At 42.9% G+C, this 144,179-nt stretch overlaps 1 protein-coding gene across 4 annotated transcripts; it reads left to right on the forward strand.

Moving 5' to 3' along the window:
• Nucleotides 1–285: 285 nt before the first annotated feature.
• On the forward strand, nucleotides 286–103,775 carry FOXO3 (forkhead box O3). Of its 4 annotated transcripts, none has more exons than XM_081140271.1 (4): nucleotides 286–563; nucleotides 1,630–2,377; nucleotides 84,838–86,273; nucleotides 99,125–103,775. In XM_081140271.1, the coding sequence occupies exons 2-3, from the start codon at nucleotides 1,760–1,762 to the stop codon at nucleotides 86,236–86,238; spliced, it is 2,019 nt and encodes a 672-aa protein (XP_080996397.1). In that variant the 5' UTR covers nucleotides 286–563; nucleotides 1,630–1,759; the 3' UTR covers nucleotides 86,239–86,273; nucleotides 99,125–103,775. The 4 variants fall into 4 exon arrangements, with proteins under 4 accessions (XP_080996397.1, XP_080996398.1, XP_080996399.1 ...); XM_081140272.1 differs by lacking the exon at nucleotides 286–563 and adding an exon at nucleotides 1,309–1,476; XM_081140273.1 differs by lacking the exon at nucleotides 286–563 and having other exon boundaries at nucleotides 1,493–2,377.
• Nucleotides 103,776–144,179: the final 40,404 nt, after the last annotated feature.

Raw genomic sequence — 144,179 nt, forward strand, 5'->3', positions numbered from 1 at the left:
GCCCCGCCGGGAGTCAAGGAGACCACGCAACTGCACTCGTGAAGCGTTTGGGGCTCTGCGCTCTCTTCTCCAGGGCCAGCCCCGCGCTTTGTTGTCGTCGAGGCTCCGGGGAAGGGAGGAGGAGCCCGGCGGGGATGGCTGCGAGAGCCCTGGGAGTCGCGGCCCGCGGCGCGCTCCGACACCCACGCCTGCAGCCTGGCGGAACCGAGCCGCGCAGGCGCGCACGCGAGCGCACGCACACACACGGACACCAGCACACCCGGGTCGGCCGCCCAGCCCTCCCCCTGGGCGGAGACCCACCCGCCCGCCGTCAGCTTAGGTTGAGGCACCCTGCGTGTGTCTATAACTTTGTGCTGCTGCCGCGGCCGCCCTGCTCGTGAAAGGGAGGAGGAGGAATGTGGAAGGTGGCAGCGCGCAGGCTGACAGGCGGTTCCTCAGGCGGGCTGCGGTGGCGGCCGGAGCGCCTCTCCTTCGCAAAGGTCGCGCGACCCCTCTTCGCCGTGCCCCGGGCCCTCGCGGGATTGTGCGTCCTCCCCCCTCGTCCCTGAAGGGAAGGAACCGAGGTAGGCGCCGGAGCTGTGCAGCGGGACGGCCGCCTTCCCGGTGACTCCGGATCTGCTTCCGAGCTGGGCCAGGCGCTTCCCTTTTCTCTCCCCGTGACTCGGTGTGCGCGCCCCTCTTCTCTCCCGCTAGTGTTTTTAAAGGACTTGAGCGAAGGGGGGAAAACTGTCAAGATGGCAGCAGCGGGAGCAAGGAGGTGATGAACGTGCTTGTCCGGGTTTTCTGGCGACCCGGGAGACTTGGCGCTTCCCGACCTGTTGGAAGATTTACGTTCCGACTTGCCCCCTCCCCCCGTCCTTTACTGGGAGAGGGGTGGAGGGCAGAACGTCCGTGAGAAAATAAACCACACAAAAACCCAAAGTAGCCCTTTCTTCTAGGCTCGACCCTTTGCGAACACCCGCCGAGCTGCTTGCCTCCCTTCTTCCCGTATTTTCTTTTTTTCTGGAAGTGACAAGGGCCCGTCTGCGCTCGGACCCACGTTCGCCTTCGCAGCCCACGGGCGAGGAGGGGAGAAGGGGGCTGCCCGCGCCGTCCCCGGCCTCCGACCGGTCGCTGGGAGGGAGGTGACAGGGGGGTGCGGAGGCGGCAGGGCTGGGGACCGGGAGAGGAGCCGAAGACTCCAGACTTTGGCGGCAGCGCCGCGGGAAGCACTTGAACGGGCCCGAGTAAAACATAAACAAATGCACGCCCGCCTGAGCTCGGGCTCTGACCTAGTCCAGGTTGCGCCAGCTCGGGCCGCAGCCCGCTTTAAAGGCGCGCCCCGCGCCCCTCCCCCTTCGTCCCCGCCCTGCACCTAGCCCAGGGGAGACCTGCAGATCTGGCGGTGGCTGGGGGAGGGTGCTGCCCCGTGCGAGCCAGTCGATTCGCCCGCGTCTCCCCGGCGGCCTGACCAGGGGGCGGTGTCTGCAGCGCCAGGTTCGCGGGACGCACGTCTCCAGATCTGCCTGCTCCTGGAAGGCGGGCGCGGGTGGGTCGGGAAGCAGCAGCCGCGGCGGCTCAGGACTTGCCGAGGACTGGGCTCCAGCTCGGGATAACCAACTCCTTTTCTCTCCTCTCGTGCCTCCCCAGGCGACTGCAGTAGCGGCGGCGGCGGCGCCCGGGAGTCCTAGCCTTCTCTGCGTCCCCGTCCCTCCCCCGCCGCACCCCGCCCGGGCAGAGAAGGGAGAGCGAGAGCCCGAGCCGCGGGCGGGCGGCGAAGATGGCAGAGGCGCCGGCCTCCCCGGCCCCTCTCTCTCCGCTCGAAGTGGAGCTGGACCCGGAGTTCGAGCCCCAGAGCCGGCCGCGCTCCTGTACGTGGCCCCTGCAGAGGCCGGAGCTCCAGGGAAGCCCGGCCAAACCCTCGGGGGAGGCGGCCGCTGACTCCATGATCCCCGAGGAGGAGGACGATGAAGACGACGAGGACGGCGGCGGTAGGGCCGGCTCGGCCATGGCGATCGGCGGCGGCGGGAGCAGCACGCTGGGCGCCGGGATGCTCCTTGAGGACTCGAGCCGGCTGCTGGCTCCCGGAGGGCAGGACCCGGGGTCTGGGCCAGCCCCCGCGGCGGGTTCGCTGAATGGGGGGACGCAGACGCCGCTGCAGCCTCAGCAGCCACTGCCACCGCCGCAGCCGGGGGCAGCTGGGGGCTCCGGGCAGCCGAGGAAATGCTCGTCGCGGCGGAACGCCTGGGGGAACCTGTCCTACGCTGACCTAATCACTCGCGCCATCGAGAGCTCCCCGGACAAACGGCTCACTCTGTCCCAGATCTACGAGTGGATGGTGCGGTGCGTGCCCTACTTCAATGATAAGGGCGACAGCAACAGCTCTGCGGGCTGGAAGGTGCGTACCCATCTTGGGCGGGCGGTGGGACCCGCTGGGCCTCCTGTGCAGTGCGAGACGCGCCTTCGATTCGTCGGAGCGCGCCTACAGGAGCTGGGGAGAGGGGTTGGTCGAGAGCCTAGGCTGTGAGGCTTTGGGGGTTCTGTCTGACCCCGAAGGAGGGGTACCTGGTGATGGCCTCAGAGGGGCGGCTGGGGGGGTGTCTTTGGGAACTTTGGGGGTTGGCCAGGTTGGGAGAGGGTGCAAGGAACTGCGGAGAGGGAAGGACAGATGGACCAGAGTGCTGGATCCTGGGGACAGCGCAGAGCAGGTAGGTCCTAGGCCAACTTTGGAGTAGAATTCACCACAGTGGGGTGCGGTAAGGGCGCTGTGGGTGGAGTGAGGGGATGTGGGGTTGTGTTTGGGACTTGGTGCCGGGAGGAGGAGTTGAGTTTGTGTTTTTCAGGAGCTAGGTGCGTTGTCACTAACTGGGTGAGAACCCTTGGCTGGGTCCAAGTTTCAGGCTTGTGGGTGTTAACTTACACAGGCATAAAGATATCATTAGAAAAAGCAGTGGTTGCAAACCTTTTCCTGACTGGCGTTCTATTGACACCTTTATTGCTTAAAGATGTATCTTTAGTAAATCGGCAGTAACCTCTGAGATGTCTGGGGCCTGGAACAGGCTAGCTCTGCCACCTCAACGCTGTATGGCCCCACCTGCTGCTGGGGCTGAGGCCTGGACTCTGGCCTTGTTTGAGATGGGGTCCAGGTCTGGAGGCCTGGTGCCTCACCTAGGCCTTTGGAAGGGAGGTTTGGTGGCAGGGCTGGGCTGTAATGGCTTCTACCAATAAGTGAACCTGAAGAGAGGCTCTCTACTGTTCCTTTTCAGCCTCTTGGGGGCACTGGACACGTGGTAGGGAGAGAGGTGTGGAAAGGCCTATGATGTAATGACTTCCTGCAGTTGGGCATCCAAAGAGATTAGCTCCTGTGCCCCTGCTGATACCCAGCTGGTTTGCTTCTCCTGGCCCCTTCCCCCAAGATATGAATGTGTCAGTTCCAGGCAAAAGAAGAGTCCTACGCATTTGGAGATACTAATTGCTTATCAGTTGGTTTTATTTGCAATTTGCTGCTGCCTTTTAAAATTAAAGAGGTAGTTGCTTCCTCCTTCTGTGCCTTCCTTTATTGTCTTGGGGAGCCCTGTATCTTCCTGGGTTCCACTAGGTGTATAAAATAAGAACAGTTTGGCCTTAGTGGAGAACTGAAGTACTAGAGAGGAGACTGTATATGAAAACCTAAAGACTTTAGTGTACCGACTTTTAATTTGCTTAAAAATAAAACCCGTGTAAAGTGCCTTTAAAAAAATTTTTTTATGGCCAGTATTGGAGAGGCCTTGTTTAGATTTAAACCCTGTTTAGATTAAACAAACTTTGAAAACAGAATTTGTGCTTTGATATTATTCCATAAATCTGTTTCATTTCCTTTAACAAATGCTGACAGTATGAATGTCACATTTGATTTAATTTTATAGCTTTGCGAAGGAATGCCAGTCTTGTGATATGAGGGCGCTTTACAGAGTGGCCGACAGTTCCGTTTCAAAGCAGTGCTAATGTGATACCTGTTTCCAAATGTATAGCAAGGGTTAATCTCAGTGTACAGTATCAGGAAGGGGTGAATTCACAGGATCTAAGAAGATAGATTTGGGGTTTTGGAATATTTTTCAAATTTCTCACACTTGAAATTTAGTCTGCATGTTTTGAATTTGGTGCACAGAACCTGTTAATTAAGAGTTAGCTAACTTTTCATTTAGTTCAGTTTTCAGCTTTCCTATGATTTTTGCAATTAAGAAGTAATTTAATTCCATAAATAGCATTTCATGCTGTTGTGCTTATAGTTAATAAGTTTAATAGCGTTTGATTTTAAAAAAAAGAATTCTGTGAGAAAGTGGTATTATCAAAAGTAACTATGAATTGAGACTGGGCTAATTATACTTTAATGTAGCTTGCAGGATTTGCAATAGAGATTTTGGGCCTAGTCATAAACTTTGTGGTTTTGTGTCCTAAACATTTTTTGGTCTCATAGTTCCTTTTTTTCTTCTCCGCTATCTTATTTTTCTTGAACCAAAATTTTATGAAATATTGTAAATTGAAACTCTCAAGCCTTAATATGTTTAATAGAGGGCATGCATTTTATGATTATTTTTACTGTAAATTGTTATACCAATTCCACTTCTGGGTATTACGGGACAACTAATTCTTGAAGACTGTCGGGATATAATTTAGTTAGAGTTTTTGTAAGATGACCTTTATCAAAAGATGCAGCCATGCAGGAACTACCAAATCTTTGATGATGGAGAAGGCCCTTTGAGACTGGGGCTGGTTTCATATTCTGATTATGAGTACTAGCCAACCCTTTTTGTGTTTATGGTTTAGTAGGGGCAGAGAAAAGGGAAAAGGGAGAGGTCAGGAGCTGATTGTGACCCATGTTCATGTGTCCAAGTTTCAGGAGTTCACTCCTATCATGATTAGTCATTTTGGAAGCATGCGTGTGCATTTAAACCACACTACTTTCATTCTGAGTTATGCATTTGGGTTTTTAACCTCTAAAAATGTCTAGAATTCAGATTAATGTCTCCCAGTCACGTGTGCACCTAGGGACAGTATGCAGGGTCTAGGCCTTACTTCTTTTGTGGCTTTTTGGGCCATTGCATTATGAGAGCCTGTAATCGGAATTATCACCGTAAGGTTGTAGAATGAAAGAGCCCTTGGGAATCAGGATCAAGACCAGTGGTTCGAAGCCCTAGTTGCCTGTTAGAATCACCTGGGAGTCTTTAAAACATGCTAATACCCAGAGAATCTGATTTAATTGTGCTGGTGTGTGGATTCGTGTTTGTCATTTGGAGAGGGAGAAAGGTTTGAAGTTTCTCAGGTGATTCTAATGTATAGCCAGGATGAGGTTTGCTGATCTAGTTCAACCCCTTATTTAATAGGTGAAGAACCTGATTCTTCAAGTTAATGACTTTTCTAAGATCACACAGCTAGTTAGTACAGAGGTAATTAGTAGCCAAAGTTCTAGAGGTCTTTGTTCTTAATCACACTGTTTTCCTCTTTAAGTAAATCTTTTTAAAAGGTTATTTACTCAGTAATGAGTAGCCTTAACATAAGTAGAGTTGCTTTCCTGAAAAACATATTTACCTCTCAATCTGAAAACATCTTGGTTATTATTTCAGCATCAGAAAGACAGGTGAATATTGATGGAGGCTGAGTGAGTGCATCATGTTTGTATAGCTTGTCCAGTGCCTATCAGTATGGGTATTTAGGAACTATGAAGTGATAAAGGTGGCAAAAAACAGCTCATTTTAACACAAAGAGGACTTTCTTGGTTAACTTAGGTTTGTCAGATGCCTGCTGTGCCAGGGAGAAAGGTAGTGGCTATCTCACAGGTTCCCTTACCTCAGGCATTAAAGTAGAAGTGAATAATCAGATGTGGTTAAGAGGGGAAAAGGTTACATTTCCTTCATTCACAATAAGCTTACTTGCACTGCACCCGTAATTAAACTGGTGGGTTTTCTCAGTTCCTCCTGTCTTGGGTAGACCTCTAGGACTCCGGAGTTCACCTTGTAAGGCCTGTTTACCGCTTATTCTCTCTCTCTCTCTCTCTCTCTCTCTCTCTCTCTCTCTCTCTCTCTCTCTCTCTCTCACACACACACACACACACACACACACACACACACACACACCCATTTCCCACGGATGAAGGCACGAAGACATTGGGCAGCCATTCAAAATGACAAAGTCATACTAGTTCCATATTGTCCGTAATTTTGACCTCAGTCACCTTTGGAGTAACTCACCAAAGGGCCAATTACGGTCCTTGTGAGGAATCTGTCTTCTGCTGTGCCCCTGTTGCCAAAACGCTATTTTGTAATTTCCTATGGCAGTACTGTCATCGTCAGTGATTCTCCACTAATATACTTCCTCTTCCTACAGCAGCAGTACACTAGGGGGGCTGTTTTCCTCTTTCAAAGCTGTGTCATCAACCTATGAAGTGAAGAAATTGGCCCTTTTGGACTTTGATCTGTGAGCCCCATGTAGCAGAGAGACTCTTTAAAAAAGAAGCAAAGTGTTTGTTTTGATATGTTTATCTCCTTCTTAGAAAATGAAAACTATGCAGACTTATTTTTAGGAGTTTTTAGGAGAGCTCTATTTTAAGAGAATGACACCCTACAAGAACATCTTGTAGTTAAACTTTTTAATACTCTACTCGTCAGTCTTACTTAAAACCTGCAAGGTGTTTTTATTTGGAAAATTAATGAAGAGGCCTTTCCCACTAAAAAAGTCATTTACTTGCTCTGGAAGAGTTTAGCAGACTCAATCCATCCAAAGATCTTGATTTAAAAATGCAAAGATAAGACTGTTAGGCTTGTGCCTTCTGGTGAAGTATCCCACTTACCCATTGCTGATGCATCAGATTCCAGATTCCCGGGGCTGGAGAGAGCATGGAATTTTGTTTTCATACCCACTCATCTTGCCTGTAGGAAACATACTTGATCCTATTCTCGACTACTCGTTTTTCTCCTCACCTTTTCCTGTATCACAAATTGAGGGGTCCTGAAGATCCATTTTGGCTTTTTGCTGCTATAGATGGAACTTGGGATGACATACATACAGGGGAAGGAGGATCAGTGGACATTACAGCAGGAGTGCAGTAAGTGAGTAAAAGACTGGAAAGAGAAAGAGCCCTTTTACCAGTTTGTGTCACTTCATTTGTGCCATTTCATTCATTCAGCAAATATTTATGAAAGGCACACTATGTGCAGGGCATTCTGCGGGCCCCAGGGAGCTAGTAGTAACACAAGACAAGGTTTCAGTTCACAGAGTTCACAGCCTATTGGGAAAGACAGAAAATAAACATGCAAATTTGTGCTCTGTGAACATGTCATTATTGTCCATTCTCTTTTCCTTTTTTCAAATGTATACTTCTGCTTTCCCTAGTGTTTCAGCTCTGCAAATGGCAGAGTTGGTGCTGAGCTCTGGCTTGGAGCTGGCCTTTAATTCTCTGCAGATTATTTTCAGCTTGCTTAGGAGTTGCAAGGCCACTGTAACATGGCTGCAGTAGCTTGGGTCTGTTTGGGAGAAGCTGGGGCTTTCCCAAATCCACCCAGATTGGGGTACACCTGGGGCCCTGGACTGATCTGGGATCCCCAATTCTGTCTCATGGGGCCTGGTGTAGGACTGGCCTCCCTCTGGAATGGATGTGGAGCCTTGTTACAGGCAAATCATCTGTATCACTTCTTGCCTCAAATTCAGAACTAAAGGAGGTCCTGGAGATTACCTAATGATTTTACAGGTAAGGAAACAGTTAAATGTGTCCTCCTGAGCCAGAGCACCACTGTTCTGTAATGTCTGCTGCTAACCTTTGTGGTTTCACAGCTGTTCGTGTCAGTGCCTCCATTTCTGCAACCTCTTACTTCATTTGCTCTCCTCCCCTCCTCCTCCCCCTCCTCGTGGCTGGCTCACACAGAGTGGCTGTGTTTCTCTTTTTGCATTCTCCATCAGCACTCTCAGCACCCCTTGCTGAAAAAGCCTACTTTATCCACCCCACCCTACCCACCCTGCCCCTGACTCCTGCGTGTTTCTTTTGTTATTTTTCTGTGGCTCCTGTATATTCCCAAGTACACTATAAGAGCCTCGAGAGCACAGAATGTGTCTACCAAACAAATAAGTGTTTCTGGTACTTGAGCTGCTTTTGGGATCACCATGTCTGTCCTCAGCCCATAGGTAGCCTTGTCTGGGGCTTGACACTGAAAGGGGATGATGTGACTCAGGAGCGAGGTGAGGTCATGTGTAGAGTCTTTTGGATACTTGTAGCTATAGAGGTGGCCTAAGCTGTAGACCTCCTAGTGTTGATGTTGATATGATGTAGTAATTATGAAATGATGCTCTACTATCTAAGGCATTTCTCACAGTGTCTTGTTTCCTACTGTAGAAGTCCCTGAAAAAACTTCATCAGTGCCAGTCACTGCCCATCACAGAAACTGAGGGAAACCTGATCTTGGAATGACCTTTCACTAAGGGGAAATTGAAATCTAACCTGCCATCTGTGTGTACCCCACTTTATGCAACATCAACATGTACTGTCTAGAAAGAGTCACCATGGAATTATTCTGCCTAAAATTTACTTATCTACTTCTTATAGGAGCAAAGTTGTTGTATAGTACTAAGTTGTCCATAACGTTCTGCATTTGGGTGCATCAGCCTCAGACGTACTTGAAGTTTTATGTTCATGGATTGGAAAACAGACATCACTTACGAAGGAAGAAGAGAAAGCAAGCAGTCTTTGAGATGGACCTTTTCAGGGAGGCAGTCTGTAGGTCTTTTGAGCTAGAGGTTTCTAAATAGGTAGTTAGGCTAGTGATAGTGATAAAGGACCCCAATTCTGATCAGATCACTGCCACAGGCAGATTCAGTACCTTTAACCATTTTATTCTTGACCAAGCAATTCTTATTTCTCAGTATCACAATTTCCCCAATTGGAAAAAGAAGTAAAGTAGCAGGCATCCATAGACTATTGTGATATATTGCTCCTTCCTCTTAAAATGCAAATGTATGATTGTTGGAGCATGTTTCAAGCTGGGCTTTTCTAGAGTGTGCATCTTCCACTCTTCACTCTGACTTTTGTTTGCGATTTTTATCTTGAGAGTTTTTTCTTTTAAGTGCGGCAGTTAACTGTTACTTACGGGATAACATTACAAAATGAAGTGGACTGTAATGGGCTGTTGTCCTTCCAGTAATTTGCTACTCCAGTAATCGCTTATGGTGAAGAAGCCAGGTTATCTTTGGGGGCTCACCAGGCCTGCATGTCCAGATGCACCCTAGTCCTGCACTGGAGAGGTGAACACAGAGCAAGGAAAGCTTCTGGCATACTTGTTAGGGGGCAAGGCCCAAGCAGGAAGTGACCCTCGCCCCAAACAAATGAAATGCGTTAGCTTCCCCCTGCAGAGGAACCCATAAAAAATCCAATAGAGATGCCTTTGGCAGTTTTCAGTATGTATTTCTAATTTCTTATTTATTTCTTTTATGACCTTTACATGTATGTGGGGGAGAATTCATGTCATATTTTTCCTTGTATTTTAGATGTCTAGAGAAATTAATAACTTGGCTCCTGATGCCATTGAGCATTTATTTTAAATTCAGAGCCAGCAGAGGGAGTACGCAAGACTTTAAGCTGATCTCAACTATTTTTCCCCTTATAGCTAAAGTAATACCTTGATTAAAAACAATCAAGATCTCTGATATATCATGCTTCCGTGTAGGCTTAAGTCATCATGAGAAAAGGATAGCTTGGAGGAGGGGCAGTTAAAAACCTAAGGTAACTTTTTTAAAGGAAACTTTGGTCTTCTGAAACCCATCGTCAGTGTCCCATCCCCAAATAGTTAAGTGAAAGCCTTTTAACGGAAAATTCTCCTCCTGCCTGTAATCTTTTAGCTACTTCACTCTTGATAATATGCATGTGTGAATGTCCATCTGTACCTGATACCAAACCTTAGACATAGATCAGAGGAATATTCTGTATTCTGTGATGTTTTGATTGAGATTTTTGATATTTTCAAATCCTTCAGTTTCCCATGGACTGAGAAAAAGGTAAAAACTGCATCATTTCAAGCTCGGATTTTGGATCCACTGGAGACCATAACTTTGAAATTTTTTGCAGTTCTGTGATGCCATAATTTGTCATTTCCCTCCATTTGCCCCATATTTTGGTTTTGGTGGTTTATTTTAATTTGGGAGTTATAGTAGGTTGAAAACTATCCCTCCAAAATTCATGTCTACCTGGAACCTCAGAGTGAGACCTTACTTGGAAATAGGGTCTTTGCAGCAGTAATTAGTTAAATTAAGATGAGGTCATATTGGATTAGAGTGGGCCCTAAATTCAAAGACTGGCTTCCTTATAAGAAGAGGAGAGGACACACTAGATGTGGAGGCGGCCAACTGAAGACAGGCAAAGACTGAAGTGATGCAGTTACAAGCACAGGAGCACGAGGGACCGATGAGAGCTACCAGGAAGAGGCGAGGAAAGACCCTTCCCTTAGTGCCTTCAGAGGGGGAACAGCCCTGCCAACACCTTGATTTTTGACTTCTAGCCTCCAGCACTACGAGAGAGTGAATTTTTGTTTTTTGAAGCTCCTAAATTTGTAGGAATTTGTTATGGTAATCTTAGGACACTGAAACACCCGGATGGAAGAGAGGGAAGAGCAGGGTTGCAGATAGAGGAGAAGAAAATGGTTTTAATTGGATTAGAATTAAAATGTTAATCATTCATAGGAAACTTGCTGGTAATTTAAATTTTGTTCTTTATCCTTTTGTGAGAGAAAGAAGGGAGGCATGAGCGTGAATTCTCCTTGATTTCCTAATTAGAACTCTTCCCTCCTTCCTGTTTCTATAGAGTTTGTCCTAGGCTCCCTCCCCACTTCCCTTATTGAATTTCTTCTTCTTGGCCTAGTTTGGGAAGTTGGTTGTGTGGCTGTCCTTGTGGAGGATGGGCTTTGAGATTTACACTAAGGCCATGCAGTTTGGGTGACAGCTTTGGTCTAGAACAGCCAGTCTTTGAGGGGAGAGAAGAGCCTGGGGTCCTCAGTGGAGGATCATGTTGAAGAAGGACCCTCTCTTCCCTGTTTCTATCAGGGCTTGAGAAGATGGAGCCCTATCAGGTTTGTGGTCATCGACGGTGGTGGTAAGGCTAATCCAGAATCTCTCTATAGAGTCCCCTCAACTCCTAGTTAACATCCAGCACCACACAGATTTTGTGTGTGTGTATGATGAGAACATTTAAGATTTACTCTCATAGCAACTTTGAAATGTGTAATACTAACTATAATATGTAATGTGTATTATTAACTGTAGTCACCATGCTGTACATTATATCCCTATGACTTGTTTATTTTATAACTAGAAGTTGGTATCTTTTGAAAATAGGTACCATTTTAAAAGTTGCTACTATGCACCACATTCTTTACATATATTACCGCTAACCCTCATGTTAAACCGCCAGAATACTGTCTTCAGTGCTTATCTTCTGAGTGTGGTGTGGCTGATTCAGGCTACTAACACCGTTCTCTGTGTTGGTGGGGCAGTGGACTTGGACCCACAACTTAGGCTCCTTCCCTTGATTTTTGCAGGAGCTAGTGACTTACAAATGGAGTCAGTGCTTGGGCTTTAGTGGGGGAGCAGGAGTGGCTTTAGAATTCTTTTAGAAACCTGTTGGTTTGGGGATTCATTTCTGTTTGGTTACTGACTTGTTTGACCATGGCTTACTGTGGGTCAGATACAGAGTGTACTATTTAGAACTAGTGGAGTGATACATAGTGTGTAGAAATCCTTTGGGTTGGGCTGTTATCTCTGAGAAATTCTGCCTTGGGGAGGACAAGGTGTCTTTATTTCTAGAGGCTTCAGGTAGGTAGATGAATGGAGACACCACCACCAAGAAAAATAGATTTCAGGGGGAAAAAAATTTACAAGAAGTTCCTGGCAGAAGTTTGGCTGCCGAATCAGATCTTGTAATTAAAGGTATTAAAAATGTTTTGTGAGTGGTTGACTCTTTGCAATGCAGTTACTAGGGTTTAAAGGCAGGCTGCCAAGACAGAAACAGAAAATGTTGCATAATGTAAGTTGCTGGCCAGGTTAAAGTGTTTATTTCTATTGAGCTTACTGCTTTTGTCTTCAAGGTAAAAACATGTATGAGGAGGACCTAAAATTACGGTTTTAATTGGCTGCGGGAACGCAGAACCCATGTGCCCTAAGATAAAATGTGGTAGCAGAATACTAATCTCTTGTGTGTTGGAAAAAATTTCAGAACTCTCGGTTTCATAGTAGAGATAGGTGAGTAGTGTCTGGATTGTGTCCAGAAGATAGACTGAAACCCTGTGATAAATACGGAGCAGGCAGAACGGTTCTGCCTGATAACTGAATATAGCCACGGCGTGGGGGAGGTGACAGGGCTGGAGGCAGTTGCAACAGAAGGTGGCCATGGCCACAGTGGACTTTTAAAGGAACAAATCTGGGTGTAAACCTGAAGTTTAAGGAGGGCATAAAATTACAGCCAACATAGCTTGTGAGATGTCTCCTTGAAAATTGGAGGTACATTAGAAAGATCGAGTGGATACTTAAGTCATTAACTCACATAATTTAAGTCTCAGAACTGATTTTTTCCCCTGAATTGTCCAAATTATTGATTTTAAAAATGATACTTCTTTCATCATAAATTAGCTAGATAACTGCCTTGGCACCATATTTCATATAAAGTTAGGCTGAGTGACGTTTAAAGCCTCTTGCTCAACTTCTCCTTTTTTAAATTTTTATTTACTTAATATTTTTTAAAAACTTGGTATATCTGTAATGGTTTTATATGTAAAATGCTTTCTTTAGATCTCTGCATTAGAACTTTTCATGTTGGTAAATTCCTAAAAAATTTGACCTAATTTAAAACTCACTGTTGCTGTATTCTTCCAGACTTTTACCTCGTGCAAGCGCTGTCATGGGGCTTCCTGCCAGCATTCCTTTCCAAATGAAGGCCTCGTTAGTCTAACCCTTCACGCATTTGTATCTTAGTCTGTATTGGGTACCTTTTTTCCCCCAGCTGGTAGAATGAGAAGGGACATACTTTCATTCACTGGTTATTTTTCAGTACAGTTCCATTAACAGATTAATTTGCCATGTCTGAATATGCCTATCATTCAAATAAACAGTGGCCCTTGGACTAAATTTTAAGCAAGGTAATTTCTTTTAAGTAAAAATTGAAACTCTCAGCCCAAGCATTCTTCTGAATTTCCGTAAAAGAATAGTGATCAGTCAGATCAGGTGTATCATTTGTGTAGCCCTGAGGAGCCTGGGATGGGCTATGAAAATGTTGTAAGCCGGATTATTTTAAAGTTATCTTTGAGCTGATACCGGTGTGAGTGTGCTTGCTTTGGCACATGTGGGCTCTTAAGTTCTTGATAGATAACTTCCTAGGTGAGCCAGTATACTTTTCTTGAAATTAGTGGCCTAGATCAGGCCTTCTATCTCCAACCCTGTCCAATAAAGATAAGCTTACAGGCTTCTGTTTGAATAGATGCATGTCCTCTGCTGAACTGAATTATCTAAATCAGTCCTATTTAGTGTCCTCCCTTTCCATAAAGATCCTTATTTCAGGCTGAAAGTCTAGGTCATTTGGGCCATATTTTAGGCTTTACCACTTTCCACCATTGTGTCAGTTGCTACGGTGAAATTTGCCGCTTGAGTATAGGCATCATTTAGTAGGTATGTTCTTTGGGAGGAAGGGAGAGTTTTATTCTTAGTCTTATAAAATCAGGGAATGCTTTGAGTCAATTTGTGGGTAGTTAGTACTGAATAAGTGAAGTGCCATGTATTAAATTAGGAAAGCTAATTTGTGCTACTGAAAATTAGTGTCTTCTAAGTTGATTTTAATTATTTAACAAATGAATGTTTTTATAAAAAATTATCATTTTTACAAAAAATGTCTCATTTTTAAGATGCAGATTTATCTACAGTTTAGTAAAAAACTTTGAATTGATGAGTTAGTTTCATCTGGATTTTCTTCTCTAGGCTCCCTGTGTTGACCTTGTTTATGTGAGCAGAGATATTTCACCTGATATTTCTGTGTTATCTGCCCTGAGATTCCCTGGTCTGTTTTATGTTCATCATTCTGACTTAAACAGGATCACAAAGCTTACAAACATTTTCTCCCCAACTTGTTACTTCATGCATCTGTGCTACTCAAGAAGAAAGAAGAAAATAACTCTATCTTGATTTTATCATCCACATCACATGATCTTAAAACTTTTAAAACTCATTTGTCAGCGTAGTTACTGGGAGGATAGTTTCATTTATCAAGTGCTCTGAGAATTACTTCTTCAGTCTCTTCTCTTGCCTCCCCTTTAAAGAAAAACAATTTTGCTCAGGAAAAAATGTTACTGTTTTTTTCTGGTACATGATTTCAAAGTTGATGCCTTGTTTGTGAGAAGTTACAGCACTTTGCTTCAAGTTCCTCCTTATTAACTCTTCTGGAGGAAAAAAAAAATAGTCCATCTTGTTAAAAGGGTTTCCTGATAGGTCTTTGGACTGTTACCAGGCCTTTTGCAAATGAGGGCACTGCCTTGGTCACCAAGCCATTTCTTGTTTTTGAACCCAAGACAGCTGACGTTGGGTTGATCCTTAGATTGATCTCAGACTAAGCATTTCAGATTTGCCTGTCCTAGTTGTTGCTAGCTGCTCTCCTGTTCTTTTCTCTTTCCTTTTATGTTTCCTGGACATTATCTAAAGGAGGCTACTTCTCTCTTTCCCATCCACCTATTTTCCCTCTGACTTTTCTCCTACATCAGTGGTTTTCAACATCGCTGCATTTGAGAATTACCCAGGGAGCTTAAAAAACACTTGTGTCTAGGTCCCATCCTAGACCAGTTAGTTCAGAATTTCCAGGTGTGGGGACTGAGCTTCTATATTTTTAAAGCTCCTAGGTGATTACAATGTACAGTTAGGGTTGAGAACCATTATCTTAGAAAAATGAGAGATTTTGGCTGTGGATGTTATCCACTATTTCTGTATTGACTTTAAGGTCTATTTCCACCTTCTCCTCCATGGGAAGATCACAAGGTGGAGTTTGTTCCCCAGAAGCTCCTTATAAAAAGGCGCACTGTCAATTTGGGATCTAAAAGAACAGTTGGCCTCTAGGATAAGGGCATCATTACTTAACAAACTGTGTTTATCTAGGATCTCCTCCTGCACTTCCTTTCCTATAAATGAATGTGGTTGTTTTAAGTTTCCAACTCCCACTTGTTTTTATAGTCTCCACTGGATCCCAGTTAACTTATTTTGAAGTTTTCAGGAATTTGTAAGAAGAGATGGTGCTATTTCAAGTCATTGCGTAAGACTTGAAAAGTGAGACACATAAACTTGTATCCCTTTTCTTTGCAGCCTGCTTTGATATCCCAGCAGTTCAACTGTAGTCTGTAGTCTGTTGCATTCAGCTAGTGGTCCTGTGTGGTCTCCAGATCAGCAGTTTCAGTATCACCCAGGAATATCCAAGAATCTGTTGGAAATGTAGATTCTTGGGCCTACCTAAGACATACTGAATCAGAAACTCTGGACCCAGCCATCTGTGTTGTAATAAGGCATCCAGATAATTCTACTGCAAGTTGATGTTTGAGAACCACTGCTTTAAGTCACTTGCTAAGTCAGGAATTCCCCTGGTAACAGCCTAGGAGTCAAAAATCAAAATCCTCGTGCCATCTTGGCTTCAGAATCCTGAAAGAGTAGGAAAAGGTGAACAGCCATGCTGTAGTGGTGCCTGCTGAAATATAGCAGAGCCCTAGCTCCTTGAGTGTTCTAGACTTCCCACGGAGCCTTGTTGCTGTGCAGCTTTCAGTACAGGGCAAGGGCACCAATGAAGGATCTGCTCAGGTGCACAGAGGAAGCCAAGTGTTTGTCCTAGTGCATATATTGTGTCAGAGGACTTGTGTTTAGCTTGGCTTCTTTTTGTTTTCTCATCTCTTCCCCTTACTTGTTTGTTTTGGTCTTTGGGAAATGTTCTTAGTTTTCAGTCCAGCATCAGACAGGGGAGTAGTTGCACTGACTCATCCACAGTCGGACGTGGGACCTGTGGGAGAAAGATAAGATTAAAATGTGCTGGGTGTAATCAGTGTGAGAGGGTGAGTGCAGTGAGGGAAAGTGATGCAGCTCCTGTGACAAGGTCCGAGGCGAGGCCACGGTGAGGAAATGGCATCCATCTTGGCTCCGATGTCTAAAAGGCACACGGCCTCTCCCACCCTGAGGTGAAGCCAGGTAAAGATCAAAACAAGTGATTGCTGCGCAGCGGTATCGTTGGATTCTGTAGTCCATTATGCAGGGCCTCATGATCGGACATAACTGATGGCTTTAGAAAATATAAATAGTGCAAAGAATAGTGGGTTGGCCAGGTCTTGGAAGTTCATTTCAGCATCTCTTAGCAGCTGCTTCAGAATGTTGCCTGAGATTCATAAATACTCTTATATCTGACACGTTAAAAAACAAATAACAAAACAGTATTTGTTTGGATTACAGATTCTTCTGTTAGTAGCATCTCATTTCCTATGTGAAGTCCTATCGGAGGTGCCATGGCTTGGGTGCTACACTTCAGAGGGGTTTCTCCTTGGGAATGGGGAGGGCAGGCCAGTCGCTCTCTTCAGATTCCCCAAGATTCTTGAGAAGGATCAAGAAGAGGGCAGGTCCAGGTGTTGAGACATCAGAAGGGTATGCAGTGGTGGGGCAAGCTGCATCGAGAGACTTACGTCTGTGCCAGAGTTTAGAGGAGAGTCCTGAATATTGTGCCATTAACACTGTAAACAGCCCTGGCCGTTTGCTCAGCTGGTTGGAACGTTGTCCCAGTACACCAAGGTTGCAGGTTCGATCCCCAGTCAGGGCACATACAAGAATCAACGAATGACTGTATGAATAGCTAGAACAACAAATCGATGTTTCTCTCTCTCTTTTCCTCTCTCTAAAATCAGTAAATAAAAAAATTAAAAAAATAACAACACTGTAAAATAGCATTCAAAATTGGACTCCAGGAAATTATTAGGGACTTTTAAGATTAGAATCTAGTCAGATGCAGCTGGTGGGAACTTGAAGTGCTTAGGACAATAGGATGCTTCCCACAGCTGCCACTGCTAATGGATGAAATGTGTCAGTACACTTTCAAAAGGTTACTTGGTTTTCCAAAAGGATGCTTGCATATTTGGGGGACAAGGAGGGGAGGGTATCTTGAAAAAATCTGGTATCTAGGAGGCATTTCCAGAGGAATAAAGTGCCTTAAGGAATAATCAGGCACATCAGAAGAAGCCTCCCTGGCAGCAGTCTAGAGGGCTTGGCTTCCAGCCCAAGGATCAGCGGGATCTGAGTCCTTGGCTCCTGTGGTCCAGATCTGAAGATGGTAATAAGGGACATCTGTGTGCTCAACCCTCTTTGGAAATCCCCGCTAGGAGGCTGTAGAGGAGGGCTTTGGTTTTTAGAAGGTTCCCGTCTCTCAACTTCTGCATAATGCTGAATTGGGGAGAGTTGTAGTTGAAGTTGGAAAGCTTTTATCCCCTCCCCACCGAAAGGACAAAAACCATCATATTTTTAATCTGCAATTGGTACAAATGGGTGTGATGTGTGTCGTCACAGCCTTAGGTTTACCTATCATTTTCATGGTCATAACTAAAAGCTACGGTTAACTGAACATTTATTATGTGCCAGACTGCTGAGAGCTTTGTGGATATTAGCTCTTCTTCTTTATAGATGAGGAAACTGAGGTACAGGATGGTTACGTGGCTTAGCCAGAGCCATACAGTTGCTAAGGGATAGAGGTGGGATATCTGCATCGGTATGTCTCTATTTTGACGAAATAAACTCTAAAATGGCTCATTTATTCAAGCTTTATGATTTTGATTTTATAGTACAGCCTGACATCTCTCTGGGCTGTTCCTATCACATCTCTCATTTTGTTTTAAAAAAGAAAGAAAGGAGGGGAGTTTGCATGATATTCTGTTTAAATTAAGACAGATTTGTTCTACCTGGCTTTTCATTCTTTCAGAACCCATAAAAACAGACTTGAGTGTTAGGGTGTGGACAGGCATTCACAGTGAACACAGAGGCCTTTAAGACTTGCACTCCTGTGAAGTATCATTACTCTGAAGGATGGGACTTTCCAGACTGCCTGTTTCCTCAGGCTGCTAAGCAGATATGTGTTCCAGGGAAGGTGATCCAGGTCGTATTTTGCAGATTCATAAATGAGATACTGAGATGCTCTCTGAACCACATCTGGATTTCCCGTGGCCACTACTTTCCCTCTCTTCCTCGCCCCTGTGGAAGTGGAAGCAGCCTAAGTGTGTACCACCACTGGGTGTGCAGCCGCGTCATGCCTGGCCTGGTTTCGGAAGCCAGTTGGTCATTTAGGTCTGGCTTTCATTCTTTTCTTTGGATCTGTTCCCCACTTTGAGGCCCCGGACATTGTGTGTGATGGTTTAAGAAGGTAAACTGATGTGAACAGGTATTGAATGACGGAAGCATCAGGAGAAGGAGGCCAAGGTGCCCAGGACTCAGGTGATTGATTGATTGGCAAGAGGGATCTTGGCGTATTGGGTGATGGCCCAGTAAAAACACCTTGGCAGGAGCGGGAAGGTTCTAGTTGTATGGTTGTGATGAAATATCAGGGGCAATGGCTGGGCTTAAGGCAGTTAAACCATTATGTAATTTCTTCAAAGAGCATTATCAAACAACACATACGTATTCTCAGCTAAATGGTATCATTAATGAGCACATTTTATAATTAAAATGCATATACTTTGCTTTCAGTCTCAGTCATGGAACCACTGAGACACTTTGGGGAGGAAAGTGAACCATAACAGTTCTTACGCTGGAATGAAAAAGAAGAAAAAGCAGAGTTATTTTGTGGTTCTGAAATAGTAAAAAAAGTAATAATGTTTTGTGTTTTGATAGTGTCTTCCAAGGAGTTTAGAATTATGAATACTTTCTTCTTTGTCAAAGTGGGAGAGGCATTTTGTCTGTAAATGAAATCTCCTAAAGTCCCCTGTGTTTGAGGGGCAGAGGAATGAGAAGGAAGAAATAGGAAACGGTATGTTCCATCTTTTCTCCATTATCACCCTTTCCTGAAAAATGATCTGCAGCTTCCTGCCAAGGCTTTGTTAAAAGAACTTGGTTGTCTGGTATTTCTCATCTACATGAAAAACAAAAAGTGTCTCCATTTTCTCTGAGATTAATGATAAAGATAAAGCTTTCTCAATACTTTAAAATATAGGCTGCACACTCTCCAAGAAAAGCCCTAAAAACAACCGAGGCTATTTTTGGAATATTACGTAAAGAGAGTTTCAACTGTCATATAGGGACAGAATATTTTCCTTGTACTTTTAACCGCCAGAGAAAAAAGGGGGAACTCAACCTTCTCTCTTGGTTGGGTTGGCATGGGCCATTTATTTAGTAGCCACTTAAGTAAATGCCTACCAGTTGCTTTTAGATTAAAGATAGGGATCATACTAAACATCTTGTTCTCCAGATGTGGGAAGCAACCCCAGCAGGCTCATGACTTGTCCTAGGACTCATGAGTGGAAGTAAAGGTGAAACATGTGCTAAGAAGTCCAAGATTCCCGGCCCTGTGTTCTAGTGGGAGACAGTGCTCAGCCGGGAAGTCACGTGGAATTCTCTGTATCTAGTTGTAAGAACTCAGAAACATCTCTTTTCTCAGTCATTGGCAAATAATATTTCTACAAGAGGCTAGACGTTTTTAAATGAAAAATTTGCATTCTGCATGTAAACAGATGTCTTAAAAGAGCTAGAAGAAAATAAATGAACTATTGTAAGACAATTCATTTAACCTATATAACTCAGTATCTAGCAATTGGGTTTTTGTCATATAGGTGATAAGTGACTCCTAGATGTTAAAGGGTGGGTTTATGTATATATCTATTTTTTTGAGGAGATAATTTTTAGGGCAGATTTTTGAAATTTTGTTTTCTCTTGCTTCCTATATATAAAGATAGGAAAGCCAAGTCTGACCCAGAAAAAATAGTGCAGTATGTCAGTCTACCCCGCAGTCTGTTATTCACTACCTGTATTGGGTGTAACTGTCCCCACACCTGCCAGCCCACTACTCCTGATTCTTAATACCTAGACCACTCTTCTTGGCAGCCCCAGTTTATGTACCTAACATTTTCTGTCCATCTCACCTGGGCCCTGTTTCCTGAGGGATTTTCTAGGGGAAGGACTAATCTGAGAAGCAAATTAATGCTGAAAATTGATGATGGAACCTCTTGAGTTCTGGAATTGAGTACCTTGAATGTCATCCGATTTAACCCATTATTTTCTGAATGGGAAATTAAGGATGAGAGATGCAAAGGAGCTTACCTGAAAGTGCACAGTGAGGCCACTCTTAACGATGAACTGGCTTGGTGGTTATAGTCACCACCTTTATGGAGGAAGATCTGACTTACTGTCATGAACATCTATGAGCATGCCCACGCTTGTCTGGACATGTTCCTCCCCTCAGACACCACTACATCATTCTCCTGGGAGGAGCAAGGCTTTTTATTTGGAGGTGGAAGTATTCTGTGGAAATGTACCTTTGGAAGACGTCCTCAGGCAGCCAAAATGCTGCCTTACAAACCTCCAGACCTGGAAGGACTGTCTGGTGGCAAAGTATCAGGCTCCCTCACTGTATCCAGAGTGATGGAACCTGGGCCTGAGTTTTCTGAGTGGTTGTAACTTTGAGGGTTGTGACTTTGGGAAAGAGTTACACTGTCTGTAATGTTCCCAATAATTAGTTACCTTATGCCAGAGCAGTGGGTGCAGTTAGCTGGATCAGTGGCTTTATTTGGCAGCTATTAGCTGCAAGGGAAATTCATAGTTCTGCCACTCTTAATGCTGGGCAATCCATACAGTAAGTACTGTTTAGTAGACTTGGGTCTCTTTTATTGGGAATTAAATCCCCAAAGCAGCTTTCTGTAACTATTAAAGTCTGATTGATAATGCTAAGCTCTTTTGTAGGCATTGAGAAGTGTGGTAGTCTTTGGAACAAGCAATTTCTTTGGCTTTGGCAGTGAGAGCAAAAGTGCCACTTCTGGTCACTTTTAATGTTACCTGGAGATTTCAGTCTCAATACTGATTACTGTAAGGTTTGTAAAATGGGATTTCTAATGCTGTTGTGAATTAATTCATATGTGCTTTAAAGGTGAACTAAAAATACAGCAAATTACCTGAATAAAACTCCCATGAACAAAATTTTCTTAGCCACACAAATGGCTGGAAGTTCTGGTCCCTCAGCAGCAGGTTGATGGCAGTGGTGCTAGCTTCTGTAGCGTGGGCTAGGGTCCAGGCCTGAGCCCAGGCCTCACATGACATGACATTTGGGGACAGGGCATGGGAATGTGCTGCCTGGGCCACAGCTATGGTCATTCATTCATCTGTTTCATTCCCCCGGCGTGCTGATGCTTGGAAGACCCAGGTGGATGTGGAAGTGGTCTTTGCCTTTGATGAGTTTACATGTAGTGAGTGATAAGAATGTGCACATAGAAAGTTGCAGCATCTATTGGGAGGGCCCAGAGTCTACCTTGCCTGTAAAGAAAGAAAATCTTGTTGAGCTGTGCATCCTGGCATGTATTTCTGCCCATCCTTCCTCATTTGCACCTTTGATAATGAAGTTTCTGACAGTCTGGTGTGTTGTTGGAGTTAATTTTCTATTGTTGATAAAAGTATTACAGTAATCAAAGAATTCCTTGTAGAAGTTTTGCAACCCTCAAGGAAAAGTGATAAAACACAGAACCCTGCTTGATAGATCGCAGCATACAAGGAGGAGGGAGTTGCCCTTCCTTTCGCTTTGGCTTTGTTATTTGTTTGTGTAACTGTGAAAGTACTGAATCTGCTTTTTGTAAAGGAGATAACTTGGCTCATCCCTAACGTGCAGAGTGTTGGGTGAATTAATGAGTAGAATGCACGTAATAATATGTGTCACTTATGTAGTCTTTGATGATTTCACCTAGAATCTTACCATCTGGAAACTTGCATTTATGAGGATGCAGAGCCAATTTTGTGTGATACTGAGTCCAATGTGTATTTAAAGTGGTTTAGATTTTCATTTGGCTAAAACTTAGGAGGTTGTAGATGAATAGAATAATAAAAATGATAGCTTTTCCTGAATAGCCTCAGAAGTACTCAAGTGAGAGGTAAAAGGCAGGAATCTTATTTCATAGCGATGAAATTCAAACATGGTAGCTCACACAGGGTCATAGAGCTGTCCTTTTTGAAATGAGAAGCTGAATTCAGTCTATGGTTTTGGCTCTTGCTTTGCCATGTAGAGGAGGAAGAAATTTCACTCTACCCTTCTAAATTCTTTTGGCTGATCTAATAAATTTACATGAGACAGATTAATAAGAGAAAATAACCAATTTAATTACGAGCATATGTACTGAAACTCCACGTACATGAGAGAGTCTGAGACCCCACATACATGAAAGGTTCAGAGACAGAAAGTCCAAATGAGGTATACATGGCATTCTGACCTAAGGGATGAGGTAAGGCACCAGGAGCTTCAGAGGGGAGGAAGGTCATTTGTAGGACAAGAGCAGATGTTCAGTAACTAGAAGTTTGCCCTGCTCTATGGGTAGGTCATAAAAGTTTATCTCTGGTGATAACACTCATTATGGGAAAGACCCCCAGTTTAGAATCTTGTAGGCGTTTAAGGGAGGGACAGAAGTTTCTGTGAGCCTGCTGGGTCTCCATTGCCTTCAGCTCAAAATAGCCCACATGTCAAAATAGCACATCTGGGGAAAACCTGTTCTAGTTAACATCTAGCAGTGCTATTTCTAAAGTCTTCCAAGTCTCGAAGAATCTTTGCCATCTTATTTTCCCAGCTCCAGGGAGTAGAACTTTCCCACCTGGAGTTTAAATTCTGCTGGAGGTGTCTAAATCTAAGCCAGATAGATTGCTAAGCTGGTTGGGGCTCACAGGCCCTTTGGCCTGGGGACCAGCCCCTGCCTGTTGAGTGGGGAGCCCAGTTGACGTGCACCCATGGCTCCTTCCCTGTCCCGAAGGGCCTTCTGCACATCCTCAGCACTTGAGTAGAGTGAGGCTGGGCTCTTCCTCCTACGACAGCTGAAAGCCTCTGCAACACGTGCCCTATACTTCCCTCCGATTTAGAGAGGCCTTTTACCTCCCAGTAGTGCTTCTAAGGTTATTCAGGGCGTTTGGGGAAAGCTATAGTTATTATTATTCTATTAGTCTGTAGACTCCTAGGTTTTAGCCAATCGAAAATCTAAACCACTTTAAATACACATTGGACTCATTATCTTCCAAAATTGGCTTCCAAAGAGTGATGGGGTGTGCTTCCCTGGGCATGTGGGCCCTTCATTCTGTCTCTGCCCTTATGCATCCTTTAAGGGTACATGGGAGAGAGGTGTGGGGCACAGGCCTAAGTTCTGCTTCCACCTCATTCCCATCTTGCATTCTCAGTAGGCTCCTTGCTATATTATTATCTCTAAAAACCAACACAGATGTGCCATTCCTGAATGGACACAAGCCTACAAAAAAGCCAAAACCACCTTGCCCTAGGATGTAAATTTCAAATTTATGTTTGTGTTCCAGTTGTACCATAGTGGCAACTGAAAAAGATATATGCAGTATAAAAGGACGAAGCCTAAGGGTAAGGACAGTATAGTACTTGACAGGTGCTAGAGTTAAACCACACATTTGGCTCTTGAGTTTCATAGCAGCTGAAGCAAAAAGGGACATAAGATCAGCTTCCACCTGTGTAATTGCCTTTAAATAAAAACAGATCGGTTTCACAGGAGAAGCTTGGCTTTTTCTGTTACCTAGAAATTTTTTCTCTTAGGACGTCATAAAGAGAACCCTGATCTAATAGATGACATTCTCACATATGAAATCTGGCTCTCTGAGGTCGTGAGCCAGTCTATTTGTTTGAGTGTTCTTTTCTCAGTGATATATTTATGTCTGTCTGTCTGGCCTTGTAAATCCTTTTCTGACATGCCAGGAGTTTGGTTGGGTGGGCATGGCTCCAGATTCAGGAAGTAACTGGGACTTACAGGTGAAGCAATTGGATGGGTGTGCAGCACAGGTGCGTCAGTGTGGTCTAGCCTCCAGCAGGACTTGCGTGTGAGACTAGATGGGTTCTCAGGAAGTCAGCCTCAGGGAAGGGGTTAGGAAGCCAGGAAGGAAATTGGATTAACATTTATTGAGTACCATCCTCACAATAAATCTGAAAGTAAAGGTTATTCCTTTTTAATTGCTGAAGAAACTGAGAGGCTCAGAGTTGGGTCTAGCCCCTGACTGGTTTCTGGAAGGTGTTTGGTGCATCCATTGGACCAAAGCTCACCCAGCTTCTGAGCTGCAGAGTGAATACAGACCCAGCCTGCCCACTCCTCCTGGTTCCCCTGCTCTGTCAGAGGTCTCTGTCACTTAGAACAATTGCTCAGGGCTGGAACAAGCCTCCAGGAGGCAGATGACGGGTCCTGAGACTGCTTCTCCCTGGGCAGAATTGGTCTCCAAACTGCTCAGGGGAGTGAAGTTGCTTCATTGAGGGGCATCAGATGTGGGGGTTGATGGGAGTGGAGTGTCAGGCAGCACTCGGAGATTTGTGTGCCCATCTGTGGTACATATATTTTACCAGTTCATACAGTAAGGTATATATGTATGTGTGTGTGTGTACATGCACACACATAGATCCCACACTTTGCCTTTAACGTGAAAGCTGTGGCTCAGTACCGCCCATGTTTTTTCTCTGCTCCATTTTAGGCCCATCCATGTTCAGCAAACAGACAAGGCATTGTTTAAAGTACAATGTACTCTCTGGCTTTTGCATTGTCATCAGAAACCCTTGACGAAATGTTTAATTTCTCTCTGAGGTTATCTGTTCTTAGTCCACTTGCCTAATGGTACATTTAGTTCTGGAACCTGAAACTTTCCTTTTGACCACCTGTGTTACACAAAGTCAGTCACAGGACACAATATTTTTTATAGAAAACTTAAGGATTCCTGCAGTTTGAGATGACTTGGTGTTTTCAAACTAGTAACATTAACTGGGACACATGCTGGAGAAGGGCTCCCCCTCTCCCCTTGCATTTCACCAAGTCTAGCCATCCATACTTATTATTTGCAGTGAGGCAAAAGGGACCTGTCTTTTAAGTGTCAGGTCCATCTAAAAATGAAGGTAAGCCCGGTGGGTATGGCTCAGTGGTTGAGCATGATGCAGGAGATCGAGGTTCTATTCCAGGTCAGGCACATGCCTGGGTTGTAGGCTCAATCCCCAGTAGGGGGTGTGCAGGAGGCAGCCGATCATTGACTTTCATTGATGTTTCTCTCTCTTTCCCTTCCCCTCTCTGAAATGAATAAAGATATATTTTTAAAAAATTAAAAAGAAGATAATTTTTAAGGCAATTTTAAGTTAAAAAGCTCTAAGCTCTTGTGACAATATATTAACCAGTTGCATTGCTTGTAACCTCATTTAAGAATGTGTTTTTATTTCATCATTTTAAAATTGACAAATTCAGCAGGGGTGGAGGTGATAGGTGTGAGTTGTTTTTTTGAGTAAATTACTTTTGATATATATTATTTAATATATTTTAACAATTCAGCTCCTGTTTTCCTCTGTACTGGGCTTATTCTTTCTGCTTGTGTGCTGACTCATTGGCATGGACCATGGGCTGGATATAATATTATTATTTTTTAAGCCAAACTATATGAAAAATTAAGATTTACAAAAAGATATAATCCAAGGTTGTTATACAGTCAAATTTCTTTCATTAATGAGCTGTTACATGTTTAAAAATCAGATTTCAGAAATTCAGTTATGGTCAATTTCACAAGCATGCGTTTGACATACAAAATTATACGTGCATAGACACAAACTGAGCTTTCTCCCTTCTTCCGTCTGGTCAGCACTGCTTCTACTTCATATCTTCTAGTCTCCTTTCTCCCTGCAAAAGGCAGAGGCGAAGTAGAAGCTTAGATTATCAAGACACACTGAGAGTGTCTTTGTGGTGAGTCAAGTTACAGTGTCCTGCTGGCTGGGCCTCTCCGAGTGTAGCAGGCTGGAGAAACAGAAAATGCAGCCGGACTTGGGCCTTGCCCTCTCACTCACGGACTCAGCAGGATGCTCTCAGGATGCTATCTGCTCTGCTGGGATTATTTTTTGCAACTAGGCAAACAAAATGAAAACACATAGTTTGTTGTGATGTGACTGGAAAATGGAAAAGTTTGAAGGACAACTTACAACTTTTTTATGGAAAGTAATGATAATATCTTAGTTCCTTAACATTAAGTAAACATAGTGCTGTGGACTCTGTAGTAGGACTTTCGAAAATTGACATTCCTGAGGATATTTCCTGAGACAAAATAGCCAAACCTTGTTTTGGTCCAGTGGGGTTGGGGTAGTTTGATCCAAATGTGTTTTGAGGACAAGAATGGCTAGCATCATGCTGCCTGGGTCCTGTTCTACATGTAGCTGTTTCCCATTTTCCAGCTTTACTTAACTTCTTCAGAAAATTATTGTTTTTGAAAATAAGAAGAAAATCTAAGTGGTAGAGAGAAATATAGGCTGTATTTAAACTGGCCTGTGTAATTTCTCCTGGTCACACACAGCCCGCATTTTGGAGTGCTCTTGATGTAAGCCCCCCTGACTGGGTCGGGAGTCCTGACCGGGCCAGGCCTTGGCCGCCCTGGGCCACACGGATGCATGTACAGCCTGGGTCCTTGTTTACTTCCTTTCCAAGTGCTGGGACATTCAGTACTGTGGACTGTGCCTGCACAAGCAGAGCACTCCTGCCAGCATTCACGCTCAGCCCTGCCATTCCTGACTGTCTTGGAAAGCGCTTCATGCGTGAGGCAGGCTTTTGTTCTTCGAGTGCAGGCGTTATTCCCCAGATTCCAGTGCAGACTTGCAGGCCCACTCCCCTGCCTTCTAGCCTAGCCGTGCAACCTCAGCTTTAGCTGCTATTAACTTTAAGAGCAGGAGGAGTCGTCAGGGAGTAGGTTGCAGCACTGTGGCTGGCTGCACAGTCCCAGATCCAGTGACAAATATTTGGGAAAGTGGTGCTATGGGAAATTTAAGGGGCTCTTGGATTACACAGTGTTGCCTAACGCGGATTCTAAGACACAGCCTTCTAATTCCAAGTGTGTAAAAAACTTTTATACTGAATGTTAGTCAAGCTTAAATGATCCTTTGCAGTTTCTTGAATAATCAAAACAAGAGCATGTTGCCCAGGATGAAACTTGCAAAAATCAAGTGGTATGTTTTTACCAAGGAAACTTTTTACCCTGTAGATACCGATTCTTAATCAAAGGATATCATGTTTTATACAATAAGTCATAGTAGAAACTCTTTTAAACATTAGTATTCAGACAAAACTGGCACATAGGTGTATAAAGTTAAATGTGAAGACTGCAACTCATTAACAGGATTTAATGTAAGTCCCCCCCCCCCTTTTTAAGGATAATACTCAAATTAGAGGAAAAGGAAGAGGTAATGGGTAGACAAAACAAAAGCACTTATTTAAAGACTATAATGGGCAAGAATTATGAATGGAGAATTGAGACTGATGTTTCTGTCAGAATTTTGGATGCCATGCTCACAAATTCTATTACAGTTCAAAAAATATGCAACTTTTCTCAATTCAGTCTTGGATTTATTGCTCTTTTATGAGACTCATGTTACAGCTTTCAGACAGGAGGGAACATTTGAGCTCATTCTAAGTAATCCATCTCATTTGATAGAAGAAACTGAGGCCCAGCACTTGATGGTGGGCTGGGAACACCAAGCTAGTTAGGCGGAGTGGCTAGGAAATAGTCTTCTCACTCTAGGCCCTTTCCTTTAGAAGATGTGGCTGCCTGCCTCTGTGACTGCTATACGGACCTGCTGGGGGCATGGGTAGGATAGTGGGGGCTGGGGATAGAGACTTCTTTTTGCTGTTCTTGGGGTATTACGTTCTCCTTTCACAACCCAGGTGTAGCAGAGACTTACAGGGAGATCTTTCATAATGGGTGGTCCGTTTGCATTCAGAATAACCATGCCTATTACAGAGAGGCAACCATCCTAATGCTGAGTACTGCATGAGGGATGTACTTTTTATCTGTTAGAATAATGTTTCTCAAATTGTATTCGTTGGAAACAGTAGTAGGCTTCATGATTTGGGCAGTAAGGTTAAAATTTCAGTGGTATATTTTTGTCTAAACAGGACTTCTACAGGGAATCCCACCTCAGGGCAATCCCATGACGTCTTTCTGGTGGTGGGAGTCAGCATGAAATCCAAAATTCTGACTAATCAGGCAAAGCAGAAGGATCAGAATCCTATCAAACTATAGCCCCAAAGTTCACTTTTTGGTCAGGCATTCAGGAAGCAGCACATGAAAATTTGCTTGGATACAATTTCCTCATAGTTCTTCAGCAGCTTGAAATAACATCTTGAGCTGGCAGTAAACAATCTCAGGTTATCTGTTTTTCTTTCCATCTGATTGAACAAGTTTTATTGTATAGGGAGGTGAAATAAAATAAAACTTGGTGCTCCTGAAGCCAGAGGTATTGGGATCTGCTCTTTATACAGTCATGTATAGGTTCCAATTACCTCAAAAGAAAGAAATAATAGTCTTAAAAAGTTTATGAACATGTTTTAAAGTTATCCATTGCCACCTTTTTATTTTTTAAAAAACTTGGTAAATTGTGGTATATTGATTCAAAGGAAATACTACTCAGCAATAGAGGAGCAAACCACTGATACAAAACATGGGTGCATCTCAGAATTATGCAGAAGAGTGAATACTGTCTGATCCATTTACATGAAGTTCTTTAAAAGGCAAGACTAACCCATACTGACAGAAGGCAGATCAGCGATTGCCAGGGGCCATGGAAGGAGGAGCAGATAGACTGCAAAAGGGCACAAGGGAACTTTCTGGGGAGATGAAAACGTTCTGTATCTCTGTTGTGATTCCACTGGTATATACATTTGTCAAAAATTCATCTAACTATGCTTAAAATGGGTACATTTTTTTGCTATGTAAATTATACCTCAGAAAAGATTTAAAAAGAAAGTTTAGAAAAGGCTATGATTGGAATTTCTTTGTGTAACTTGAAGAACAGATAGTACAAAGGCCAGTTTTTAAGCACCATAAGCTAGGCTCCATGCTTTCGCGTTTCTGGAGCTATTCCCTTATTCACGGTTACTTAGGATTACCCGTCTTTCCCATCTTCCTCCGTGTTTTGTGATTTGAGCAATAGAAATTCTTAACTTTTGGGAAGCTAGAGCCCTTGTTAGTAGTGTGCAAGAATGCATTTTAAATTCACCTTAAATTATTTTTCAAGTAGGAGGCTCTGTGCGCATTGATGGTTTTATGGAATGGAAGCTTGGGTGTAGGTGGGGTGGGGGAAGGGTGTATGTTCTTCATATAATTGTTCCGTGGTTCCTCGCACCTGTCTAAGCTTTTGTGTGATACTAAAAGAGAGTGCCATGAATTTTGCTTCTGGCATTTGTCTGCCACAGCTGGGTCCTCGGGTTACACATTTGTTGTGGTTTCAGAGTCTTAGAGAAGCTATTTGTACAGAGGGTGCTGAAAATGGTCCCTGCTGGTAGTAACTCAATGGGTAGGAGGAGGAGGGGGATGCTTATGCTTTCATTGCTCTCTAGTCTTTAATCTCAATCTCGATCCCATTAGAAATCAGAGAGGGCAATTTTTCTAGTGTGTCCACAGAGAAATGAATACATGCTTAGAAGTGTATAATTTAGTAGGTAATTTGAACATGTAGGTACTTGGGAATATTGTTGAGTGTCTTTAAAGTTCAGTCCTCCATGTATAGTCAAAATTGCCCTCTAAGAAAAAAACTAGCTTGTTCTTAATGGATCATGTTAGCTGGATTTGGTACAAATGTTTTTTCTTAGACTGGAGGATTACACATTATAGTAACAAGATGTTCTTTTATTACCTGGTTTATCAAAAGATGTTGATTGTGAAATAGGTTGTGTAGATATTTTAGATCTTACTGGTTTTAAATAGATGAGCTTGAAAGAGTGAGGAAAGGTTGTGTCTGAAGGTTAACTGTGCCTGAGGCAAGCTAGAAATGGATGGGAGGGGGAGGGAAAAGTAAATATATATATTTTTTGCTGTGTATTTCTTTGGGACATTTTTTTGTTTTTATGTTTGTGTAGTGTTTTGTTAACTGACTTTTCTTTTAAAAAATCACTAAAGCAGAGAGGAGATACAGCACAAAGCTGTATGCTGATATTTTTCCCTCTCTCTTGTTTTTCCCTCCCCCAAAAGTTGTTGGCAGATTAGTTTGAAGTGTATGTGTGGGGGGAGCAGCTTGAGATTTTTAGATTGATTTAAACTACAACTTTATGAAAAGATGAAAACAGGTGAGGCTTGCGAAACTTGAGAGAAGAAGAAAGGAGAGTTCCTGTTCTCCTCTTTCCCTTCTCAGGAGAGTTGTAGACTATGAAAAGCTTGCTTTATGCTCCTGAGGTTTAGAAGCCAAATAAAGAAAACAAAGCTGTCAAGTTACTGGAGTTTGGGTTTCTTATTAATAGAGTAAAGGTATGAAACAGCCTCATGGACCACAGCAGCACCATCCAAGTTCCTGAGGGGTTTCTGGAAGGTAAGAGGCATTCAGCACTTTCTTCCCTCCTTCCCCACCTCAGCCACATTGCCCTCTTTGCTTTGGCCTCCCTCTAGCATTCCCTTCTTTTGGCTTGGGCCATGATTTTTATTATTGCTTTCTAAACTCTAAGAATATAGATGGCAAATCCGAGCTCTGGCCTCCCTGGTAGATGACCCTGGTCTTTCATCCCCCCTTGAGCCCTTTGGGACTTTGAGTCTGGTGTGTTGCAGTGACCTTGTCAGGTTAGGTCAGGACAGATGGGCCTCATCCCCAAATCTGGCTTTGTTGAATCTGGCAGAGCTCCAGCAATTTCCAAACTGACTCCTGCTGACCTCTATACTGTGAGATAAGAATGGGGTTTACCTGAGCAGTTTCGCTGAGGTTGGGGGGGCCCTTCTTTCCTTACAGAAACCATTTCAGAACATGTATATCAGTGGTCTGCACATGTCGGGGAGGTGTGATTTTGGTGATGCTCATGATCCAGGGTATTTTCTTGGTGTTTTCCCAGACAGCACTAGTAAGAACTAAGAGTTCACTTTATCCTTCCGGCATTTTAATGTTGTGCTGGAGGGGATTTTTTTTTATTTTTTAGAGGTGTGACTTCCACCCTTCCCAGTCTTCTCTCCCCTAAGCAACTAGGTTATGCAAACCCTCATCAAGCCAAGAGTTTGTTGAGGTCAAAAGCTTTTTGCTTATTTTTGTGTTGTTTATGAGAGGTGTGAGCATATAGTGGTTTTAGATAACGATATGGAATGCAAACTGAAGAAGGAAATAGAGTAAAAGTACTTTTTATTGTAAATGTCATCTCTCCAGTTTGTAAGCTGAATTTTTGGTGCTGATTATATGGAATTCATTTTCCAAGCATGGTCATTGTTTTGTATGTAATACAACATAAATTTTTGTGTTTTTTTCTTAAAAACAAACCCACAAAAGCTATTAGATACTGAAAAACCCTTTTGCACTTTCGTTGAAATCATGTAAATAAGTTTTTATAGTTTTAGCAACTTTCTGTATTTCATCTCTCTGTTAGAAGCATGTCTTTCTGGAAGGAAGACAAGTTTGTTAAAATCCCAAAGATTGGTTATTTACTCTAGAAAAGAAAGGAGTAATGAAAGCAGAAATTTTGTAGAGCCTGCCTACTTAGGTCTCCCATTTTTAAGACTTTGGGATAAATCCTGCTTTTCTGGTTATAGTAATTGCTGTCTAAGGGAACTTTTTGTGTACACATGAAATCATAGTGACCTCTGTAAGACCACATGTTAGCAGGGGTCTGCTGGTGTTAATGTGCCAACCTGCCACTTTATCTTGTTAGTGATGAGCTTCATAGTTCTGGAAATTGATTTTGCATTAATGGGCCAAGGATAGGATATTTCAGCATTCCAGTAAAATAAATACTTTAATGGCGGCAGCCCTGTTCCTTATAATTCTGCCAAACTCTGCACTAGGCCACGCAGTTGTGTCTTCACTTGTCCCAAAGGAGAAGCGCTAGAATGTGGGTGATGCCATTGGACTGGGTTGAGAAACTTACATCTCACAGGTTGTAAGTTCTTGGCTAGATGAGAAAGACAGAGCAACCTGAGAGTGTCCAGTTGAGCCATTAAAAAGTTTCCCCTGAAGTTTCACTCTTTCATCTTCTCTGTTCCCATTAAATCCAGAAGTCCACCGGGTTGAAACTAGGTAATAGGCTTAGGCACAAAAGAATTGCTTGTGATTCTGCCATGGCCAGTGTGACTCTGTTGGTAGGAGCGTTGTCACATGCACCGAAAAGCCATGAGTCAGGGCACCTGCAAAAGGCAACCGGTCAATGTTTCTCTCTCACATTGATGTTTCTTCCCCCCCCCCCCCGCCCCCCCAAAATCACTGAAAAATGTCCTCGGGTTAAGATTAAAAAATAAAAATAAATTGCTCGTAATTCTGAACATGGAAGGCATTATTCTTTTCAGCTGTGAGAATGCTCATCTAAGGGAAGTTGCTTTCTTATTAAATGAAATGATTGTTTTGTTTCTAATTGGAGCAGGACGTCTTCATGCTGCCTTGTGGTATTCACACCCATACTGGATAATGACTGTGTAAAATTAGGGATTCCGTGGACTAAACTTAAGCTCGTAGCGCAGGGCAAAGGGGTACTAAGATTCCATTATGCATTGTTATCAGCCCCCTGAGCCAGCATTCTCTTGGTTAGATACCCCATATTTTAATATGTTTCAAGGACATTTTTTAAACACAACTGTTCTGCAATTTTAATAGGCTTTGCTGGCTCATACTGTAGAACTGAGTCCCGCGCAAGTGTGTGCAGTAGCCAGAGAGCTATTTTAGGAACAAACCTCATGTTTCCTCTAATTTTTAATAAGCACTTAGGTCTGCCTAACTCTTGAGATGTATCACAAAGTCCATCACTTGCCACCTACTACAGTACTAAAGAGGTACTAAAATTAGAATTCATGCTCTGCTTTTTTAAAATTAGTGATTCTTCTTCCTTTGCTGAAACTTATAGTCATCGATGTTTGTTAAATAACTTCTTCTAAACCCATAAATTCTAGGCTAGGATTTGAGAACCTTCAAACTAAAGCAAGCAAGAAGAAATGTAATAAAAAATATAAAGATAATTCCTCTCATGGAGTTTTGAGGTTCCCAGTTATTTGGTGAGGCATGTGTTTTCCCTTAAGGATCGGTTCCCATGCAGTTCATAATTTATAATATTGTAGGTTTTCTGTGCTTTAATCTTGACCTTCTTCCTTTTGACGCTCCCTTCTGGTTCCCCAGTTTAGGGAGGGAAAAACCTCCTTGCTTCTCAGTCTGAAGCAGTCTTTCTGCCCTGGAATTGCGTTTTTCAATAGTTTCTTCATCTTCACTTGAGTCACCTACCTCAACCCCAGAGGAGGAATGGATTGGCTGAATTCTGCTGACTTGTTGCTACCCAGCTCTGCTGATATGGACATTCGTAGGGTGGGGATGACGGGGATTACCAAGCAGTTGCTGAGTGATAAACTGGACTGAAGCAACCACAAGCAGGATGCGAAAAAAGAGCCACTGGGACACATTGCCCCATTGCTCTGAACCAGCTGTCTGCTGGGGGGTAAATACAGAGCTCTATCTTCAACAAACTTTTTAAGTACAACATGAGTTAGAAGCATCATTCCAAAGGTTTGGGGTTGTCCAGATTTAGTGGTGGTAGTGGGGGGAGAGAGGAGTGTTACACATTTTATGGTGATTGACTTACTGGAAATTCACCATCATGGAAACAGAAATTTAGGAAAAGAATTCTAAATACGTTCCAGGAAGGCTCCCATTCATGGAATTGCTTTGGCAGACAAATGGCTTCCAGGAATGCCAGCCAGATTTATGTAGCAAGATGTGGACGATCGATAGTGTCTTTTCCTGTTACTATGACCTGGTGATGGTTGGAAACTTCCAACCTAGGGCAGGGGCCACCTCCACATGACTCTCCATCTCCTTCACTCTCGGCTTCTTACAGTGGCCAGGAAGGAATTTCTCTTTCATCTGTGCATGTTCTTCCTCTCTCCCCTTTCTTTTTAGATATAATTGGTAAGATTACTGACAGTTACTATATAAGAAACTTGAGATGTAATCCGAGTTCTTGGAAAATGGTATGAGATTCATTTGCTTACTCCTAGACCAGAATAACTGCCAGTACAAGTTATTTTTTATTCCTTGTCCTCCACCTTCCTTTTACCCTGTTGTTATTCCAGTTAATAAGTAAATGACCCTTTTGCACTGAAACAGGTTCCGGAATGTTCTTTAAAGACAACCTTTTTTAATGGGCAATTTAAAGACAGGGAAATTTTATATAAAAGAGAGATATAATTCTTCTAAGTACTAACTTTGTTGCTTATTCTAGGACCCAAATACATACTAATTGCTATATACCTCTGTGTTCTCAGCTATACCTAGAATAAGTGCATGTGTGTGTATGTATCACAACTATAGTTTGTGGATTTATGTTTTGAATACAAGTATTTCTTTTTATTTGAATGGTATTCACTATTTGATTTAGAAGGCAGCATAAATAGTTCAATAATTTAGGCCATTCATGATGCTCCTCGTAATAACCTTACATACAGTCTGTGTGCTCCTTGCCCTGGACCTCAATGGGAATGTGGTGTTTCTACAAAGACACTTTGGTCTTTTCCTTGATGATCAGCCACAGAAAGCTTTCCCAGTTCAGTGTGCCAACTTCTGACTTCAGTTCAGTGGATTTAGTTTTCTAAAACCCTTCTCCCACCCTCCTTTAAAAACACACATAACTTCATTAAAATCTGACTCACAAATTTAGAAATGCTTTAAATTAGTATCTGAGAAGCAAGCCCACTTCACATCCACCCACCATATGTAGTTGTTTCTGTTAAGGGCTATCCCATCTCTTCATAGAAATTCCAGCCTCTTCTTTCTGTCTCATTTGTGCTTGACTATGGACAATGGATTGTCCCATCTCAAGTTTAAAGTGTAGCCATATTTCGGCACAAAAGCATTGAGTTGCTGTTTTTTTCCATAAAGACCCATCTGAATCTGTGTCAGCCCTCTGAGCACAGCTTGCCCCTAGATTCTCCCGTCTTTCAAGACTTCTGAGCCGTAAGCCATTCCCTCCCTCCCTCCCTCCCTCCTATGGTATTTACTTATTTTTTATTGAGATATAACTGACATATAACATTGTATTTAGTTTTAGATGTACAGCATGATGATTTGATATATGTATATATTGCACCAATGATTACCACAGTAAGTTTAGTTAACATCCATCACCATAAATAGTTAGAATTCTTTTTTTAAGTCATTCACTTTAAAAGACTACTGACAAAACCTAGTTGTTTTGGGAAGACTAAGTGAACACAAATTGGTGTTCCAGAGACATAAGCCTTTAAAAATTTATTTCCTTTTATTATTAAAGTGTGTGTGTTCATTGAAGAAAATTTGAAGACTTACAGATTGCAAATATGAAGAAAATAAAAATCACCTGTAATTCTTTAGTCTATTGTTAACATTTCATTGTGCTTATTTCCTGGTTGGTTACTTGACTAGAATTAAGTATTATTCCTATGGCTTTAGGAATAATTATATATTTTTCCTAAACCTGGTTTTTCCCTTAAGCCTCAGGGACTTAGTCATCCTATGTCTTAGCTAATTTTTGTAAAGGGATTACAGATACTTTTTCATGTCATTAAATAATCAATAATACTTAATTAAAAAAAAAAGTCTTATTTTGAAATAATTGTAGATTCACATGCAGTTGTAAGAAATAATACAGAGAGATCCCATGTACCATTACCCAGTTTCCCCCAATGATAACATGTTGCAGAACTATAGTGCTTACAACCAAGATCCTGACATTGACAGTCAACATACAGAACATTTCCGTCACCACAGGGATTCCTCCTATTGCCTTTCCCCCACCTCCATCCTGAACCCTGGCAACCACTAATCTGCTCTCCAGTTTTATAATTTATTCATTGCAAGAATGTTATATAAGTGGAATCATATAGTATGTGACCTTTTGGGATTGGTGGTTTTCATTCAGCCTAATTCCCTGTTGATTTATCCAAGTTGTAACCCATATCAATAGTTTGTTCCTAGTCATTGCTGAATACTATTCATTGTATGAATATATCAGACTTTATCCATTTATCAGTTGATGGATATTTGGGTTGTTTCTACTTTTTGACTATTTTGAATAAAGTTACTATGAACTTTTGTGTGAACATAAGTTTCATTTCTCTGGGATAAATGCCCAATGATATGCCCATTTGAATGATGCCATTTATTTCATTGTATATTGTATGAAATAAATGTCATTTATTTAGCTCGTTATTTCTAGATAAGATTGTTCCACCCCACCCTATCCCCCGGTTTTTCTGCAGTTACACATATCACTGATGAGAATTTTATAGGTGTTAATGTACATCTTTTTTTTTTGGCAATTTTTTTACTTTATTATTGTTGATACTGTTACAGCTGTCCCCATTTTCCTCCCCTTTGCCCACCTCCACCCAGCCCCTGTTAATGTACATCTTTTATTTCTAGAAGTGAAATTGATGCCTTAGTATATGCAGAATTTTTACACTTTGCTTTTTACCTTAGTTTCTCTCTTTGTCCTTTCAGCAAAACCTTTTATTTATTTTTTTAATCCTCACTTGAGGATATTTTTTCCATTGCTTTTCAGAGAAAGTGGAAGGGAGAGAGAGAGGGAGGGACATCGATGTGAGAGACACATAGATTGGTTGCCTCCCATATGCACCCCTACTGGGGCTGGGGATTGAGCCTGCAACCAAGGTACATGCCCTTGGCCATAATCAAACCTGGGACCCTTCAGTTCGCAGGCCGACGCTCTAACCACTGAACTAAACCGACTGGGCAACAAAACCTTTTAAACTCCTGTCAACACAGAGCATTGTTATTTTAAGAAACCTTTGTACATTTCTGCCATGCCCCTGTACTGTAGCAGCACCCAATTACCACTTACTGGTCTTACTTAGCCCAAGAAAATCTTTCAGAATAGCAGAGATACCACCACAACCTTGTTTTAGCATGAAGTCTATGACACTGCTGCAGTGGTTTTGTAGAGCCTCAGAGGATTTGGTATAAGACGAATACAAAGAATTGTAAGAAATTACTCCAGGTCCTGCTGTTCTTGTGTGTTGTCTCCTATTGTGCCTTATCCAGAAAAAGTAGACGAGGGTGGGCTATCATAACTGATAGACTTAAAAAAAGAAAAACCTTTGAGATGTGAATCACTTTTTATAAAGGCTGATTAATACAAACAATATAGGTGAGAGCGTACGTGTGTGCCTTATGCAGTATGGTAGCTCATTTGAGAGATGAGAGTTAAGTATGGTCTTTTAATGGAACTGTTAAGAGTAGGCAGAGTTGCTGAGATGCTTCTTTTCCTTCCTTCTTACACTAAAGTGTTTCAGTGTTTCTCAGGGTTAGGAATATATATCTACCAAAACTTGGAAAATGTATTTATTTGTGTTTTCCGAGATAAATCTTTGGTAGAATTCTACTTTTTGGTAGAATTTGGCAAACACATTCCTCCAAGTGTAAGATGTGTTTTCTCTTTTACTGTTTCAAGATCTGTAGTTGTTTTCTCCTTTACCTGTGCTACGATATTTAAGATGAATCAGGCTGATTTCAGTAAAAATTGTTTTACTCTTAGAATAGCAGGTCAATCTTCTAGAAGGTTGGACGGTTTCAGAAGAGATTGTGCTCACTAACTTGTTAGGTGCTGTATTAGTGTTGACAGTCAAAGAAGGACATCCCAGAAGAATCTTTGACTATGACATTGACTAGGAAGGGTGACTTAAGCTACTCTGAAAGAATATGGTGTTGAGGGTGATGGAATGCAAGCAGCAGCATCAGACCTTAGACTAAATTGACTGAAATGTGGATGTTTGATTCTAATCTGTGTAGTTTTAGGAGACAAGTCAGCATCATGCAAAATTTAGCTTATTGAGGTGAGAAGGTACTAGAGGAGATAAAAACATATATTTTCAACAAACAAGATTTATTGCATAGATGTTTCAGGAAAGGTTTGCTCATGAGAATCTAGAATTATGGTGGATGTGATACATAATAAAGAGAAACTGAAAGAAATAGTATATTTCTTGGTAAAATTAAATGAGGTAAAAATTTAAAAATTCCTTTGACCTCTTCAGTGGCAGGTTAAGTTTTTGTGGATTATTATACCTTTGCATGACTGTGGAAGAATTTACTGACGCAGTTTGTGTTCTTTTTGGATTTGGATAACATTTCACAGAGGGACATGCCTTTGCGTGGAGTGAGTAGTCCTGTTCTAAAACTGTATTGAAGTGTGGAGGCTTCAGATGATTTATTAGTACATAATATTATGTTTGACTCTGACCTATTTGTGAACAAGAAATATTCAGTTCATGTTCATTGTTCATTATCGTGTTCGAACAACAAATTATTGTTACAGTTTAGGGTCTCTGCTAGAATAGAAGAGCCTGTGAATTCAGCTGAAAAAAGAAAGCCTGTCTGGATGTTTCAGGTCCCCTTAAGTTTTTTAGGGTTTGTTTTGTTACTTTTTTGTTTGTCTAGTTTCGACTCTTACTTAGTATCTGGGGAGTTGTCTCAGCTCTGGTTCATCCCTGTGGAGATGTCCTCATGTGCTACATCTGAATGTCGTGGGTGGGTGGCGAACTTGAGACTTCTCCCATTCTGTTGTGACATGGCTCACCTGTGGATTTATAATGGCTCAATGAGATGGAAGAAAATGGTATTTAAAGCCAAATGCTTCTGTTTCACAGATTTTTTTCACACTGTGTTACAGGGACGTGGCCTCTTGGCTTTATAATTTTTATTTTTAAGTTTAAGATGTCACATAGGCCAAAATAAACTTTTTAATTGAAGTCAGTGAAGTTCATGGCCACACTCTTTTATTATGGGGATCCTTTTATTTAACTATTGCTAATATTTTGAGCAGCCACTGTGTATCAGACATTGTGCTAGGTCCTTTACATATAATGTTTCTCTGTCTTGGAAAAGGAAACATATTTAGACCAATTAAAACCTTATCCAAACTGGCACTTGTAGTAAATAAAAGGGTGGGATTTCAGATCAGATTACGTTAATTTCACAAATGGTTCAGTGATGATTGGCATTACCCTAGAAAGAGAAGATGTGTTTGTTTTAGCGCAGGGAATATGAGCATGTTTCCTATTTTGATTACCTGCTTAGATAAAATGAGGGACCAGGCCAGGACCTCGGAGGGGGCAAGCATGAAAATGTAGCATGAGGCTGAGGTAGGACAGCAAATAAGAAGAAAATTAAGTTGAGGGAAAAGTCACACATGCAAATATTTTGTAAAATATGGTACTTTCACATCACTCTAAAGAGAAGAAAAAAGTTTTATCTTGTAATGTGAGTATGTGCTACCTGATAATTACTTTGCAAATTGTCATTGGTGAAATGTTTTGGATATTTTAATGTAAGAATTATAAGTAAATTAAGACAGTTGGTGCCACAAAGCAACTTTGCTCTGAAACAGAACAATTATAAATTTAAAAGAGGTGGGACCAGATCAGAAAACAGCTCATTTGGTATTAAGGGTTTGAGGGGGCTGATCAGAGCCTCTTCCTTCATTGTCAACAATGTTCATCTCAGTTAATGACTAATTGCTGCTCTTGCCTAGAAATCTAGACACTCTGGAGATGAGGAATTCTTTTTGAAACTAATTCCCCAGTACATCACCCCTTTTGTTCACCACCAAAGACTGTACCCTGGCTCCTCTTCTCAAGGGCGGTTCATTGGCATGTCTGTCTGGTAGGGCATGTTTTCTGCATAGTAATCGGGCCTCTGCAGTTGTGACATTCTTCCCCCTCACCCTAAACTCTTTGGGTTCTTGACACACAGTGGCAATGCTATTTGGCCACTGTTGTGTGTGATTACATTTTTGCCACTGGTAGAACAAAAATCAGGAGAAAAGGAAGAGAAGTATTCTCAGATTTATGTGTCTGTAACAGTTCTACCACTCTGTGATTAAGGAAACCCTATTAAAGCTTTCTTCTCCTTCCCAGGAAGCAGCCTCGTGAACAGACAAATTCAGAGAGCCAACAAGCTTTCTCTAGTGCTTTTACCAGCCTGTCCTACTTTCACCCAGGGCTTACGCACCAGACTCCGTGTTTTGAATGGTTAAAATGTGTATTTTGATCACCTTAAGCACATGCTAGTTTCACAACTGTTTTAAGAGCTGGCTATTTGGCCACTGTTGTGTGTGATTACATTTTTGTTGCCTGCTGTGGCATGGGCAGAGGTAACGTCCCGTAAAGAGAGCTCAACAGGAGTACATTGAAGAAGGCAGTGCTAGTTCAACCAGCAAGTGCCCATGTTTCTTTTTGTTTTGTTATTTGTAAAAAAAAAAAAAAAAAAAAAAAAGGAGCCCTTGGGATAATAGAATATTTAGGAGCAAGGTGTTGTCATGACTTCTCAGACTCATGGAATTTAAAACTGGACTTTTTAATTATTAACTTATGTGTTTGGTCTTTCATACCCAAAGGGATATACTTAGGAGATATAAGGTTTTTGTGGGGGGTTTTTTGTGTTTTTTTTTAATCACTAATTGAAATACTGTAGAACAATAATATTTTCTACTCTTTTTCAGAAACTTGCTTCACTGATATTATGCTTTCTAGTTCCTGTAAGGTTGCATGTTCTTAAAATTGGATTGGAAGATGCATTTGTTTCTAACCGTTTGTCTTGCTCTCTTCAGATGCTCAGGTGATTGTGGATAAATTCTATGCAGTCTCCAAGACCCAAGGGAGTCCCCATATTCTCATTTTTCTGCCATCCTGACACATAGTAAAATATAAGCATCTTTTAAGGGCTCACAGATAAGATTCTTTGGATGCTTTACCTCAAATGCTAAGGAAGAAATTTATTCATTCACTCAATAGATGTTTAGCAACGCTAACTACGTGTCAGGCACTGAAGTTCCTATTTTTTAACAGTGGATTACCCTAGAAGAAGGGATCTTGGTCATTGCCAGTTTCTCAGTTCATTTTGAGAGTTGATGGCAGATCTGACCTTCAGTCTTGTCCTGTTTGCTGCCATTTTTTAAGGACCTTGGGATCATAGGATGCCAGAGTTGAAAGATACGTAGAAATTCTAGTTTAGTTCCTTCGTTTTATTCATCAGGGATAATGTAGAACTGCATTTGCACACCCCGGTCATCCTCAAGATCACCTGAAGTTTCTCTATTTTAAACCTAAGTATCTGTTTTATACTCAGAATCATCTTTATAATGCTTGAGTTGGGTGAAATCTCTAGTTCAGCCTCTTGGAAAACTAATATGTGGATAAATTGGCATGCCTACTTAAAGATGATTGGGAATTGGCTATCACAGGCCTGTTTTCTGGTATTACAAGTAGTTCTGCCAAAGAGGCTTATTCTAACTGGGAATTCTCTTTTTTCCCCCCAGAGGCAAATAGAACATGGACTAGACTAGGGAAACAATCTAAACCAAGTATAAGTATTCTCAAAGAACTTTTTCGAACTTGTTGGGTAAAAAACAAACAAACCCCAAACCCAACCCCTTTGTAATGCTGTTGCAGCTTCTCTATCAAAAACAAAATTTAGAAACAAAAACTCTGTGACAGAAATCAGGAAACCAAATATCCTACCTGCTAGCCAGCTCCATGGGTTCTGAACAGAGTGTACCACTTAGGATCCCTTTTAGCTGTCTTTGGGTTTATTGGAAAACCACTCCGGCATGTTTGTAAGTGGCAAACAATTTAAAAGCTCATTTTTTGGCTTTGGTGCTTTTACAGGGTTTAGCATTTCTAATAGTCACTTCTTTTAAAAGTTTGAAGAGAAATATGCTATTTTTAGAGGGGGGAAGCTTAATTTTTAATTTTTCTTTACACCTACCCTCCCAGGGTTAGAAAACGGACCCTAAATTCCCTGGACAGATTTGTTTTGACCTCAAAATAGCTGCTTATGTAGTTAATCCTCTGCATTATAGAGCACATTTTCTTTTGTTAACTCTGAGGTGGCCAGAGTGCTTCCACCAGCTGCAAAGATTTGTGAATCAGACCTCAAGATTTTGCCTTAATCCAAATGGACAATTACCAAAGGACGTGATACAGAAGAGGTTATTGGAGGTTAGTTCTTTAGTGTCTTTAAGATTAGCCTGCTGTAGTTCACATTCAGTAAAGCGATGGTTTATAACTGGTAAGCTGAGTAAATGGATTATCTTTAAGCCTTACTAATTTTAGCCTTTCTTCCAAAATGAGTGGTGAATCGTCACGTCACTTCCAAAGGTTTTGTTTCAGTAAGTGCTTAGAGACAGGACAGGTCCTAGAGTTGTTCCTAGGAGAGGGCTGTGGGTAGGAATGGTCGTGCTGACTGAGGATGATGTCCACATTCATGGAAAGGTGCCAGGGTGTTACCTACCCAAGTATAAACAGGCCTGGGTTCTAGTCCAGGTTTAGCTACTTAGTACCTGCATGTCTTTGGGCAGAATTGTAAAGTTCTGGGGCTTGGCTTGTTTAGTTTTAAAATTAGCTGAAATACTATTTGTCCTGTCTACTTTCAAGGTGGTGGCAAAAATACAGTATTGAGACTGCAGGTGGCATATTGTTAAGAAGAGAGGTGGAAGGCTAAGTACCAGATAGCCACGTGAATTTGTTTCTTCCTGCATATCTCTTTATAATAAATACACTGTGGATCATCTTTGGGGCTATCTTGTGTTTCTGGGTCAACAACATGGGCCAACAAAGTAACCTCTTAAATTGAAAGGCTGTTGTGTTCTTACCTGTCTCTTTCTTCATGCCATACCCCTTTAGTAGAGGTGCGTCTCATTGCAGGTCCTTCAGTTGTAGCTTATGGCCTGACATCACATACGTGTGTGCTGGTAACATGCCTAGTGAACTCAGCTGTTGACCACAGGGCTGCTTGTTACCTAGGCTCGGGTCCTTTTGTTAAACTCAGGAGATGCGCATGTTGAATTAGAAAACATACAAACATACACACATTCATACACTTTTAAAAAGAAAAAAGTTGAGGAAAACCTGTTATAACCTCTCTTAATTTATGTGAGTACCTTGCAGATCTGGTCATATTCACACAAGCTATTTACTTAGCTGCATTAAGAGATTTCTTTGCTCTTTGATGTGTTTTGTTTTTATCTGTACATAGGTTTTATAATGATTATTTTAAATTATTACTTTAATAGGACAAGTACAGGATAGATTTGTAATTTAACTATTAACCTGTGGGAGAATTCTTTTAAAAATGTTAAAAATATTCTTTAACACTGTAGTTATTGCTTTTATAATTTTAAAAGAACTGAATCTAAGAGTCATAGGAATTGCTGAGGTTCTAACTGTGGGCTCGTGACCAGGAGCTCATAGTAAATTAGCTATAGGGAAATTTGACCCACAAGAAAGGCAGTATAATTAAAAGGAGGATTCAGTGTTCCTAAGTCTGTACAAGTGAGGGTCATGAGACTGGGCCTTTCAGTTAGGCTGAGCCTCTTCGCCTTTGCACTCTGAGTCAAAGAGGAAAAAAGAATGAAGTGCTGGAGTGTGTGTGTGTTTGTGTGTTGATTTTTGAGACAGAGAGAGAGAGAGAGAGAGAGAGAACACTTTCCTTTTCTGTGGTCCCCCTCCCCCTGGCCCCATTGCTGCCACCACCAATTTGTAACCCAAAGATAAGAATATAAAGACTGTTTTCCTACAATCCTGATGTTTAAATTTATTGAAACTTATTTTATGGCCTAGAATATGGTCTGTGTTGGTGAATGTTTTATGTGTACTTGAAAAGAATGTGGATTTGCTCTTTTGGGTTGTGTGTTCTGTAGGTGCCAATTGGGTCAAGTTGGTCACCTGTATTTTGCATTCTGTCAGTTACTGTGAGACAAACCTGGAAATATTCATTTGTAATTGTGGATCTGTCTGCTTCTCTTTTCAGTTCTATCTGGTTTTGCTTCATGTGTTTTGAAATTCTGTTACTAGCAGAGAAACATGTAAGGTTGTTATATCTTCTTGGTACTTCGATTCCTTTGTTATCAAAGAATATCCCTCTTCATCCTGGCAGTGTTCTTTGTTAAAATCTATGTTAATAAAGAAGGTATGAATATGGTGACTTCAGCTTTCTTTTGATTAGTGTTTGTATGGTATATCTTTTTCTCTCCTTATGCTTTAACTTGTCTTTACATTTAGCCTGTTTGTGTTTATATGCATGTAGATAGCAAATAGTTGGGTTTTGTTTTTGTTGTTGTTTGATTCAACCTGACAATCTCTGCCTTTAATTTGGAGGTTTTTAAAAAAAGAACATTTTATATAATGTAATTATGATTTGTTTAGGTTTAATTCTACCATCTTGTTTTAGTTTTCTATTTGTCCTGAAGTTCTTTGTGTCCTTTCCCCTTTTTTCTCTCTTATTTTAAATTAAGTTGTTATTGTCATTTAAATGAATCCCTGTTATCTCCACTCCTGTCTTACTAGCTACCTCTGTTGGTTATTTTATAATGGTTGCTCTAGGGTTTATACATATTTAGCAGTTTGTAGCCAATCTTCAAATAATATACCACTTATATAGAGTGTAAGATCCTTGAAACAATATGCTGCCATTTCTTTCTTCCTATTCTCAGTCCTGTTTTACTTCTACCTATGCTATAAACCGCACAAGAAATTATTATTGTTTTGCTTTAAATACTCATTATCTTTTTAAAAGATTAGAAATGAGAAAAAAAATCTTTATATATGGGTCATTTCCAGCTCTTCATTCCTTTTTTTAAAATTCAAATGTCCATCTAGGACCATTTTCTTTCTGTTTGACCAACTTTCTTTTAACATTTACACTGCAGATTTGCTGGTAGTAAATTCCTCTTAGCTTTTGTTTATCTGTAAAGTCTCTATTTTATCTTTACTTTTGAAAGACATTCTTACTAGGTATAGAATTCTAGGATGATAGCTTTTCCCCTTCCTGTATTAAGGATGTTTCTCCATTGTCTCCTGTCCTGCATAATATCTAAAAAGCACTTTGTTCTCATTCTCTCTATTCTTTTTAACAAATGTCTTTTTTATCTGACCGCTTTCAGCTTTTTTCTTTATCACTAGTTTTGATGTGGTATGCCTTTGTGTAATTTTCTTTATATTCTATTTAGGGTTTGTTAAGTTTTCTTGGATCTATAGGATTATTGTTTCTATCAAAACTTTGAAAAATTTATTCATTATTTTTCATTCATCAGTTGATGGACATTTGGATTGCTTCTACTTTTTGGCTATTATAAATGTGACTGGTATGAAATTTGTGTACAAGTTTTTATGTGGACATATATTTTCATTTCTCTTGGGTATTCTGCCTATGTATCACAGACATAATACTTTTACTGCCTAACCTAGGTCCCTGAATAATGTCACTTTGTTAAAATGTTGGTGAGATGTCATAGGCACTTAACTCTTGTTTATATCAATTAGCCTGTGGTAAAATTGGTTTCATTATATGTTGTTTAGCTTCAAGTCATAGAACCTACTGATGACATTAAGAGAGGACTTACTATACCTACGAGGAATTGCTGGGTCATATTGTAACTGCCAAACTGTTTTCCAAAGAAGTTACACCACTATGCTAATTTGTTTAATGCCCTTCTCTGGCACTGGTTTGTCATTTCTGGGTTTGTTTCTATTGATTGATTTTTTCCTCCTGGTTATGGGTCATAATTTTTTCTTACTTTGCATGCCTAGTAATTTTTGCTTGGATACCAGACATATATTGTTGGTTGCTGGATTTTTTTGTATTTCTTTAAATAGTGCTGGACTTTGTTCTGGCATGCAGTTAAGTTACTGGGAATTAATTGTATCATTTTGAAGCTAGCTTTTAGGCTTTGTTAGGGTGAGTCCAAAGCTGCCTTTAGTTTAGGGATGACTTGGCTTTAATACTAAGATGATACTTTTCTGAGGATTTTATCTGATAGCATGTGTATTATGAATTATTTCTACTTTTGCTTGTGGAAACATGAACTATTCCTAGCCCTTTGTGAACTCAGAGACTTCTTAGACAAACTGCTTAATGGTGCTTCTCTCCCTGACTTTAGATAGTCTCCTCTCACACAAATCAGAATTCAGCCTAAGACTCTAGGGGACTGCTGTGCTGGCCCCTCCTTCCAGGTGTGCTGCCCCCTCCTTCCAGGTGTGCTGCCCCTCCTCCCAGTTGTGCTGCCCCTCCTCCCAGGTGAGCTGCCTACCAATACTAGCTGTCTTGGCCTCCTTCAATACTGATCTCCACCTCTTCAACTCGGTGTGACTGCTGTGCTCTGAGTTCCCCCTTCTCTGTGCTGTGGGTTGGAAACTGCCTCCTGGCAGTAAGTTTAGGGAATTACAGGGCTTGCCTCATTTGTTTTTACTCTTCTCATGAATTAAGTCCTGTGCTGCCTATTGTCCAATGTCTGAAAAACGGTTGTTTTATATATTCTGTCCAGTTTTCTAGCTGTTACTCCATTAGAGCTGGAATCCATGATAAATGTGATGTTAGTGCCAAAATCTCCTACTATATTAACTGTTTAAAGTAGATAACATGTTGTAAAGAGGGGAGGGGAAAGGAGTTTGTGTAACTGTGGGGCCAAGGCAGAAAGTCTGCTTATAAAGCACAGACATGGTACCATTACTTTCCAACCTAAGGCTTTTGTGATTTGAAGAAGAGATAGCTGAATTTTCAATATGCTGTCACTGTTTGAATAATTGCTCCATTTAGTCTTCCAAGTAATATTTATTAAATACCCACTGAGTACTTGGTGCTCTGCTAGGCATTATTTCTCCTTATTCTTACTTCTTAACGGTTGGAGTGTGCCAGACAAATGAAATAAAAATAATTTCCCTGTTCTGGTTACCAGTTGGATTCTTGGATATATCTCCTAAGCTTTGGCATTCAGAAACTAGAAGTGGAATATGGTATATTCTCAGCTGAAAAGTTGATCCCATTTCCTTACTGGCCATCTGTTTATTTGTGTCCAAGAATAACAAAAATTTCATAGTCATATCTGTCTTAATTAATTATTTAAAATAATGAATGGGCTGAACCATGCTTGTCCCACTTTGGAAACAATTCCTCCTATAGGCTGTTGCAGTAGGAAGCTAATACATCTGATTAAGAATAAAGACCAGACCTACATAAGCATATGTTGTATTACTGTGTATGAAGTCATGAGGCTGTGATTAATGGTCCTTAAGAGTTTTAATTTGGCGTGTCTTACTCCTAAATCACACTTAAGCTTGGTTGCAAAGCCTGACAAATGAGTCTTTCGTACATGCCAAGCTAAGACATGTCGCCACCTTCTTGGGGCCTCATTTCCTAAACCTGCCTGGGTTCCTCACAGGTTAAATTACAGGAGCAGGTTTGCTAGGAGTCATCAGGAATTTCCACAGCTCATTCTTAGACCAGAATAGTTAAATACCATTCCTCGCCTGAGAGTGTGGTTCATTTCCTAAACCATTTTTAACAGTGTCCTCTGTAAGATTTTTACATTATTTAAGTCCTTTCATTATATTTTTGGGGGTCAGAAAATCAGATCATGTTTGTATTCAGGAGCCCAGAAATACACAGCATCGTTGACTGATTCCTGTCTTAGAGGTCTTACATGGTTTCATGCTGCCTTTTGATTTGTTGTTATGTGTGAAACATTTTTCCTTAACACATTTAGCAGTACATAATTTTTGTCTGTTGTTTTCCTCAAATAGGAGGGAGACAGTTTCTTTAGGAGGAAAATATGTGGTGGGAAGTAGCCTCAGTTTATTCCATTTGGGATATAGACATTTCCCCTATAAACTAAAGTTACTTGCTTTTTGCAGACAGGCCACTGTGTTTCTCCCATCGTACTTTATAGATGGAAGGGCTGTGTGTGTTTGAAGGCATAATGCTTTTCTGCTGGAGCTGGGACCATGCGAATTAAGAAGCTGTGTTTCTGAGTCTGATGATGAGAACACCAAGTTGTTATTTATTTTGGAAAGAACTAGTCATTTGTTTATAGTAAGAATTTTCTTTTATTTTCCAATAGCTACTTTTGTTGGCAGCTTCTTCCTAAAGATTTCAAGTTGTAGTCTTTAATATGGGGTGGGAGTAGGGGAGAAAAAAAAATAATGTTATTAATGTTTTACTTGATAAAAGTTGTTTTATTTGATATAGGGTCTATTATTTTTGTTGCTTAGTGTTTTATTACTGACACTCAGAAAATGATTCTTTCTTTGTGCCCATGGTCTCCCACAGTATCCAAAATGTAGGCAATTTTAAAATGTTCAAATAAGAGACACGACCAAAACATTTTTAAGTGTTTATTAAAATCATGTCTTGTGTATACTCTCACTTCCAAAATGAGTTTTGAGGATAACTAGTATTTCAATTGTTCAAGTTGGATAATTTTGTTTGGATGGAGAATCTGTGTTCTTGTGAAATTGGAGTTTATGAAATAAGATCGGAAAAAATAGAATGTATAATTGGGCACATCCTGTACTGCTCAGTGAATCACTAAACCAGTGTAATCACCATTAGGCACTTTGGAAACCAGGCTTCTATGTCCTTGCTCTGCGTGAAAATCTACCAGTTGCCCATGAGGAAGGAGCAGCAGTTCATCCCAGCTGTAGTCACTCATCAGGATGACACCTGGAGTCCTCTGCTCTGGCTACCTTGCTGGCTGACTGCTTGTGTGAGTTGCAAAGGCATCAGGTGCCATCGAGCCAAACCAGGGCTTTCTTTGGTCATTTTTAAGGCTGTGGAGGGGGTCACATTCAAAATACAATGAATAAGGCAACATCCAGAAGAAAGAATTAAGTATATGTGTGGTGCATGATGTACCTCGGTTATTACAGTGAACAATCATTAGAATAAATCTCTCCCACTTTGGCCAATTTCTCTTCAGTACAAACCCACTTTGGAAGGAAGAGAGAGGGTCATTCGAGTAAAAACGCCTGAAAAAGTGAAATCCAAACTTAGGCCCAAATTAGGTGTTCACATCCTCCCGACCTTGTGTAAAAAAGCCTTTTAAGTGTTTTTAAAATGTTATACAGGGGGTGGGAGGGTGGATGCTTTTCTGAAAAGTGTGTGCATAGCATCAGTGGACTTTCAGAGGAGTCCGTGGCTCCCCAAGAGGAAGATTCACTGACCTAGAGAGTTGGGTATAGTGGTAAAAAAAAGCAAGCTTAAGTTTTAAACCCAGTAGAAAGGGGGATACTTATCCCTGGAAGAAAAAGGAGTATTTATTGGCTTTCATCTGTGCCTGTATGAAGCACCCAACTCACTCTAGCTTCGAATCCTTTAAAGGGAAGACTTTGATTTCCCTTGTGGGCAGTAGTATTTTGAATAGCTGTTTAGGCTGCTAGGTGACATGGAGCTCATTTTTAAAGAACTTTTTGCATTGGAAACACTTTTTCTTCCCCTTTGCCAGCCCATCTTTGCCTTTCTGTTGAGAATCTCAGCAGTCTCCCAACTCCCTGAACTCTGGCCCTTTCATAGTCCTGCAGTGTTGTCTTTCTTTAGCACAGCATTTCACAGTGGTTATAAATGAGTTTGGAATTGAATCTGTTTGAATTCAAGCTCCATTATCAGCTGCATGACTTTGGGCGAGTCATCTAGTCTCTTTGAACCTCAATTGTTTTCAGCTGTAGAATGGGGATAGTACTATCATAGGGTTGTTGAAAGAATTAAAGAGGTAATAGTTATAAAGTGCTTTGCATAGAGCTTTAGCACATTATAAGCTTCCAGTAAACCTTAGCTGCTGCTGTTAGATGGTGAGGACATTGATGAATGTGCAATTAATCTTTTCTTTTCCCAACTTGATTGATTGTCCGTAACTTGAGGACAGGAATAATGTTTTATTCTTTTGTGTATTATCTAGACCTCCTAGAATAATAATTGTTGGTTGCTTTTCTCAGTGTTGGCCTGAGTCCCTGTGAGGCCACCAACAGAATCACTCCACACTGTAAGCTTGTGTCTCACCTCCAGTTTTTCTATGAGAGGCACCAAGGTGTTTGTCAAGTGCTTCTAGAGACATACCTCAGGCAAAAAGTGCTGGAATTTTGGACTTCATTTCATTGGCCAGGTCCAGTTTGACCTTTTGGTCATGGATATTTAATGAGGCTCAGTCTTTCTAAGGTTCTGCAAGTTCTTACAGGGTCACGTCTGTATTCCTTGGATAAGCAGACTTGAATTTGGTCCCGTTCCCTTGTAAATAAGCGGAAAGGCAGCTTAAAGTCCCGTGCTGTGAATGGTGGATCAGTTCTATTTCTTTGGATTTTAGAGAAAGAAGTGGGTGGGGGGGGGGGGAAGGATAAACATCTATCGGTTGCCTCTCGTAAATGCCCAACTGAGGATCCCGCACTGCAACCTTTGGGTACATGGGACAACGCTCCAGCCAGCTGAGCCACCCAGCCAGTGCTATTTTTTAACATCTGTCTTTCCTTCCCCTTCCCAGTATTACCCCTGGCCTTCCTTCTCCCTGTAAACACAGAGACATGGAGGGGAGCCTTTCTGCTTCTCTAGGGAAGGAGCCAGCATGCGTGGCAATAGTAGCATTCTTACTGGACTGCTCCATCCCCGCTGCTGTGATAATCTTACACGTCCAGTTTCCGCAGATCCCATGTGGGTCCATTCACCTTACTGGCTTACTCTGAGCAGGGGTGGCAGCAGCCCCAGCAGCAGACGTAGATGAAGTGACTCATTTTGTGTGATGTCTGTGAGCCAGGCCTCCTGTGTGCTGTGTTCCCCATTCAGGCATTCTTTCAGAAACTTCCTTCTCTGGAGTTCTAGAATCATGTATAAGAGGGCCTTTAAAAATAAAATTGGAGGCATTCCCCTTCCTGAGCTACAGTGGAGGCAGCAGGAGTGTTGGCCATGTCCAGGTCATGGGAGAGGCAGAAAAGGAGGCCTGAGTCCGGGCAGGCATGGTTTGTGGCATCGTTCCCTTTCTCCTCTTGGACATGTCATAGGACTAAAGCACGCTTCAGAATCTACCAGAATCTGCCAGTGGTTTCCACTGTCTGTTTATGGTTGCTCCCAGGCAGCCCTCAGGAAGGCTTGGGGCAGACATCCTGAGCCCACAGTGCCTCATTGATGAGCTTAGATGCTGGCTTCCTTTCAGGATTTCTGGGTCATCAATGAGTGTGGGGAGGAGTTGTATAGGATATTTTGTGGGCGAGTAGGAGATACCTGTGGCAGGTAGGTTTTTGTGAACCCACCTGCACATGTAAATCTTTCCTTAATATCTCACCTCCTCAGTTTGGGTGGAGAAGCTTGCCACCTCCAGGTTCCTCCCTAGAGACAGCTAAGGGCTGTCTCAGGTTTGGGCCTGACAGACACTGGCTCAGCCCCATTGTGCATCCCTGGGCCTGGACCTCAGTTGTGGAAAAGCTTGTTTTCTCCTGGGCTGGCCTTGTCAGACTTTTGTTCCTGGGTGTTTGTTGTTGTTGTTTTTATGTCATTACTGTATGAAATCAATGGCCTCTTTCCAGAATAGATCTCTCACAAGCCACCCACCCAACTTTGTAGAAAATACAGTTGTAACAAATAAAGTTATTCCGTTTTGTGCTGTTTTATTAAGGAGTAAATAATCTCAACTACTAAATTGAAGTGGTAGGGAAGGAAGTTTAGGTCTTGGGCTGTGGGTTCATTAACTGAACTTAACAAGAAGTCTCCTCCTTTTATGATGCTAACTGTTCTTAGTGTTTCCTTCTTTAAGAACAGTTGATGCAAGAGTTTTCTCCTTTCAGCTAAAACAACAACAGAGAACCCCCTACAAGTTCATTTGGTTAGTTCGTTAAATGGAATTAGAAGTAATGGAGAAATTTGATTCCTCATTGAAAATAGGTATCAGTTAATGGGCTGGTAGGAGTCATGTGCCACCAAGATTCTGATGTCTGGATTGTGTGCACACTGTAACAAAAGCATCATAATGTAGTGTTGGGGCAACAGGGACAAGGGAATTTTATTCTTCCCATGAATCTGTTTGATATTTTGGGAATGTTCTGAGGGAGGGGTTCTTTCACACTTGGAGAGCAAGGTCCCCATCCTACTGTATGTACCCTGGGTTTCCTAAGGACTTCTTGTGTATCTGAGCCAAAGGCTTAGAAGCCCGTGGATGATGAAGTTTAGGATGCATCTCCTTTCCTTATTCTGATGAGACGTTTCTTAGGATAGACTAATAGTTTTTTAAAAAAATCTCTTGATTTACTTTAGAAAGATATAGCTCTTTGGGCACAAATCCAAGAAAGTACAAGTGAGAATTAGGTTTTATAATTATATTTCAAAAGGAGGAGGGGGAAGTTATAAAATTTGTCAGACCAGTAAGCTGTGTGCTTAATAAATAGCTGCAAGAATAAAGCCATGGGTCCAGGATGAGTGCACTGTTTAGAAAGATTATTTGTAGTTATAGGGCACACCTCATATGTGGGCTTGGAAATAAGAATTTAAATTGTTATTTCATTTTTGAAGGAAATAATCAAAATGTAAAAAGTTAAAGTTAGTATTGCATTTGATAGAACTTTAGATGTATTTTATGTTTCTTAAAATAAGCTTTTTTTCTGTGCATAAAAGTGGAGGTCAAAGAAATGATAAGTGCATCCTCAACTGAGTGGAAATGGAGCAGGTGTTTCCCTTGTACATAATTATGTTTGTAGTTACTAACATTTTACAGACTCAGTAAAAAGTTATTCACTGAACACATGCCATGTGCGTAGGATGTAACATTTTATCCAGTATTTCCTATAGTTTAAGCAGGAGTGCTGATAAAACTATGTACAGTGAACTAGCATTTACTTGCAGTTACAGCTTTCTTAATAATTGTTATGTAGTTTCCTGAGAAAACTTCAGTTTCTTAACATTTCCATGCTTCTTGGTGAGTTTGCTCAATTGTTTAATCTTAAAATAATGATTGAAGTAATCATTTTGTTAGATTATTAGATGAGTGGTCTCCCCCTTTTGTGTAGTCCTAACAATTAATCTCATCCTTCAGGTTTATTGATGTAAACTGGTAAAGATTCTGGGTTGCTCACAGGACCACAGTTAAAGGGCATTATGTGGCTGGTATGAGATACTTGTCTTCATTGTATTAATCATTTGCATTAACCAATAAATTTTAAGTTCCCTTTTTTACTGATTGATTTTAGAGAGAGAGGAAGGGGGCGGAGAGAGATTTGTTATTCCACTTATTTATGCATTCATTGGTTGGTTCTTGTATGTGCCCTGACCTGGGAATCCCACTGGCAAACTTGGCATATTGGGAGGATGCTCTAACCAGCTGAGCTACCAGGCCAGGGCAGATTTTAAGTTCTAAAAGATATGATGGCCATACACACACACACACACACACACACACACACACACACACATACATACATACATACATACATATATGATAGTGAAAAAATTTATTTCTCTAAAAGTAAAGAAATCCTTCTTCTGGGAAGCTGTGGTGAGAAGAATTCTATGCTCTCCTGCCTGTGTCAGGGTCCTTTGGCAAGATCTTCACTCCTCTGTGACTCAACTTTGGTGTAATGGAGGGTAATGCAACTTGGGGTCAGAAGACTAGGACCCCACTCCACCTTGCCACCTGCCGGCCATGAGATCTTGGGTGAGCGAACAACTTTGCCAGCACACATTTACCTTATCTTTAAACTAGAAATAGTATTACCATGTGCTGGGTGGCTTAAATGAAGAGGATGGGACGCTGAGGTGGTGGTGCTACCCCTGCCACAGGTACTCTATATGTTAGGGTTCTTTTCCCTGCCTCTTACCTCCTGCTAAGGGAGGCCACAGTGTCAGCTTAGAATGGTGTCTAAATTCAGCTGATGTGTTGCATAACCTTAGTTACCTGCTTTTCCTTTCAGTTCTTCCTAGGAGGTGGGGCTGGGGGGTAGGGAGAGGAAGCTGCTCAAAGCAGGCTTGGAGGAGAGGAAGTAATCTGAGTCTATTTAGTGTAGGAGCACACTTCAGTATGACCCTGAACATCCAAAAAATGTTATTTACTCCCAGTGCACTCTTTTAAAATGGCTAACATTTTAATGTTTAATTGAAAAGTAAGCATTAGTTCTTTGAAAATTTCACTTATGTGTAATCCCCTTATTTTTCTGTGGTTCAAGATAGGTGAGGTGTATTAGTTGGCCTGGGTAGAATTTAAATCAGTGTTAACAGTGTAATCTCTGAGGATGCTAGTTTTCTTTCCTGAGGTGTCAGAACTTGTTGGTCTTGTTGCCAGCCAGATACTAACAGCAGCTTGTCTTCCTAGCATTTTCTGGGATATCTGTCACTACCTTAAGGCACACCTCATTATTTTAATCCATGTTCCTAGGTTATTTAATGACTTGAGCACATATATCAGAGATAAGCAGACAGGCCATTGATTTTTGAGATAAAGAACAACTTTATAGCCAGGGAGGGAATGATAGAATCAGTTTATAAGTTAAAGTGTTTCAGGGTTCTCTGCCTTGTCAGATTTTGTTGTTGTTCCTAGGAATCATTGATTTCATGGATTTTTTAAAAACCTTCACCTTTCTGCATATTTCAGAGAGAATGTCCTATGAGGGTAATCTTGCTTTCTTTAATATGGAATTTTTTGTTCCCCAATTGGCCATTCCAGTATTTTGAGTAGGATTTTAGGTGATTTTTAATCTGTATACTCTGATGGAACTCACTATCAACCAGATATACTTAAAATGAGGGGTGTCTCTGAAGGTTTCACATAGGAATTGGCATGTGAGCTGAGCTTTGAAGGACCAGAGTTTCTTAAGGTGAAGAAGGATGAATGAACTCCATGAGAGCAAAGACTCTGTGTCTCTAGTTCACCCTGTGTTTCCAGCCCCTAAAAAAGAGAGCCTGGTGTATGGTGGGGACTCCATACATAGTTGTCAAAGGAATAAATGACTAAGCAGTGGGAACCCCAGGTAAGGGTACATAGAGGAACAGGTCTGCCAAAAGGTAGACTGGAGCCTTTGAGAGGCCTTGAATGCCAGGCCAAAAGGTATGTTCTCTATGCTGCAGGACAGGGGTGGTTGGTAGATGCCCCTTTGCATGCTGATATGCCGATTGATGGTGACTTCTGAGGCCATTCCTGGGGCTAGCAAGAAGGAGGACTTTGAGCTCTTGTGGACATAGGGCAGGGAATTGGAGCAGGATGTGGCAGTCTAGTGGCTTGGAGTTGCTCTCCAGTGTATTGGAAATGGCGAGTAAAGGAGTCTGGTCTTTATGTTAGACCATTTTCAGCATTTACCAGTCTGCATTCACATATTCCCCAAATGGACATACAGGCTGGTCAGGGGTCTTGCAGTTGCTGAGGTGGGAGACCTGGAGTCTGTATCAGGGCAGTGGAGCTGGGAGATCCTCCCAGCAGCAGATCCCTCCGTGGATTGCACTGGACTCAGTTATTTACTGATGACCCTGCCATAGCTGGTTCTCAGTATTGATTGCTGAATGTGGTATGAAAAGTGCTCCCTGTCTTCCTAGAGCTTGCAGTCTTGTTGGAAAATAATAGTAAAAAAAAATTTAAAACAAACTAAAACCCTGGGAGTATATTTGGAGTATAGCTCAGGGACTAAGAATACAGATGCTGGAGCCCGAATGCCTTGGTTTAAATCCTTACTCTTTCTTATCAGCTGTGTGACCTGGGCCAAGTGCTTAATGACAACCTCTCTTGGTTAGCTCATCTGGTGATAGTATCACCTACCTCAGAGAGCTGTTGTGAGGATTAAATGAGTCAATATATGCACATTTAAAGTGCTGAGAATGGAGTTTGACACACAGTAAGTGCTATAATTACTTTGGAGGTAGAGTCTCTAAGCCTCAGTTTCCTCTTCATAATGAGAACTTCACAGGATTATGAAGGTGGAGTGACATGCCTCTAAAGCATCCAGCCAGGGACCGAGTGCTCAGTCTATAATCACCATTGTCCTTCTTACCATTTGATCCTTCCCCTTAGTGTAAGATTGGTTGGTTCTCCTTGAACAGAGATACGGGAAGTTCTCATGTATTTTAGTCATCTATTTTTGCTTTCATTTTCAGAATCTGCTTCTTAGTACAAAATATGCATTTATTATCAGGCTACTCCATGTCAAGAAACATGGCAAAAATACCTCTGTGTATTATTCTCCCCTCCTCCAGAAGCCCTGTATGAGTCCCCTATATGAAGTCTCTGGCTTGCTTTTTTTTTTTTTTTTTTAATATATTTTATTGATTTCAGAGAGAGGAAGGGAGAGGGAGAGAAATATCAATGATTAGAGTTATAGATCGGCTACCTCCTGCATGCCCCACACCAGGGATCAAGCCCACAACCCAGGCATGTGCCCTAACCAGGAATCGAACCTTGATCTCTTGAATCATAGGTTGATGCTCAACTGCTGAGCCACGCTGGCCAGGCTCTGGCTTGCATATTAACTAAGATAATGCATGAGCTCAACAGGGACTTTCTAATGGCTGATGCACAGTAATCCATTTTCTCAGTCTTTTTCCCCCACATGAGAAGAACTGGCAGCAACAGGACATTTTGATGTCCTTTGAAAGGACTCTCACGCAGGGGTTAGGGGGAGATGGGGGGTCACCATGGAGTTAAGGTACTCGGTGCATGATTTGTCCAGGCTCATTTGCTTCATCCAGGACACGAGTAGAGACAGGTAGGAGGAAGGAGGCTCCATCACATTCTAAGCAGGCTCTTTGGTGTTGAAAGAGTTAAACTTGCATTGTCTGCCAGTTATAATTAGGAAGAAGTGGAACAATACTCTGGGACAGGGTGGGGAGGACACCTCTTTCCTCCCTCACTAGGCACTGGCAAGCAAAGACAAAGGTGGGAGGAACTTTGGGTGGTCTTTTGGGTGGTCTTCTGATCTCTAGGGGCCTTTGAACTTCTGGAGCTGGGATGGAGGCATGGAGGATCCTTTTTGCCTAAGATTGTGTCATGGCTTTAGACTTTGTGCCTTAGGACAGACCTGGGTTTCATTCCAAACTCCTTGACTTGCTGGCTGAGAACCTTGAGCAAGCGCCCCTATTTCTCATAGGTAAAATACCAACTGAGGGTTATGTGAGGTTATGCATATTAAGTGCTTAGCCTAGTTCAGAGCAAAAAGTAAATTAAAACTTGTCTATCACTACTGGTGGTGGCAATAGCAGTGATCACCAGCAGCAATCAGGTGCTAAGAAGATAGAAGAGGGAACAGACAGCATTCTCAAGGGGAAGAGATAAAGTTCCCTTCTAGATTGTGAAGGACCCTTCAAGATAAGACCTCCAGTTCAGTTCTGTAGGGGGTGGGGGTTGTGTAATTTTCTTGCTCCTTCCTGTAGGTCTTTTTAGATCTGAGGCAGTGGAATCAGGTGGAGTAGGGGAGAACTGCCAGTAGGGAGAAGTTTGGTAGTTTGTGTTACCTGTTTAGAGGGAGGTTTTTGTTTATTTCTCTCCTCTTACCGTCTTATCTGACATGTACTTGGATGGCATTGTGAAGTCAAAGGATGATAATATTATAAGCAAATATTCTATCTTTTTAGAAGGGATTAGAAGGAGGCTTTAGTTGGGTAATATTTTTGCTTCATGGTAAAAACCACTCTTTCAGCAGTATTACTCTATACTCTTAACAAAGACCACTTTTTTCCCCCCTGACAGGAGACATGAAATAAGTAAAGTATCTGCTCTTTATGTGCTTTCTCAGGCTTTTTTATGAATAAAGTAGCACTTGTCTTTAAGCACCTTTGATAGGAATTTAGATAATAAACTCATGAAAAGAGATCTTTTCCATCCATAAGTCCCTTTGGCCTTGACTGTGAACCATGATAAAAGGATTAGAAACCCAGACTAGGAGTTTGATTTAAATACATTTGCCTGGTTTTATAAATCCTGCATTTCTGGCCCTGAAATAGGAAAGGCCCACCTTAAGCTTTGGGGGCCTTCTTACTGCTTCTAAGTCATCCGTGAAGACATTTAAAATGTTTTTTAACATGACCAATTTTTAAATATTATATTGGTTTAAAATTTTGGCCCTTTCTAAGAGAAGATTGTTTCCTCTGGGTTGGTCATAGCCGACAGGTAGCTTGAGGGAAACCTGCTTCTAGGTATAGAGTGGTGAGGGGAGGAAGAGGTGGGTACAGAAATTTAGGGGAGGGGAATACAAGTCAGAGTGGGAATCATTGTCATACAAAGAGTGAGAAAGGAATGAAGAGGAGGGGATGAGAGGGACAAGAGGGAAGAGCCGGTCAGGAGAGGGAGAAAGAGCGTGGGAGGGTGAAAACAGGGAACAAGAACAGCCCGGAGAGGACAGAGGTAGTGTTAGGCAGGGGTGGCCAGAGGTGAGGCTGAGACACAAGGGTAGAGGTGATTGAATGGGGGGGTGGGGGGGGCAGGAATGGGGATGCATTCAATTTGAGGGAGACAGTGCCTGAGGGATGCCTTTGTGGCTGTGAGACTTTCAAGGGAATTTTAACATTTTGGGTGTCTGGGTGACATCAGGAACCTGGTTGAGCTGGGGAGCACTTGGGCATATGTGTGCCCAATGGGATCACCTGAACTTTTGTGCTTTGGAGTGGAGAGGGAACAGTAGAAGGCAGCTTTGCCTGCCTGATTATGTTAATTTCTTGTGGTCTTGTGACTAAGGCCTGTTGTTGGCTCACCTAGTTCTACATTTCCACCTCCTTTCTCTAAGAGCACTTCTCTGTAACTAACTCTGTGACTTGTTTCACTTTAAAAAGAAGGAAAAGCTCTGTTAGACATTCTCAAACTCTGCCTTCCTTTCTTTTTCTTCCGCCGTTGCCACCAAGGATATTGTCTTCCTTCTCAAGGACCCTTACACAAAGATTGTTTGTTAATTGATTTATTAGAATGCATAAAATAATTATGAACTTTAGAATTGTTTATTCCTTTTATTGGGTAGAGGTTTGTTGCATTTTAAAAGCATATATAAGTGCCCAAGCCCATTTATTTTAGGCATTTCAATAGCCCTCTTTCTAAAATACATTGAAGTGTACTGCTTTCTTAAACTAAATCTGTGGAATTTAGTTTATCATCATGGACATCAATATTTTTTTGTTCTCTTCTGGTTTTGAGAAGACAGAAGACTGAGGTAGTTAGGATTGTGGATATATTTACATTCATTAGAATGTATACAGGGCTGGACAACAGTAGGCTTACAGTTGTTCGTATGAATAATAATACAATAATTAATAAATAATAATACAAGAATAAACTCTGTGTTTCACATACCCACAATTGTAAACCTACTTTTGCAACCCCTGTATTATATGCTGGGTACCTGGGGTATAGTGGTGAGCCAGACCGATTCCATCCCGGCACTGTTGCAGTTTAGTCTGTAAATTCTGAATGATGCAGACCAGCAAGTATGGAAAATGCATTTTACTTGTCCGTCTCCCTCCAGATAAATCAGAGATTACCCTCTTTTAGGGACCTGACTTACACATACTTTCAGTCATTTGCACCTCTGGTTTACAAACACTGAGTTTCTCAATCCGTATGCAGTTTGGGGCTTTATTTTTTGGGTGGCGGGGTGGGGCAAGTAAAGAGAAGGGCACACGTTGATTTACATGAAGACAAGATAGTGTGTTGGTCTAGGATTTTTCTACCCTCTAAATGATTACTTTATAATCTTCAAAAAATACACTTTTTTCTTACAGAAGACATTAAATAAGTTAGGAATGTACTTTTTAAGTGGTTTTCTCAGGCTTTTTAAATAAATAAAGTAGCATTGTCTTCAAGCATCTTTAGATAATAAACTGTGAAAAGTGTTGTACTGGGCCTACAATGAAGTACCTTCTGACACTCTCTTGCCCTGTCTGAGTTTCAGCCCTTTTTTTCTTATCAGCATTTCTCTTTCAGAGTTGTTTCCAAGGGCCCAGGTCCTTTCTAGCATAGGAAATGTGCCAGTGGTCAGCTAAAGACACAGTGCCTAAGGATGGACACTGGTTATAGAATTACTGTTTATTGCTATTTATTGCTGTCCTTCCTGGTACAGGAAACACGCCAGTGGGCTGCTAAAGAGACTGTGTCTAAGGATGGGTACTGTTTACAGCATTTCTATTTATTACTCATCTGATAGTATGTAAAAAGTTTTGTCCTTATAAAAAATACTTAGTAGAGGTAATCAGAAAAGAAAGCTGATTTTGTCAAATGAAGCAGATCTGAAGCGAACGTTTCTTGTTTCTAGGTGTTTTCAGGAGCAGACCCTCCCTCAGGTACTGACTCTTGGGGTATCTCCCACCAGTTGTCAAAGAGCTCACTTTTGCACACCTGTATACTCCCATTTTCTCTTTCATCAGTACCTTAGGTGTGAGGATTTATGAACATTTTGCTAATTAAGACTACTTCACTGATAAGTATGAGAATGTGGTCAGAGAGGGTTGAAAATATTTGCTTGGTTTATGCATAAAATATTTTAAAATTACTGTTTTGAGCCCCTTAGAATTATGAAAAAAGGCCAACAGTAAAAAGAATATATATTCAACAATTATCAAGATTTTGCCTCATTTACTTAATCCTTTGGTTTTTGTGTTTTTTCCTTGAGAATTTTAGCAACTCCTAGGCATGTAATTTCACTTCTCCATACTTCAGGGTGCCCCTTGGAAGCTGTAGACATATTCTAACATAACCCCCAGGCCATGATGACAGCTGTATCACCAGAGTTTGTTGGTATCATCTAATGTCCAGTTTATAGTAAAAAAAAATAAAATGTTTAATTGTGTAATAAAAAGTATGTGGTGTGTTTTTTTTAACAGTTGTTTTGTAGAATCAGAATCCAAACATGTGGTCCACACATGGATTTTGGATGTTACGTCTCTTTTAATCAAGAGCAGTCCTCAGCTCCCCTCCCCCTTTCTTTTTTCACCCTGTTGGCTTGTTGCAGAAACTGGGATCCGTTGTCCTAAGACTGTCCCACATTCTGGATATATCTGTTTTCTTGTGGTGTCATTATCTTGTTCCTTTATCGCCTGAATTTCCCAAACTGAAAATTAGCTCTAGAGGCTTAAGTTTAGGTTCAGCCGTGCACTTCACATTGCTTCACACTGGGGAAAGCCTCCTTATATTAATTAAATAAAAACTTTTATTTGTGAACACTGAGTTTGGTTTAGACACAGTGCCAGGCACTCTGGGGACTACAAAGATGAACATAGCGTAGTCTCAGCTGCCTTAAATTTCTTTCTGTCAGCAACTGTGACCAGCAGTGTGACAAGAGGGTGAGTTAAGTGTAGCCAGGGACCGGGAAGTCAAGAGTTAGCCAGTCAGTATAAATACCTGGTATCAAGAGAGAGCGCCTTAGGAAGCCTTTGAACTGTTAGCACTCCAAAAAAGTTAATACAGAAATGTAATACTTTCCCTATGCAACAGTAACTGTGTGTTTCCTCAACCAGTTCTATTCCTTATCATTCTTTCTTGAGTAACGTTCCTCTCTCCACTGACCCACTGTGCATTGTATCCTTCGAGGTACAGTAATATTGCTGTAGATGCCTTTTATAGTGCACCGGGGTCAGGATAGGACCTGCAGACATTTCTGAACTTCCCATATCTAGTCAGTGAGACACCCAAAAGGCAAGGGAAGTTCATGGTAAAAGAGAACGCTGGCACCATGTCTGAACCGGTGATTCACCGGTGCCAGCGGCTCTGTTTCTCCATCTCTGCCTGCCCGACCCATGTGAATTCAGGGCACGGAAACGGAGTACAGTGTGAAGAACTTCAGCTGTCTAGTGTACACCTGAGTGTTTCTTTTCCTTCTTTCCCTTCTTTTGGAGGCATGTTTTGGAGAGGTTCACACTTTCTCAAGAATAAGGCTGAAACTTTAAAATTGTGTGGCCTCTATAAAACTATTTTAAAAACCTATGAAATAATGTTACCATTATTACAGTTTTTCTATATACATGTCTTCTCTACCCAATCCTCACCCCTTGCAAATTTTATTTCCCACAAGAAAATAAAACTTCAGCTAGAAGATGTCCTCTTAGTTGAGGCTTCGTAATTCAAGAACTTAAGCAAAAGAGGAAATTCCTCTGTCTATTCAAAATAAAAGGCTCTCTGAGGAGAATCTTTTTCACTGTTGTCTTGCAACATTTAACACAGTGCTGGTTACTGTGCTCAGTTTTGAATAAATGAAATGAGATGTTGGGGCAGTAGTGTTTACTCTGATTTAGAAATTGCAAGTAAACAATATGATCACAGTGAGAAATCACCTTAGATGAGGAAATTTGACTCGGGCACTGGGGGTGGGGATAGGGAGTGTGTGGAGGGGGTGGGCAAATTGGCAAGTAGAAAAATTTCTTACCTGCTAACTGATTTTTTTTAAGTTGTATGTTTATAAAGAACGTAGCATTTAAGATATACAGTCTAAACAGCTGCTGAGTAATTCTGGATTTTGTTCTTAAAAGAAAAATGACATTTCTTCCTTAAAAGTCAGTTTCTATTATAAACGACCCAAAATTGTTATCGACCAAGCTTTGATGCATTTACTGCGTAAAGGTCAAATACTTAGGTCATTACAATTCAGTTCCCCCCTTTGTGCATGCAGTACAATGCGCTCTTTGATACTATGATACACATTCTCAAGATAAAGGAAGGTCACATGTTTGGGACATTAAGAGTATGCTCTACTCTTTTCTGGTTCCGTGTTAGAAGTGGCTATTGAGGGTCAAGTTGACAGGGGAAGCTGGACTAATGAATGGCTTTTGTCTACCTATGGACTACTTTTTGCTTTTCTTACATAGAAGTCAATTTAATTGTAACGTTCAATTTAAGTTGAATGTCATAAAGCTAAGAACCAGTTGCCCAGAGCAGCCCACATATGGCCTTTAGTCTGGCTTTGTTACTGGGATTTTAGCACATACTTGCTAGGAGAGTTTTGATTGCCTCCAAAGGTTCATCAAGTATATGACTTCTTTGCGTTCCCCAGAGAGCTGGTCCTTTGGCTAAGGAAGCAGTGTGGGTTGTATGTTGTATGTGACCCTAGAGCTAGTCCACCTGTGTTCAATACATAGCTATAATAAGATTGGTCATGGGGCTGGATGCTGAGTATATGGGGATTTATAATAACACTCGGCTTTTGCCTATGTTTGAAACTCCGTGAGAAAGTTTTTTCTTTTTAAAAAATTGAGCAAAATGCAAGTTGCTTCACTATAGACAGTGTGGTGCCATTTATATAGTTTTAAAATATTCAGAGATTATTATATTGTTTATACCTATATACTTATGTAGTAAAAATTTTATAGAAATAATAAATACTAACTTTAAGGTAACCTATGAGGAGGGTGGGAGAGAAATGGAATGAGCAGGGGATACACAGGATATTTCACCTGTATCTATAGTGTTTTATTTATTTCAAAAAAAATCCATTTAAAGCAAATATGGCAAAATACTAAGATTTGTTAAAATCGAGCAGTGAGGCCCTGGCCAGTTTGGCTCAGTGGTTGGAGTGTTGGCCCGAGACTGAAGGGTCCCAGGTTCAGTTTCGGCCAAGGGCACGTACCCCGGTTGCAGGCTTGACAGCACCCGCCCCGCCCCCTGCCCCCCCCCCCCCCCCCCGCCAGCGCATTTAGGAGGCAGCCAATCAATGTGTCTCTCTCAAATCGATGTTTCTCTCTCTCTTCCCCCCTCTCCCCCCACTCTCTGTGAAAAGCAATGAAAAAAAAAATATCCTCAGGTAAGAATTAAAAATAATAAAATCAAGCAGTGGGTATATGGGTGTTTGTTATATTCTGTGTAATTTACTTTTGTCAGCTTAAAATGTATCACAATAAGAGGAATGATAAAATGGTACAATTCTAGAGCAGGAAGTGTTTTTAGACATGTCAGGAGTCATGCTGTAGGAGGTAAGAGGGGTGCCTTCCCTTTCTTTTAGAGATGCATGACCTGTTGTCATTCACATGGCGGCAGGGGAGACCAAATGGCATGGGAGAGAAGCCCTGAGGGGTCAGGAGAGATGGCAGTAAGGAGGTCAGAATGAAGGCAGTTAGCTATGGCACTGTTTTCTGGAACATGCTGACCTATTGCCTCATCAGAAGGTTTGGGCTAAGTCACGGGGGATGAATTAGTTACAATGACTTGAGTGTTTAGAGACAAGAAGAAGAGAGATTTTTAAAAAGCATAGCTTTTGTGTATAATTTAATAACTGGTTCCCTTGATAAGACTTCTCAGAAAAAAGAAAGCTGTTTCTACTACTGATTGGTTGTCAGTGTGGTAATCTTGTCTGCCTAGGGAGGCAAGCCCTCAGTTTGGGGAGGGAGAAGACTTGATTGTTCTGAGGCCTAGGTTCATGGCCTGCTTCTAAAATGTGACTGGCACCTCCATGCCTTCCCTCATGTGTCTGGGGAGGAATTCTCAGAGATGGGAGTGTGTGTGACTTAATATATTTATGGACATTGGGGGTGGTGAGCATGTGCAGTGTGTACACGTAGGCATTAACTTCTTATCTCGGGGAATACAGATGCAAGATGCTCATCTCTTTGGTATTTTATTCACTGAACCTCTCAACAGGAGATAGTTTCCTATGCTCAGGAGAACTCATTTAACAGAGGGAAAGGGTAAACCCAGTGTGCCTTATAGGTTAACTATTCTGCTAATAGAGTAAACCCTGTGTTGAGCCCATGTGGAGCTGGGGGAGGGGAATGCATGGGGCAGGAGACCAAGCATCTCAGAGACCCTGCAGAATTTGAGGAAGCAGGAACCTAGAAGACCAGACCAGCCCTTTAACACCATGCTTCCTGGGGAATGGCCTCTTCCTTTAAATAGGGATGGAGGGCTCTAGGGTGTGTTCTGAAGTTTGTGAGGAGGAGGATTGGCATGAACTCACCACTCAGAAGGGACCTCCCTTTGGTGTGTGCCAGCTGAGAAACCACGAGAAGCAAAGACCACCCAAACAGGCAGCCACTAACCAGAGCACTGTTCTTGGGGAGGACCAACTTTGTGTACTGGACTACCCAGGCTTCATTGAATTCCCTGGCAGAATTTGAGAGCTTATAGGATCCAGGCCGTGGGCAGCTCTGCAGCTTCCTCTCAGGCAGTCCCACTGAGCTGCCTTATTTAAGTCGCAACTGTTCTGAATGAGCAGCCCTGGGAATGGATGGAAGATCTCTGACATTGCAGGAATTGGGGGATTCAGACCACTGCAGAGCGAGGGCATTCTGGGTGCTGGGCTCAGGGCTCTGCTACACTGCCATTGCCCTTTTAGTTCACACTTGTCTTCCTTTAATAAAGTTTTCCCAGAGCTTCAAAAAAAGAAAATAAATTGAGGTATTAAAAGAACACATATAACTGAGAAGTTATTTTTCTGTCACCTATTTTTGTCTCTCCTAATTGCTTGGCTAGTTTAGCACCACTTGAAAAAATTTTATATTTAAGTATGAGTTCCACGCATGCGTGCCAATCAGTAGCTTCTGGAGGTGCTATTGGGTCTAGTGACACCGTGTAGAACACCAAGTTGGAAGCCAGAGACCAGCCTAGAAACCAGGCTCTGTCCTGGTGTCCTGCTTCACTTGTACCTTGTTATGGATTTAGAAGTGTCAAAATCCAGCCAGAATAGTGGGTTCTCCAGAATAGTGGGAGCAAAATTGGTGAGTACAGCGGGGTGTAATTAGCCTCTGAGTGTTCTTCTGGGTATACAAAAGTGATATTAGTTAAATCTGTATGGGATTTACTGTACATATCAGACTCCTGAAAAAAGTCATTTTTCTAGAGTTGTTCTCTAAGACTGTATTTTCAGCAAGAATTTTCTTAGCATTTTTTTCCTCGGAAATTTTCTCCCCACATGGAAGTCAGAGTATGTCCCTTCCTCTAGTCCCGGTCTTTTCTGTCTCCTCTCTAGTAGATTTTTGGTATCTGTATTAAATTTTTCCCCCCCTAACTCAGGTTGAATGATTATAATGTCCAAGTTTTCTGATGTATTTGTAAAGGTAGCCATTTATCTAAAAGAACATCCTGAAATCCTGATGAGTGTTAATAAAAACGTAACTTGTTAAGCAAATATATGTCCAATGTCAAGTCAGTAAAACAGTTCAGAAAATGGTTTTCAAATTTGTAAAACAAATAGAAGGAAAAAAATGAAAACAAAATATATATAGCTGTCAACAGTGGTTAAGTTAGGGTGGTTGAAATGAGTAACTTTTTACTCTGTTTCTACATTTCAGTAATGCCATAATGCATGCTTATATTTGGTCACCTCCACCCGACACACACACACACACACACACACACACACACACACACACACACTCACCCACCCACCCACCCACCCACCCATATGGCATTTTTGGACAGCAGTAGTTTGTTTTCATAGGCAGTCCTGAGAGACCCTAGAGATCCTCAGAGGAACTGCAAAAATCCCTGAGGGAAGGTTGTGGGAAGTTTCATTTGGGAAAAGGATTGTACTCCTGAAGATAAGATTTGAAAACCGCTGGTACAGAGAAAGGAGTAAACCTCAGTGTCAGAGCCAGGACACCTGGGCATGGGCCCTGCCCAGCACTTAACTAAGAGTGTGACTTTGTGCGGCTCACTCCAGTTCTGGACACTGGTGTTCTGTCTCTGAAATGACTCATTAGGGCGAGGTGATGTCTGAAGTCCCCTTACAGCTCTGACATTTTAGGATTCTGTTCAGGTGGTGTCAAAAAATAACTCCAGGAAAAGAGGCTGTGATTTCCAACCTGTACTGCTGCCCTGACCTGGAGGATAACAAACTGCCTCACAACCCCATGTTGTGGGGTTTGGGGTTTTAGCGGCAGGCTTGTGTTCTAATAAGTGCATGTGGTTGGGATGAGGAGCAGTAGGAGCCAGCTCAGCGGTAGACATTTCTGCCTTTAAAGATGACTTTTACCTCTTTAGGTCACAGATCCAGGTTCTTTAGAAATAAAGTGGATGGTAATTTCGCTCATCCTAAAAGTGGCACCTTGTCCTAGCTAACAGGTCCAGGGTGTTCATTTCTGTATTTCTTTCCCACTGCTGTGTCAGCACTGTCTAGATGGCCTTAGATGGGAGTGAGGAGGCTGTGCTGACATCCAGATCTATGACAGGAGACCTTTCATGTTAATGGACCCAAGAGGAAAAGCATCCTCAGGTTCTGTTCTTTCTCACTGGTGATGCCTGGAGCCCGGGCACCAATCTGCACCTCTGATTTAAAGATAAGGTTTCCTCCTTCAGACCTCATCTCTATTGGCAGCTGGGTGAAGATCCTGCCTCCTTTCATATGCAGAGCTTAATCCCTTCACTAAGACCCCTCTGGGGAAGGAAACGAACGTTTGCTACACTATTCAAGCATTAGCTTTTTTACTTTTTTGAAAATTTTTTATCTCCAGTTACATAAAGTATGTGGTGTTGTAAATAAAAAGCCCGGCTTGTTCGTCACAAGTGCATTGGACTAAAGTAAAAGAAAGGCAAATGAGACCATCTTATTTCTTGTTGTACACTGCTCTCAGAAAGCAGTCTCTGGGACAGAAAACCCAGCTGAAGTGTGGGTGCAGTGACCCCAGGTGACAGCAATGTCGGGTTCCTTCAGAAAGGAGCAGGTGGAGCTGGACCCCCTTCGGGCATGTTTGGGTTTGCTCCCAGGTTGAGCTTAATACTCCCTCGCTCCCTCTCCTCATTCCACCCCCCCCACACAAAAAACCCCTCCAGCTGCTGCAACTACTGTACCTTCCTTTTATATTTAACGAGTAAATTAAGAATGGACTAACTCTCCCTGAAAAGTACATACCAGTTTTAAGAGGACAGACATTGAATGATCAATACATTGTGGTCTCAGTCCTTAGCATAAATATTTATGGAACACCACACTGCATGTGTCAAACTGCCATTCACTCTGAGCTACAGAAAGTAGAAAACTCACTCCTTGGTCTCAGAGTTTATAGTCTACTTGGAATGGCAATGTCCAACAGAAAAGCATACAACTATGAAATATAAGCTAGTTCAAAACTGCAAAGCACCCAGTGTAAGACAGTTCTGTTTTTCAACTTGGGGTACCTGCCTTTGGATGCAGAGGAGCACAGCAATGAAGGGGGTGGAGCCTGTCTTGCTGCTCGCGAGTTTCAAGTTGGAATTTGAAAGAAGTAATGACTGGAGGGGGAGGGGGAGGGTAGAATTCTGTGCTTACTCATTTCCGATTGTTGAAAGTTCATTTTAGGGAAGGGTAACTGACCACAATTTGATTTGGTGGAAGTCTAGAATTTTTAAAAAATACTCTTGCTGGATGTATATCACAGTGTCCAGCTATGACACTGTTGGTTTTCTTATTGGTTAGCATTTTTACTTTTTGGATTTGATGCCCTTGAGCAGAGACTGGCATGTCACTATGCCTGTCTTACTTTCTGCTCATTTCACATTGTTTCAAAGTCAGAAGAGCATAAGTAGTAAGTCTTTGTCCAAGTTATGACACTTTGGTGTTCTAGATGGTCTTTGCTCATGGGCTGTGGATGTTATTTCTGATAGTTTTGTGAAAATTGTAGCTAATGCAGTGGCTCAGGTATAATTCTCATGATTGGTAGAAATAACCTTATATATTCTGTATCATAAAATTAATTTCTAGAAAAGACCATATATATCTCCAAGCCATCTTTCCCACAATTTACTTTATATCTTGAATCCCCAAATTGCTCTTTCTCTTGAGGTTGACTCATAATAAGAAATGTTAAAAGCCTCTTTATAGCACAGCCTCTTCACAGATGTGCTTGTGGAGACATACTGAGCCCCTGTCCTCCATGGCCTCCACATCAGAAATTCTGAAGCTTTGGGGCCAGGAGGATCCCAGTGCACCCTGGGAGTCTTGTAACACTGGGGATGACAGTGTCCAGCACACCCACAATCATTCATTGAAGAGCACTTTCAAAGTACCTGATGACATGTACATCAAGGTAGATGGGAGACAAGCACAGAAAGGCCTTTCTTGGGAGATATGTCTACTTCATAATTTGATGTGATTAGAAAACTTCAATTGCCATTATTCTTGAAATCTTATAATCAGTGATTTTTATCAGTCTGAATATATACAGAAGTTGAGAGAGTATGTGTATCAATAAAATTAATTCCTAAAATTAGTCTATCAGTCAGAATTAGGTTAGGCTACATAGAACAAACTTATGAACCATTCTCATGTAAAAGAAGTCCAGGGCTGATGTGGCCACTCTGAGAAGCAGTTGAGAATCAGTCTCCTCCATATTCTGTCTCACCATAGCAGGTAGTGAGGTTTTTTTGTTTTGTTTTGAACAACTGAAATTTATTGTCTTACAGATCTGGAGGCTAGAAGTCAAAATTAAAGGGTTGACAGGGTTGTGCTCTGGAGGGGGATCCTTCCTTGCCATAGCAGGTTGTTTTCATCTTCACCGTCCATCTAGATGTAGGCCAACAGGAGGAAGAAAAGCAGGACAAAGGGACTCTCATCTGAATCAGCTGCCTTTATACAGTCTTCCTGAGAGTTCATGGAACTCTTCCACATACAAGTCCTTGGCCAGAGCTAAGTCACATGGGCACATCTCACTTCAGGGAAGGCTGGGGAGTTTAGTCTCTTTTTTTCTGGGCAGCCATGTGCCAAGCTAAAAGTCAACATTCTGATAATAAGGAAGAAGGGGAGAAGGGAGTAGACTGTTCCACTAAGTCAGAGGTTATATACAGTTTTAAAATCAGTAGGTATTATTTTTTAAAGTTTTCACCCACTTAATACTTTTGTCAGTTAATCCAAATGCTTATTTTTCCCACAGTTACAAAAAATCCTGAGCCTTAATTAAGATAAAATGTTCTCTCTTATTGTGTTTGAATTGTGTGGTCCATGTGAAGCATGAGTACAATTTTTAATAAAACTAATAATATCCGCATTTTGAACTTCTAAGTGCTTTTAAAGTTTAAGGTCAACAACTTTATTTACATCTACTTTATTTACTGTGACTTTTCAATGCTAAAGGTAGATTTCCGTGGAGATGGAGAACCTGGGAAAAGAGAGTGTCCACCTTTTTATGCTAAACTTCCAGGATTGTGTTGCATATGCTAACTTTATTCAACATGGTTTAGCCAAAAGAGAAAATCAAAGGGGGGGGGGCATTTATCCTTTCAAGAAACTATATTGAGAGTCTTCCTTGTGTTAGGCATCTTCAGCACAGAAAAAGAGATGTAGTCGTGCTCTCTTTTGCCATTTAATGCTTCCCTGTTGCTTTATTATACAAATTTATATGATTTCTCCATATTTTTATGCACTTTCCCCCCAAGAAATATTTCAGTAATCATCACTAAATATAGTGCCACATAAAAGAACTGTCAGGAAGGACAGAAAGTTATAGGACATTTTTAATGTACAAGTGGTATCTAAATTTTAAACCTTTATTTTTTCTATTTTTAGACCTCATATACAAGTTTAATAGACAAAGTAAAACCTATTTACTATAGTAAGTATACCTCACTATAGCTTGAATTGGTGTTTTATAAATGAAGGCTTTTGCCAAGTTCTTTTGGCAGCTACTCTAGACTGAAAGCACTAAAAATTGATTCCTTGCAGATTATTGCTAATAGTTCCTTTTTTATGCAGCCCTTGCCACCCAGCCCAGGCTGGGGTCAGTGTATGATGTTAGTATCTGAAGTTCCTGCACAAGGACCTGCTGTCCAAGCAGAGTGAGTTGACTCAAATTTACTCCTGGATGTCTGCATTCTTTTCCACGTATGTCCACAAATAGCGTCAGAGCAAATTAATGCAATTTTCTGATTGTTGTGAAGAGAACCAAAGAAAGCTTGCTGTGTTTGGTGGCCAAAATACCACACAGTATGAGCGGAGTAGGTCTGCTGGCCCATTTTATAGCACTCTAATTGATAATTATTTCTCAAAGAGCACATTATTTGGCCATGTGGCAACAATCCAGTATCATTCCAGAGGCATTGGACGTGTAGGTGCATGTGAGCACTATAATAAATATACGCCTCCTTTTGCCAAGAATGGAAGTAGGTTATCCAAGAGGAAAGGGGAGGGGAAAGAAAATACCAATTCCCTATGTACCAGAACATGTCTGGCTTAAATCGGTAGTTAGAAACCGTAGAGCCTGAAATCTTGTAAGGTTTTCATATTTCATAGTTGAGTCCCCTGGTTCATATTTTGTAAGCTAGAAAATTAACTCTTCTTTTGGGAACTTGGAGAGTATATAAGTGTACGTGCATGTGTTTGCTCTTGGTTCACGGGAACTGCCTAGTCCTTCATTTTTGCAGGTCTAGCTGCTAGATACTGCTGGAGGAATGAAGATAATGTGTGTGGGAGAGCTAAAATGGAGGGAGTCTTGGCTTTTTACACATTACAGCAACAAAGTCACAAAGTACTGTCTTTCTGACTGTGTGGCAAGGAGAAAGACCTTGAAAGCCTTTGCAGCAGGGTTGAATTTGGGACAGCCCACAGACAAATGAAGGGGACCAAGGAGAAATGCTTCCTCTGAGAATGGCCCAGGGCTTCATGGTGGAGATCTGGACTCAGCTGGAAGTCAGTAAATGTTATGGAGAGGACTGCTGTACGATGAGCAGTCAGTTGTCAGAGAGATGGGGAAGGTGGACATAACGTGGTAGAAGAGGAATGCAGGAAGAGATGAACCTAAAGCTGCTGCTCACTCAGCTCTGCTCATCACAAGCAAACCGCAGCATTGAGCAACAGCTGAAAAAGATGGTGACTGATGCGGATGAAACACTGCAAAGTGACTGTACTGGGGAGCTCTTCCTCCCACCCCGCCACCACCCCTTTTACTAATGGTTCGTTTTCATAAAGACTTATGGGTCTTAAGCAGAGCCAGGTCAGAACATTCAGAATGCTGGAGCCATGTGTGGCCGCCTCTCTTGTGACCTCATTTCCCTTCTTATCTTGTGTTATCTTCCCCGTTATCTTGTGTTCCTTCTCATTTGTGTAGGGGCAGAGAAGAAAGTTAGCTAGAGATGACTTGCCCAGTCTCATTTCTTGCAGTTGAGGGAAGTCCAGCGGTTCATAAACTAAAGCAGTGTGCTGTAAAGAGCTGCTGCGTGGGTCTGAGATCTGACCCTTCTAGCCACGAGGCTTTTGGGTCAGAGGCAAAAGAATTTATCATTCACCCTCAGCACAGCAAGCAGCATATTTTGCATTTTTTCTCTTCTTGCCCCCAAGTCCTATGGGAGTGACACAAGATGGTCCCAGGTTGATGCCCACGACCTCTCTATTCCAGTAGAGGAACCCTGAGTTTAGGGGTCCTAAACCTTTTGTAATGGGCAATAAGCCGCCCTTTGTTCTGGAGGAAGACGCTACCTTTCAAGGCTATTCACTATGCAAATGCAAACATCCTTGAAAGATAGTCCAGGACAAAGGCCATTAGTGCTTTGCTTGCAAAACATGCAGAAACACAAGAGACCAGTGGAGAATTGTCCCCCAACTTGGATTTGTTAGGCTTATAAGAAGCTTGTGTGACTTCCTTTTCTAACCACAAACATCAGGATTCAGCTGTCTTTCTTACTTGGGAAGACTGCTGAGGTCAGGGCTGTTTGAAAGAATCTTATGAACTTACTCTTGGAAAATCAGCTAATATAGGGTAATGCTGTTCACACAGTGCCTCAGAGGGTTGGAAGTATGTTACTTGAAGCTACCTTTGAACCTGAAAATGGCTCAGCAACATCTGTTCCTCCTTGTTTTGATGTGAAGGGTTTGATCTCAGTGGGTCCCCTACGTACAATGATTTGTTCAGCCTTAGGGAAAGACCTGGTTATGCTGAGTACTCACACATACCCTATAAACAAATGAGCAACCCGACTAAGGGGAGAAAGTTGGAAACTTAAGGGAGTCCACATGGTGGCCTTCAGGAAGTTGAGGGAGAAAATCGAAGGGCTAAACCTACCAAGTCAGACTCAACAAGGAGGCAGCTATAACGTGAGGGGTCCTGTGTCCTCAGGAATGACCTTGGAATCACTGGCAGCTAGTGTGTGGACACCAGTAATTCCTGGAGCACTGTGACAGCTGCTGGGTGAGGAGTGGGTTCACCCCCCGAACTCTCCACCATACTCTGATCTCTTTCTCTTAAGCCCTCTGTCTCCTAAAGCCTTCTGCAGCCACAAACAGAGTCTGAAAGTACTGTCTCCTAAATTCCTTTAGCAGTCAAAGCACTCATTTACAGGAATTTTTTGTTTCTACTATATACTCAGCTTCTGTAGTCTCATATGTGACTATTCTTGCCCTTTGGGTAAGAAATATTACACTACTGGTGCTAGTGCTTCCTGTCTCCTAAATGCTCTGAAGCTTACCTAGCAGTGTACATAAAGTAGATTAGAGCCTAGTATGGATTAGTACTAAACTGCTGCATTCCTGTGCTGTAGAAAAACTGATTTATCTCATACACATTCTACCTGTTCCATTCATTTTAGTTTGGGGAGCAGTACTAGTTTTAACTTGCACATATGGGATTATCCAGATTTTAAAATGCACCAGTATCTGAATGACTCAATGAATGGGGGGGGGGGATGTCTGGGATGGGGGAAGTATGTTTGTTTGTGTTTTTTGTTTTCAGAAAAATGGAGTGAGTATCTGCTTCTTTAGTCAGTGGAAATGTCCTCTCTGTTCCTTATTTGATCATTTTATGTGGACTTTTGAGCTGTCTGATGCTCATCTGTGTGAGTAATTGGCACCCAGGGGTATCCTGGAATAAATGGTTGGTTCACTTGGCATTTAGCAATATCATTATATTGGTCATCAGCTACTTTTGCATCCTGTGGTTTTAAACAAGAAGAAATCTTGCAAAACCAGTGCAGTGAAATGCTGCTGCACATTCAGGTGAGGCGATAGGGTGAAGAAGCTGCTCCTCAGCAGGCTCCTCAGCAGCTGAATTTCCTGGGGGTCCACAGGGGACTGAGGGTTCTGTAAGCCTGGGTCATTTTGCAAAATTGACTTTTGTATTTTTTATTCCCTTAAAGAGAAAGTCCATTGGTGGTTTTGCTTGCAGTAGCCAACATGGGATACTGTTATGTGGCATTTACTTTCTTTCCTTCTTTCACCAGTAACACCTTGATTTTGGTGACTGTTAGAATAATTAACATCGACAGTTGGAAGACAGCCTGCTTCCAAATGCATACAGACTTAATCTATTTTGTAAATACTAGCCCAAACTTTTTCCTTCCATGGCTGAAAAATGTGCCTACACCCCTCCCAGTCTTTCCAGGGTGCGGGCCAGTGTGTGACTGTGCCCACACGTTGGCATATATTTCAGAGCTACCAAAAAGAAATGGGCTGCTCTTGAAATAACAAGACAAAAAAGAACGGTTTTTCTGAGCCATAACATCTGAGGAGCTGGAAACATTGGTGTTTATGTGTGTGATGCTGAAGCCAGTGAGTTTCATGGGAGGGAAGGGATTGCAGACTAAGAGCAGAAAAGTAGTTTTCCTGGATTTCAGATGTCAGACCCTCAAGCTGTTTTACTCACCCACTCAGCACCTCCACATCCATCCCTTTAATGTGCTTGCATTGTCAGTGCTTTCTGTTTTTGCGTGTTTCAGTGCCAGAAGACAAATAATAAAATAGCATTCATATGCAACCTTAAAGCAGTTTTCTACCAGAGTTTTTGATTGAGGTTAAACAGAAGCATCCCAGTCATGCTGTCAGTTGGCAGGCAAAAGCATTATATTTTAAAATGCACATAGTTCTAAAGCAAGCTCATCCCTTCTGGCTCAATAATAAACTAATTACATATATTAGATAGTATAGAGCTGAGTCCCTGTTTCAGATTAAGCCTCGTAATAGCAAGGTCCAGGGCAAAGCAGACATTTGCTTGATGCCTCTGGCTTGAGGACCCCGTAGCATGATGCCAGCTGTTTGCCAGGGACTGCCAGGTAATACTGGCCTGACTCAGTCATGGGCTAATGCTCCCTGAGCACAGATCCACCAGACATGCCATTAAGTAAGGCCTAGACACCTAACAGTTTGTGACAATAATCTTGTTTGGTCACTCCCTAAAAGTGGTGATCCCTGGTCAAGTTAGGACATGCCAATAGTGTCCCTTTTGGGATATATCTGAGAAGAAAAGGTATTATTTCTAAAAATGATCTGTTCCAACAAAGCTTGCTTCATGGCTCGTCATTTTTCTACCCTTTCCCTCCCTTTCATAATCTTGGTACCATGTGTAGAAACTTAGAGATGGGAACATTTAATTCATTAACAGATTTTTGTAGCCTTTAAAGCTTCATGTTCCTTGGTCACCTGTTAATGGTGCCTCTCTCCTCAGGCAGTTTGGTGACTTTGGAGGGAAACACACAGTGCAGTGATGAGAGCTTTGCTTTTGGCATTAGCCTCTGGCTTGATTTCTAGCACCACCACCTACTAGACAAGTTACTTAACTTTTCTGCACCTTAGTTTCCTCCCAACAGGCTTGTCCTGAAAATAAAATGAGATTAGATATGTTAAGCACAGAGCATTGGCCCTCGTAGGCACCAAACGCATTAAGTTCATTCAGATTGCAGGTGAAGCAGACTCTTATTTTGTATTTCTCTTGTTCCCTGTGTGCTTGCTTGGAGGAAACTTAGAACTCAGATGTGTTACCTGTGGTTTTGAGTATGCCTCAGAGGGCTCTTGGCCAACCTTATCACCAAGATGGGAAAGGATTCAGCTCTTTACCCTGGATGGACCCTTGATCGTTCTGCCAAGCCCTTGCTTCCACCAAGTAGCCCACACACTGTCATTTTACCCTTCTTACTATCTCTTATTATAGAGAACCTTAAGCCTGCTTATTAGACCATATTGTCTTATTTTTGGAAATTGGGTTATATAGTTGAAGTTAATACTCAAGGATGAAACTTGTCGACTTTAAAACCACTTTACACTTTACAGTGCAAGCTTTCTTCCATTCTCACTCACGTGAGGATTGCTCACTGGCTCATGTTTTATAACATTTCATTTAAAAGGGTAGTTCAGCTGCTGCCCCCTTCCCACTAATTCCTTTAGTGAACAAATATTTTTTGAACACCTGCTATGTACCAGGCCCCATGCTAGGAGCTAAAGCTATAATAAGATATGGTATCTGGTTTTAAAGACTTTAATATGTGTTAGAGGAGACAGACTGTATTTCTCAAGTTATAAAGCAAAGGAGACTGGATGGATGGATGGAAGATATTCATTCTCCGTGCTCCCTGCACTTTATCCTTTCAGTTGGTATGGTAATCTAGACATTGGTATTACTGTTTCTGTGTGGTACTACTATTAGACCTCAAGGTCAGGAGATCTGAGTTTGTAAGTGGCTCAGCTTCCACTTACTAGCTGATTTGTAGCTCTTTGGTCTTCAATCTCTTTCACTGTAAAGTTAAGGCTGCTTATTACTAGATAGGTTTCATAACTCTCTTCACTCTCCCCCATTACTTTTTACTGAATTTCCTGCGCTGGTCACTTATATAGTATCATGAAGGTGATTAAACTCTCTGATGTAGTCCTGAATACTGGATGTATATTTACAATGCCCTTTTATTCTCTCCATTTCAAACTAGGAAAACTTACAGATTTATTTTTTAAAATCTAAGTGAAAATCATGTTAATAATAAAACTATTTCTGTTCTTTGCTCTACGTCACAGAGTCAGTTTTAACAATGCTCTGTAACTTCATGGCTTTTAACCCTTTAAAGTATCTATTTCGTGTGGCTACCGAGCATGCATGGTCTTCAAAGGGAATTTAAGTAGCGTGTGTTTGCTGATCCCTTCTGGGAAGGAGAAACAGATTCATTAAAATCCTGGAAGAAGCTTGGAAAAGAGGGGCAAATACTGCAGCTTTAACCTGCTTTCTGGGGACTGTGATTCTGTTGACTGCTGCTTCCTCGGCCCATGGGGAGTAGGATGTGGGGTTGGAAGGAGGAGGGTGTGGGGGAGGGGAGAACGCTGCGGGGAGTGGGTGTGGGCAGAGGTTGCAGGGCTTGCCAGGGTTCTCTGTGTGCCGGAAGTGCAGGTTTGGCTGTGGGGAATGGAATGTTCCCTCTTGCCCTCCAAGAGCAGAAACAGCTGTGGAAGAGCTTGAAACAAAGATTGCTAAATGAAAAAAAACACACAAAACACCAAAGTAAAGCCCACACTGGAAAACCCAACAAAATTGTCTGTAATAGAGCAGTAGCTCTTTAAGAGAACTTTCTTCCCATCTAGGATTTCTTTTTTCCATTTGGGCAGGACACATTGTCTGCCCAGCCTTTCCTCTCCTAAGAAAGCCTTGTGTGTCTCATTTTGCCTGGATAGAAAATGGGTTCATTATGCTGATCACAAGATGATGATGATTTTATTCCTCCTAACAAGGGACCAGAACCTGCAGCTTACTGCATGAAAACTTGAAACAAATGTTAATTTTCAAAGAAGATCTCTGTTAGTACAGGATTATTGTCAGCAAATTTAACGGAAATCTTGTTTGTAGCTGGAAATTTAATCCTTCAGCCAAGTTCCCGACAGTATTTATTTTAGAACATCATCTTTTTTAAATAAGTCCCTTAATGGTTTAAAGTTTTAGTATTTTAGGCAAGGATAAGACTGGGCCAGCCTGGAACTTGTCTTGCACATCAGCATTGATTGTGCAATCTTTTTTTTATGTGGTGTTTATTTTAAGTGTTCTTCAGAGTCTGAAAGGCCTTTTTGGCTATTATAGCTGCTATTCCATATAGTTAGAAATAACAACTTTTCTGGTTTCAACTCTGTTTTATGCCATCATACTTTCTATACTTGCTTTTAAAGAACAAGTTAGCCAGCCCCAACCTAGATAAAATCTAGTGGGAGAAGGCAAGCCAGCTCAAAGCTAATGACTATTAAGAAGGACCGGCCCTCACACTGCTCCCTCAAATGGTGCCGACACTTGGCCCTTTGCAGTGTCCACACCAGGCTCTTTGCACTGAGCGTAATGATGTAGTGTTTTGCCAGTCAAGGAACGAGAAACAGTGCGTGGTTGTTATTAACGTTCTTGAGGCTATCTGAACATGTACTTTTGTTCTTGGGGAAGTTCATGAAGTAATACTTTTCTGTATTCTTAACAATGGAAGCTAATGAGTACCTCAGTATTGGGATATGGCTTTTGCAGTGGTTATTTTTACTCAGTCTTTTGGGGTTTTGCTTGAAGGACAGTCTCTGAAAGGGATTGTGTGAGATTGTATGCTAATTCAGGGAGGCTTTTGAAAATTACAGGGATCAGTGACTGTCCTAGCCCATCCCTTCTTCAGCCTACATCAGACCTACTTTTGTGAAAGTCCACTTGCCCTCTTTTCTGTCCGTGCCTATCCAAGCTGGGTGGAGAAGTGGCCCGGGGCAGAGTAGGTGACTGTCTACAGGACAGTGCAAGTCCAGGACCCTTCCCCCTCCCCCTTGCCTATTTGTTTTGTTTTTTTTTTAAGAAAAAGATATCTGGATCCCAGTGATCTGAAAAATTGATCTAAGCTTCTCCATTTTACTCTGCACGTATAATCTATGACCCCAATGCTCATCCTTATCTTCTAAGTGGTAGAAATTTGGACTTATAGAACATCAGCAGTGCTGTGTCACCAGACCTGGGAAGACTAGGAATCACCCGATTGGAATCAGATTCTGTCAGTGGAAATGTGAGAGGGAAATGCCAGTGGTTCTCAGCATCGATGGCACAGTAGACTAATCTGAGGAGCTTTAAAAATGTACCTCTACCCAGGCCCTCCACATGACAGTTGAATCAGAATCTTGAGGAGTGTGGGGCGCAGGTATTTAACATCCCTCCAGGTGATTTTCTTCTGGGCAGCAGGTGAAGAACTAACACCTAAGAGAAAACAGAACTGCCTTTGAAAGAACCTATTGTTATAAATCAAAGACAGCTTCCCAGGCCCTCTCCTGAAGCTGTGTCATTGGGTGGCTTTTCTGTGCTACTCAGCACCCTGGGTTTCCCATGACTTGTAGTTTCTGTTGGGCTTTTCACGTGGCCTTTATCTTCTGCAGTTCAGCAGATGCATGTAGTTGCAGTTAGGCATTTGGCAGTCTCATTCCAGTTGTCAGTGCCCAGACTCAGAGCTGTGAGACCTACTTGAAATGCTGGTCCTGTGTTCAAGGTGGAGGACTGCATTCAAAGGCAGCACTTTGCAGATTGTCCCCACTGACCTCCTCGTAGGGACCAGGGAGACACCTGCAATCTGCCTGGTGGGAAGCAGTGAGTCTGGGTTGGGAGTGGACCACGATAACTCTGATTTGGCTGCTTTTGAAAGGAGGAAGAGGCTGTCTTTAAAAAAAAAAAAAAAAAAAGGGCACAGGCTTTTAAGAGTTAAATTACACAACTCCCTTTTTATTTTTAAAGTCAGTGGGTTCCTTGTTGCCGTTGCTGAGAAAGATAAATTGATACCACATGTTGCTTCCAGACAAAACCCTCTCTGTGTTCCCGGGGAAGCACATGCAGCTGGTGTCTGGGTTAGTGGACAGTCTGCACAAGGTAAACATGGTTTGGAAGGGGTTGGAGCCGACGTAGCTACAGTTAAGAAATTACCAGTGACTCCTGACTGGCACAGCACCTTTGAAATAATTTTAGGAGTTTGAAATCTTTTCCTGGAAGGTGCCACCCTCTCACCTTTGGCTTAGAGTATATGATGCTCGGAAAACAGTAAGTGAACGTTTGTGACGTCACTGCTTCTGTATGAGGGATCAGACCGTTGAGAGCTCTTTGTGCTTGGCACTCCAATGAGTACTTTACATGTGTAATTTCATTTACTCTTCTCAGAGATCCTAGAGTACAACAAAGAGGGTATTTTTAATCCCCAATTTATGAAAGTGGCAACCAAAGTTAAGTCAATTGCCCAAGATCACAGGACTAATGCCAGGGCCAGGATTCTACGTGGGAGCTGGCTGACATCAAAGCCTGTGATCTTCCTTCCATATCACACCTTAAACTGCATGTGTGAATTATCCACTTTGTAAAGTATTGATAGATTACTTTTTCATTTGAGGCGGCTTCTCTCTGACACCTAATCTGATCTGATTTGGATCCGTGTGTCTTTACAACCAGTTGGCATGTATGTAGTGACCATATGCACTATAGCATTAGCAATAAATCTATCTTGCAGTAGAAAACTGTCATCAGGACAGCAAGAGAAATAATTGCCAGATTCTGTTGAGTACAGTCATCTTTATACTAATTTCTTCGAGAGGGGCCAAGCAAAGGGACCTCTAGGCTGTGCCCACGCCACCTCAGTCAGCACCACTGTGAAACGTGAGTTCCCTCTTGCTCCCTCCTCCACACACCTACTGCACATGCCTTCTTAAAGGAGTGGGCCACTAATTGCAGCTGCAATCACACAGGGCGCAGGTTTGCCAGTTTTGTTACTAATTAACCACACCTAGAGCATTTCTGCCCCAGCACAGGGCTTGCTTCAGTGTAAATCGTTTTTATAAGAGAGAAGATTGACATAAAGATGAGATGAAGGATATTCTTAACTCTTTTTTTCTCTCTTGAGGCCCATTGTGATAGATTGTGTTCTTTTCTAAACCTTTGTGCCCAAGTTGGAGAAAAATTGGCATATTTGTCCCTGATGCTAAAGTTTCTTCCTAAAGATGTTTGCTTTCCTGTAATTCATCAGTATCTGGAGTTTTTAGCAGTGGATTTAAATATGTAGAACTCTCCACATGGTTTTGGGCTGGGGTTATAATAGCTTCTTGGCTCCTTTAGTGAGTAAATGTGATGAAAGAGCAGCCTGAGCTCTAACAGTAGGAATCCTGGTTGGTAGTATTTACTTTATCACCTTAGCCTTAAGGAATGCACAGGCTAGTACTTAGGCCAATTACCACTAGCCTGCCTCACAGGTATTTCAAAACGTGTATTTAGATTGATTAGAAAAATCACTCTAGTCCTGTCAAAGCATTGCTCCTCTACCTTCAGTTCCCAATCCCCAAACTAATGTAAAATTTTAGGAATTTGGACTATTTGGTATGCTAGATGAATTGGTAGAAAATCATAGAATATTTCTAGTGGTAGTTTTATAGTTTAAAATACAGACAGTAAATTGGAAGCTAATTTACAGACCCTAATGAAGAGGTCTGTAGAGAACTTTACAGATGATAAGAGGCATTTACAGCTGGCTTGTCTATTTTTATAAATCCCATTTCTTCACTCTTGGGATTGAGGTGAGGGAGGGGCAGTTTGAAACATTATAGAAATCATATCACCATTAACTTTTGTTGTCATGGAAGGTGGGAAATATTGCGTTTCTGACATTTTATCTGGCATTTAATTATTTACCTTTTTGTGCTTTACCAAAACTTAGGTGGAGAAGCTAGTGATTTGAATCATGACCTGTGAAGAAAACTAGAATACATTTCTGGCATCTTACCTTGGAAGGGTGAGGGGGCATTTGAATTGGAAATGGACAGAGGGGCTATATTTATTGGCCTTAGACTATGGATTTTATGAATGGAAGGCTGGCCAGCCTGTCTGGATAGGGTACTGTGAGGATGGTGATGGCACAGTTTTTATGTGTGTTGTCTCAATAATATAACTGGAAAAACCTGTCTGAATGTTGTGTAGGCAATATGCCTTAGGAAATGTATTCTGCTACTAGTAACCTCTAAAATGAAGAGTTGAGCAAAGATTGGACACTGAAGCTAATTGCCCTTTTAATCAGTTGGGGTTTTTTTCAAAATCCAAGGGTGGTTAACATTGGCTTGTGTGGCAGCTGCTATCTTCTCCTTAAAATGAATGCTATGATGGCCAACGAGCAGAGAAACACAAACATGAGCTCTAGAGTGAGCCTCCATTCTCAGGTTTGCTCTTCTGAAGGACTTTCTTTTAAATTAAAGAAAAAATTTAAGACAGATCTACCAAATTATTACCCCTACTTCATAAACAAAATTACAATAATAAGATTGTGCTTTGTATCCTTCTTTCTTAAACATTTTTTTCTTTAAATGTTAGCACAGATAGGTTAAATGATGACATCTGAATAATTGGGTGACAGACCTGTGAAAGGTTGTAATAAAAGAATTGGGTTAGAGTTGAGAAAGCAAATTTCAGTTTGGGTTCTTATAGACACTAGTTGTGTGGCCTTGTGTAAATTTTGTAAAGTCTCTCAGCCTGTGCCTTCATATCTGTAGTGAGCGCACTGATCCCAACTTTGCAGGTTTGTTGTGAGGATTAAAGACAGTGAATCTAAAGCCTATGGCCCAGTAGCTAATAGTGCTGTAATTAGGCAGGCTTTCATTTCTTCACCCTTGCAATTAGGTCCCTAGGCCCTGATACCCTGTGGTTCTGGTCCTAGATGTGGCTATCCCATCCTCTTTACCATATGCCTTTACAGAAGCTTGATTTCTGTTTCCAAATGTTAACCAGTTGTAGCTTGTAATTTTATAAAATTACACACATTGTTGGGGTTTAGAGTTGCAGTAATAGATGACCATTAGAAAGTCCATATAGGGCATTTTGGAGGTCTGTAAGTTGTTTTATTTTTCTCAGTTGATTCGGAATTGGCAAAATTAAAAATACATTTCAAAAAATATTATTGCCCTAAATGCTTTTTAATGGAGAGATAATTGGATACTTATGATTGGTCATTGTTAATTCTAGGTGTTGATATGAACTCTTTTCAAAATCTAGAGCAAAGGAGCCTGGCCAGGGTAGGAATAATTAGGCCAGCGTCCACATTGGCCCCACGTAACCTTAGGACTGTGTTGTTTTTTCATCACTAAGCTTGAGTTTAACTTTTTATTTAATATATCTAGTCACCTGAGTACTCAGTAGTAGAACCACCTTGCACTTGCCTGCTTTTTGAACCCTGCAGAATGAGTTTTAAGAGCATGCTTTATGTCTATTTTATTCAAAAACTGTTTTCCTTTTTAAAGAAATGTAATTTCTGAACCATTAGTAGAGATTTCATTATTCTTTTTAAAACCATAAGAGTAAAAGGGAAACAGGATATATAGTCTCTTGGGCAAAGTTCAGCTCATCATATACTCAGCATGTTGCCTGATTTCTCCTCTCAAATGTATCTTTATGGCCATGGTAGAGATACTGACTTATGACCCATGGTTGCTAATGCTCATTGCCCTGCCTAGCCTGTAGGCCCTCCTTGCATGGGAACATACACATGGAAAACACTGTGAGTATTTTGGGTTATTTACTTACGGTAAAAGCCTGCTAACTTTGTGTTTTAGAAACATTTGGTAGAACACATGTATTTGTATCTTCTACATAAATACACTTGGTGATTGCCAATTTTAAAAAACTAAGGAAACATTTAGGATTGTTCATATTTAATATACAGCATCAACAAATTAATATATTTTGTCTTTAACTTGCAAAGACAAACACATGTGGCCTTCAGGTGCTGTTCCAAATGTGGAGAATACCACCAGCTCCTTTCTTTTACTGCCCATGAGGCATTTTATAGGTTAAAAGGAGCTCATACCAGTCAGTGAGCTATCTCCACCGTGGACTCTGTACTTGATGGTAGCAGTAAGAACACCCTACCTTGGTAGCGTGACAGGCTCCTAAAGTATATTATCATATATCATCCTTACATCATCCCTGTCAGGCAGGGATGGTTTAGATGTTTTTATGGCTCTAATGAAGATGGAGAACTGATGTTGCCGCAGACAGATAAAATGATTTGCTCAGGGTCACTCAGCCGGTCAATGGCAGAGATAATACTGGATTTGGGTCGTCCCTGTCAACTGGGCTTCTCTACGAAGCCGAGAGGATTCTTATAAGATGAGGGTAGTCATTAGTGTTTGGGGGATGGATGTTTTGCCCAATTTCTCTTTTTAAAAAATAAACTTTTAAATTTAGAATAGTTTCAGATTTACAGAAAAGTTGCAAAATTAGTACAGAGAGTTCTCATATGCCCAACATTGTTTCCCCTACTGTTAACATATTGTATTAGTTTGGTGCATTTGTCACAGCCAGTGAACCAGTATCAATACAGATTGCCTTTGTTTTTACCTACTGGCCTTTTAATGTCCAGCCTCCCACCTAGGACACCAGGTCACATTTAGTCATCATGCTTCCTCAGGTTCCTTGTGGCTCTAGACAGGCGTTTATTAAATTTCCCTTAATTGGGATCTTTCTGATGTTTTTCTCATGGTTAGACTGGGGTAATGGGTTTTGGAAGGAAGGTGGCAGAGGAAGGTGCATTTTCATCACATTATATCAGTAGGTATTATCACCATGACTTATCCCTGTTGATGTTGCCCTTGATCATCTGGCTGAAGTAACATTTGTGAGGTTTCTCCACTATAAAGTTACTTACCCCCCCCCCCCCCCCAATACTGTACTCTTTGGAAGGAAGTTACTATGCTCAAACCATGTTACCTGGATAGGGGAGTATATACATAAACTAATTGAAATTTTTCTGAATGGGAGACTCACCTACTTCTGTCAGTGCAGCAAATCCTCCTCTACACTGTTTTTTTTCTTACGCCTGTCATGTGTGAAATTGTGGCTGGAGGAGATGGAGTCATAGGTAAAAATTCACACCGGTTCTGAGTTCATTAGATGTCGTTAAGAAAATGTAGATGCTGCCTCTGCGCCAGTGGAACAGGGGACCCTGAGAGAATAAAACAGTCCCCAGGTGATTAATTACCCTTAGAGAGCCCGGGAAGTTTGTTGCCAAGTGCAGGGAAAGGGTGGTGTGGTAATAAATTATAAGTGTGAACTTCAGTATAGGAAGTATAGGTACAGAAAGGACAACAAAACTTTGGAATTTGTGAAAAACGGTGTCACTGAGCTTATACATTCCCAGCATTTCCTGGATATGAAACCATCTCCCATCTCCTAAATATGAAACTTGCCATTTATAATGTCATTTAGTTCCAAGCTAAGGAGGGTCATACAGATGTTTAAAAATGAGTATGATTAACTATTTCTTCTTGGTGCTCAGTTTTTAGACCATTCTGGCTCAGTCCACATTTTCTCTTCTCTCTCCACAGAACTCGATCCGGCACAACCTGTCGCTGCACAGCCGGTTCATGCGGGTCCAGAATGAGGGGACGGGCAAGAGCTCTTGGTGGATCATCAACCCCGATGGAGGGAAGAGTGGGAAGGCACCCCGGCGGCGGGCCGTCTCTATGGACAACAGCAACAAATATACCAAGAGCCGTAGCCGCGCAGCCAAGAAGAAGGCAGCCCTGCAGACAGCACCTGAGTCAGCAGACGACAGTCCCTCCCAGCTCTCCAAATGGCCTGGCAGCCCCACGTCTCGCAGCAGCGATGAGCTGGATGCATGGACGGACTTTCGCTCGCGCACCAATTCCAATGCCAGCACAGTTAGCGGCCGCCTGTCGCCCATCTTGGCAAGCACAGAGCTGGATGACGTCCAGGATGACGACGCCCCGCTTTCCCCCATGCTCTATAGCAGCTCAACTAGCCTCTCGCCCTCTGTGAGCAAGCCATGCACCGTGGAGCTGCCACGGCTCACCGACATGGCAGGCACCATGAATCTGAATGATGGCCTGGCCGACAACCTCATGGATGACCTGCTGGATAACATCCCACTCCCACCGTCCCAGCCATCCCCCACCGGAGGGCTCATGCAGCGGAGCTCTAGCTTCCCATACACCACCAAGGGCTCCGGCCTGGGCTCTCCAACCAGCTCCTTTAACAGCACGGTGTTTGGACCCTCATCTCTGAATTCCCTGCGCCAGTCTCCCATGCAGACCATCCAAGAGAATAAGCCAGCTACCTTCTCTTCCATGTCACACTATGGCACCCAGACACTCCAAGACCTGCTCACTTCAGACTCACTCAGCCACAGCGATGTCATGATGACCCAGTCAGACCCCTTGATGTCTCAGGCCAGCACCGCTGTGTCTGCCCAGAACTCCCGCCGGAATGTGATGCTTCGCAATGACCCAATGATGTCCTTTGCCGCCCAGCCTAACCAGGGGAGTTTGGTCAATCAGAACTTGCTCCACCACCAGCACCAAACCCAGGGCGCTCTCAGTGGCAGCCGTGCCTTGTCGAATTCTGTCAGCAACATGGGCTTGAGCGATTCTAGCAGCCTTGGGTCAGCCAAACACCAGCAGCATTCTCTTGTCAGTCAGTCTATGCAAACCCTCTCGGACTCTCTCTCAGGCTCCTCTTTGTACTCAACCAGTGCAAACCTTTCTGTCATGGGCCATGAGAAATTCCCCAGTGACTTGGACCTGGACATGTTCAATGGGAGCTTGGAATGTGACATGGAGTCTATTATTCGTACTGACCTCATGGATGCTGATGGGTTGGATTTTAACTTTGATTCCCTCATCTCCACACAGAATGTTGTTGGTTTGAACGTGGGGAACTTCACTGGTGCTAAGCAGGCCTCATCTCAGAGCTGGGTGCCAGGCTGAAGGATCACTGAGGAAAGGGGAAGTGGGCAAAGCAGGTCAGTGCCCAATGCTATGGCATAATAATAACCATAAGTGGGGGTGACTGGGGGAAGCTGCTTTTTATTTAGTTTGAACTTTACTCCACATTGAGAAACTGAGAACCAGGAAGCAATGGTGCACAGTAACATGGTTCCCAACCAGTTCATCTCCGAGGTTTACCTGCAAGACAAATAGGGCTGTCCGGTGCCCCTCCCCACAATTTGCTGACAGCTCTGGAATTTTATTGCCAGTAAAAAGAACACACACACACATTCATAGATATCATTCTTCTTTGTATCCAGTCGCCCTTGCTGACCTATGACGCAGGTTCCCCTCTTTGGTGGACGGATGAGGGTAGAAGGGAAGGGGAGGAAGGCAGGACCTTAGGTCACACAAACTTCAAGGTTAAGGACCCAGCCAGAGGACTTTCTTAGACTTTCCAGTCCAACACTACCATTGTTGATCTTTGATGTTATAATTTCATCTTCCTTTCCATGAAAGTAATGATTTGCAGGCACTTCTAATTTGACTGTAGACTATGGATTCTGGACTCTTTCTTACATGAATATTTCTACCAGAAGCAAGATGTTAGATTCTTCACCATAGTACTAAGCATCTTTATAAGTTAGCATTGAGCATCTAAGCATTTAAAAGAGCAAAAGAATTAAATTGAAAACAGAAGTTTTTATGTTAGAGCACTCACGTGCTTCTTGTTCCCCAATGTGTAAATGATGTCAGGTTCCAAACAGAGTGACATGGGCTGTATAGTGACAGAGATGTTTTTAAATTGTGGCATTTTTAATACTGTTGGAACCAGAAAGATCACGCAACATGATGTGGTAAGAAAAGCATTTGGTTGGAATCAGAAGTTGAGTGTTCAGTCCCGCTGCTTCTACTTCCTGGCTGCTATTGAGTGTGTGTCAGCTCCTGAGCCTCAATTTCCAGTTTTATAAAATAAGGCTGATAGCCCTTGTTACAGGGTTATTGCAAGAATCAAATGCACTGAAGTATGTGAGAGTGCTTTGCAAAACTGTAGTGGGCTGAAATGTGTATGGTATAAATTAGGTAAGCACACTGACTGACAGATAAATAGTAAGCAGGGAGTCCAGAGAGGTTAAGTAGTTTGTCCAGGGTCACACAGCTGGACTCAGAGTCCATATTTCTTGAATGGCTTGAACAATAGTAGTTCTTTATCATTTTATCTAGATAGTAAAAAATGAGAAGTGCTTTGAACTAGAGCCAGAGTAGCAGATAATAGACCAGCTTGTCCTGAAATTCTCCTCAAGAAGTAAGATGAGACCTGAGGCCTTCTACTAATAGGTTTGCACCCCAGACCCTCCCATGTTGAAGAGCTCTGCTCTGTGCTTCAGCTCCTTTTAATTTTTTTAAATCTCAGCTTCTTACATCCTCCTTTAAGTGGTATAAGAGAAAAATGGGATTCAAAGTATAAAAACCTGAGCCTTGTTTAACCCTCTGCCCTGGTGTAGGAATTACAAGGGTCTCCTATGGTGAGCTCACTCCAGCTCATGAGTAGTTATAGAAAGGGGAACGTCAAGAAGGTTGTGATGCTAAAGCTAGCTTCTCAGCTTTCCCAGGCATACGCAGGCCCCTCATGGAACTCAGACATCTGTTTTCACTCATTTAATAGCCAGTAAGATAGTAAAAAGACTATTATGGGAGCTAAAGGGGGTGACACACTTTCATGCCAGCCGGTTCAGATCATACCAGAACTCAGATGGTAGAGACTTGCCTTGAGAAATTTGGATACTTGGCTTTTAGAAGAATAAACAGTTTGTCTTCCTTTAAGAAGAGGAATGCAACTGTGGCTTCAAAAGACACAAGAAAGTTCTAATTTTGATGTAGTTATAAGGAGGCCACTTTCTAGTTCATTAAAGTAAGTTCAGAAGAAAATGTACTATCTTTTTTTTTTTTTTGGTCTGATTTTTTTCAGTGTAGATTTTCCTTTGAGTTGAATAGCAGACCTTTCTTGTCTATGTATAATTCTAAAAGATTGTATGAAAATATTTTAAGGGAGATTTAAGTACTTAAGTTTTTAAAACAGTAATGAATTATTATTTTGATAATAAAAAACTACTTTTGGGATAACACATTTTATTTTGTCCTAATGGAACTTGAGGATCATTTAGTCACCCTTTTTTAAAGAACATTTTGGGGGAGATAGTTTTGAGAAGATATTTCTTCAGTTAAAAATGGAAAATCACCAAATTTCCCTGAAAGTAAACTAGCTCAGAATGACCAGAGCAAGAGAAGAAACATCATAAAGACAGTATGGGGGAGGGGGGGAGATTGAGGGGGTCTAGTTTCTGGGTTTAGCATTTCCATTTTGCATTGAAGTGAATTGCTCCAGACAGCCAGGAGCATGTGTGGCATGATGTATGTTCTTAACTTTTAAACTTGAGGCTATCACTTTATTGAAGATTCCTAAATTCACAAAATAGGCCTGAGGTCACAATGTCAGGCCTTACCTCATCCAAATAAAGCACCCAAGCTTCCCAAGGGTTGTTCTATAATGACTTATTTAAAATAGAAGTCATGGTATTCTCCAGACTCAATTCCTGACTTGCTTACTGAAGGTCATGTGAGCCTGAATTGGAGCTTCTTGTTAACAGAGCCGTTGGCCCACTCTACAGCCATGCTGGAGAACTGTGGTGACATGCTTCTATGGAGGGCTGGGTGTTTCACATATGTTGTTCATTTTAGGCCACATGTAAAATGTTTCAACCTATGGGTCTATCTGGAAAAGAAAAACAAGAACCACTCCTTTTCGTGTGCCAGCTACTGGGGTCTGAAGGGCATTGTCCTCTCTCAGACACAAGGCTTGGTGGAGAAATGTACATATTGGCAGCACAGGTGTCTGTGAGCGGCTGTAGTGGTTGCAAAGCTGAGCTTCGAATAAGCCCTCCGGAGTTTGACATGTATCTGCTCTAGGAGGGAGAGCAGCATCAATCTCACTGTAGTTCTGATGTCAAAAGATGCCTAATTTCACAAACTCTTTCATTCATCTTCATTTTTTGGCATTTGAATACCCCCATTAGGAGCCCAGCATTGAATTTTGTTTGGAACTGCTTCATGTTAAGGATTAGAGAATATCAACTAGGAAAAGGCCAGGTGAAGAGGAGAAGGGTGGTTTTCTTTCACTAACGAATCTCTTAGAATTGTTGTCAAAAAAGGACAGAATCACAGAGTTTTAAAGGTGCAGTGTATGTATAATTTTAAACCTGAAACCTAACATCTGTCTGTGAAATGGTTCTAGTAAGAGGTTCATGACGATACGGAAATGGAAATAAACAGCAGTAAACCAGTGTGGAAACAGCAGGTTCCAGTGTTGGAGGCCATGTAGAAATTTACATTTAGGCTACTTTTGAAAAGGAGCAAATCTTTGATACTTGGAGTTAACTTTGAATGCTGTGATTCTATTACGTCTTTATTTGTGTTGAGAGACAAGACTAATTCTAACCAAATACAGGCAATATAGGATATTCATGTCATTTTTTTTCTTGATGTAGGTGTTTCTGTGTCAGGGAATGTAGTACATGGTAAATATGAATCTGTACGTATTGCACAGAGAATACTCTCTGTTTTTTGCACTATTGCTTTAGTCTAGTCTTTGGTTATAGTGTGCCAGCCTCAAGAACTCTGCATCTGCAGGGCTCTTCATTCTTACCTGTTAAAAAGCCCCAAGTCTGAAGTGTCATTGATGGAGAGAATGGCTGTCTGGATCCTTTTGACAGTGGATCTTGTTGACAGCAGTAAAGGGAAATTGACACAGCTGTGAAAAGGGGTTTTCTGTGCAGAAGCTGCTACACTCCTTCCATACAGTCATTTCCCTGGAAAGCAGGGACATCAGCACGAAGGCTGCTCGTCCTGAGTCTGTTAGTTTTTCCCTGTACCTGTAGTTACCTCTGGCCAGCCTGCTAAGCATGGGGACAGAGTCTGCGTGACTCTCACTGCAAGCAGTTGCTGCATTTATAAGTGGCTTTCTGGAAGGTCTCTCTTGGCCACAGAGCTTATGTGGAACATAAATAAATGGGGCGAAAGTCACCAGAATTGCTACTGGAAAGTCTTGTAAACTTTAAGCTCCCATTAAGTGCTTCTTTTTTAGAGTGTTCATAATGCTCAGTATTCAACATCTAATAAATAACATTTCATAGCAGAGCCCCAGGGACAGCGAGCTGAAGTGGGTGGCTGGCTTGTGTCCAACTGTGATGAGCCCACTCTAGAAATCAAGCATAAACCAAAGCAAGCATCCTGAGGGCTTTTTACAGAAACCAGCATCTGGATTTAGTCTGAACTCTAGCCTGTTAGTATGGAGCTCCTGAAGTACTAGGGCCTCTGTTTTTATCACCTAAAGACAGACCATGTGATAATGGAATAGGACATTTGAAAGCAAGGTTGTCCCAGAAAACCAAGCATGTAAGGTTGCCACATACCCTTGGGTCCTTTGCTTCAACCTTGCAGTAAGGCTGTCTTTTCCTCTATGACAAATGGTCACCGCCACCACCCCACCACCTTCCCAACCAGGCCATGCATTTCTTGGGGGTGGGAGAACATCTCTTTTGTTTATCTCCATCTTCTGTGCCCAACACACTGCAGGTACTCAATAAACGAATTTTGTTTAATGCATTCAGGCTTTTCTTGAACACTTGTACCAATATGGGACCTACCATTTTGCCAGGCAGCTCATTCAACAGTAGAACCCACTGCATGGCTGAGAAGAGCTTGCTATACGACAAAGGCATACAAAAAATTCAGTAAGAATAGAGGGCCAAAAGGCCAAGAGTCCATAGTTCTCAAGGGGGTTGTTGACCTTTTTCAGCAATACTCTAGGGCAGGATTTCTTTAGGGCTTCCTTAGAATACTGGTCCCACGGTTTCTTGAAGAGAAGGAATTTGATTTAAGGGATCCAAGAAGCAGGACAAACCTGTTCCTGAAACACACAACCCTGTGACGAGCTCCTGTGCCCTTGGTTGCAGGTGTTTTGTTTCATTTATTTCATCTTCCCACTAACAGTTGTAGACCTTCCTTTATAATTCTCGATATTCTGTTTTTTTAATAACTTCTTTATTTGCTGAAATCTTTAACATTCATATATTAAATGATGAGAATTACTTAGTCACAAAGGCCTCAGAGGTAATTCCAGTGTCCCTGAAGGATGAAACTTTAATTGCCAGTCTTGGCTTGATTGAAGGTTTGCGTATCAGTATGTTCCCTATCCCCCTCCCTCCCTTCCCCTCCCACTTCTCTCTCCTCTGTCTCTTTTCTCTCTTATGGAAAAAGTTTGGACCATTATTATTATTATTTTTAAGTAGTCATGTCTGTGTGAAGTGTTCGATTTGACTCCTTGGGGGAAATTAATGGCCAAGAAGAGAAGGCCAGAGATTCTGAGGTTGAAATCCGCTGGGCCTCCATTTTTATCCATGTCACTGTAAATTAATTGGAACTTCCATGGGTCATTTGTATGTTCAGAAATGATCAGAAAACAACACAGCCCAGCATATCTCTAAGTAATCAGGAAATATGTGTTGACTGAGAGACCTGTTAGACTGTACCTTTTGCTTGTCAACTGAGTGCTTCAAGCTAGAGCACTCCCTGCCCAGCCCCAGTTAATTCAGGTTGCCCTGCTGGCTGGGGTGGGGGAGCCCATGGAAGGGAGCTCTAGGCACTTACCACCACAGTGCTGGTCAGCTGAGCAGGGAGGTGAGGGTCACACGTGCCACACAAAGTGCAGATTTACCTCACTCCTGGAATCTGTACTCCTGGCCAGACCGCTGACGTCAGGATAGTCCTTTGTCTCTCTTTCAATCTCAATCTACCCTTGAGTTGCTCCTTTCAGTTCCTTCTTGGTTTCCTAAACCTGTTACGCTGGTGTGGTTTTTGCTTCTTGGCCACCACCTGTGTCGCCTGCATGTCCTGGTCATACCTATAGGTAGATGAGTGGAACTAAAATAGCCGATTTTGTGTTTTCAATTTCAGAATCACTTTGGAGAAAATTAGATTGTCTTCGGAACTGTATATTTGAAGCAGGAAGAGAACACTTCAGAGCTCCTTCTCTTCTATGCTTGGTAGTGGGGTGCTTAGGTGGGCTGGCGCATCACATCTACCATGACACCAAGCCCCAGGGCTCTAGGGCATCCCAGCCTGAAAGGTTGACTGCACACACTCAGTCATCCTCCACCCCTTCAGCCAGTGAATGCAGTCTAGGGTCACACAGGACGGGGCCATGGCCAACAAACCTGAACATTGTTATATTCAGGTCCTGGTTGTGGCTCTAAGCATTTCCTCCTGCACTTGTTCCCTTTTGTTTGTAAACAGTGAATCACTTTAGCGTTTGACAGCAGTTTGAGAGCTTCATTTGGGGGCTGGTAATAAAGGATGTGTATGGTGGGATACACAGAAAGGATGTGAAAAGGTAAATTTTTGATTAAATACTATTTAAATTTTTTTAATTATTAATTTTAAAAAATTAAATTAGTTGAATGTTAAAATTGTGCCTCATATTGATCCTTAGGAAGTTTCGTGAGTTTTAGAAACTTGATTGCAATCACCCTCCCCCAAAAACATTAAAACTCCAGGTCTTGTCCTACAAGCAGTAGGTTTCTGCCTGATTGCAAATAAAACTAATAAGTCTTAGCAAATGTGAGTAGGTCTAAAATGCTTCCAGAAGCTGTAGCACAGAAAGGGTGGTATTTGAATTGGCAGGGAGGAAGAGAGGGCTCTTCCAGAAGATGGGTTCATTCCTTTATTCAACCAACATTTATTTTACGGCTAGTCTGTATGTCAGCTTTGCAGGCTACTGGGGACATCAAGAAATTTTGTTTCCCTGACTAGAATATATGCTTCTTGAGGGTAAATACCATGTCTCAGACAGTGCTTTTAAAATAGTTGGTGCTTCATCACTGTTTGATTGGAAAGTTTTGCTCTTTTAAGAAATTCAACATTTCAGGAGCTTAATGTCTATGAAAAAGTAACCATTCTGGGCACTATGTGATTAGGTGCCAGGTGAGTAGCTTAGGAGTTTAGTAGAGAACAACCTAGGGAAGGTGGGATTGGATGTACGGGTGTGATTCACATGGGCGGGGAGAGCAAACCAGACACAGTGTGACTGCACCTGACCTGTGGGCCAGGAGGGTCAGTTCCCAAAGCCTGGATGAGGACAGTGGAGCCTGACCCCGCAGGCCTCTGCCAGCAAAGGTTTTTGGATATTATAATTAAGGTTAAATAACCATGAGTCCATAGAGGATCCAAATGCCCCTTAAAGGCATTTGCCTTAAAAATGGTTCTTTAAAAGAACATAATAAGAAACTTCACATGCTCTTCTGTGTGATTTGAAAATCTAAGAATCTTAAGAAAATACGAAACCTTTGCAACTTTGTTATTGACAGTAGATTAATACATACATTTGTGCCATGTCAGTCACCACTTTCGAGTCTGGATACACAAAGAATATTGGTTGATGTAATCCCTGGCCCAATATAAAGACAGATAGGACATTCTTAAATTGAGCGTATTTTAACCATCAGTGATGCCTGCAGTTTAAGCAGCAGGGAAGTCAGTGCCTCTGCAGGTCACCCCTGCCCTTTGTCCCCAAGCTGTGAAGTGCAAGGAGGTTTGCTTCTCTCCCGTGTTCCCTGTGCCCTCTCAGCACAGCACCGAGGCTGGCGGGAAGGTCACTCTACACTAGCTCTAGGCTTGGCTGCATCCAGAAGGCAAAGGCTCCACTGAGGCCCATCACCAGCCTTCACAGACAGTCTTTACCCTCCACCTTGAAAAAGCCCAGAAGTTCCTGGGAGGCAGCGGAAAGCATACCCACCCACACAAACTAAGCGGGGTTTTTTTAAATAGTGCATATAGCTGAGTGTCTTCCAGTATCTTCCTGAGTGTTACCTTTGCCACAAGGAGCTTATTTTAAGTTTCCCTGTAAGATCCTCACCTTCTTCAGAAGCATTTCCTTGCTCATCAGAAAGTTCCAGAGCTTATGGGCTGTGTTTCCTGGAAACTTGAGTTTCCTTTTAGGGGGGCTCCTCAACTGAATACAGATTGGCCTCCAGTCTGGCCAGAACTACTATTGGCCCTGTTCTTTTTCCCTCCTCAACTTTTCTGTGTCTCAACTGGCAAGTTGACAGCAGTTGCCAAAACGTATTTCTCTGGAGCGGCACCACCCACGTCCCTTCTCTGGCAGTCACGGGGGATGGCTCTGCTCAGCTGGCAGCACAGGCAGAGGTCTGGATTTCAATCGTCTAGGACCTTGCTGTCAGTGTCCACCAGGCTGGTTTTCCTGCACTTCCCTGAATCCTCTTTATCACCCATTCCAACCTGGAAGATGCTGAAAAATTACCAAACATGTCTATGCGCATATTTTCTTGAGCTACTTCACGTTTTGCCTGTGAAGGTGACCTCCAAGGGAACTGCTTCCATTTTGGTGTTCCAAAAATACATGTGGCTGCCTAACCCAAGACCTTCCCCCCCAAAATGCTGCTTTTCCGGGGGGTGACACCAGCTACAAAATCCTTGGTGTATGCTGGCAGATGACTGTGGCTCATGATGAGTAGGGTGTCCCTTAGATCCCTCTGGGGCAAAGCAGAGGTGGTGGCAGGCAGGCATTTCTTTGCTCTTCTCAGGGGCAGAAACATTCATACGCTGAAACACAGCCCTGTTCTCTGAACCCTACGTGAGGCTTCCCTGTCAGATTGTGTGAACATCAGTTCATTTCCTTTTCTATCCTAAAGCTTCATATTTATAGTCCCTAGCTTGCCCCGGGAGTTGCAAGTTTGGCTTAAATTATCCCTATGTTTAGAGAGTGAGGAGCAGGGTGTTTCACTTTGATTTTCTTTTAAAGGCAGACTTTCCTGCAAACATCTTTTTGTTTTAGCCAGGAAAGCAGTCGATAACCTTCCTGGGTTTGTGGATGTGAGAGTTTCATCCTGATGTCTCTCTTTCCTCCCATGACATATTTGGTATTGGGGTCCTGTTCCTTTCTTCTCTGCCAAGAAGATTAAAACGCTACTGAAAAATCCAGATCTGTCACCATGGAGTTGCGTTGTGGGAAGACAGCAGTAGGAACATTTATGTTTTTATTCCCAGATTAAAGTTGATTGGGATTGTTATGTTTTGTGTGGAGTTCTTTGGAGGCGTTGCCCTTTCTTAGAACATCATGTGAGTTAGTGGTGCTAATTAGGCAGAAACTTGTCTTCCCTACAGATGCCAAGATTATAGAGGGACTTACTCTCACCAGAGACCAGATGACAGCATCCATAGATAATTTTAGAATGAGCCTCATCCTTTGGTCTCCCAGTTTCATTTTCCTGCATCAACAGCCTGATTTCAAACTTATTTATTGGGCAAGGAGGGAGAAGAGAAGGAACCATTTCCCTATTAATGAAAGTCACTAATGGAATAGCACATTTTCATATTTATTGTTAGTTGGCCTGTTGCCTAGTAACTGTAAAGTGATAGCTGTAATTCCCTTCAGCTGTATGCCTCCTTTTCCTTCCAAGTTTTGCTTAATCTGATGTGTTTTTAAACTTAGCAGAACATTTAGCATATACACATAAACCTCACAGTTAACTAAAATGTCTTTCTTTAAACAGAGTAAGAATGGTGGGAGCTTCATTAAAATCCATGAGACTTGTACCCAACCTGAGTATCATTAAATTCCCAGCTCATTAGCTGATCTTACTCCTAAATGTGCTCCCTCTTTCAGTCCTTCATGGCATCCAGTAAACATGTGCAAACATTGAACCACCAAAGAGCAGATACAAATCTAAGGCAGGTGAGAAACTGCTTTCCTTATGACTATTTCTAATTCTAGGGTCTTCCTAATGAATGGTGCTTCGGTTTTCCTCTTGGAAGAATGATTATATTGATCTGGTTCCTTTATGTGTCTCTTTATTTTACAATCTGTTAGCCTTCCATCACAGAGAAAACAAGTCGCCCTTCTGTTCTGTGGAGTGGGAGTTTTTGTATAAAATTTGTTTGAGAGCTGCCTCTATACCTTGGCCTGGGCCTCTCTAGTTAACCTCCAGGCTCAGGTGGTTTCTGAGCCAGGTGGGGGGCACACTTGTGAGACTGTGGGGGAGTTTCCAGCACCTAGTGCCACAGGCGGCCCCAAGCCCATTCTGCAGAAAGGGAAAGTGATGCTCATCTCATCTCCTTTTTAATGATGCTTCCTGAAGATTCTGGGCCTTTTGAGGGAATGGGCATTTGGCCTGGGGATCGTTGTTGGTTGTTGCTTTAGAGCAGGGGTGGGGAAGGTTTTTTTGCCAAGGGCCATTCGGATATTTATAACATCATTCACAGGCCATACAAAATTGTCAACTTAAAAATTAGCTATGAAAAAAGCTCCTAGATTGAATTTCGAGTCCTGCTTGCGATTGCCTTGGCAGGGCCAGACCAAATGATTTCTCAGGCTACATATGGCCCACAGGCTGGATGTTCCCCATCCCTGTTTTAGACTGTCCCATGTGGGCCTCCTGGTTTCAGGGCTGATGCCCTGTTCTGCCTAGAATGATGCCATATTGGGGGCTATAGTGCCCTCCGCCTCCTTCCTTCCTATGCTGAGCCAGCCCTAGCATCAGAGCAGGCTGTATGCTTGGCCTGTGAGTGTGTGGAAGAAATGTGTCACCATCCCAGTTCCACGGCTGAATAATTAGCACCAAAGGGAACCGGGGGATGGGGTCTGAATTAGGTAATACTTTATAGCTTCTCCCCTGGCACTTTCAGTAAGTCAGGATCGAGAGTTGGGGACCAAAGTCCCCTGATGACTAATTGCATAGTGATGTTAGGTTATGGTTTATTAAGTGTTATTGTGAAGGAAAAAACCAAATCCCCTTGTAAAGCACCCTATCCACACCTGTTTGTTCATGCCTTAGGGGTCCAAGGTAGAGGCACTGGAATAGCACTGGCTCCTAAAGGGTCAGTTGCTCATAGATACTGAGATCTGGTGTCTAGTTTAGCCTTTCCCCCTCTGTAGTCAACAGGCCATTATTTTATAGTCCAGGATAAGTTGTCTCATACCCTAACAAGCAAAGAATAGCTCCAAAAAAGCCATTGGCCAGGGAAACTAAATACTGGGGGTAGGGAAGAAGGGGCTTCTTTTTCTGTTTTTGTGTCAGCTGCCAGTAAAACAACCTCCATTCTTGTGTTTGGAGCTATAACCAGGGTAACTACAACCATGGGTGTGGAACCTTACAAATACCAACCCTGCTGTCTCTCTGCACATTGGTAGTGAAAGGTTAAGACTGCCAACCAGTGTAGTCACAGAAGAGATGAAGTCACAAGTACACTTCTGAAAATTCCACATGAGCTCATGATGATATCTCCCCTGAAGAGGGGATGCAGATGTTCGTGTGTATGAGAGCTTATTGATGCATTTTTCATTACTGGTTCACCTTATCCGGTGAGCAGATCAGGAGTTCATGTTACTGCGCTACCACTTTTCTCTCCATTTTTCTCTCCATTTTTTTTGGCCTGGGGCCATTTTTTTCCCTACCATGACAACTGACACTGTCTCCATAAACAGAAGGTCTTATGTCTTGAGACCTGTCATGTCAGTTCCTTTCACTACATCTCTACGCATATACAGTTCATCCTTGGACAGTATGAGTTTGAACTGCACGGATCCAGTTATACATGGATTTTTTTCAGTAAATATATTGGAAAAATACTTGGAGATTTGCTACAATTTGAAAAAACTTGCAAATAACCACATAGCCTAGAAATACCAAAAAAACTTAAAAAGTTATGTCATGAATGCATGAAATAATGTACATATTTCCTCTTATGATTTTCTTAACATTTTCTTCTCTCTAGCTGACTTTATTATAAGATACAGCATATAATACATATAACTTACAAGTTATGTGTTAATCAACTGTTTATATTATTGTCTGTTAGTAGTTAAGTTTTGGGGGAGTCAAAGGTCATAGCCGGATTTTCGACTGTGCTGCGAGTTTGGTGCCTTAGATCCCATGTTGTTCAAGGGTCAACTGTACTTTTTAGAAATATTCTCTAACTTTTCTAGGCTCAGTGGTTGATGAAGTCTGATAAGACTTGTGTAAATTAGATGCTCTGAGAGGACCTCTTTTGTGCCTTACCACTGAATACTTTTAGAAGCAAAATAATAATGTTAATTGTTAAAGGGATGTTTTATGAGAGTTGTTTTTTTGCCATATGTGTGTTATGTAATTTTTTTTTCCTCTGCAGATTTTTAATACAAAAAGCAAATTCCTAAGACAGCCCACCCAGAGATTACTTACTCCTTTTTTAGTGGGGGAAGTCAAGATGACCCCCACCCAGCAGTGTAAGCCGTTGTGGAAAGTAGCCATTTCATCTCCGCTGGTTTTGGGATATTAATGGAAGGGTGGTAAGCAAAATCGATTAGTCCACACAGCCAGTGAGAGAGAACCAGAAAAGCATAGCTGGTCTATTTAGAGTGTCCACCTTCCCTGGTTTTAGCATAAAAGTCCCGTGTCCTGGGAAATCCCTGGTCCAAAAGTCTAGAGCAACATCCCACCTGCACCCTGAATGTCCCTAACATGAAAGGACCACCAAAACACCCCTAATTTACTCACCTTTGTTAACCTCCCAAGTGAACGATCCCATTTCCGTTGTGCTTTTTCAACTTGAGAGTGTTTTGTAGTCAAGCAGAAAAATAAGGTAAGTCGTCTCCATGCTGTGTCCTCAGGCTTGGAGACCTTTGAAGCTGGTGTAGCCAAACAGCTTTACTGAGCATGCCCTTGGCTCAGAGGTGGGTGAGGAGACAGGAGGCTGATGACGTGTGACCTCGAGGTGCCTGCCCACTCTTGCCATTTAAATGTCTTTAATCATCTCTGGTTTTCTTCTCCCATAGACCCTCAAACTGACACAAGATCTACAGAGAAAACCCTTTGCCAAATCTGCTCTCAGCAAGTGGACAGTGATACCGTTTACAGCTTAACACCTTTGTGAATCCCACGCCATCTTCCTAACCCAGCAGAGACTGTTAATGGCCCCTTACCCTGGGTGAAGCACTTACCCTTGGAACAGAACTCTATATATAAAGTATGCAAATCTTCCTTGTACGGGGTGACGTGCCACCTGCCAGCGAAGGACAGCACCCTGCCAGCACCGCCCACCTCAGTCAGAGCACACCGTGAGCCCCTGTTGGCGATTCTGTGGTTTTCATATCACGATGGTTTATGGGTGTTTTAAGTGTTGCTTTGTGTTTGTTTTCCTTTGACTTTCTGAGTTTTTCACATGCATTCACTTGCAGTATTTTTGTGTTAAAATGTTAACCATTCTTCTTTAGGCAAATTTAAAAACAGAAGGAAAATGTACCAGTTACCGTTTTGGCTTTGGACATCACAAGCGTTTGAGCCCATGGAACTCCTTACACTAACAAATTGCATAAACTAGAGGGGGATTTTCTTTCTTCTTTTGTTTGGTAGAAAACTATCCTTTTCTAAAAACTGAACAATGGCACAACTGTTTGCTGTGTGCGCCAATCCAGGATTGAACCCTGAATAGGCAAAACGAATGGAACATGGCCACCAACCCAGTGTGTTTCAGTTCTGAGTCATGGTGGCTGGGGGACAAAACCCCAGCACCTGACCTGCAGGTGCCAGGTCAGCAGGGTTTGTGGTCCCCTGTCAGTATCCTCAGCTAATGCACTGAACAGTGATGCTATGTTGGTTAGGAATTAAGATCTTTTCAAGAAAGAAATCAGCTCAGCTGTCCACTAATTGCCAAATGCCACCGAAGGATTTAACTTTAAGGAGAAAGGGGGGGAAAAAGCAGTCCTGTTTTGCTTGCAGAAGAAATGATCTTACAGGGGAGCATTAAGCCTACAGTGAGAAACGTGTGAAAAGTACAAACCCAGGTCAATACGGAGGGAGTTCTACCTTCACTGTTTTCCTAAAACACACCCTTGATAATTTTCAGCCTTGCTGTGTGTAATCTGATCTACTAGACGTGTATGAGTGAGAGGCAATAGCATACAAACTGATTTTATATATATATATAATCTTAGATTGCAGTTGTACAAGTGACACAATGGAAGTACAAGATAGGGCAGTTTTGACTAGTTTTTTCCACTTTCCTGCTTCTATGGATTTCATTTTGTTTTCAAAAAGTTACGGTGCTGTATAGGGGCTTTCTGTTTAATCTGGAACGTGTGATTATACTCCTTACCTTCTTTGATAGACAGAATAGTTGGGAACACCTCTGGTACATACAAAACTGGTGTAACGACGCTCTGATTAGCACAGCATATGCATACTTCTCCAAAGTGATATATGAAGACTCTTTTCTTTGCATAAAATGCATTAGGCATATAAATGTATAAATATATTTTATCATGTACAGTACAAAAATGGAACATTCTGCATGGACGTTAGGAATACAGGCTAGTATTTCAGCACAGACCACCCTGCATGAGTTCTCGCTGATGCTTGCACCGTGCAGTGGGCACTGACTTGCTTCAACCAACACAGACGTGCCGCCCAACCCCCTGCACTCACCACCGGCCGCCAGGGGCCCCCTTGTGCACCTTTGCTTTATAATTCCTCTGGGGGTGATATTGGTGGTGATAACAGCTCCTAGCATAATGAAAGTTCCATTTGGTATTGTCACACGTCTCTCCCGCCTAGCTTGGGTTGTCATGTTTGAGCGATGGCCCTGTTGATTTTCACCCTGCCTTTTACTGAATCTGTAAATTGTTGTGCAATTGTGGTTATAGTAGACCTGTAGCGAATCACCTTTTCTAAACTGCTACAAGTTTATAATCTTCATTTTAAAAGTATGTATAATTTTTTAAAATATGTATGCTATTCACGTGGTCTGCTTGTCAGTGAGACAGACTTTTGCTTACTATATTCCTTTATATAATGCTAGCCACTTCCTTGATTCTTTGGTAGTCTGCTGTACACAGGAACTGTCCAGTATCGGCAGAAGAGGGCTGTATCTCTCGGTTTCTAAGCCATGCCGCCCTGTGTGGAGTGTTAGTTCAGAGACAGCGGCAGCAGCTGGTGGGGGGGTGGGAGGGAGGGTATCAGATACATGGGAGAATCCAAAGTGCTTCCAGTGTGAGGGCCCTGAGAATCTCTCCTGAGCTCAAAGAAACAAGTATACTAACAACATAGCTATTTGCCTTTGCAGTTTTATAGACCCTGGGAGCTGCTTTGGGAGTAAGAAAGGCAACCCTCAAATGTGTTTCAACTTTAAATGTTGCATTCCTTTTAGACATGTGACATCTTGTTTATTCTCTTTTTCCCCCAGTTTTGTTTTCAGGCAGAGTGTCTTACAGTGTCCTAGGATGAGATTATAATTTAAAACAGTTGAGGGAGGGACAGAGGTGGTATGAGACCAGGGCAGCCACAGAGCAGAGCAGGAAAATAGAGGGAAAGGTAAGCTTTGAATTTTATTTTTATTTTTTTAATAACAGCATCTACATGTAGAGAGTTGTGGAGAGCTGAGGTCAGGGCAAAATCAGGTGCCAGCATCAGTCCTAGGAGGCAGTCAGAATGTAATAACTAGGCCCATCCAGGATCACAGAGCCTCACTGTCATCCTTGGCCACGCTCAGCTGGCCACCCATCCAGGGCCCAGGCTCCTTTAGACCAGTTGGGTTCTAAATTGGTCAGACTGAGCAGAGGTTCAGCCTAAGCCCTGTGTCGCTTATATTGAGACCTGCTTTCAGGAAGGACCAACTGTTTGCCACCATGCAGAGTTCTGAGTGTCATGGGTCCCTCACAGTAAGTTTTCTGATCAGAGCTTCCCAGCGAAATACTTAGTAGCCTCCAGGGCCTGGCTGCTGTCATGTTTTCATCCTGCTGAGAATGCTCTGAGGCAACCCTTGGCCTCCAAATAAGCTGCTCTAGGAGGCCTTCCACTTTCTGATGGGAAATTAGAAAAGTAACCAATATTGAAAGTAGGACATATTCTGCAGCTCTGTTCTCTTCAGAACTCCAGAACCGATACCTTTTACCAAAGTTAGAAAAGAGCTTTATCACAAGCTTTCGCTGTCCTGGTGTGGGGACTGGCTACCGGTTCCTGGTACCCCATTAACTGTGAATGAATCTGAGCTCAGTTTCCCTTAGTGCATCCTCTGCAATGATTGCTGAAACACATTTCCTATTACGGGAGTATTGTGTAGACACGTGGTACAAGGTGGACTTCGTGTGTTTGGTGTTGAGTTTTGACATTATATGAGTGTTGCTTCCCCTTCCTGAGGAGAGGACCTCTTGGCTCTTGCTGCTCAGGACAGATATGCCCAGTCTCAGGGTGTCATTTCAGGGGGCTTCCAAACCTGTTCAAGGTGGTAGACACAGACTTCACCGCTACCTAATGAATCTCTTAGGACTGTCAAGAGAAAAGTGGTCAAACGGCCAGTTCCGTTTTGAGCACTGATGCCAGTGGCTGGTGAGGGGAAATAAAAATGTTGCCCTTTCTCTCTGAATGCAGAAACAAAACCCTGGCAGCTCTGACCTCTGATTTCCTTTTTCCTGCTGTATTTGGGGAACATGGTATGATTAGGCAGAATATGTGTGTTTTTTTAATTAAGAAAAGCAAAATTTTTAATAGAAATGCAATCATTGGCTAAGAGGTACGAAAAAGCCAGCCTCACATGGAGATCGGGGACAGCAGGGCACATGGAGGGGGAGCGAAGGCCTTGTGACGTCTTGTCTGTCCAACAAGACCTGAAAGCAGATGCCCAAGTAATTGAAAAGAGTATACTATTTTTTATCTGAATGTTTCCTGGGTAACATTTATGCAGTTGGAATGAATGAAGTGTTTTCCTCTTGTCTAATTTTATTTGTATGTACTTTTCTTTGATGAATGATAGGTGATGAGGCATCTGCCATACCTCCAGAAGTATTTGTGCGGCTGCTTTTAAAACTTGTGTGTCTGGTCACTTATTTCTCTAAAATTATCTCATTGCCTGGCAATCAGTCTTCTCTCGTATACTTGTCCTAGCACATTATGTACATGGGAAATGTAAACAGGTGTGAAAGAGGACCAGAAAATTAGTTAATATTTTTAAAAATGTATTGTGCATTTTGGCTTCACACATTGAACTTTTTTTTAAGAAAAAAAAAAGTTGCATGAATGGGGGGAAAATATGTATACAGTATCTGTAAAACTGTCTTATGTTTCAGTTTCTTGCTCATACTCCATACAACTAGAATTAAATATGGCGTATGGCCATATTCCAACACCTAAGAGTCAAGTAGTCAATACTTTGGTTTGAAGCGCCGCATCCTTTCTTCCAAAGCAAACACTATCATTGCATTCTCACTGAGGATTTTGTCTAGCCATATGTTGCCATGAATTAACTCTACCATCTTTCTTTTCAAGAATCAAAGCCAGTTTGATTTGGGAATCTTCCCCTTTCCAAATGAAATAGAGATTCAGTCCTTACTTTCTTTGGTGTTTGTAGATATTGCCTTGTGTATTCCATTTAAAACTGTAATCTAGTTTGTAAAAGAGATGGTGACGCATGTAAATAAAGCATCAATGACACGCTATCTTACTCCAGGAAGTCTTTTGTTCTCCCTCCCCCTTTCTCTAACCCCAGAAGTGAATTGCTAAGTTTTCATCTCAAGGTCTTCCTGTGCAATGACTTCACAGGCTGGGAGAGACACAAAGCCCAAATGCCCCTATCATGAGCTCTCCAAACTCAGTGAATCCAGCAAACTTCTTCCCTGCCTACTTTTGACCTCCACAGACAACCAAACAATTCAGTACGAGCAGATCTATGGCATTGTTCACAGTGGCTGGTGGCCACATTGGGTGTGCACTGAGTCATATTGCCTAGAGGAGCTTTTCAGTAGGGAGGCGGGTTTTAGAGTCTCTGCCTTCACTGAGTATCAGAGGTTTTGACCTGTCCAAGTTTTTGCCCTAATGAGAGTCCTCATGTGAGTCTGGCAGATGAACATTTGTCATGGGCAGTGCCCTCCTGCATATCGAAAGTCAAACAATACTTCAGGGTTCTGGTGGGAACAGCATAAATATTTCCTATGTTTGTACATGTAGGGCCTCTCAGTCAAGTTAGGGGCAACTCCACCCTATTGTAAAACTATTCCTAGTAGCCCAGGCTGTGTATTTTATTTTAATAGGCATGTTATAAAAATTATTCAGCTTTTAGAAACCCCCTAGGAATGGGTTCAAAACCCCAAGCTACATGATGGACTCTTAGTTCAGGTCAAGTAGGTAAACATGATTTTAAAGTTTGCCATTTGGGATAAAGTTTACATTGGCGGAGAATCATGCTTTCATAAGTTGGTCCTTACCATTGTTTTAATTACCTGTAAAGGTACAACCTCACCATCTTCTAACATGCAAGCCGACCGGGAGAACATAATTTCATGTGAGACTGCTTCCCAATTTTGATTCTGTCTCCCATTAGGTTAAAGATGGAAACCCAACACTAGATTCTCAATAGAGAGTGCTCCCAAACCAGGTAAAAATTCAACTAGTAAAGCTAACAATCAACAATTACTAAGTCAATCTCAAGGGTTGCAATGGGCCAGACCCTGTGATGGGCACCAAGAGAACTAGGACCTAGGCTCTGCCCTCCATGAGTTTGTAATGTAGGTACATTCTACCTACTGCACCTTGAATAAAGAACTAATTATTGCTTACTCTACCTGCTTCAGCTTCATGTTTAAAAGGGGAAGAATTTGGACTAATCTCTAAAATACTTTAGGGATTTGATTTTGCAGATGTTCAAGTAATGAAGGCAAACCATTAAGCCAGCATATGTGACATGTATCAGCCAAGTCACCCACACCAAGCTGGAACACAGCAGTCAAAGGTGGAGGAAGGTAGAATTCATAGCCTTTATCTGTCAGACACTGCATGTCCCTCCACCACTCAACTAGGACATGGAAAGGTAGAAAGATGGCCACGGGGGTAGATATGGAGGTGGGGAAGGCCTGCGATGTGCTGGCTGCCTCTCAGCTCAGCCTGTGGTGGGTACCTGCAGGGAATTTAAAGTGTGGAGGTGAAGAGAGGAGCATTCACAAAGGGACCCACCCACTCTGGCTCTGCTTCTATCCCCATCGAAGAGAAGCAGCGGTGCTGGGCTCAGAGAACCAGACACATTTGGAGCTGGAGGAAAAAGGGTCCTTCCCCCCGAGTTTTCCTCATTTGAACGTTAGAAGACTATTAACAATATTTAAGACCTGAAGGAATTATATCGTGTGTGTGCAGTTCTGCTCAGTGCCTGTCACTCTAATGGCTCAACTGTTTTTGCCTTTTTTCTCTGAGGACTTGCTTATAAACACTACAAACATCCCCGTTCCCACTTGGGGCAGAAGAATCTCAGTGCCTTTCTTATGTTGGCACAGGAATCTGAATCCTTCATTCATCTATCCCATCTGCACCTACTATGTGCTAAGCACTGTGTTGTCCAAAGGAGATGGGCCTAAAGCGGCTGGACTGGAATATGTAGGCCTGCTGGCGTGAGTTCTTAGTGAATGAGTCCCATGAATGCTGCCAAGGGTGTGGTAGAGGAACAGGCATTGGAGCCCAGGTAGCCCAGAGGAAGTGAACATCTGAGCAGAAAGGCAGAAATGGGCTGGGCTTTCTAGCTGAAGTGATGAACCTCAGGGAGAGTCAGGGCAGCAAAGACTGGAACGTATTCAGGAAACAGTGGGCTTGTTTGGGTCTTAAAGAGCTCAGAAGAGGTGAGAAGTCAGGCAAGAGAAGTAGGCTGCTAGAGAATTCCAGGCTACGCTGCTCGGACTCTACTTTGGGAGGCTAGCGGGGCAGAGAGCTGATCAGAGTGGGCCTGAGGAAGAGCCCTCGGGCGTGCTGGAGGTGGGTCCTAGAAGGAGGATGTTCAGGAAATGAGAAGTCATGGTTATTCTAGAACTATTTTTGCAACATGTCACCCACAGAAAATAATGATGTATATGGCACACCATATAAAAAAAATCGCTCCAGGTCTCAGGCCCTACAGGCTGCCCTAAGAGCTAGGGATCCATAACTCAGCACCCCTGTAACTTTCCAACCTCTTTCAGAAGTCCCGCTCTAGACATACGGATGGCCAAGAGACACATGAGAAAATGCTCGATGTCACTAATCATCAGAGAGATGCAAATTAAAACCACAATGAGGTGTCACTTCACACCTGTCAGAATGGCTGCCATCAGGAAATCAACAAATGACTTGTGCTGGCGAGGGTGTGGAGAAAGGGGACCCTAGTACACTGCTGGTGGTAATGCCAACTGGGGCAGCCACTATGGGAAAGAGTATGGAGGTTCCTCAAAAAATTAGAAATGGAGCTGCCATTTGACCCAGTGATCCCACTCCTAGGAATGTATCCTAAGAATCCTGAAACACTAATCAGAAAGAATATATGTACCCCAATGTTCATAACAGCACAGTTTACAATAGCTAAGATCTCGAAACAGCCCAAGTGCCCCTCAGTAGATGAGTGGATAAAAAAGCTGTGGGACATTTACACCATGGAATACTACGCAGTTGTAAAGAAGAAGGATCTCTTACCCTTTGGGACAGTATGGATGGACCTGGAGAATATTATGCTAAGTGAAATAAGGCCAGCAGAGAAAGAAAAACATCACATGATCTCGCTTATATGTGGAATCTAAAGAACTTAATATGAACAGAATAGATTCAATGACATGGAAGCATGGATCAGACTGACAAATGTCAAAGTGATGGAAGAGGGCGGGTGGGTGGAGGGGGAGAGAGTAACCAAAGAATTTATGCGCATATATGCACAACCCAAGGACACGGACAATGGTGGGGAGGGGATGGGACGGGGTGGAACGGGTCATTGGGGAGAAAAGGGGACATTTGTAATATTTTAAACAAAATGAAAAAAGATAAATAAAACCAGGTTCTTCACAATCTGGCCTCCCCTGTCTACCAAAAATAAAAAAAAATTAAAAGGAGCCCTTCTAAATGGGCCAGTGCTGTGCAGTTAGGCCCCAGGTCCATGAAGCTGGCCCTGTTTGTATAATTTATACTCAAGGGGTCTAGAGATATTGAGGTGAATCTCTGACTCCACCTGAAATTGTACCATTTCTTAGATCCTATCTTGTCCTGCCTCTTCCCTTCAATGATTTTCCTGGGAGCACTCTCTAAATAAATCACTTACACCTGAAAAAAAAAAAAAAAGTCCCTCTCTAGAAAAAAATCACAAGAAACTTGGTAATGGTCAAGTCTGGGGGACAGAGAAGAGATGGGACTTGAACTTTCTACTCTTCACCTTGTGTACTATTTTAATTTACCAAAATGAGAGTTTGTTACTTTTATAAATGTAGTTTTGAAAAAGCTGGAGAGGCTAGCTTTGACCCCCGCCTCTACTGAGGCTGGAGGGAGTCAGAAATAATGTGAAAGAAGGGTATTGGGGAGAAAAAGTGGAGATAGCCAGAGAACTCTACTGTTCACAAGGAATCTGACTGCTGAACAGTATCATTGCAAAGTTGTGCCTTCATAACTTCGGGCTTTTCATGATTTTCTTCTGTTCATATCTTGAATATCACAGTATAGGAAACACCTAATCAGAACAAAGGAATATGCACCTGTTAAAACAATAATTATGAAAACTATTCATATGCATAGAAAATTCTCATTGTTTGCGCTCTTACAAATCTAATTATTTATTGTTCTTATAACCTTATGTATTGATTTAAGAAGAATAAAAAAGCAGAATAGAAATGGAACATGCCTGGGTAAACTATGGCTGGATAGAGGTACTAAGAGGTAACATGCAAAAATTGAAATAATTCTTGCGTCCTGGACACTTTTGGCTTTAACAGTGGATTGGGACCTCAGGGTTGCCACCATGAAGGATCTATAACTGTTTCTCAGTCATTCCCTCCACATTGAAAGGCAGAGAGCCCTTGAGCCACCGTTGCCTGAGCCCCAGCTGGCAGGCCACATCAAAAACCAGGGCCTGTTCCAGGCTGGGAGGAGGGGCTCCTCTTCCCACCAAGATGCACCCACTGGTAACTTCTCTAAGTAGGAAGAGGGTTCTTATGTAGGACCTGTCCATTGTATTCTGGCCATTGGATTATGGAATTTTTTGGTCAAAATTATCTTCATTTTGTTGCAGTGTATTTTTAAGTATTTTGAAAGGCAATGCCTTCACATGATTCAAAGGCCAGAAAGCATACAGACCCACTCAGGGAACGCTTTCTTCCCATCCCTGTCTAGTCCTTACCTAGTTCCTCCCACCCCAAAGTTTCTTGTGTATCCTTCCATAATTTCTTATGTACCTACAATAAATAAAAACAGATTCTAACTTCTTCCCCCTGTTTATTACACAAACGGGACATTATGCACCTCGCTTTGTCAGTGATTTTTCTCACATGTGAAGGAGATATTTTCATATTGCATAGTATTCCTCTGTACTAACGTATCATAATTCATTTTACCAGTCATACCCTATGGATAGATACTGGACATTGAATTGTTTCTAAACGTTTATTATCAGCAACACTGCAGCGAATAACCTTATACATGCATAGCATACATGTGCAGGAGTCTGTGTAGGACTAATGCCCAAATGTGGAATTGCTGGGTCGGGGTATAGACACAATTCCAGTTTTGATAGAGATGGGCCAAATTGCCCTCCAACATCTGAACTCACAATACCAACAAAATATGAGAATCCCTGATTTCCCACAGCCTCATATTTTTAATGTTTTAAAAATGAAATTGCAAGTCTGTTTTTCCCTCTCTCGCTCTGAACTCCTTTGTTTTAAGGTAACGAGGGCCTGGTGAGACTGAGGGTAGGGGACGGGAGAGGGACTTAGGAGGTAGGCTCAGGGCGGCTGGTGACTGCCAGGGAGGGAGAAGGCGCTCTCAGCCCTGCAAGCTGAACACCATCCTTGTGCCAGCATGCTGAGGAGTCATGCTGCCAACCTGCCCATCCAGTCTGGCCACGGGCTCCTCCCCTCACGCCACCAGCTTGGACCGCCCAGCCTCGGGGTCAGCAGCCTGACCTGACAGCTGCACTCCCTTACCTCCCAGAATTCCAGAGGGGAGTTGTCACCCAAAGGAAACAAGTCTGGTCTCTTTGGCACCAAACCACACACCTAGACCTATTCATAGCCAGATTGCGCAACCAGCTGGAGGACGGCCTAGCCGGGCATGGGGAGAGCTGTGCTGCTCCTGAGCTGGCCCTGACCCACCGTGCCCCTGGGCAAGCCCTCAGCTTTCAGAGCAGGGCTGTTCCCTGGGCACTCAGGGCCTCAAGGGTCTGACTGGCTCTTCCTCCCAAGTGGGGGGAACTTGCTCCTCCAAAGGAAAAGCTCTACCACTCTCCACATGCCATTCATGTTGGCTCCTGGGGTAGAGGAGGGCCTCCCAGTACTGAACACAGAAACCAAGAGGCAAGCTTTGACGGAAGAGGAAACTTAGTCACCTTACTAATAAGCCCTTTATGTCTTTGTGGGGAGCCAGTGTCACACAGTAGGGGAGGGAAATGCAACTTTGGAATGGGGCAGACCTTGATTTGAACCCAGCCTTACCACAGGCCAGTCAGTTCACTTCTCTGGTCTCTGTTTTCTCATCTGTGAAATGGGAACAAGGCTGCCTGTGTTGTGGGTTGTGAGGGTCAGTGAGTTCCAGGGAAGTACTGCACATACTTCCAGCAAGTCAGCAGCAAGTCCTTCGTCAAAAGTTCTCTTCCTTTATACTCATGGGCCCACACTCTGGGGGGGAGGAGGTTGGTTTTTTATCATATAAAAACATAAAACAAAGTTTGACACATTAATGAGCCCCATAAGTATAATTAGATTGCATAGTAATTAAGCATAAAAGGTAACCAACTTGTTAAGGTTTTTCTGCTCCCATTTTCTTTGATGTTCTTTGGGATCTGCGGGCAGCAGTCACACTCATGGTCCACGCCATACAGCCATCGTCACGAAGAACTTGAGTAGTTTCCTGGCCAGAGAGGGCTGGAAGGCTTGTTTTTGGTCTTGGCTCTGCCACTGAACACTATGTGGCCTTGAGTGAGTCATTTCCCTCTCTCTGGGCATCAGTTTCCCCATCTGCAAAATCTGCTTCCTAAACACTGGGCTTCATGAGGCTGTCATGACAACACAGAAATGGGGCACACACTTTACCAACCACAAAGCAAGTGTTAGAACCACAGATGCTGCTGTGAGTCAGGAAGTTTTCAGACGTTCTCCAGAAGGGAAACTAAGGCAGAGTCCAAAGTGGGCTTGTAGGTTCATGGTTCCTTGCTGCAATCCACTCCTCTGCCCCAGGTTTCCAAAGCCGCACGCTGGAGAAATGGAGAAAGGGGAAATGATGGAAGGGAGAAAAGGCCCTGGAGATGGAGGAGGTGGAGCGGGAGGTGGGGTATGGCGGGGAGAGGGAAAGGTGGCTTGTTCTGTGGCGTCCATTTCAGAGGAGCCCTGCACAGATGTTAGCCCTGTACCCCAGCTGTGCTATAGCGAGTCTCTCCCATTTCCGTGCTAAAAGAAGTGAAATGACACAGGGGTCCACAGTGGCTCAGAGGAAAGGACTATTGGACACAAACAGGAGGCCAGGGCAAGTTGCTGCTAGTCTGAAGGGCTGGGAATGGTGACAAGCTGGAAGCTGCCCACGTAATGAAATGGTCACCTGGCAAGGGCTCTGTGTGTGTGTATGTGTGTGTGTGTGTGTGTGTGTGTGAGAGAGAGAGAGAGAGAGAGAGAGGGAGGGAGAGAGAGAGAGAGAGAGAGAGAGACCCATTGACCCTCTGATGCTTCTGTCAGGAGGGGCGGGCAGGATGGCATTCCTCAGCAGATCCCTTCCTGCCCAGGGCGCTCGTGTGGCCCTGCTAGGCGTTTGCAGAAGAATTGAATAGGAGAGAATGGGCCTGGGCGGTGTGAAGCTTCTAATTACTGTGTGTACCTCACTGAGGGTAAAGGCTCAGCCACCTCCCCCTGCCTTGGCTCTGCCCAGCGCTAGCTCCACCTTTGGGGGGTGATAATCTTCCCCGGGAGTGGAGCCGGCACCCGGGCCTGATTCTGTAGAGTTAGGTTCTTGTTGATAGAAGCCACCTGTTAACTATAGAACTCAAAGCCAATTTAATTCTTATAGCAGTAAAATTTGTGTATAAGAATAAATGCACGCTGAGAACGCAATCCTTTGTGAGAACTCGAGGACTGCTGCTTGTGAGGCCCCCGGGCTAGTGAGAAGCATATGGACTTTGGTGTGAGACACACTGATGGGGCCTTATCCTCTCCAAGCCTGGGGTCCTCGTCTGTTTCCCAGGGGTAATAATAATGCTACCCTTTCGGATTCTTAGGGGGATTCGGGTGAAAGCATACAAAATGCCCACCTATGTATTCACCCTGAAATTCAACATATAGTTGTTGAGGGCCTACTATGTGTGGGTACTGTGCTAGAGATAGTGGTTAAGAGCTCAAGCTTTAGGCCCTAGCTGGTTTTCTCAGTGGTTAGAGCATCAGCCCGCAGACTGAAGGGACTCAGGTTCAGTTCTGGCCAAGGGCATGTACTTCGGTTGCAGGCTCGATCCCCGGCCCAGTCAGGGCGAGTGCAGAAGGCAACCAATTGATGAGTCTCTCTCACATTGATGTTTCTCTCTCTCTCTCCTTTCCACTCTCTCTGAAAAGCAATGGAGGAAAATATCCTTGGGTGAGGATTTAAAAAAAAAAAGAGCTCGAGCTTTAGAAAAAGAGAAGATGGATTGGCACCTGGCTTTGCCTGGGCAGCCTTAGGTAAGTTTCCCAGCGCCCTGTGCCTCTGTTTTCTCATCTGCAATACAGAGGCGATGGTATCCCCACCTCGTCGTGTTATCTTGAGGATTAAATGAGACGATGCATGGACACCACTTAGAACAGTATCTTGCACATAGTAAGTGCTTGCTAAACTTAGTTATATGTACTAGTACATTGGAGTTGCTCAATAAATCATAGGTTATAAGATTTGTAATTAGGTTTCTAAAATGTAGTCCCTATACCCTATCCAAAGACCAAGAAAGCAGATATTTTTAAAAATGTGCTTGGATCCTGTGTGTCAGGAAGACATGAGGGAGCTTGCTACAAATTCAGATTTCTTGGGCCCATTCCAGAAGTGCTGAATCAGAATCGGACTGGGCTTCAAATTCTTTCTTTGTAAACATTGTTTCCCATGATTCTAAAGTACATGAAAGTTTGAGAATCCCTGGGAGTAAATAGTAAAAATGATCATCCATTTAAGGGGCATCCTCTGTAGTAGGCAGAATAATAGCCCCCAAAAGACGTTCATGTCCCAGTCCCTGAAACTGTGCCTGTGTTAGGTTATATGGCCAGGGCAACTCAGGTTGCTGCTTAGAGAACATTAAAATATGGAGATTATCTGCCCAGTGTAATCCCAAGGGTCCTTAAACGGAGTAGAGGGCGACAGGAGAGTCAGGCCAGAGAGATGGCATTGTGAGGAAGACCGGGGCAGCTTTGAAAATGGACGAAGGGCCACAGCCAAGGAACGAGGGCAGCCGCTGGACCTCAGAAAAGAAAACAAAATCTCGCCTAGGGCCTCCAGAAGGAACACGGTCCTGCTTCATTTTAGTCCAGGAGATTCATTCTGGACTTCTGACCTCTAGAATGGTAAGGGAAATTTGTGATGTTTTAAGCCACTAAGTTGTGGTGATTTGTTCCAGCAGCAACAGGAAACAACGATGTTCTCCTCAACCAAGTTGGGTTCACGCTGCTGGATCTAGAGAAGCCTGGGGCCAGCCGTGGGCTGAGGAGGGGCCAGCTGCCCGGTTCAAGGGCAGCACTCGTGGCTTTGTTCCTTGTTCGGTTACACTCTGGTGCTCAGGACAGCTGTTGAATAAGACTCTTGGACGTCAGGAGGCTCAGAGTATCTATAAATTACAAACAATCTGGAGGTCCAGAGGATCTCTATCATGTTTCCCACCCTATCCGAGAGGGCCTGAGCACCTGAAAATGGGCCAATTGGTTCTGCTTAGAACCCTGAGAAAAGAGAAAGACATGACAGGAGCCTCCCAACTGGAGTGGGGCACCCCTCCCCCACACCCAGACCTCTGAAGATGGGAACATGAAGGGCAGTCCTCACACCCACCCCCTCCAAGGGTGGGAATTGCCAGGGCTCCCGGGTCCCCAGCTTCAGCTTCCTCACTCTCCCTGGGCTTTTCCTGTGCTGGACCAGCCTGTAGCCCTTTTCCCTTCTCTCCCCTTTCCATTCCCTGCCATCCTCACATCCCCTGCTCTTGGACCTCCTGAGCCCTCCTAAGTGACAGGCACTGTGCAGATGGTCTTACATACATTATCTCTTTTTTCTGATTCTATGAAAATTTTCAAACATATAAAAACGTCGGAAGAATGATTACCCATATACCCATCACCTAGATTCAACAATTCTTAACATTTTGCCATATTAGCTTATATATTTATGTACATATGTATATATGTTGTTGTTTTTGCCAAATTTTTTGAAGTTCAGCCATCATAACATTTTACCCTGAAATACCTCAGCATATGGCCAGCATCTTTCAAACCCCGTAATACCCCTGAAAAGTAAGTGCAGTTATCAGCTCCATTTGACACCAGAAGAATATGAATGTAAGAATCTGAGATTCTAGGAAATGAAATTACTTGCCCCAAATCACACAAATGGAAGTGATGGAACTGAGATTGGAACCCAGGTTCACATCTGTCTTCTCTCTGGTTCCAGAGCTCAGAATTATAGTCATCCCGGAAGGGCATGCCTCTGGGCTTGGGTTTCTTTCTGTGAGAAAACTCAACGATTTCAAAGAGACAAAATTCTATCTTAACAATATCCCCTTAAGATCAGAGCTGCCACTTCCTAAGAGGTTGAGTAAATTCTAAGAGGCCAGGTTATGGGAAAAGGTACTCAGGCTACAGGCCCCAGAGGAAAAGGTCATGAATGCTGCCAAGCCTACTGGGATGCAGGTGACAAGTCAGAGCACCCCCAACATGTACCTGGATGTCCTCCCACCTCGGATCGCTATGAAGCAGGAGACTGGCGAATTGTCCCCATTTTACTGGTGGAAACAACAAGGCATAAAAGGGGCCTGCTCACAAAAGAATTTAATTCCCACATAATGAAGAAAGACGCCTAATTGTGGGCCTCAAAATGTGGTCTGTTAGCCACCGGAATCAAAATAACCTAGGAAGCTTGGTCATTGGGGGGTTTACCCCAGATCCAGGGAATCAGATCATCTGGGATGGGGTCCTGGACCCTTTACACCTTCCCCAGGGGATAATTGTCAGCTCAAGTTTCACACAAATGAAATAAAAGGCTCTTGGAATGTTAGGCCCCAAACTCAGTCTGACAGCCTCTGGGTGAGCCTCTCTGCTCTTAGCGTGTGTTGTGTCCCAGAGGGGAGGCACTGAGTGTCATTGTCCTTCCCTACAGTTTACGATGTTTTTGCCCAGTTGGATCTATTTGATCTTCCAACAAGCCCAAGAGGGAAGAAAGGCAGATATTTTTACTTGCACTATTCTGAAGATAAAGTTGTAGGAGCTCAAGGAAGCTGATACTTGTCCAAGGTCAATAAGCCTCATTGATTGAGGAGAAAACCAGGTTCTTCCAATTCTCAACCTAGAGTTTTCTGGTTTTAAAGTTTTAAAACCTCTACAGATGGACAAAACACATTTGAAAATCAAATCTTGCTCAAAGTAAGTGATAGGGTGGGCAAAAGAGGACAGAGCCAAGTTTAAATCGTGTCTCCCTTTGCTAGCTGCCAGGCCTCAGTGTTCTCATTCATAAAATGGGTGAAACAATCCTTACCTCCTAGTGATGTTGCAGAGCTGAGAGGTGACAGAAGAGCTAATAATGCAAGTGGGTAAGGCATCCTGGCCACAATTATTACTAATTTTGGCTTATTAGAGAAAACCATAGAACATGCACACTATTAACTCAATGTAGTGGGTGCCCTCTGCCTCCCAGCACTGCATGGGATTTCTGAGGCCTAATTTTTTTTGGCAGCAACAGAGGAAACCAAGGGGTTAAGGAGGAGGCCTGGAAGCTGGCACAGCTGGGCACCATTAGTTCTAATGAGGGGTCAGCCTGGGGAAGGAGGCCTATGCAGCTGTGAGGAGGGGCACTGAGGGTGTCTCCCCGGAGGAAACTTGGGCTGCAACTTTGTTTTTCTTATTTCTGAACTCAGTTTTACACTCCGGAGGGGAGTTCTTCATGCCTGAACTTGGGTTTGAAGCTGTGGCGCTGGTGGTTCTGCAGTAAATGGCTTGCCATTCCTTGTGGGGCAATATTGCTATTGATGTTGGGCCAAGGTGGTTAGGAAACGGGATCTTCCAAATGGGGACTTTGTGGTTTGGCCACACTGAGCTGTGCCTCCACAAGCAGTTAGGGATTGAGACAGTTACCCACAGGGTGCGGCTTGAGGGTAGAGTGGTGCTCCTCCTCTGCCACGGCGCCCCCCGCCCCCCACTCAGCATTATTATTACTGCCCCAGGGTCCATATTCTGGCCTGACTCCACCTAGAGAAGGGGCTGTGTCAGGAACAGCTGGGCCCTGAGGAGGCACCTGAGCAGAAAAGCAGGAGACCAGGGAGCCGGCCTGTGTCTTCCAGAGCACAGGGCCCTTTACAAGACGTTAGAGCTGCCAGGTTGGAGAAGCGGAGAGAGAAGCAGAAAGGCAGTGGGCCTGGGGAAGGCCCGAGTACCCTCCAGCTGGCCTGGGAAGCCTCCATGACCTCCAGGCAGCCATAGGTGCCTTCTGCCCATCGCCCCTCAGCCCTCTGTCCCATCCACGATATAACGTAATTAGCCATGTGGCTGGCTGGCTGTGCCCCGTTGCACCTACTGCATGCAGCTGTGCGAGCTGCTCAAAACAAGCTGATGGAGTGACTGAATGAATCTGAAGAGGGAACTCGGAAGAGATCTCCCAAGAACGAGCTGAAGGGGAGCCTCCTGCCTGGCCATTTGCCCTGATGGACAAGGTCTCCCAGAGGACCGGCAGGTGAGAGTCCTTACTCCCGCCCTTCGAGTTGGATTTCTTTCAAGCTTCCCCTTCCTTTCTTTTCTGACTGTTCCCCAGAAGCGGTGAGTATGGCTTAGTGTTCGGCGTGTCATGTGTGACATTGGACTTCACAGCCACCAGTGTTGCCAGAGGCCTCACCCCAGTTCTGCCATCCCCTTGGGTCGGCCCAGGTGTGCAGAGGGCAGGAGGGGTGAGCTGTTCACAGAGCTCCTTTAGCTTGCTCTTGACTGTGCCTGTGTGATGCAGAGGGAAGAGTGCTCCTAACAACACAAAGCAAATTCCCTGCTGTTCCAAAGGGGACCTGAAAAGGAACAAAAGCATTTAAGCCGGGCATCAGCTTTGCAGCGGGTAATGGGAGAAGGGAGGAGAGAAATGGAGCCCTGCCCCTGGTCTAATGACGGCCAGTGGTGATACGGTGTGAGAGCTAGGATGGGCTGAGTGACCGGGGAGCTAGTCCCACTGGCAAGTCTGATGACCCCTCTGGCCACCCACAGTTGACACGGCCTGCCCCTCTTCACCCCGATTGGTCTGACTAGGTCCTTGCCCGTCTCCCTCAGCAGGCTGACTTCTCTCCTGCCAGGTGGAGAGGTAGGTGGACAGGGAGATGCTCAGAGCCCATGTGAGCCAGTTAGACATTCAGTTGACTCCCAGCTTTTATTTCCACGTATGCATTTGTTCATGTTTTCCCTCCTCTTCATTGCCCAAGAGGATTGATTGTGCACAAAACTGTGATGTGTGTTCTGTTATCTTCCAGGAGAATTACCTCAGCATTGGCCAGAGCTTAGCTTTCTTGGTCACTTGGGGCTCTGGAGGTATATTCAGAAGGACCCAGAACCCCTGGATGTCCTGCAGGCGGGGAGCCAGCACGTTCTAGAGGGAGGGACTGGGATGCCAGGGAGGGAGGGAGGGTACGGAATAGTCCACCCCCCGGGCTTGAATCTCCCTCCCTGAAGTCTGCTTCTCCCACTGGCTTCTGCACCCTGAGCGTCTGTGGGCTCCCTCTGCTCCTCAGACCCCTGTCCTCTCCTCCCTACTGTTTTCCCTTGCAAACCCCAAAGCCCAGGAGCAGGAGGACACAGTGACAGATACAGTGAACTCACAGTTCAAACTGGAGAGAGGAATCCTGGGCCCCAGCTATTTTTAAAGCTAAAATTGAAGCCCAGGGTTTATTTCCTCAGTACTTAATTAGACTCCAGGGCTGCACAGGGCTGCCTCCTTCCCGCCCACGAGCAAGGCCTGTCCAGTGGGTTTGGGAGCTGACGCCATGTCACAGGCAGAGGGCCGGGGCCTGGAGTATTTTTACATTTGGGAGGCTGTGGAGAGCAAAACTGCTTGGCCCCCAGCCAGTTAAACTAAGTCAGTTGGGAAAGGGAGGGAGCAGGAAAGCTGTTATATCATCCTTCCTTCTTTGAACTGCATCGTAAATCTGCTAGACAGGAAATGGGGACTGGGGGGGTTGCACAGGGAGGCTGGAGTGGGGGCTGGGTTACCACCACCCTCAGAGCCTGGCTCAGGAAGGCCTGTCCTGGGGGTGGGGGACTCACATGGGCTGGGGAAGGGGCAGGTGAGAGGAACGTTGGGCATGTTCCAAGCTTCAGAATGGGTATGGATGACTGTAAGTTCCTGTGGGTAATTTCTGGGCCTGCTTCAGGTCTCCAACTAAAACCACTTGCCTAGATACAGTTTTCAGAGCTGAAAGGGACTTTAGAGCCTCTTTAATGAGGACGTTGAGAACAACAGGAAAAATAAATTACCCAAAGCCACACATGAGAACTGGAAGTGGGGGTGGGGGTCTTCTGACTCATAAGATGGCTGGCTGCTCTGTCTCCCTTTCTTGCTGTTTCTTGGACTTTGTGGGGACACACACCTTTCATTCCAGAGTGAAGGTAAGGCATAAATCGCAAATTCACTTGGGTAAGACTAATTCAATTCACATTAAGAGCTATATAATTGATGTTTAATACTTTACGGAGAAGAGATTTTGGTGAGCAGCAGCTCCTGAGCTGCGTGGAGGAGCACTTCTGATCACAAAAGTGGGGAGGCATCATCTACCCCTGATTAACCTAAGGCCATCTCAGCCTCAGTATTTCTGAAGGGGGTAAGTGAGGGAAGTTGAAGCCTGATGTTTCTGAAATAGAACAGATTTCCTCCCAAGGAGGAATGAGAATTAGAAACCTGGCTAATGACCACCCGCATTGATACATTTTGCGACATTTCTCCAAAAAGATCTAGATACCAGCCTTTGAGCACTCCTATTGTTGGATTAAATTTACGCTCACCCTTGAAACCAAGGAAACTCCTGTGTTTTCCATCTCTTTCTCCCCCTCCCACAACACTCCTGAGGCTGCCTCTCAAATGAGGAATTTGATAGATAAGAATAGTGTAAGACCTTCCTACACACAGCAGGACCCTAAATTAAGGAATAGCCATAGCTAACATTTATTTGCTTTGCCAAGTGTTTCTTTGCCAAGTACTTCACTAGCATTATCTCATGGCATCTTGATAACTATTATTATCATCATCCCTGTTTCACAATGAGGACCTTGAGGCTCAGAGAGGTTGACTGACTTGCCCAAGGTCACCAAGGTGGCAGTTAGGGCTAAGAATTGAACCAGGGCCGGCTTATTCTGCAGCCTCTGCTTCAGCCACCCCAGGCTGCTTCCACTGGTGGAAACAAAGTTGTCTGGAGTACAGAGGGAGCTAAGTAGAGTTTCATCCGAAAGCAAGAATGCGGCTCACTCCGTTTATTACCTAGACTCAAGGACATAGAAGGGTGAGGCGTGTCAGGCCCGGGGAGTGTCTGGCTGAGAGCTGAAGTTAGATGGGATTTGCCATGTTCTATGCTCTGCGCATTTCTGCTTTACTGGGTAAATAGCCTAAATATCCCCTTCATTTCTCTTTGGCAGGGCCTTGGACCATCAATACCATATCACCCCCATTCTGTTCTTATATCGGGCACTCAATTCATTTGCATGGCCCAAACCTGCAATTATTTGGTGTCTGCTGAATGCAAATAAAGCTGATTCTTGATACTCAGGGACCGTGGACATAGCTCTTCGTCTCTTTCCTCCCCTTCCTGTTACTTCTGTTCTACTTACACTAGACATTTCATCATCTCCACTAAGAAGCACACAAGTGGAAGGAAAACTTGCTCATTGCTAGTCTTTTGCTGTCAACTAACTTATTTTAGGAGTTCCCACTGGAAAAAGACTAGTGGGGAACGAGTTTGAGGCTTATAAATCACCTTCTTGGCTGTGCATCCCCTGTAATCTGATAGCCTAGATAAGGTCTAATCTTTTTTCTTAGTTGGGCCCTGGTTGTGTTGAACTATATGTCGTTTTCACCCACAACTCACCCTTGGTCAAATTCTGTGACTGAGGAATATGGACAGCATTAGACATTATTGCATCCCATTGAGCGAATTAATGCATGTAAGTTGCTAGGACATTGTCTGGCCCAGAGTAAACAATAATTGTTAGTTGTTATTACTCTTGATATTATAAGATATTGCTTGAAAAATAATACTCAATATCCAATGCATCAATTATTTTTGTTATCCTGAGATTTTCATTATAGGCACTGGGACTGAAAATTGTTCTTTTTTTAAATTTAAATATATGTATTTTTAAATTGATTTCAGAGCCTGGCCGGGCGTGGCTCAGCGGTTAAGCATCGACCTAGGATCCAGGCGATCAGGGTTCGATTCCCGGTCAGGGCACATGCCCAGGTTGCGGACTGCGGCCGATCAATGACTCTCTCATCATTGATGTTTCTGTCTGTCTCTCTCCTTCTCCTTTCCTCTCTCTGAAATCAATAAAGATAAATTTAAAAATAAATAAATAAATAAATAAATTGATTTCAGAGAGAGGAAGGGAGAGAGAGATAAAAACATCAATGATGAGAGAGTCATTGATTCACTGCCTCCTGCTCCCCAAGCCCCACTAGGGATCAAGCCTGTAACCTGGGCATGTGCCCCAACTGGAATAGGGACAGTGACCTCCCAGTTCATAGGTTGATGCTCAACCACTGAGCCACACCGGTTGGGCGAGACGGAGTTTTAAAGCAGAAATTCCTCAAGGGTAGGAACCAAGAGTGGCAAAATAGAGCAGTACTTAGTTATAAACTCCTTCAGGGAAGAATTCTGCCTATAGTCATGATGGACTAGCTTGTATCAGACCAACTAGAGAACAACTAGAAAAACCTGAATTTTTTAAAAAAGTAAGAAACATTTATTTGAAAGCATCAGAGAGCTACTAAGGCAGGGTCTAAGGTACTGGAGAGAAAGGAAACACGGGGAATTGAGTGACTTAACATATGCAGCTGCTTCCCCCATGATGCATTTGCTGATTCGGAATCAGTACAGGGATGCTGAGCAGGACTGCTGGCAGTTCACAGGGCTGAGGAGACAAAAATTGGGCTTCAGTGCTTTCCAAAAGGAGTCATCTCATAAACATTCCAGTCCTTCAGCTGGGAACGTTGGAGGACTACACCCTGGTAGTAAAGCTAGCCTGAAAATAGACTAGCACTCACAGAGACTGAAACTCAGATCTGAATCAGTTTAATCTCAGATTACATTAAGGAGGTGTTTTTCTAGCTAACTGTCTTCCAGAAATAAAGGAAATCTTCTTTGCAGGAAGATAACAATATCCAGTCTCAAATTATCACTACAATTTTTCTGACAGAAAAAACATCACAGTATCTGGCATGAAAATAAAATACAAGGCATACCAAGAGATAAGACCAAATCACTGAAAACCCAAGGACAAACCCGGCATATGAAACCCAAGAAAGTAAAAAAAACATAATAAAGATATGAGCAGAAAATTAATAAAATAGTAAACATATGTACAATGAGAGAATCAACAAAACCAGAAGTTGGTTCTACAAAAGAATTGATAATATTGATAAACCTCTTGCAAAAATATTCAAGGGAAAAGTGAGAAAACAAAGTATCACTATCAGGAATGAAAAAGAGCATCTCACCACAGATCATAGATATTTAAAAGAGACTATGAGAGGGGGAAAAAGAGAGAATACAAGGATATTATAAGTAACTTTTTGCTAATAAGTTTGAAAATATGAAATGGTAAGTTCTTTGAAAAAGACACTGTACTAAAGCTGAGACAAGGACAAATAGAAATCTAAATAGTCCAATATCTATTGAATCTATAATTTAAAACCTTCCCTTAAGGAAAACTCCAATGAATTCTTCAACTATTTAGGGAAGAAATAGCAACAATATTACATAAACATAAACTCAGAGAATAGACAGGAAGCAGTTACTACCTTGCTTTATGAAGCCAGCTTAACCTTGATACCAAATCCTGACAAATATATTAGAGGAAAAGAAAATTGTAGACCAAACTCTCATGAACATAGATGCAAACACCCTATTGAAAATATTAGCTTAAAATACATGAAAAATATAATAGAACAAATTTCAGTTTATCCCAAGAATAAAAAGAAAATTAACATTCAAAATTCAATTAATGCTGGCAGATGCCAGTTTAACCAAGGGATCGAGGTTACCATCACCAGTAATAAGACATGTCAAGTACCCCCCAAGTGACGCACTGGGGAGAGCACATCATCTCTGTGTATTTCTCAAAAATGAAAAACTTCAATCTATGTGAAGTCATCAGACACACCCAAATTAAAGGATATTCTAAAAAATGCCTGACTAGTTCTCTCCAGAAGTGTCAAGGTCATGAAAGACTAGGAAGGCCTGAGCTGTCACAGATCAGAGTGGACTAAGGAGACACGACAACTGTATGCAATATGGGATTCTGAAATAGAAAACATTAGTGGAAAAACTAATAAAATCTGAATAAAGTATGTAGCATAGTTGAAAGTATTGTACCAGTGCTAATTATTTAAGTTTTTATAATTGTTCTATGATTATATAAAATGAGCATTAGAGGCAGCTGGGTGTAGGATATAAAGGAACTCTGTACTATTTTCGTGACTCTTCTGTTAAGTCTAAAATTATTACAAAACAAAAAGCTAAGATAGTTCAATTAATGTAATTTGCCCATGAACAGAATAAAAAAGAGATCTTATGATCATCTCAATAGATACAAAAAATACATTTAATAAAATTCAATACTTATTCATGATTTTAAAAAAATTCTTAGCAAACTAGAAAGATAAGGAGTTTCCTTAATCCTATAAAGGGTATCCATAAATAACCCCATCAAAAACATCATAATCATCTTGATTTGAAAATGAGACAAGATTATCTATGATTATGACATTCATTCAACATTGAACTGGAGGTTCATAGCTTGTGCAATAAAGCAAGAAAAATAACCAGGTATTAGGACAAAAAGGGAAGAAATAAAACTGCCATTCTTCATCAGTATCATGGATAATATATAAAAATGTATATGAATATGTGTGTGTATATACATATTGTTTATGTAGATAAAGCTATAGAGAAAAATCCAAAAGAATCTACAAACTATATAAATTAGTAAATGAATTTAGCAAGGTAGCTGGAGGTAAGATGAATGTAAAAATCAATTGCATTTTTGTATACTGAAAATAAGTAATCAGAAAATGAAATTCTGAAATGATAATATTATAGCATTATAATATCATAAAAGACATTAAATACCTAGGAATAAATCCAATAGGTGATGTGCAACATTTTTGTGCAAAAATAATAACATGTTATTGAGCTAAGGTAAAGAAAACCCAAATAAATATTCAGGCATTAGAGGACTCAGTATAGTAAAGATGCTCTCCAAATAATCTGTAGAGTCAGGGAAGTTCCAATCAAATTCCAAGAAATTGGTAAACTGATTCTAAAATCTGTATGACAATGCAGCAACCCAAGAATAGCCAAGCTAATCTTGAAGAAGGACTATATTGGAGAACTTGCATTAGTGGTTATTTGGATTTATTTTAAAGCAACAGTAATTAAGACAGCATGGTATGGTGCTAAAACAGATATTTGAGTAATACAAAAGTGACAATGCAGACCAGTGAAGGAAAGGCAGTGTTTTCAAAATGATGCTGGATCATTTGTGTATCTACAACAGGAAAAGAGGAACCTTAATAACTACATCACACCATCCACAAAAGCTAATTCTAGGTGTTTAAATATGATAGGTAAAACAATATAGCAATTGGAAGAAGTGAAATATCTTCTTTCTTTGGCGTAGGCAAATATTTCTTTAAAAAGACACAAAAGCACTAACCTTAAAGCAAAAAGTTGATCAATTAGACTACTATGAAATTTTAAACTTTTTAAGAAAATATGTCTTTATTGGTTTCAGAGAGAGGAAGGAAGAGGGAGAGATAGAAATATCAATGATGAGAGAGTCATTGATCCGCTGCCTCCTGCATGCCCTGTACTGGGGATCAAGCCTATAACCCAGGCATGTGCCCTGACCAGAAATTGAACCCCAGTCTCCTGGATCATAGGTCAATGCTCAAGCTGAGCCACACTGGCCAGGCTGAAATTTTAAACTTTTTAAAATCAAAAGACATCATTAAAGGAGTATGTGGTTCCATTTATATAAAGTTCAAAATCAGACAGAGCGAATCTATGGTGTTATGGTCTGTGGTAGACTAAACAGTAGCTGTTCACATTCTAATCCCTTGCACCTTTGAATAAACCTTGTGTGGTAAAAGAGAGATTGCAGATGTGATTAAATTAACGATTTTGAGATGGAGAGAGTACCTGGATTATCTAGATGCACCCAGTCTGATTATAAGGGACCTAATAAGATGGAGGCAGGAAGATCAGAGTCACAGAGAGAGAAGATGCGATGAGGCTGGTTTTGAAGATAGCGAAATGAGGTTAGAAGTTACGAAATGTGGGAGGTCTCTGAAAGCTGGAAAAGGGAAAGAGATTCTCCCTTAGAGCCTCTGGAATGAACCCACCCTGCTGACACCTTGATGGCAGCTTACTAAGACTAATTTTGGATTTCTGACTTCCAGAACTCTAAGAGAATAAATATGTGTTGCTTTAAGCCACTGAGTTTGTGGTAATTTGTTACAGCAGCAGTAGGAAACTAATACATGGCCAGAACACTGGTTACCTTAGGAAGGAGAGAAGGTGTTACACAGGTAGCTTATATGTTCTTTACCTGGGTGGAGGTTACATTTTGTGAAAATTTATGATTTGTACACCTTTCTGAATATATATAATTCAGTAAAATTTACATTTGAAAAACACAAAAATTTCTTATTGGGAGTGTATGTTTTTCTACTACAGCCAGCACAAATCTTTGCCAAAAAGAGCTATTCAGTGTCTATCTGTGCAGTAGCTGAGCAGAATAGAAATTCCCAGATATTATTTAAGGGCATCACTAATAGGAAAATATACTTAATTCTATGAAAAGAGGAGTCCTATGCTAATGTTAGAAGATAGTCTTGGCTTGTCTCACCTCTAAGGATAATCCTTTCTCTCTAAGAAATTAAAGAAATAAATTTGAGAAATTTATTACTTTCAACAGCCTAATTTTCAATCAACATATATAAGATTTTAAAAGGTATAACAGCAGGAATAACTAACCTATAGACCTCATTATCCCAAGTGGTAATGCAAGATTAAAATCATAAGAATGTTTTTAAAAGTTTTAGATAAGTCTGTGGATATTAGATCCTTAATTGACAGTTAAAGAGAAACTGCTATGGTTGAAGTATGGCTCCAGCCTTTAAAGTTGACCTCCATGAGGACAACTCTGTGCTTCCTCTGTGGGTGGATCTCGGGTCTGACTCAGAGTAGCCATTCTTAGGTTATTAGGAGAAAGAAGATCAGAAGCATAGGCTTTTCAGCTACCAGATGAAGGCTCTGAGAATCCAAGCATTGGTCTCACTAACATTAAATTAACAATATTGTTAAAGACTGTGTGTTTGTATGTGGGAGCAGCTAAGGTCATAAAACAGTATGTTTTGGAGTTGGTGACCTGGTTGTCCCTGGCTGCAGTTCAGGTCTACCCTTCATCAACTGTGAGACGCTGGACATTGGGCATGCCACTCAAGGTATCTGAACCTCGTCTCTGAGTGGGATGCTAAGACCACCCCTACAAGGTTGTTCTGGGAGTTGAAGAAGTGAGATGAAAACACCTGGTCAAGTGTGATGTGCTGTTCAAATATTGCTATTGGTTTTATCTTCAAAGGGAAAAAATAGTGCTCTGGTTACCATATTTAATTGTCAAAAAGATTTGTCTGGAGCAGTAAGATGCAGTCAAAAAGTTTAGGAATCTCTGCTTCTGTAGATTCCCAGTATTCATTAGCCTTTTCCCCCCACCTCTAGAAATAGAAACATTCACTGGCCTTTTAAAGGCCTTGAGAAGTCCTGCAGCAAAGAAACCAGTTTAAGTACATTTATAACTCAGTATTTTCCAAACTAATATGACCAACAAAGTCACCTCTTTATACACATTCATACTTTCATACATTCCCTATCTGGTCTTATCCATGCCTACGACCTCAATAATCCTCATACACCAATGATTCCCAAACTGATATTTCTAGTCCAGACCTGCGGTCCGGATCTATTCATCCAATGACTTCTACTTGGATGTCTCAAGAGCACCTCCAACTCAATCTGTCCGAAGTATCTAAAATCAAAATCAGTATCCTCCATTCCATACCTAGATCTTTTCCAGGGCCCCCCAACTTGATGAATGGCTCCAGCATCCACTCAATTCCACAAGGCAGAAACTTTGATACCCGTTTCCCCCTCATCCCTCACACCCCTATAAAGCAAAATTAATTTTAGACTGTAATAAAGAATAAAAAACATTTATTTGAGGAAAAGGAGCTGCAACCTGGGAGACACAGATTCAGGTAGCAATTTAAATTGTGTTCTGCAGAGACAAAGGGGAGGCTGCCCCTCTTTAGGGAAAGTTCTGCCCAGGTTTCCGATTGGGTCCATTTTATGTAAATAAGGTACCCAAATTCACACACTTCTGATTGGTCTGAATTGCACAGTCCTGATTGGTCATCCTTATGTGTCCTGACTGGTTGTTATAGAGCAGTGCTGATTGAACCCAGCAGATCTTAGTCCATTGGTAGAAAGGCTAAACAGGAACCTCCCCCTCCACCTAATAGTTGACATACTCAGCATAAACGAGCAGGACATAATACAGAAAGCTGAGAGGATGGTCCGAGGTTCTTACATGCATACAGAGTACATGAGAAGCCCCTGTCAGCAAATGGCCACTAGGCTGTTATTATTTATAAAATTCGGGCCCTTGGTTGACCATGTCCATCTTAGCAGATAAATTTATTCTTGGGGTTCACATAAAATGAATCAGGATCTCCCACATTCAATCTATCACAATTTTCTGCCAAATTTACACCCTAAATATATCTCAGACCTATTCCATGCTCTGCATCCCCACTGCCACTACCCAGGTCCAGGCTCCCATGAATTCTTATCTGCCACACTCTAAGAACTTCCTAACTAGTCTTTCTGTTTGTTGTGTCAGTTCATAGGCCGTGAAGGAGTAGGATAAGTTTCAGAATCTAAGTTTAATTCCTGCCTTAAACCTTTCAATGATTTCTCCCTGCTCTTATGTTTTCTGTGCCCCAGTCACCAGATTTTATATATTTCTTCAGGTGTCCCCACCACAGGGCCTTTGCTTATACCCTTCCCAATACCTAGAATGTTCTCACCCTGGCCCCACTCTACCCCCTTTGTCTAATTAACCTTTGCTCATTCTTTAGATCTCAACCTAAATACCACTTCCTTCAGGAAGCTGTCCTGACACATGCCCTAGACTTAATTAGGACCCAGGCACACACACCCAGCAACACCCACCACCACTGTCCTCTCTTGCAAGCCTCTTCTCAACGTACAATTACACATTTGCTTTTATACTATTTAAAATAATGTCTCCCCCACTATACTGTAAGCTTTATGAGGGCAGGACCTTGTCTGTTTTACTCAATATTGTCTATCTAGCAGAAAGCTCCACAAATATTTTTTGTTGTAGAAAAAAAGATCTCAACGCATCTCACACTTCCATTTCTGCTGGCTCTCCTCACTGGCCTCCAGCTTCTTCAGAAAATAAAAACTCAGCTGTTGAGTTAACCTCTTTTCTCCCCAGTGATTAAGCCATTTGACTGACTTCTCCATAGAGCCCTTTTCCCACTAGCTCTGTTTCCAAACTCGCATGCAGGTGCATGCTGACCCTGCGGGCGGCCTCTTCACAGGAATTGCAGTGTGCGTGGCGCCCCCTGGAGCAGTGCAATGCTATGAGCTGAGACCCCTCTGCCTTGTCTTTAAGCAAAAGGTTCATCATTGGTTTGGTTTGATTTAAGTATCCTACCCAGAGCAGGTTTGGGGGCTCATGTTTATCACCACCCCAGGCTCCCTCCCCTCCTGAAACCCACCCCCACTGCTCCAGCTTTTGCTCGGATCCTCCGGGAGACCAGGCTGCTTCCATTCGCCTGCTTGCTCAGGTCTGTTTGATTCTCAGGTCAGTCCCAGTCTTTCCCAACTCCAGGCCTTCGCAGAGGCTGTTCTCTCTGCCCAGGAAGGCCCCCCGCAGCCTCCTTCCCCCCATGGTTTAACTCCCACTCATCCGCAGGCCTCAGTTTACATGCCACCTCTTCAGAGAAATCTTTCCTGACGATTCAGTTTGATTTTGTCGACCCTGCTCTTCCTTCTCGTGGTATACGACACTTTTCCTTCAAGACGCCTGTCATGATTTGTACTTCCACATGTATGAGTGTATTTACTTCTTTAGCGATCATCTCCCTACCAAACCACAAACTTCATAAGGGCAGGGCCTGCGTCTCTTTTGTCACCAACCCCGTGCCCAGCCCAGTGCCTGTTTACGGAGCAGGCTTTCCATAGATGTATGTGAAAGAAAGGCAGTGAATGAACCAGTGAACGTGGCTGCTCTCAAAGCAGCTTCCGACCCTTGGAAATCTGCCTGGCTTGAAAACAACTCCAAGCCCAAACAAAACTCAAGGAAGTGTAATTTGAAGAAATAAATCGAATCTTGAACGTGTCCATGCCAATTCTCTGTCTATTTTGATTTGGTTTTTCACTTCTTAGGTTCAGAGTGACTTCACAGGTCTCTAATCTCCAGGGGCAAGTACTTCCCTTCTCCTTTGTAATAATAGGCCGCCTGGGGGTTTGCTGAGCTGTGGTTTAAAAAGTCCACAGGTGACTTCTCTTCTGCACAGCCCGAGGAGAGGTTCCAGAGGGCAGATCTGTGCATCTGCCTGCCCTCAGTCCCGGGCCCTCAGAGGTGAGGTTGGGCACACATGGTCTTCGGGTAGAAGAAAAAGAATCTGTGTCGTTGGAACAGACTTGCTGTCCCCTCTTGGTTCCCTGTTTTTGACCACAATTCATTCTTACTGAGAGTAAAGCAACTCCAGAAGCATTTATGTAGTAGAGCTGGCCAGGGCCTTCCTTCCCCATTCTTCTCCAGATCCTTTCTACCATTGTTGTGCACCCAGACCCTAGTGGGCTTTTGCTTCCAAAATCAGCCCTGTGACCCTTTTTTGCTGAAGGCTCTGGAGCTGGTTTGGCCACTTAGAGGGAGAGTCTCATGCTGGTAGACCTCCTGCTGGAGCCTGCAGGGTCAGGCTGAGGCCACCTGCAGGGAGCCTTGGCCTGCTCTTCTCCTAGGCCCTGTCCTGCCTGCCCCAGCCACTCCCCAGCAGGGTCCTTATACTACATGCACACAAATCCTCACCCGGGGTTGGCTTTGGGGGAACCTGATCTAAAATGGTGGTTTCACGAAGCCACCAGTGAACAAAACCAGAAAAAGGGATCTGAGAGGACCTAGTGGAGCACAGACCTTGTCCCAGGCATCCCACATTCAAGTTCACTCATCCTATCGTGAGTCTTCATGCTGGAGACTGGCCACGATTATGGGGAAAACTTACACAAGGAAGGTGAATGGGACAATTTACAGCTTTTACCTATGACAGCTAGTCTGGAGGTGAAACTGATATTCATATAACCCTCCTATACCCTCACCCTCACCTGGCTGCCACCTCTGCTGGTTGTTCCCTGTCGAGGTGACCCAGTCCTTCATCCTTGAGGAGCCCCTGGTCACCATGGTATGGTTGCTATGATTGTTGGGTCCCCGTTAACAATGTGCATGGGAGTCACCTAGAGCTGCCCCGAGTTCCACATGTCCTCCCACCAGGCTCATGGCAGAGGGACAGCGCTTCCTAATGATCAGGGCTCACTAGAATGGCAGCTCCTTTCTTTTCCTGATGGTCTACCAGCATGGGGAGCCCCCGAGTGACCAAGTGGTTGCCAAAGTTTTAGGTTTAGTGATGCTTTCTGGGTCCCTGGTAGAGGTGCCTCCCTTCTGGGAATGAGGCCCTCCAGACCCACAGACCCTAAAGTTATGGCCCCGGGAAATACACCTTCCCCCAAGTAGGTCACTGGGAATAGTGGTGAGCAGGGCACTCCCACCCCGTTGCCTTCCCTTCCCTTGTCTGTATTTCAGGTTCCCTTCCCCTCAAGAAGGAAGGGACGACTCAGGGACTCAGGTGCGCATGCAGGGTTCCCTGCCAGGTCAGTCTAAAGCCACCCTCTGGGGGACTTTGCTGAAGCCTCACCCTTGTTTGGCCTTCCCTCCTTCCCTGTTCTTCTCCCGCCCCCTTACTGGTCACCTCTGGGAGCACTTCCTTGAGAAATTACTTGCTCCCAAAGTCAGCTTTCTCGGGGAGCCAACCTCAGGCAGAATTGGAAGTCATGATGAGTGGGGTGGGCAAAGCATTCCAATTTTGAACATATGGGATGGAGACGGAAGCCAGGGTTGAAGGGAGGAAGTTTGAGCCACTGGACAGAATCTCGAACTGGAAGTTGTAGGTGCTGCTACTATGGCCACACCGAAAACTGAAAACATGGACGTTGGCCTCACCAGGTGTCTGACAGGGATTATGCTTTAACTTTGAGCAATATAGGGAAAATGTTCTTCTAAGTGCTCATAGCACATTTCTTTAAATGCAGTGAATTTTTAAAAATAATGAATTTATTTGCAAATAATACATTAGATAATTTAATAACAATAGCTATCACACCTGATTTTTGGGGTGGGACATGCACTGTGCCAAGTATTCTATAAGATTCTCTCCTTTCATCCTTACATCTACCTCACACAGAAGGTATGATTATTAGTTATTAGTTCTATTTTATGGATGTGGAGACTGAAGGATGGCAGGTGATTCACCTGTGTGGGCCCTGGGGCTGGGACTAAACCCAGGCCTGTGCTCTGAGCTGCCCCACTGCACCGTAAGCAAAGACGCACAGACGTGCTCCGCCTCTCCCCAGAATGTCTGTGGGATGTAGGGTGTTTGCCATTCTGGGTTTTAAGTGTGCACACCCAGAACCCAGGCTTCATTTGAGTTGATGAGAAAGTGCTACTTGGCTGGGCTCCCCAGAGGAGCTGAGGGTAATTCCAGAAGCCTCTTTGATCCTGCTCCAATGCAGGAATTTGGCTGATATTAATTTCAGTTGATATTACTAATGCTTTCATTTGGCATTTTCATGAGGAAATCTCGGTGACACTTGGTTCTTGGGTCCACAGGTGAGCCCTCCGTGCTTAGTGTTGCGGTTATGTTAGCAGCTCCCCCTTCCTGTTTGAATGTTCCCAAATCTCTTCCCTAGGCCAATGTCACCTTTAAAACACTTTGAACTGTTTTCTTTAAAGATTACATTTTAGCTCCTGAAAATAGTTTTTCAGGACCATAGATCACTAATTTGGTTTTGTGTTTGAATTTGGTTTGGCAATTTGTGGGTCTGGATTTCCATAAATTTGTGGGTCTACTCTCACAGATGAGACATATGATATGAACATCCTTGCTAGACTGAGAGCCTTGGAGGGTGAGGCCTGTGTGTTGTTCATGGCTGGGGCTGGAGCCTGACACAGTAGGCTCTCTATAAATGGTTGTTGTATTAACGACTAAAGATAGCCAGCATAGCCTGGCCGGGCGTGGCTCAGCGGTTGAGCGTCGACTTAGGATCCAGGCGATCGGGGTTCTATTCCCGGTCAGGGCACATGCCCGGGTTGCGGGCTAGCCGATTAATGACTCTCTCATCATTGATGTTTCTATCTCTCTCTCTCCCTCTCCTTCTCTCTGAAATCAATAAAGATATATTAAAAAAAAAAAAAAAAGATAGCCAGCATAGTTCATAGTTAAGAGCCTGGATCTAAATCTAAATCCCAGCCAGCTCTGTGACCCTGGTCAAGTGACTTAAGGTCTCAGTAGCTTTGCTTTCCCATCTATACAATGGGTATGACATTGCTATACATCTCTCAAGACTGATGGGAAGATGAAATGTGTAAAGCACTCAGAACAGTGCCAAGCACAGAGTAGGTGCTTTCTCACTGAATTTCTCACAGACCGTGAAGAGAGTGTGGCACTGGGGCTGGCACAAACTCTCCTCACATTTGTTGTCCTCTCCTCCTACTGCACTGGAGGAAACAAGTTTTGCTGTGTCTGTATCAGCTTGAAACCCCTTCATTCTCATTCCCCACTCAAGTGTCTTTGAGTGGGGTTGGTGGACATCTTAAAACAGATCTCCCTGTTTGCACAAAAAGTGCTGAGATCCGTAAAATCTCCCCTGTGAGGAGCGAGGAGAGATGCACTTTTCTTCCCCGAAGTAAAGCTAACAATTTATTACAACCTGTCAAAAGCTCCCTCTAAGGTATCACTTCTCAATTTTTTTAAACTCTCTCCTTGTCGGTGCAGTCAGAATGACAAAGTCCAGAGTCATCCTCAAGAGAGAGGAGTGACAGGAATGGGCCAGTGGCTGGCAGCCAGACATATAATGCTTTAGCCAGGAGGGAGGGATAGTGGGGCTCTCAGGGAAGAGTCTGCAAGCCACCAGAAGCAGGGGCCAGCAGTCTGCAAATGGCTGCCATGAGGGACCACATTAGCTCAGAGGGACTGCTTTTCACAGGCTTGGAAATCTGCCCATTTTTTTCTTTTGTTCATTCAGCAAATATTCATTGAACACTTACTCTGTGCCAAATGCTGGGGATGCAGAAGTGGCCAAGATAAATGTTTCTGCCTGCATGGAGCTTACATTCTATGATCATTAATGTCCAACATCCACTGAAAATACTGTACACCCAGGAGAGGTTAAACTGAACAGTAGCAGCTCCTCGGGGATTCTCCGAGACTAAGCTGTGGCATGCCTAAGGGTTTCCGGCCAGTCAGAATCACTTGGCTCCTTCGCCATAGGGAAAATAGAACTGGAGCTCTTGTTCCCATGTTTGAGTCTCGGGCCTGGCACTGGGAGGCCCCAGGCCCCGGCCAGTGGGTGCAGGACTTTATGCTCAGGAGTTAAGGCTCCACTCTTCACACACATCGGGATGGCCACTATCAAAACAGAAAATAACAAGTGCTGGCACAGATGTGGAGAAATGGGAACCCTTATGTACTGTTGGTTGGAATGTAAAATGGTGCAGCCACTACGGAAAACAGTATGAAGGTTCCTCAAAAATTAAAAATAGAGCTAACATATGGTCCAGCATCCCAACTTCTGGGTATATATCCAAAGAATTGAAAGCAGGTCTCAAAGAGATACTTGCACACCTACATTCATAGCACATTATTCACAATAGCCAAGAGGTGGAAGGCACCCGAATGTCCATCGAGGGATGAATAGATAAACAAAAGACAGTACAAACAATGGGATATTAGCCTTAAAAAGGGAGGAAATCCTGTCATATGCTACATCATGGATGAAGCTTGAGGACTAATGACGCTGAGTGAAATGGGCCAGTCAGAAAGAGACAAATACTGTATGATTGCACTTACATGAGTTATCAAGAACGTCAAACTTATAGAGACAGAAAAAAGAAAGATCATTCCTAGGGTCTAGGGGGAGGGAGAAAAGGCGAGTTGCTGTTTAATGGGTGTAGTTATAGATTTGCAAGTTGAAAAGTTCTGGAGATCTGTTTCATAACAATGTGAATATACTACCAAATTATACACTTAAAATGGTTAAGGTGGTAAATTTCATGTTACTTTTTTTTTTAATCACAATTTAAAAAAAAGTTAAGGCTTCAGTGGCCAAGGGCTGTGGCTGCTGCCTGGACATAAGAGGAGGATGGAGAGGGTGTGTGTATGTGTGTACATGTGTGTGCATATGTGTGTATGCATGTGCATATGCGTATGTGTGTGCATGGATATGTAGGTGTGTATGTGTATACATGTGTATGTATGGGTGTACGTGTGTACATGTTTGTGCATGTGTGTGTGTATATGTGTGTGTAGAAACAGGAGAGGTCCTAGAAGTCAAAATTAACCCAGTTGCTAGAGAGTCTGGGGTTATTTTTATGAGACAAGGCACACAGAGGAAATAAATTGGGGCCCAGTGGCCGGTGGTTGCCCCTGCCAGGTGTCCAAGTCCTCAACTTTCTGTTACAAGAGAGGAAATAGAATGTAGTACAGAGCAAGCTTTCAAGAGTTCAACTCCCATTTCTGCCACTTACTTAGCTATGCGGCGGTGGGCAATGTACCTGAGCTAGCCAGCGCCTTGGCTTCTCATCTGTAAAGTGGGGTCAGATAGTACATCAGAGATGTAGAATGCAGACGAAACAAGTCATCCTATGGAAGCCCGCAGCATTTTGCCCAATCTGCTATGTCAGTGTTTAAGAAGTTGCGGATTCTTGACAGGGTTGGAGCATATATGGGAGAATTCATATTGCAATAGAATAACTGGGCATCTGGGTGGAAAGTTGCTGAGTGGAAAGAAGTGTGGTTACTCCTGGCCGGCATAAGCTGATGGCCGGAGCTGACCCCTCCCAGGTCAGAAGGCAGAGAGGTGCGCGCCTTCTCCACCGCCATTTGCGAGGCCAGCCCAGGAGCAGGCTGGATCACAGTAGGATGGAGGAGGGGCCGCTGCTCCCCAGCCACGCCTCCCGGGGCACAGTTCATTCTCCCTCCGCATACCCACAGCTGGGGTGGGGAGGAGGCAGCCCAGGTGTGTGGAGGTGATAAGCCACACGTGCAGGAAGCTGCCAGAAACTCAGGCGGGCCTCGGGACACATGCCAATTTTGGGGCCTGGAGCCTCCCATCCAGGCTCCAGTCTCCACTGAAGAATCACCCAGACTAACTCCTGAGGGTGCATTTTAAAACCAGTTTTTCCAGCTATTAACCCTGCAACTCCTGACAAAACATACACCCAGGTGGGGCTAATTAAGGTGGGAGGGAGATCAGGACTCTAGGAATTCAGTGCCAGCCTCCCCTGCAGGTCACCCAGGGGTTGGGGCCTTGGACGCCATCAGCTCAGAGTCATATGGTAAGAAGGCACCTCATCCGTGTCTGGGAGGCAGCTGCTTCCAGGAGCCCACATCTGATGGGGGAGGTTCCCCTCTCCTCAAGCCACTCTAGGTACATGGACCTGGCCTTGGGGAACTTGGGAATCCTGCAAGGTGACCACTGTATAATCATAACACCTAAAGATGAAGGATTCAGATGAAGGAACATTGTTTTGTCTGTGGAGCCAGGTACTTTACAGTCATTATCTCCATCCTCACACCCACCCTGTGAAGTGGGTACAATTATTATTCCCATTCTACAGATGGGAAAACTGAGGCTTAGAGGTGGTAAAGTGCTTGTTTAAGGCCTCCTGCCTTTACACAATAGAGTTGGTATTTAAAGCCAGGTCTGTTGGACTTCAAGTCTTACTCATAGCCACTTCCCCTTCCTGCTTCACACTGAAGAGAAAATGATTGACCTTAGCTGGTATATTTTGCACTGCCTGTTGTGCTTATAGGCAATAGCTAGTGTTAAATATTGATGCTAAGAGCAATGTACTAATGATGTGAAACAGTCAAAACTTGAAAACTCTTCGCCTAAAACAGGATCATGTCACTCCTTTTTTCAAAAAATCTTCAATGACTTCTTTACTTACCAGGTGAAATTCACACTCTTTATTTTAGCCTGCAGTACAAAACACTAAAGAGAGTATGACAAAATGTCAAACTCCTGTTGCCCTTTTCTCTTTCAAGAATGATCTTCAGACTGGAAAGGGAAAAATAAGCCTACTGAGTGGGAATCGGAGCCCAAGGTTGGCGAGAAGATGGCTGAGGAGTATGCCGGGCTTGGGAGGGACTCCAGGTGCCCTCCCTGACAGGGCCAGGGAGAGTGCAGCTCAGCTTGCTCCATGCCTGTTGTTAATCTTTCACAGACCATAGCAAACGTAAGAGAGACCCAAAGAATGGGGTGAGCAAAGCTCATCTCCGAAAAGGGGGAACAGCTTGGATTCTGCAGACTATATACCTCCAGGCTTGAGGGGAGCCACAACAAAATTCGAGTGCGTGCTATGAGGCCAACAGTTTGTGCCCCTTAGAAATAGGAGCACAGACCACTAAGAGCTACAGGGGCCCACTCAAAACAAGTGATGCCAGTCTCCCCTCATTGCCTCTTCTAATGGGGTTGCTGGGCTGGTAGATCAGGGAGATGTTGATGATGTGGTGTCCATATGTCGGTCATACAGCTGATAGTGTCTCTCGGGACTTTCTTGTAGGCAAAATTGGAAAACTGTGAGTTAGACATGCTTTTATTTAGAAGAGTTCCTAACCTAGGAACACTGACTGATGGCACCTCAGAGGAGGTCTGTGGTGATGGGCAGCAAGGCTCCATCCTCAGCCTGTTTGTGTATTTTCATCAATAACATAAAGGGCAGATGATGTACCAGGAGGAAGGATAATAGTTTGGTTACAGGATTAGGGTCCAGACAGACCGAAATAATCAGCATGATCTAAAAGAATGAAACTTAATTAAAATAAATGAAAAGCTCTGGACTTCAGTTTACTAAATCAATGACAAAAGGTGAAAAGGACTTCGGGGTTTTAGTAAACTAACAGCGCCATGTAGCTAATAGCAGTCAACTCACCGTAAGAGGCTCATGGCTCCCCTCTGCCTGTGACCAGGTCCTGCCACAGGGTCAGACGGAGGTGTGATCCAGCTGCCAGTCACCCGCTGGATTCTGGAACGCGCCCTGGCCCCGCACACCGCACCGCCGTCCCGCCCCAGCTCACCTGCGGTTCCTGCGCACGCTTTCGGCTCCAGCGGGGCGGCTGCAGCCGGCGGGCCTTTGGCGACCGCCCCGCCCCTGCCACGGAACACGCGGTCCTCTGCGGCACTCGCCACATTTTGTTCAAATGGTCAGAGCTCCTGTGTGTCTGCCTCACTGGACTGTACACTCCGCGAGGACAAGGGCTTTCCTGTTCACAGAGCAGAGCTCAACACGTTTGTGGACAGGCGACTTCTGTCTTGTGCTGTGTTTGTACGGGAATGACAGGCGGGAATAATGATTCTGTTCGCACGGGGCAGATCAGACAGCTCGAATGTGGGTGCCAGTCCTGGGTCTCACTTCAGAAGAGGCCACAAGGCAGGATGGGCTGACTCCACTCAAGAGCAAGCTGGGTGGCAAAGGGCCTAGAGGAAAAGTAAGAAGGAATGTTCAGCTGGAAGAGGGGAGGCTGAGATGAAGGTGCAGGAACTGTGGGGAGATGTCTGGGCGAACGAGAGCACGTGGTCCCTCACTGTCGCGGGGAGGGCGTCGGGGAGTTCTTTACGCGGTGAAGCCCTGGGCACACACGGTTTTCACGGGTGGGAGGGAGTCTATCATGTGGCTGAGAGCCCCACCTGAGACTCAGTCAGACTCACAGAGCTGAGTCCCCTGGGCCTTGGGCAGGTTACTTAGCCTCCTTGTCTAGGAAATGGGGATAGTAACCTTACCCAGTCCATAGGGGGATTAAATGTGACAATACGTGAAATGTGTTTAGGACAAAGTCTGCCATATTCTGTAAATGTTCATTTAAAATATCAGAGGGCATGCCATCCTGCAAAGCCTAAAGGAGTTCTCTCTAGAGCCAACATTTTCAACCAGTGTGCCACAAGAATTTTTGAAACATGCAATACCTAACTATTTCGTCAGGGGCACTGACCTCTTTTCCCTTAGATTGTCAAATAAAAAAATGACAACAGCCAACACAACGATAGCCACCCAGTGTGAGTGAATCAAAATTATACCTTTTTTTTTTGGTCAGAGGGGTAAAAAATATATTTTTAGGTGTGCCACAGAATTTTAGTAATTAGTTTATGTGTGCCATGAGATGATAAAGGTTGAAAATCGTTGCTCTAGAGGGCCAACCACATCCACCAGATCCAGCCTCCCTGTTGTGGGTAAGAGCCCTGGCCCGTGAGCATCTGTGGGTCTAGATCCTTCTCTTCTTCCCTCTTCGCCTGAGCCCCATGCTCAGAGCCCAGCCTAGGTTAAGGAGCCAGCCCGCTCTGGCCCATGCCCACCCTTAACAGTGTGGAGGCTGTGGTGAGACTACAAATGGCAGCCTCCCGTTCATGAAGGTTACAAATCAAGCTAACAACCACTAAGTAAAATATGTTCCATCCTTCCAACTCAACAGTCACACCTTCGTAACAACCTGGAAGGGCAGGTTCAGTTTTAGACGTCCTTGAAGTTCTGTGCTGAATGCTGCGGCAAGTGGAGAGCTGGCCCCAGCCCCCAACACCTGGCTGCGACCTGTTCCCTTCTTTTCACACCCAGACACATTCTTTACCACGAGGGGCTGTCACATGCAGTGTGTGGTCACATCAGTTGTGTGGTGTTTGAGAGGTGTCTACAACCACAACCCTCCCTTTTCTTCCCACTCTCTGCAAATAGTCACCCCTGAGGTCTGAAGATGCTCATGCTGAGGGCATAGTCCACCCTTGGGGGGACACACGGTGGGGAAATGACCAATCGGCCCGCAAGCATGTTTCAGGCTGTTTAGTCAGGGAACTCAGATGTCCTGAACACTCAGAGCAAGGAGGTGATGGGGGAGAAACAGATGCCCAGTTCCCTTGCCGCCTAGAATCCTGTCCTTTCAAAGGTGAGGCCCAGAACAGCACGCCCCAGCCCAGGCCTGAGGGCATTGCTGTGTCTGTTAGTCCTGGACCCTGATGAGGGCATTGCTGTGTCTGTTAGTCCTGGGCCCAACATGACGATCGGCTTAGAGTGGGGGGCGTGTGTTTGCCACCAGGGAACCCAGCATTGCTTAGAAAGCGGGAGGGAGATCTGCTAACCCCAGGGTCCGTTTAGAGAGAAACAGAGGGTGGTAACAGGCTTAACGAGAGAAGGAAACCAAAGGCAATGCCTGAGGCCTGCGGCCAGGAGGACACGGCCCGGAGCCCAGAGGAGGCTTCAGTGTGGAGAGGCCAGGGCGTCAGGACAGCTGGTCTCTAGCGCTGGGCCTGGTTGCCCTCAGGCCTGTTCCTCAGCCTCCCCTCTGCTCTGCATGGCAGGGAGCTGGCCCTGCAGGCTGTACTTTCTAGGGTGCTGGGTCAGCGGCTGCTGGCCAGGTGTCACCTGAGAGAGCCTTTGGCAATAGATTGGAGAGTGGGTGGGGGTGGGAGGAAGCGCAGAATTTCTTCCCCCCTTCTCTGCCTTGGGTGCCATCTCTGGTAGCAGCTGTGTTTGCCTGGTGACCCTAGCTCCTCCTGCTGTAGCCCAGTTTTCTTCCAGTGACTTTGGTGCCTGGCCTTGGAGAGCCCATCTCCTCCCTGTCTCCCTCCTGCCTTGGGCAGTGGTGGCTTCCTGCTGTTGCTGATCTCTGAGTTGCTTTACTGTCCCTTGGTTGACTTCACCTTTCCCATCACCTGTGTAATCAAGTTCTTGCATTAAATACCTCCTGTTTTACAACCTCAGAAGCTGCTTAACTTCTAACTCTGAAACCAATGTGCATTGATAACTATTATGTATCATTTTATTTCATCAATTTTACTATTCAGACCCTATCTAATGTACATACATCCATTTTTAAGGAGGGGAAACTGGGTTTCTAAGAGACTATGTAATTCTCTAAGGCTACCGGTGGTAGAACAACTAGGATTTGAATCTAAGTTTGTTTCACTCCCAGGCCTATTCTCTTTCCAACATGCCTTACTCTGGAAATACTTCTTGGACAATACACTGGGAAGCATTTGAGGCAGTGTGGGAAGCCTGTGGAAGAGAGTCCTGGGGTAAGGACGGCTCTGGCCTCCTAAAATCACTCCAACAGCTACCTCCTCATTGGTAGGGAGCCATCAATAAATATAATTTTTAAAACTCTTGTTAAGTATTTTCAGAAAATCTTAATAGAAAGAAATCTCACTGAGCTCACACTAGATTGCCATTCAGATTTAAATCGTTAGGCTTAATGGAAAGCTGGGTGAGACACTATGATTTTTTGAGAAACAAGAAGCCAGACTGAAAGAAAATACCTGCTGTAATTATACAATATTCAGATTTAACCCAGTTAATACCAATGCAAATAATTATTTCATTCTGTCTCCCAACCCCCCATCACCTCTCTACATCACTTCTCTTTTAAACGCTTAAACCAGTAGCTCCTAACTGACACTCTTGTATCACAAGCTAGATTGGGATGATTTATTCCCAAGACAAAGAACTCAGGTCTTTTCCCAATACATGGGGGAGGAACCAGAAGGGGAGGAGAGGGTGGGAAATTATGTTCATGATATAATTTTTTTAATTTAAAAATTTTTTGTTTAATTTTTCTTAAAAATCACCTGAAATGCTTATGTGGACCAGAATCTAGACTCTAGAGTGAGGTGTTGACTTATCATGAGTTTACTTATAAATAATCGAAGGTGTGCCAAACAGTGGCAGGACTTCAGTCACTCCACCTAAAAACAAGGTCACAAACCACTGCATTCAGAAGGATGCCAAGATACCCAGCAGCCATTCAGACTCTGTTCCCAGAGGGGAGCCATTGTAAGGGACAGTTATGGTGACCCTCAGCCTCCCAGACTAGTCTAGCCCCGACTCACCTGATCCACCACATACACTGTTGCACACTGGACCAGGAGTCCTCCCAGCCCCTTTCTTGGTTCAGAAAACATGATGGTCTTAGGCAGAGGAACCTGTTCCCGGTAGGATGACCTACATACATCTCAGAGGGTGTTGTTCTCAGGTGACCTGGCAGCATTGAAAGGATTTAGGAAGTGCCTTCCTCTGTCCCTGGTCAATGTCTTCTTCTTTCTATCCATCACTCCTTGAACTAAACCCAAGGTCACCAAGACCCATGAGTGAATTGTTAAGGCTCATCAGTTTCACCGTCTAAGGCTGGCCATGGGGAGAGTCTGTGTGAGGTCCCTGACCTGGGAGTGGAGGGGCAACACCAGCTCCATCCGGTTCAGGGTGGGGAATCCCTGAACATTTCCCCTGGAGTCTGAGGTTCACCCTCTCCCATCCTCAAGACTCTTCTTGTCAAATAAGCACAGCAAAGACATAACCTATCTTGCTGTGTGCTTTGCCAAGGACAAAAACAATTCCTGGGAAATCAATAGTTGGTGGCATTTAAAGATCCCATCCCAACCCCCACCTCATTAAACCAGGCCACTGTGTTCAATATTTGCTCCACAGCCAGGGAGGGGTTAATGGGATCTAAACCCATCCTATAGATGATTGTCTTTTGTCAGTTGCAATAAGTCACCAGTATTGGCAGGTTGCAGGCCAGTTTTTCAGAACAGCCAATATTTAATAGACTAGCGCAGATGATTAAGTGAAATGATTTCTTGGAGCGATCCCAACAATAGCTCTAAAAGTTGTCTCAACTAATTATAGCAAACTAAAGAGTAGACTCATAATGCCACTTGCCAGTTTAAAGCTGGTTTCTGCCAAGATTAGAGCTTCTTAATCTAGGTTCTACACGCCCAGAAGGTCCGTGGTGGGGCCACAGAGGGACAGTGTGTGCAACTGTATCTGTGTTCGTCAGATTCCCAAGTGGATCCAGGACCCTACAGAGAATAAGACTGCTGAACTGGATTTTTGGTTCCATTTATTTTATAGGTCCATTTCTGCAATCTCTGACTAATTGTCCTTTTTCATCTCTACTTTTATCCCCTTACCTACTTGGCCTTTGCATATGGACCACTGGACCTAAGATGACTTGTTAAACTGTTTTGGTAGCTAAGAAAGAAAAGAAAGAGACAGGATTATTTGTTTGGGAAACTAACACCCTCCCCTCCCCTCCCCTGCCCAACATTAAAACATTCAGAACTAAACCTGGAATAGTGTGGTGATGATTAGTGTCCTCAAAATAAAGGCAAACCTGAGTTCCCCCTTCACCTGCAAATTCCATTTAAAATCATATTTCCAAACATCTGAGGACAGTGTCTATTTTGTGCCTCAGTCGGATTATTACTAAATTACACTTAGCTTCCTCCAATGAGGTCTTTTCCTCTCCACACCCTGGCAATTACTTGCCAATTAATACAATTGAGTAACCACCTTATGAACAACTTTTAATTTTGAATGCTGTGTTAACATTTTCCTCACTTTCCTCCACCCAGGATTTCCTGGATTTTCAAGGGTTGGGCTTTCCCTTCTCTCCACTCTAGTTCAGCTTAAAACTGAGCAGGGCTGAGGTAGTGAAGAGTATTCATGTGAGCCTCTGAGTGAAGGACTTCTGCCTACTTCCTTCCTAAAGTAGTAAGGTCAACAAGAGCTGGGCCAAAAGCCTTACAAATCTGAAAGCTGTCCTTTTTGTGAGCCCAGAATTGCAGTTTTGGGTGACAATAGGTCCTGACACTATCTGGCTTCTCTGGAAAACAAAGCCCTCTTGTTCAGGGAGTTCAAAGTTCTCAGCACCTACACATTCATTCCCTCTTCCCCACAAGCTCCACCTGGAAGGGAGGTTGGGTGGGGGTGAGTCAGTGGCACCTGCATGGTGCTGTCCTCCTGGAGGAACTTAGACCTGCATCTTTGTCCATTTTTGTCCCAATGACCGGCTCCCCTTGGGTGGATGGAGGCAACCAGGATGACCTTCTACCCTAGTGCCTTTCTCACTCTGCCATTAGCTGTGTGACCCAGGACAAGTCATGGTGCCTATATTACAGGACTGATGAGATGACTAACTTAGATGAAATACATAAAGTGGTTAGCATTCTATGCTAAGTAACTTCTCATTTGTAAAATGGGAATAATAATACCTAACAATAATATAATACTACTCATTAATGGTCGATTGTGGGTTGAGCTCCGTAGAAGTCTATGAGGAGTGAACATGCCTGAATTTTTACAATTTTTTTTATTTAGAGGGTAAAAGTTTTGAAATAAGTCACTGACACATACATAATACTGCATCAGGCTTTCCTGCAGGTTGTCCTTTTGGAACCAAAGAGACAGGGGATTGTGAAAGAGCTCTAAAGTCGAGTGTGTCTGGGAAACTCTGCCGCCTACGCATTCCCCTTGCAGACTCGTAAACTAAAACCTAACCCCCAAGGTGATGGTGTTAGGAGGTGGGGGACTCTGGGAGGTGATTAGGTCATGAGGGTGGAGCCTTCAGGATGGGATTAGTGCCCTTAAAAAGAGACCCTGGAAGCTCCCTCATCTCTTCTGCCGTGTGAGAATACAGGGAAAATATAACCTTCTGTGATTGTGAAAGCGATTCCTCACCAGACGTCAAATCTGCTGGTGTCTTGATCTTGGGCTTCCAGCCTCCAGAACTGTGAGAAATAAATTTCTGTTGTTTGTAAGCCACCTAATCTCTGGGTATTTTGTTATAGCAGCCTGAATGGACTAAGACACTTAGCAAAGGAGGAAAACTATCTGACCATTTCAATCAATGCAGAAAAAGCATTTGATAAAATTCAGTGCCCTTTCATGATAAAAACTAGAAACTACTATACACTTCTTCAAACTAATAAAAAGGCATCTACAAAAAACCAACAGCTAACATCAAACTTAATGGCGAAATGTCCCTAAGATTAGGAACAAAGCAAGGACACCTGCTTTCACTTATATTCCACTTTGTACTGGAAGTCCTAGCCATTGTAATCAAGCAAGAAAAAGAAATAAAAGCAATAAAGATGAAGAAGGAACAAATAAAACTGTCCCTATTTGCAGATGTTATATGTATATAAAAGCCCAAGAAATCTACAAAATAACTAATAGAACTAATAAGTGGATTTAGTAAGGTTGCAGGATACAAAATTATTATAAGAAAATCAACCATATTCTTATATAACTAGAAGCAAACTCTTTGAAAATGAAATTTTGAAAAAGCAATTCCATTTATAATAGCACCACAAAATGTAAAACAGCTAGAAATAAATCTAATAAAAAGAGTCCAAGTCTTTCATGCTGAGAACTACAAACCATTGCTGAGAGAAATTAAAGAAGATATAATTAAATGGAAAGCCATACTGAGTTGGTTGATGGGAAGACTCAAGATTCTTTCCAAATTGATCTACAGATTCAACAGCTTCTCAATCAAAATCCCAGGAAGATCTTTCGAAAAGGTTGACAAGCTTATTTTAAAATATATATGGAAATGTAAAGGATAAAGGATAACCAAAGCTAGCTTTAAAAAGAACAAAGTTGAAGGACTTATTCTACCTGATTTCAAGACTTACTATAAAGCTACAGTAGTCAAAACAGCTTAATATTAGCAAAAACATTGGTATATAGACCACTGGAACAAAATAGAGAGTCCAGAAATATACCCACATGTATAGCAATAGAAGATTTGCAATAAAGGTGCCAAAGCAATTCAACAGGAAAAAAGTTTTCAACAAAAGATGTAAAACACTGAATACTGCATATTTCAAAAATGATCATCAACCTTACCTCACACCACATCAAAAAATTAACTTGAAATGGACTATAGACCTAAATGTAAAACCTAAAACTAGAACAATATGTAGGAGAAAATCTTTGGACCTTGAACTAGGCAAAGATTTCTTAAACATGTCATATGAATGACAAAATAAATTGGCTTCATCAAAATTTAAAATTTTGTCCTCAAAAGATACTGATAAGGAAATGGAAAGGCAAGCCACACACTGGAAAACTATTCACTACAGATGTGTCTGATAAAGGATTTGTTTCTAGACTATATAAAGAACTGTTACAACTAAATTAAAAAAGAAAAGACAAACAACCCAATTAAAAATGGTCAAAATATCTGAAGACACTTTGTGAAAAAACAAAACACGAAAACATAAAAATT

Source organism: Miniopterus schreibersii (genome assembly GCF_964146895.1).
Source record: "Miniopterus schreibersii genome assembly, chromosome: 6".
Taxonomy (NCBI): Eukaryota; Metazoa; Chordata; class Mammalia; order Chiroptera; family Miniopteridae; genus Miniopterus; species Miniopterus schreibersii.

Bases quoted from the DNA above. Each gene is read 5' to 3' on its own strand.
- FOXO3 (XM_081140271.1), top strand. From the start codon at position 1,760: ATGGCAGAGGCGCCGGCCTCCCCGGCCCCTCTCTCTCCGCTCGAAGTG. The intron at 2,378-84,837 runs GTGCGTACCCAT...CTCTCTCCACAG, and splicing joins ACAGCTCTGCGGGCTGGAAG to AACTCGATCCGGCACAACCT.